General features: G+C 32.9%; 8 protein-coding genes, 3 long non-coding RNA genes and 4 pseudogenes across 19 annotated transcripts in view; 12 read left to right on the forward strand and 3 right to left on the reverse strand.

Moving 5' to 3' along the window:
• Positions 1-649: 649 nt before the first annotated feature.
• On the forward strand, positions 650-2,235 carry LOC137824467 (uncharacterized). Its single transcript, XM_068630117.2, has 2 exons — positions 650-889; positions 1,024-2,235. The coding sequence occupies exon 2, from the start codon at positions 1,145-1,147 to the stop codon at positions 2,072-2,074; it is 930 nt and encodes a 309-aa protein (XP_068486218.1). The 5' UTR covers positions 650-889; positions 1,024-1,144; the 3' UTR covers positions 2,075-2,235.
• Positions 2,236-5,959: 3,724 nt separating this feature from the next.
• LOC137823401 (KH domain-containing protein At3g08620) lies at positions 5,960-10,065 on the forward strand. 2 transcript variants are annotated; one of them, XM_068628515.2, is made up of 8 exons: positions 5,960-6,401; positions 6,502-6,702; positions 6,849-6,937; positions 7,775-7,926; positions 8,574-8,690; positions 8,799-8,915; positions 9,072-9,215; positions 9,650-10,065. In XM_068628515.2, coding segments are annotated over exons 1-8 (969 nt in total). In that variant the 5' UTR covers positions 5,960-6,399; the 3' UTR covers positions 9,797-10,065. The 2 variants fall into 2 exon arrangements, with proteins under 2 accessions (XP_068484616.1, XP_068484617.1); XM_068628516.2 differs by having other exon boundaries at positions 6,251-6,389.
• Positions 10,066-12,378: 2,313 nt separating this feature from the next.
• LOC137823402 (cytochrome b-c1 complex subunit 8) lies at positions 12,379-16,597 on the forward strand. Of its 2 annotated transcripts, none has more exons than XM_068628518.2 (3): positions 12,379-12,459; positions 12,607-12,789; positions 16,280-16,597. In XM_068628518.2, exons 2-3 carry the CDS (start codon positions 12,620-12,622, stop codon positions 16,326-16,328), a joined length of 219 nt encoding a protein of 72 aa, XP_068484619.1. In that variant the 5' UTR covers positions 12,379-12,459; positions 12,607-12,619; the 3' UTR covers positions 16,329-16,597. The 2 variants fall into 2 exon arrangements, with proteins under 2 accessions (XP_068484619.1, XP_068484620.1); XM_068628519.2 differs by having other exon boundaries at positions 12,450-12,529.
• A 2,616-nt stretch (positions 16,598-19,213) lies between these two features.
• LOC137827019 (metal tolerance protein 4) lies at positions 19,214-23,215 on the forward strand. The gene is made up of 7 exons (XM_068633208.1): positions 19,214-19,751; positions 20,202-20,371; positions 20,646-20,844; positions 21,385-21,563; positions 21,655-21,805; positions 22,057-22,187; positions 22,812-23,215. The coding sequence occupies exons 1-7, from the start codon at positions 19,571-19,573 to the stop codon at positions 22,989-22,991; spliced, it is 1,191 nt and encodes a 396-aa protein (XP_068489309.1). The 5' UTR covers positions 19,214-19,570; the 3' UTR covers positions 22,992-23,215.
• A 3,564-nt stretch (positions 23,216-26,779) lies between these two features.
• LOC137826081 (AP2/B3-like transcriptional factor family protein) lies at positions 26,780-40,338 on the forward strand. 3 transcript variants are annotated; one of them, XM_068631928.2, is made up of 8 exons: positions 26,780-26,868; positions 27,223-27,300; positions 27,508-27,573; positions 27,658-27,756; positions 28,525-28,586; positions 28,658-28,817; positions 28,955-29,161; positions 31,308-32,056. In XM_068631928.2, exons 2-8 carry the CDS (start codon positions 27,223-27,225, stop codon positions 31,839-31,841), a joined length of 1,206 nt encoding a protein of 401 aa, XP_068488029.1. In that variant the 5' UTR covers positions 26,780-26,868; the 3' UTR covers positions 31,842-32,056. The 3 variants fall into 3 exon arrangements, with proteins under 3 accessions (XP_068488029.1, XP_090150385.1, XP_068488030.1); XM_090294259.1 differs by lacking the exon at positions 31,308-32,056 and adding an exon at positions 40,275-40,338 and having other exon boundaries at positions 26,787-26,868; XM_068631929.2 differs by having other exon boundaries at positions 26,787-26,868; positions 27,220-27,300.
• Positions 33,309-45,516, reverse strand: LOC137826080 (putative LRR receptor-like serine/threonine-protein kinase At1g06840). 3 transcript variants are annotated; one of them, XM_068631926.2, is made up of 21 exons: positions 45,263-45,516; positions 44,890-45,059; positions 44,155-44,305; positions 43,687-43,758; positions 43,436-43,507; positions 43,065-43,208; positions 42,868-42,939; positions 42,674-42,745; positions 41,578-41,652; positions 40,786-40,854; positions 40,558-40,626; positions 40,313-40,384; positions 40,014-40,100; positions 39,350-39,418; positions 38,337-38,821; positions 37,820-37,966; positions 36,690-36,973; positions 36,326-36,377; positions 35,842-36,092; positions 34,687-34,821; positions 33,309-33,909 (listed from the first exon to the last, which is right to left on the reverse strand). In XM_068631926.2, the coding sequence occupies exons 2-21, from the start codon at positions 44,993-44,995 to the stop codon at positions 33,565-33,567; spliced, it is 2,829 nt and encodes a 942-aa protein (XP_068488027.1). In that variant the 5' UTR covers positions 44,996-45,059; positions 45,263-45,516; the 3' UTR covers positions 33,309-33,564. The 3 variants fall into 3 exon arrangements, with proteins under 3 accessions (XP_068488027.1, XP_068488028.1, XP_090150384.1); XM_090294258.1 differs by lacking the exons at positions 33,309-33,909; positions 34,687-34,821; positions 36,326-36,377 and having other exon boundaries at positions 35,935-36,092; positions 45,263-45,439; XM_068631927.2 differs by lacking the exons at positions 43,436-43,507; positions 43,687-43,758; positions 44,155-44,305; positions 44,890-45,059; positions 45,263-45,516 and having other exon boundaries at positions 43,060-43,190.
• Positions 45,517-53,534: 8,018 nt separating this feature from the next.
• Positions 53,535-59,186, forward strand: LOC137825420 (disease resistance protein At4g27190-like; annotated as a pseudogene).
• A 971-nt stretch (positions 59,187-60,157) lies between these two features.
• LOC137825421 (putative LRR receptor-like serine/threonine-protein kinase At1g06840) lies at positions 60,158-87,345 on the reverse strand. Its single transcript, XM_090294172.1, has 7 exons — positions 87,312-87,345; positions 86,480-86,763; positions 86,257-86,308; positions 63,552-63,560; positions 61,300-61,550; positions 60,645-60,779; positions 60,158-60,448 (listed from the first exon to the last, which is right to left on the reverse strand). Exons 1-7 carry the CDS (start codon positions 87,343-87,345, stop codon positions 60,158-60,160), a joined length of 1,056 nt encoding a protein of 351 aa, XP_090150298.1.
• Positions 74,350-76,729, forward strand: LOC150025689 (uncharacterized). Its single transcript, XR_016514696.1, has 3 exons — positions 74,350-74,406; positions 74,894-74,990; positions 76,499-76,729. It is a non-coding gene; the product is annotated as an uncharacterized LOC150025689 (long non-coding RNA).
• LOC137823407 (uncharacterized) lies at positions 78,256-80,543 on the forward strand. Of its 2 annotated transcripts, none has more exons than XR_016514695.1 (5): positions 78,256-78,325; positions 78,606-78,702; positions 78,829-78,921; positions 79,001-79,185; positions 80,104-80,543. It is a non-coding gene; the product is annotated as an uncharacterized LOC137823407 (long non-coding RNA). The 2 variants fall into 2 exon arrangements; XR_011083122.2 differs by lacking the exon at positions 80,104-80,543 and adding an exon at positions 79,305-79,464.
• Positions 87,346-93,540: 6,195 nt separating the features above from the next.
• LOC150025690 (uncharacterized) lies at positions 93,541-96,156 on the forward strand. The gene is made up of 2 exons (XR_016514697.1): positions 93,541-94,441; positions 95,646-96,156. It is a non-coding gene; the product is annotated as an uncharacterized LOC150025690 (long non-coding RNA).
• A 2,299-nt stretch (positions 96,157-98,455) lies between these two features.
• Positions 98,456-102,773, forward strand: LOC137823406 (disease resistance protein At4g27190-like; annotated as a pseudogene).
• Positions 102,774-103,199: 426 nt separating this feature from the next.
• Positions 103,200-144,179, reverse strand: part of LOC137825422 (putative LRR receptor-like serine/threonine-protein kinase At1g06840) — a 61,621-nt pseudogene continuing 20,641 nt past the window's right edge.
• LOC137823404 (putative disease resistance protein At1g61300) lies at positions 120,940-129,194 on the forward strand. The gene is made up of 5 exons (XM_068628520.2): positions 120,940-121,567; positions 123,414-126,491; positions 127,206-127,980; positions 128,061-128,170; positions 128,930-129,194. Exons 2-4 carry the CDS (start codon positions 123,432-123,434, stop codon positions 128,066-128,068), a joined length of 3,843 nt encoding a protein of 1,280 aa, XP_068484621.2. The 5' UTR covers positions 120,940-121,567; positions 123,414-123,431; the 3' UTR covers positions 128,069-128,170; positions 128,930-129,194.
• LOC137823405 (putative disease resistance protein At4g27220) overlaps positions 141,537-144,179 on the forward strand; it is an 11,738-nt pseudogene continuing 9,095 nt past the window's right edge. The window contains exons 1-2 of the transcript XR_016514630.1: positions 141,537-141,575; positions 143,822-143,921. The product of XR_016514630.1 is annotated as a putative disease resistance protein At4g27220 (transcript). The remainder of the gene's footprint in view (positions 141,576-143,821; positions 143,922-144,179) is intronic.

The raw sequence follows: 144,179 nt of genomic DNA on the forward strand, positions 1-144,179 counted from the left end.
ATTTAATTATATAGTATTTTTTTTTCTGATTGTGTTTGAGATATTATGAAATACTAAATGTAGACACTTCTTTCAAAATGAGATTCAAATTTTAAATTAATCTATTTCATTACATTTGTCCTCTCTAATGATATAAAGAGTGATTTTTTACTCAAACAAATTATATACTAACCATTCATCTTTTATACAAAACAATTCTTTCTCTGTCGGGTTAAACTAAAACACCAGGAATTAGTCTCACAATCTTTTTCAAATAGTGAAAATTTCTTTAAAAATGCAAAGAAAAGTAATATAATACCATATTATATTACCAAGCTATAAAAAAGATCAAATATATTTTTAATCTTTCTTAAATTGTTTACTTTTTAAATTTCTCTAAATTTGAAACGTACTATTTTTATTTCTCTGTCTGATTTAAACATTTTATTAAAAGAGAATTTAGTTCTAGATAACGGTTAAAACATTTAAAAATTTAAAAATTTAAAAGTCCAAAACTAAATATTATTTTAAAAAGAAACTGAACTTCATATATTTGTAATAGAGAAAAACCATATTTGACTTGTAAAAAAAAAAAAAAAAGCAATGTCTCTCCATGCATTATAGTGAATATTACTTCATAAACTCATACCCACATTTCCTCCTAAATCTTGATTCTTCCCCCAATTTCTCACCTTCCATTCTTCATACATTTTCTTCACACACTCTCTCTCCCTTTCTATCTCTCTTTCTATCAAGAGAATTCCTTATCAAAGGTTAACCCTTTTTTCTGTAAACTTGTCATCTCCTTTAAATTTTAAACACCAAACTTATCAGATAATTTTTTTGAAGATTTTATCTTGAATCCTCCACCCCAATTGCCAACTAACTAGTCCATTGACTAGAACATCTGGTTAGTTATTTTGAAGCCATGTTTTCTCTCTATCTGTGTATTTTCTTTTTCAACTAACCTTTTGTATCGTTAGCATGTGATGTGTCACACAAAAAATAACGTTGAAGATTCTTTTTTTCTTTTCTGGTCCAAAGGAATTCTGAGAAATTTTTCTGACATTCTTGGCATGGCCTCTGCATAAGTGTTTGTGTGGTTCAACAATAGAAAATTCTGAGTGAATTTGGGTTTGATTTTGGTCAAACGAATGAGATCTTGATGAGGGTCAGAACTACTTTGTTTGTGCTACTCTTGTTGACATTCCTCCTTTGTGTATCACTTTCAAGTGCTCAACTCCCACCTGATGTTGTTGTCTCAGCTCGTTCATTAGATGTTCATCTTCAAGATTTGGCCTTTAAGGCTCTTTTCCGTCCAAGAACTGGGGTGTCTTATGATGCTCAAGTCCCCACCAACCTGACAGGGATAAAAGTTTCAGCAATGAGGCTTAAGAGTGGTAGTTTGAGGACCAGGGGTGTTCTTAGCTACAAAGAATTTGAGATCCCCGTTGGGGTTGTGGAGAACCCTTATGTGGAAAGGCTTGTCTTGGTGTACCAGAACTTGGGAAATTGGTCTGATACCTTTTACCCTCTACCTGGTTATTCATATTTGACTCCTGTTTTGGGCCTCTTGGCCTATAATGGTGAGAATTTGTCTGCTTCAGTTTCACATGAATTGGATATAAAGGCCTCTGATAAACCAGTTTTGGTTCATTTCCCTAATGTTAAACCAGTACCAATGGGGGTGTTGGTCAAGTGTGTGTATTTTGATTTACATGGTTCTGTGCACTTTGACATCCTATTACCTGGAAATGTGTGTTCAACAGTGCAACAAGGGCACTTCTCCATAGTTGCAGGATCAAAGACCCCATCACCAGCACCTTATGGTTTTGGGAAAGTTCAATTTGGTGAGAAGAATCAGAAAAAATTGAAGTCTGTGCTGTGGATTGGTGGGATTTTGTTGCTGATGATTATTTTGGGACTATTGGTTGTTGGAGTGAGAAGACACAAAAAAGGGTCAAGGGTACAAAAATTGGATTGTGTAGCCGAAAACAATGAAATCTTGGACGTGACTTCTATTGGTGACATCAAAGTACCACTTGCATTTGGGACTCGAACACGACCAGTGATAGAACATGAGTACTTTGCTTAGATTCAGGGCATTTTTGTTTTTTCTCTTCGAATTAGACAATTTATTCGGCATTAGTTCAAATTGATCTCTTAAAATGTTCGGTTAATTCTTGTGGTGTCAATGCTGTTGAAATGTACAATTATATCTTTCATATTGATCTTTTATGCTAGTTTATGCATGAAGTTTGAATTAAACCTTTTTTATTGACCTTCTAGGCACTGAAATGAGTAGTTGCTTATTATTTTAGTAAACAAATTTGACATTTGTGATGCTAGTGAAATACAGTTATTTTCATTTTCAGATGTTCAGTTCATTCTTGATGGTTTCAATTCATTTGATTTATTAGCTTAAATTGAAATGTACCTTTTTTTTTTTATCTCTAATATATAAAGTTTTTAGTATTCTTCATCTCTAATATATTATGTTAGATCTAATGGCACCACCACCAACAAAAAAAAAAGACTGAAATATTATATGAGATTCACACTGAAATGTTAGTGTAAATTGTTTTGTTGGATAAACAACGAGTTATTTTATATTTATATACTTTAGAATATAAATATAATTATTTTTTTTATATGAGTATACTACTTTACTATACACACATGCTTTGTTAATTTGTTAATATGAGAATGTCTCGCTGAAAATAAAAATAATAAATTTTATTAATTAAATTTACTTATATATAGAATTGAGAATGAGTTTTCTATTATTGAATAGTCTTGAAATTTTCGCTTAATACTTCTTAAATTGGTATGTTAAAATGTTCTTAGTGAGAGTGTGGAATGTATATATAAAAGGTTATCTAATAATCAAGTTACTTGATATTTAAAGTAATAAGCATTGAAAACGAGATCATGTGATGTTCACTCATTCATAGAGGTGGACAAGAGCATTGTTCATACCAAACCCGAATTATCTAGTCTTTTTTAGGTTAATATCTAACTATTCAGATTGATTGAATAATTTAATTAGTCTTTATACGTTGTTAAGGTTCATTATGATTTTGGTAAAATGTTTTAGGTATATGATTAATATTGAGATGCACGATATGATAAATGTATGACTTATGAATCATAGATGGATTGCTCATATACATTTATGTGTGTGTATGCAAATGAGGTTTGACCCTAAATAAGTGGTAATAAACATAACATTCACGCTAATAAAGAAATGTTGACTTCATTGTTGTCTAGCCGCGTAGACAACAAAACTTTAGATAGTGAGAAGCTGAAGGAGATTTATATTTAACTTGGTAGCATGTGCACATTTGATTTGGTAGCATATACTTTGTGTCACCCTGACATAAGGAACATAAGCCAGTTAAGGTTTAGTGGGTTTATAATATATCACATGTTAACCTTTAGTGAGACTTGCTTATTATTGTTTTAGAGTCTTTTGGATGAGGCGTTGCATTTAGTAAGTAACTAAATTTGATTTCACTAACATTCATATACATCAACATCAACTTCTTTTATGTATGATGAAAAAATAAATACAATTAAAATATGCTTTGTTTTTGTTAACTCACCCTTAGCTTGTTTTTGTGTTAACTACTATGAACATAATAATGCTGAAACAAACTTTATTGTAGGTAGTGGTGGAAGTGGACTGATTTATAAAAGATCTATTTTTTATACAATTTTTTTTATTATATATATATATTTAAAGAATTTTTTCGAGTTTTGTAATTGTATGACTATATGTAATATGTGTCGTTTATGATTGGCATGATAAACGATGAATCAATAATTTTTTTTATGGATTAAGTCACTAGTAAATATAAAGTTACCATTCAATAAGCTTTTAAAGGGAGAAACAACTTGTAAAATCACAACCGAAATTCACAAATTTTAGTGATATATATATATGTATATAGAAAAGCTAATAATATTGCATCTTTGGGAAAAAAGTGTTCTTTTACAGTAAAAAGTTTAAATGTCACTGGCCCAAACATTTTTCAAAGTCTCATAAGAATAAATGGCCAACTGCCTATACGAATCCATGCAACACAGTCAATTTACTCTTATGAAAAAAATGGAAAAGAAATTTTAAGTGTTGTACGTCTTATTGTTAAGTTTTATAAGTTGTAATTTTAAAAATTAAATTGATACAGAATCAAAGATGATTTTGGTATAATATTAAAGAAATAACTTATATTCTTTACTCATTCATAAACTAAATAGTTTTTTTCCCGTTCTGTAGAAAGATTAAATTGGCATTCTCACATATTAAAAACCTAATTAAACAATTACCCGTTTTATAGTTAATTTTATAGCCACTAGTTAATATATCCTAAATTTAAACTTTGTTGTCATCACCGTATATAAAAAACAATTAAGTTTCTAAATGACCACACATAAAAATAAGAAAACAGTTACAAATATTCACTGATAGAACATATAAAACGGTTCAGGAACCTGTTTAATTTATTTGAAAAATATAAAATTATATTGAAAGAATTTAAAGTAGACTATAATATATTTAAAAATAGGTTAAAGTTTTATAATGGTAGTACTAAAGAGTAAATTTTTTGAAAAGAAAGAGTAATGCCCCATAATAAGTCACATAACTGTGACCTATCAAAGTTATGTCCCTGACCCTGGCCCAACATGCACGTTCTATTCATTCATTTTCTGCTGCAGAACATCTCAGAGTCCTTAGAAATTAGAATCCAATGGCACCTTCTATTGTATGGCCTCACTGGAACATCATATTATTAACATTAAATTCTTAAAATATGTATGTATATTATTAAAATTATATATATATATATATATGTATGTATATACTGATTCCCAAAGACTATAAAGTGTGAATAAAAAGAGAATTGTAGTGGTAGGTCAGTAGGGTTGGTTGGAGTAAGACAAGAAATGGGTAGAAGGTTGAATATAAACAAATGGCGTAACATTAATGGTATGATATTTCAAACAAATGCATACAACTTCATTTTAGTAATCAATTAATAATAGCAATTAAGCTGTCAACTTACTGGCAGCTCTTTCTCCTTTTTACCCTTCCCACCTTCACTACATTTTCTGAAAGACAAATTATTTTTAAATTTACTAAAAATCTAGGAGGTTCAGACACTCTTGTTAACGTGTTTGTGTAGACACTCGTATTGGACATACGACATTCGTGGAACATGTATTAAAGTGTTTAATTCAAAAAATATTGGTTGAATTTCTGATAATTAACACAATTTTAATACAATTTAAAAAAATACATTAATTTTTTAAAAATTTAAAATTATTGTATAAATTTTTATTATGATTATAAAAATAAGGAACAAATCCTTTTGAATCAGCAATGAACAACATTTTTCTGTTTAAAAAAAAAATCTAAAATATATTTGTGTATATAAATATTTATTGTTAATTTATTTAATTTATAATTATATAATATATGTATAGTTCTGTGTTTTCGTGTCTTACATTTTAGAAATTAAAAGTATGTCTATGTTAAAATCCTATCATAGCTAATAATTAAAATTTGTGATTAAATATTATAAAAAAATAAAATACTAATTATATTAATATTATCATTTTTTATATTTTAATATAGTTTTATATTAAAAGTATGATAGTTCTATATCACTTGTGAAAAAAATAGTTTATATATACACCTTTTTCTTATTGGTATTGGAAGTGATTGACCAATAGTAAGTATAAGAAGAGTGAAACATGAGATAATTGGTTTGAAATAGTAGTGGTGATCATGATCTGGTGCCATTGACCCACACAGATAACCCTACTCTGCTGCTATCTTTGCTAGCTTCTTCTTTGTTACTGATTCAACCTAATCAATCTCCACGCACCCGTATTGGAGCGTGCGTGCATGAATGCTTCACCATTTCAATCATTGCTTTGCCATTTTAATTACCATTCTCCACCTCACAACTCTCATGGTCACATCACCCAACCAAAGACCTTTTGCCTTTTTCCAAAATGTAGTGAAGATTCAAGTCCTTTCATATCTTTTTTTACCACCTTCTATCTCTTCATTCAAAAGTTATTCATTAGTAAAAGTAAATACCTTAGGTTCTTTAGAAAAGGAACATTTTTCATTGAAGGAAATGCGTTATTGATATAAAGTTTTAGATGATCAGAAATTATTGTTGAAATTAAGTGTATCTTTTTATCATTCATTTCAAATTATTATGGGATAAATGTGTTAACATCTATCCGTTTGTTAAGAAAAACATACATACAATGATCCAACACTGCAAATGCAACACAAGTCAACAAAACAACAATTAAAACACACCATGAGAGGGATAGATGGATAGATTGAGAGAAACCCTTTAACTCTTGCTTTTACTACTGAGCAACAGAAGGTGGCCCTCCATGTATATTTCTAGTTTTTGTACCTTTCCTTCTTCCATTACTATCTTCTCTTCTTCTCTTTCAAACATAAATAAGTGAGGTGCTTCTGTATTTTTCTGATAGGATCTATGAGGCCAAATCCCATCTCAATCAACCCTTTATTCTCCCTTACAACCTTGAATTTTCTTTAGTCCTTCTGTGCAATATTGCTGTCCTTATTCTTCAAGAATTGATGTCTGGTTTGTATAATCAGATTTCCTCACCTTCAACAGCAAGGGCCAGTTCTCCAAACATAAACATGAGAAGCAGTTTTGATGTTGAAAGGTATATCAATTGAGGGGTGTTTCTTCTTCTGTTATTTATTGTGGAAATTTTGATTTTTTCGGTACCTATGTTATATGCATAGTATATATCTGGAATGAGCTCTTCAATTAACTTCTGGATGCATGTTCTTATTCACGTTTTTATAGTCAGTACTTAACGGAGCTGCTAGCAGAACACCAGAAGCTTGGACCTTTCATGCAAGTCTTACCCTTGTGTACCAGGCTCTTAAATCAAGGTTTGTTATTCTAAATCTATGAGTCATAGTTTTAAATTGAGGTTGTGATTACGGTTTTGTTGCGATCCTTGTTATTGTGGGGAATACCAGAAAAAAATTGGATGATGCGGTCTTAATTGCGGTTGCAAATAGTAAATTACCTTGATGTTGCGACCAAAATTGCGATCATAGACTGTTTCTTAAAACCTTCCAAGGTTTCTGTTGTCCAGAATTTCTTCCTTTTGTTGTTCCATTGATTGCAACTGACCTCTTGTTTCAGGTGAATTTGGCTAGTCTCTAAAAACCCAGTTTTCTCGTTAGATGGACTAGTGTTTCATTTTCCTTTTGTAACTCCTTCAAATTGCACTGAATTGTCAAGTTATGACCTTTTCACCGGATTGAAGTATATAAGGATTTTATTTCAATTTACTGGTTGATTGATACTTAGCTCTGTTATCACTAATAATTCCTAAGGGAATTAGAAGTCTATATTGTTGAACAAAATACATGTAACTTGAAAACAGATTGGTCTAATAGACAGAAACCTAATTGAAGTTTGCTATAGTATACCATGTTGAAGTTTGCTCTGCTCATCTATATATTTGACCAATCTCTATTGTGTTTTAAACTATGAACAGAATGTTTAGTTGAATTGAAGACACTCCACTATAGTAAAAGAAATAAATTAGGCGTATTCTTTTGAATGATTAGAGCAAGCTTTTACTATTAATGCTTGCTAAAGCATTTTTGTTTTTATAACCATGGTTTGAATTGTATGTGTTCGCTAGTACAGTACTACTCCTTCGTGTTCGTATTTGAAAACTTACATTCTTATATCCAATGTAACTTCATTATCAGAGATTTTAAGGGTTTCTGGAAAGAATGGATTGATGCAGAATCAAGGATTCAGTGACTATGATAGAGTGCAGTTCGGAAGCCCCAAACCCAACCTTATGCCTTCTTTAGACATACAACCAAATTTTACAGGATGGAACAGCATGTCACATGAAGTAAGTGTTTTAATTTTCTGTTTTGTTCTTGTTTTATTGATCATCCTCCAGTACTCTTTTCTGTTTAGTTCCTATTTGTTCTTGCTTCATTGTTAACCTATAAGCTATCGTTGTATTGTAAAGAAAATATCTCTCTAAGCCTATTACAACTTCAGGTACTTAGATTCTTAAGTTATCTATTTGTCGCAGTGTATAGGTGACAATAGTTGCAATATTATACAAAAAAACATTAATTTGTTTTCACCCTTTAACCAAGACTTTAAGCTTTTGGATTCATAACAAGGTATTAAATCCTTTGTAACCAAGTGGTCTTACTACCGCACTCTTTTAGTAAAATGTTTTAGTTTCAGTACAAGGAAGGTGAACCTATGCATTATCTATGCTCTTTCTTGCGTGAGGAGGCATGTGAGTTCATCTAGCAGCTAAAACTTTTGTAGTTGCTAATTTACGACATGAATTTTGTCAATATTTGTGAAACTAGCGTTGGTTTCTTAATCCGTTTCAGTTGAAACAGAGCAGCTAAAACTTAATTTCTTTCCATCGAGTATCACTATCCCTCTTCCATTTTGTTTATCCTTTCTTCTTTTTTCTCTTTTTATCCTCTGGTCATTTCATTTGCTAAGAGGTTATGTTGAATCTTACATCAGGGGTTAGCTGGAGTTCAGGGACTAAACGTAGATTGGCAAGCAGCATCAGGTGTACCAGGCTCTAACATTGTGAAGAGGATATTGCGCCTGGATATTGCTAATGATAGCTATCCAAATGTAAGAAGAAAAATGTAGAACATTTTAGTGCATTTTTCTGTAACATGTTCTATTAGTTTTATGGTGTTCTACTCAGAATTGAGTCACTAAGCTTAGCTTAAATTTCAGTTCAATTTTGTTGGACGGCTTCTTGGCCCTAGGGGTAATTCACTGAAGCGAGTGGAGGCTACCACAGGTTGCCGTGTATATATCAGAGGAAAAGGTTCAATAAAAGAACTTGATAAGGTGTCATCTCTTTCAAAGTTTTTCAAGTTGCAGCTTCTCCAATCCCAATTTATTGTCACAGTTGCTTTTCCTTTCAATTTTTAGATAGTTTTTTTGTGTGTTTTTCTTCACTAATATTGTTTTAATTGTAACTGTCTACCTTTTTATGATAAAAAGGAAGAGTTGTTAAGGGGAAGACCGGGCTATGAGCACTTAAATGAGCCACTGCACATTTTGATTGAGGCTGAATTACCTGTAAATATTGTTGACATAAGGCTGAGGCAAGCACAGGAGATCATAGAAGAGCTACTTAAACCCATGGTATCTCTTTACTGTTTTAACTTTAATGCTGAACTCAGAATTTTACTTAACAATTACATATTTTGTCTCAACTTTTCTACCTAGACATTTATTTTATGCAAGGAGTTATCAATTATATGGCACTGTTATCGTTTATTGTAGTAGCAACAAGTACTCGGATTTAAAAATAAGAAAAGATTTTTCAGGTCATCTGAAAACTTCATTTCCTTTTTAAAAGTTCTGTTTTAGTTATTATTCTGTAAATCAATCCACTAAAAGGGTTTATATGCTAATAAATTAGCTGTACCATACAGAGATAAATATGTAGAAAAGTGGGTTTTCTTTGCAGCAAAATGTTCCATGAGTCAAGCTGCAAATCACTTACCGAAGTGAGATTAAGGGTAAAGTGTGTGTTGTATAGAAGTACCTCTTATTCTCCTCCATTTCATGTGCAGGATGAGTCACAGGACCTTTACAAAAGGCAACAACTAAGAGAACTTGCTATGCTGAATTCCAATTTTAGAGAAGAGAGTCCTCAACTCAGTGGCAGTCCCTCCACATTCACCTCCAATGAAATGAAACGGGCCAAAACAGACCAATAGTGTGTCTACATTGCCAAATGTGTCATCTCCTGCATGTAAATTCTGTGAAGCAGCAACAAGAAAACTTCGCAAAAAGATGGAAACAAAACCGGGGTACATATTAAGTCACAATCAATTGCACCAATAGACATGTAAAACTAGGAAAAACTTCATTATTATATATTTTAACCGATTGATTAGTATATATATCTGCAATGTCTATAAACAGAACTCTGTTGAACTGATTATTATTATCATTACTATTATTGTTGGTTCATGATTGCATGAAAGAAGAGTTGATACAAGAGCAAGTACTTTTCTGAGCACAGTAACAGTGTTCTGTTATGTAAGCCATATATCTTAAGGATGATATGATGTGTATTGTTGGTGGGGTCTCTGAGGTTAATGCAGTAGACGTGGACGCTGTTGTCTGTAGCTATACTGAGCCAAACTGATCCTGTTTTGGCTTGACTTATTAACCATGTCCTTGTAAAGTGGAACTATTCTAGATTTCTACAACTCCATCGTGGGGCCATCATATCCCTATCCACCACCACATTCTTCATACTTATGCCAAACCACATCTTCTCATAAAAGTATTCAGTAGTCAAGGACTATCATCAAGTATTCATGGTTACAATAATACTTATAAAATATGTAATATTCATTCATGATTTAGACTATAATAATAATAAGTTATGGATTAAATACACAAATTGATTTTTATTTCTAGTCCATACTTTAGAGTAGGGGTGGCAAAGTGGGGCCTGCCGTGCGGGAAGGTCCGTGGCCCGCTGAAAAAAATGTGGAACGGGTTGCTTATTTCTACCCGCTGCCCACTTAGGCTCGCCCCGCATAACCCACAGCTCGTGCGGGGCGGGTTGGTTTGCATAACTTTAAAATATATAAAACATGTAGTAATATTCATGATTTAAACTATAATAAGTTATGGATTAAGTACACAATAATAAGTTATGGATTAAGTACATGAAATTGATTTTTATTTCTAGTCCACACTTTGGAGTAGGGGTGACAAAGTGGGGCGGACCGTAGGGGAGGCCTGCGGCCTGCTGAAGAAAACGCGGGGCGAGTTGCTTATTTCAACCCGTTGGCCCGCTTAGGCCTGCCCCGCATAACTCGCAGTCCGTGCGGGCTAAGTGCGGGGCAGGACGGATTGATCTGCATAACTTTAAAATGTATAAAAAAAAATTTACACCCCTATATTTTCTTCATGTAGCCTTATATTTTACATTCCGAAATTTTTAATAACATCTTACTATGCATATTTCATGAAAATAATATTATGAGACCATTTATCTAATGCACCTAAATAAATAAAAAATCAATTTTTTATTAAAAATTATTATTTTTAATAAATATTTCTTATGCAGGCCAACCCTTGTGCGGGGCGGATTAAAAAAATCAGCCCGCGAATTCTCTGCAAAATGGGTCAACCCGACCCGCTTTTTGCAAGCCAAGTACGGGACAGGCCTATGCGGGACGGGCGAGCCTGCATTGCCACCCCTACTTTAGAGAAAATTATTGAAATTTATTTTTATCAGTACTATAATATAATATCTATGTTAATGATGAGTGAACATAAAATATTTTAACATCTTAATCCTTCAAATCCGTTTGATAGTTAAAAAGCTGGCAATAATAATTCTAATAATTTTGTTATTGTACAATAATGTCCAAAATTTAGACTACGAAAATTAATTTCACGTATAAATACAGGACAAAAATATATTTAATTCTATTATTATCTATTTATTTTGCTTAATAAATATAATATACAAATTTCAATCCTTTTAATTTTTTATTTTTATTATTATCATCCTCTCATTCTATTGAATTAATGGCAGTCCACTTAATCATCCTTATTCAAGATCTTGTTCAAAAAGATAGAGTTTAATACCATTCCCATCGTTGATAATGATTTCTTTACCAATCATCATATAAAATGAGCTTAAGGTCTGCTTTATAACTAAATAAGATCAATAATTAAGGTGAGTTGATGTATCATCATTGTTTTAGTATACTTTTTAGTTCTCCATGACTATGACAGCATTTTCTATTAAATGTATTCTGTTTTAGTTGTTTCATACACGAAACTCTGATTTCGAAAATAACAACAATAATTGAAAGGAATACCATCTTTTATAAGTTACAAAGAGCTATGGGTAAGATAAATATTTGCGTATTTTTTTAAAGTAACCAAGCGATAAATATATATTTAATCAAATATTAAGTTGATATTATTATTGATTTTTTTTCTTTATAGCATATTGTTTACGAAAGCTAGAACAATAAAAGTAAATTACCTCTAAGCAAAATATCACTTGTCTATAATTTAAAACAAGCATTCTAATAATAATCTTTTTGAATTAAAATGAAGCTAAATTACAATAATTAAGTAACTTGAAATTGTTCACTATTTATAATATACTACCTTTAAATATAAAATACCACATACAAAATTGATAATTTGTTGAAAATTCAATCAAAAGTAATGATTTAACTCAACATGAATTAATAAAGCAAATAGAAAACATTTTAATTTATATTTTTTTTATAGAGAAGCTAAAAACACTTATATTATTAAATTAAAAACGAGGAAAGAAAACTGTGACACTTGTTCCACTGTTTTGTAGACGTGTGGAGGGTTTGAGCCAAGAAATCGGGTACGCAGTCTTATTGGACTGGACTGGGCACAGGGAGAAGATCCAATCCAATTCCAAATCCAATACGAGAGTGAATTCAATTTACAAATTAGGTTCCTATTTGGTTTCAGATTCTCATTCATTGATCTGTGTTGCGTGGTTGTGCAGTAGTTGTGAGAAGATGGGGAAACAAATTGTGCCGGTGAAATCGGTGATCTACGCTCTGTCCCCTTTCCAGCAGAAGATAATGCCGGGTCTCTGGAAGGACTTGCCCACCAAGATTCATCACAAGGTCTCTGAGAATTGGATCAGCGCCACCCTCTTGCTCGGTCCCCTCGTCGGCACCTACGCGTAAGTCTCTCTCCCTCTCTTTCTCTCTCTGTGTGTTAGGGTTTCCCCCTTTTGTCTCATGATTATGTATTATATGTTTATCGTTGTGAATTCAATCGAGTGATGATGAACAGTTAAGCGTTTTGTTGTTGGTTTTGGACCGGAATTACTCGGTCCCCTCGTCGGCACCTGCACGTAACTTTCTCTTTCTATCTCTCTTTGTTAGGGTTTCCTCTTTATATGTTTTACGCGATGATTATGTATTATTTGTTTATCGTTGTGAGTTCAGTCGAATGACGATGAGCAGTTAAACATTTTGTTGTTGGTTTTGGATCTGAATTGGTCTCGAACCTTGCTGGAAGAAGGCGCTGTGTTCTGATTTGTCAGGGAACAGGAAACGAATCTGTTTCAATAAATCCTGAATTAGTAGGTGACGTGCGTAAAGAAGTTTGGCAAATCTGTTTTGGCATGTTTGATTTTGTATCTGAGCATGTCCTTGTGTTTGTGTGTGTGTCAATAAGAGTAAGCGTGTGATGCGATCTTCTGCTGAATTGGTCTTGTATTAGCATATTTTGTTATAATTAATTTGTCTGCATTTTTTTCCTCCATATTTTTGTCGGTGTTGTTTGGATATTAGTGGCTTTAGTTGTTGCAGACACCGTATTTGAAGCTTTAGTCAATTTTTTAACCACATCGTAGGGTTGGTGGTATTGAAATTGGAAGGAGAGGAATAGGATAAACACATAACCTAAAATTTTTCCCACTAATATTTAATTAACCTCAATGTACAATCTAATCATGATGGTTACTTGTATTAGTCATGAATATAAGATAAGTAAAACTAGAAGACATAGCCAAAACATCCACAAAACACAATCAAGACTCTGGATGCTTTCCGGAGGGTTAAAGATTGTAATTGTCTAGTATTTCTGGGCCTTTGTCCGTACATGTTAGTTGGTAAAAGTAAAAACTCAGTGGGTGCTTCAACAGAGTCAAAATATAGCCACACCCTCATCTCAGTGTAACATCCAGCCACCCTCATCTCAATGTAACATCCAGCCACCCTCATCTCAATGTAACATCCAGCCACCCTCATCTCTATGTAACATCCAGCCAGCCACCCACTAGTCGGTGACTTGGATGCAGGGCAGAGAGCCTTGATGGAGCCCTATTCACTACCAGCAACTTGGTCTGATTTTTCTTCTTTGGAAACTCCATTTGGCCAAGCATCGTTTTACACATTAGTCATGTAAACTCTGGTATGTGGATTTGAAGAGACAATTATTAACTTGAACACACAAATAATATCTTGCCTGGATCACCAGCTAAGTCCTTGACAGGACCTCATGGCAAATGTGGTATGGGAGTAGAGATAGCCCCAAGATTTTCCTAAGACCAGGCACTCATAATACTCCTTCTGGTCCTTGATACAAGACATCATTTAGAAGATATTGATGGTCCTTTCTATAAGGCATTTTATGATTTCTAGGAAGCATTGAATATACTCTCTCTCTCTCTCTCTCTCTATTTTGCCGATATTTATTAAGTGGTGCATAGTGCTTTCCAACTGAAATGTATTTACATCACTCACAACAAGTCAGTAACCAACCAACTTATTTTAATTGTTTGCTCAGCCAGCCCTGCCACTTAAATGGCAGCGTGTCTAGATCATGGTAGTTGAATCGAGATACAAGTAGTGTATTGGAGAGCTGATCTTCTGAATTGTGAATCGTTTCGTGTCGTGAATTGTAAGATTCATAAATATTAAAAGATTTAACGTATAATTAAATATATAAGCTATGTAAACATGCAAATATGCAATTATCATAGTCATTCATATTTCATCGTCTTCCTCTCCAACATCTACATCACTCAAATCATCTTCATCTTCTATTAAAAGTTCTTCTTCAATGTCTTCCTCATCTCCTATGGTTTTTCCATTTTTATTGGTCTTTGTATTTAAATTTCTAGGACCTATATTAGCAAAAGAAAAACAAATAAATTTGAATTAGTTATAGTTTGCTGAACTTTCAAGTTCTAAGTAGTAGAAGTTCTAAATAAAAATAATTACTTCTTCCTTTTTTTTTTACTTGGAGCTCCCTCTTCAACATCAAAACACTCATGTAATATCTGCCTCTCTTTTTGTTTTTCTCATTTTGAAAAATCCAAGATAACAGAAAAAATCCCCCAGGACAGCAGAAAAAACCGAAGAGAAAAAAATCACTCTTTGTATTTTGCTCCACTCTCTTTTTTGCTCTTTGCGCTCCTACTTTCTGCTTCACTCTCTGTTTTCTACTCTCTTCACCGCAGGTCCAGTCATGCGCCTCCGACAACCACCACGCGTCCAGTCGTGCGCCTCCCACGTTCACGAGGCTGATGGTTGTCGCTGCTGGAGGAGAGGGGATGAGGTTCATGTAGCATAGGAGAAGAGATTTGCTTTTAAAATTAGGGTTTTTAAATCCCAATTTATTACACGTTACGAAATGATTCAGCGATTCGTCTTACAATTTGCACGATACAGTTGCGATATGGGAGCAAAAACGGTTATTCAATTGATTCGTATCGTGGGAAGCATGAACCATATCGTTTCGTGCGATTTCGTAAATCGCACAATACTTACTACCATGGTCTAGATTTATGAAAATTCCCCCATTTGAGTGATTTATAAGCTTTATTGACGTTGGTCTAATTTTAATCTGAGTCGGTGTGGAATAATTGAATTGAAGCTCCCACAGGAAAGTGCAATATTATGCAATGTTGAGGAGGATTGTAATCTTAACAACCCTGGTGCTATATGTTACTATTAGCAAAGCTGTTGTGCTGTTTTTTGTACATCACCTATAACCTATGAAAAAAACTGAGAAAGAAAAAAAAAAATTCTGGGTGGGTGGAATGAATAGGTTCATTCCAATTCATCCTATTTTAAAATTAATGTATGTCTTTTTATTCACTGCATTATATTCCCTTCCCTCAATTTGATGTTGCTCTCAGCATCCGTTCTGCAGTATCTATCTATTAAAAGTTCAACGAATGATGAGTAAACAAAATTTAACTAGATTTTTCATTTGGTATTGAACTGGAAATAGCCACCAATTCTATGGAGAGGTGGATTTGAAGCTGAGAAAATTGAAGCTGGATTAGTTTATTTATAATATAGAAAATTACTGTTTAGTAACTTCTCTAATAAGTGTTTAGTGAATGTTTTTCAAACAATTGCGGAAAGTTAGTGTAATGTAATAGTGGTGACAAATAATGTTTTTAAACAATTAAGGAATGTTAATGTATGGCTAGAATAAGCAAGCAATGTATGTGTGTAATTTGACAAAATTCAAAGAGTAGTGTTAGTATAACTTACTCATATATAATATATCCTGTCATGAATCTCTAACTGCATTTCATGTTGATAACTTCAACATCTTGAGTGATTCACTTCTCCATTAGCTAAGTAGCTTTGATTGACCATCAATATCTCTGATGCTGGTATGTCTAATATGGTTTTGGATTGATGCAGGTATGTTCAGAACTACCTGGAACACGAGAAGCTGTCTCACAGGTATTGAGTTTTGCAAGAGCTGATTGGATAAGCTTCAAGTTTGTCGCCTTGCTCTTGTTTAGGCTCCTAATAATGTGACACAAACTTGCTCTTACCCTTTGGTTTTGATATGTCTCGAGTTTTGAGCCTAACTTTCAGTGTTTATTGATGGTATATTTCATTTTCCTATTCTATATTACTTCATACTTTAAAAGACAATTTACGTGTTTTGTCAATAATTCCAGAATTAGTTTGTTGTAATGGACGAGTTACTTATATATTTTTTTTTAATTCAAACAATCATGCTTAAATACTCGCTAATTTTTTATGCGTATTATGAGCTGCTTGTCTGGTATCAGCATGGGCCTTTTTAACTTAATATTTTGCTAGAAAATAGTCATAAATCAATGATAAAAAATTGTAGTTTTCTAACTCTGCATCATTAAAATGTGATAGCTGGTTCCTTACAATGCGTGACAATTACAATTCGTTTTGTAATTTCTCTAATTTCTAATTTATTGAGTGGGTCTACTTTAAACGATGCAAATCTGAATTGGGCAGTTGTTAGCATTTCATTTTGGGGACTAATGGATATTTATATTATTAAGTGGGGTCTTGAACTAGTTGGTTCTACTACTATTTGCCCGATCTTATTAGTGCAAAATATGAGATTGTGTTCAACAATAGAGTTGAAAGAGATTGAGAAAAATATCTCATCAATAAACATGACATCAGCACTTATACAGACAGTTAGAGAATTTCTTTACTTAGAAAAAAAAAACACTTAACCCGTTAACCATGTAGACATCCTAATTTAAGTTTATTTTAATTGATTTTCTTACTTTATCACTTTTACAAATGGATATTTAAACCTTAATTTTGTTCCAGTTATCTCTAAATTTTCTTGTTTTTGGTATATATACACTTAGAATTTTAGTTTTATCTTAATACTTAAAACTTATCCAACTTTTATAGATGAAATTGTCTCATTAATTTTAAATTAAATTAAATTCGAAATTCTTGAATCAAAATTTGAATTTGGATATTGTTGATACTTCTAATTTAGGATGTGTAGATTCTAAATCTTATTCTTTAAATTATCAAAATAATTTTTAAGAGATAGCACTATCATATAATTAAAAAATTAAATCAAAGTAAAAGATTTTTTCATATACAACTAAGTACTATTCTCAACTAAAAAATATTTGTACAAATCAAATAGATTCTCAATTAAAAACGATCGACGTTTGTTATAAAGGATTTAACTCTAATGTATTAGAAAATATATTTATAAAAAGATTGATAAGTTTTAAGGATTAATTAAAATAAAATTCGAATCTATTTATGAAAACAAGTTTAAAGATCGATTGGGATAAAAGTTAAAGCTAAAAATTTGTAAATGAAATTAAATTTGAGGATTAGTTAAAGTAAAACTAAAAGTTAAGGTCTATAGTTGTAAACAGAGTAAATTTTAACGAGATTAACTACTCTTCTTTCATATATTTTTTTTCAGCCAAAGAAATTTCAATCCGAAGGAAAAGGGAATTTGTCTATTTTAAGATGAAGGAATGTACTTAAATAATGTTATTATTATTGATTGAAAATTTGATGATTAATATTGTAATATATTCCAAAAACACATGAGTGACATTTTACCTTATTATAATCTTAGGACGTAAATTTTTAAACAAAAATAGTAGATTTTTATTGTTGGACGAAAAAAATAAACGAAAATATAAGAAACGAAAACCTAAACAAGATGTTGAGAGATTGAGGAACAAGCGTGGAATGGGAGTGAAAGTTGTGCATGTTTCTTTTCCTTTTCATTTACCATCATCCATCAATAAAAGTTATGTTTTATATTAGGACTAAAATTATAATATTAATATACAATAAAATGTGTAGACAATTAAACGAGATGACAAAATAAGATAACATTTACATCAATCGATGAATAGAAAAGTTAAACAATTAAAACTCAACTAAAAAAATATATAAAAAAATTAGTACTCAATAATATAGATCAAGAAAATTTAACAAGGACTCAATTAAAAATATCCAAATTTATCAAAGATTTCAAACTTAATTAAGTCTTTTTAAAATATTTTTTTAAAATTATTTATTTTTATTAAAAAATAGATGCTCTTTTCTACATCACCACCGTATTGGAATCATAATCATATCTTAACTAAAAATGAGAGGATAAAAACTAAAATATATTTTAAAAACTAAAAGTTCATTGATGTTTTTGAAATTGTTGAAACTTACAACTAAAAATCACTCTAAAAAAAAGCTTTAGTTGATAATTATTAATCCATATAATTTTCTAAAACGTACATTGTTATTTTAGAATTAAAAATAAATAAATTTAAGAAACAGAGAAGAAACAAAATGATGAATCTTCTTACCTAAAATTGAAAAGGACAAGTGGTAGGAGGTTTAAGTAATTTGTGCAAGGTTCTTCCTAGAGTTCCTTGTTGCTATCGTTGTAAACTAAAACCCTCAATTTTAAAAAGGGCATAAGACATTAAGTTCTTTAGGCTTATTGAAATTAAACTTCTTGAAATAAAGGGGAATAGATTGTTATTTTTATTTTTGAAACTACACTAGCCTCCACAGATACGTAGAGTAGTAACAGTTTAAATCTTTCAAGAAATTACTTCAATTCTGTTCTTCAAAAGGAGAAAAGTGTCGTCAATTTAATGATAGAATGATAAATTTGATGTCAATTTCTATGATTAAGGGTTTAAATTGATGTAACCTATGATTTGAAACAAAAAATCTAGTCAACTAAAAAAATGATTTTTAAGCGATAATCAATTACTCTTCATTTCGTCATCCGTTGTTAGGTTCAACTGCAACTTAAAAAAAGTTCAAATTATAAGTCAAACCTTCCAATTTTAATAGTTTACTGCAACCACAATTGCAAGACACCTTGCAGTGCCAACATGGGGCATGCAGCATTCAGCATTCAGCATTCAGCATGCTTGTTCCCGAGTGTCATTGTTAATTGGTCAAATGCCAAGTTTCTCCACTTTGACAAGCAAGAACTTGTATGAACCGCACCAAGAAGCAAGAAGGTTGGTTCTACAAGGGGTGTGTGATAATGTTAAAGTTACTTTTCTAACCAAAATCTAAAAAGCTGTAATCAAGTGTTCAATTTAACAGCAGAAACCTTGTTTATTATATGCCATTATGAGTTGTGTATAAATATTATTGGACATTGGTCCCTGATTGACCACTAGCACTAGTAGTACTAGCTCTGATTGAATGGATGAGAATTCGAGTTCTAGGCCACTACTTGGGAACCATAACCATGATGGGAACTCTTTTAATTCCCTTAGAACAACTTTCTTGTCCAAGCTTCCTGATAAGGTCCGTTTTTGCCTAGACTCTGAGTCTTCCTTTGAGTTAGATCATCATTTCTCCAACACCACTCAGTTAACTCAAGGTATCTCTCTGGGAATATTGGACTTATTAGATAAATATGATCTCATATAATATTTTAGATTTTTACTTGTAACTATTTTTTCAGTTGTAACTGCTCTATCAATTATAATTGTTATGGTTGATGGCTTAGTGTTTTAAGCATACATTGAAAACAACATTTTGGTAGATTCAATGTTGTGGTGATTCTCAATTGGATTATGGAATGTACTTTTTATATCATGTTCGTAAAATTAATCATATCAACAATTGCAAGAAAGCTGTATTTTCATCCAATAATTACTGCTTTGTTGAATTATGTGTTCTGAAAGAGAAAATCATAAATGTTTTGTTTACTTGATTGAAGAAATTTAATTTCAGGCTGCTTGATTGCTTTACTGTCATAGAGCCATGATCTGTGTCGAAAGCATAAAGTTTTCTTTTCTTTTGAAGTGATACATTTCTTTATTTATAGGAGAGAAAGAATATTATGAAAGACAATTTGCTACTCTGAAGTCATTTGAAGAAGTTGACTCCATAGTAACATTGGACTGCACTGATGTAGAAGACATTGAAAAACAAGCTCAACATGAACGAGCAATGAAGATTTCTAATTATGCAAATGCGGCTTTATTGGCATTGAAGGTGATATATTAATAAGATGTATCTGTTCATTTATTCATGAAACTTCGAGTAGTTGTTCTGAATAGATAAGGCGTGCTGTTAATTTCTTTTGAAGCAGCCACTAATTAGTTCAGGTTCCATTAGTTATAAACCTATCTATCATCTGTTAATAAGCAGTTTCTGACAATTGATTACTTGAACTTGATTTAGTATAAGTTCTTTTAATGTTTGTTGTTTTATGTGACATAGTTGTCTCTACTGTCTGCTAAATAGCTTTATTCATACACACATCCAGATTTATGTGACTATAAGGAGTGGTTCAATAGCTGTTGCAGCATCAACATTGGATTCTCTGCTTGACTTCATGGCTGGTGGCATACTTTGGTTCACACACCTTGCAATGAAGAATATAAATATGTATAAATATCCAATTGGAAAGTTGAGGGTGCAACCAGTTGGAATAGTTATCTTTGCAGCAATCATGGCGACTCTTGGTGAGTTGAATTGATTTGACCAATTCCTTGCTTCCAAACGGTTCATTTATAAATGTTTATGTAATGTCATTATCTAAAATATTTCCTTCTCCATGCATGTTCATGCAACAAAGTTGTTTGTGTTTCAATCATTTAATGTTTTCATCAACATTTCATTTTCTCTTTTTCTTTTGATGAGGATGCCGGATGCAGATTACAAATGATGACCTCATGCAAAACTTTCTCATCTTGCAACTTCTAAATTCAATTTTGATAAACAAAGTACCACAAGATTAATTAAAATACTGACAAAGACACATTCCATGCCTCATTTTTCTGAGCTATTGCTGATATGCATGGAATCTGGCTAGTTGAAAGTTCTATTGTTGTTAGTAAACTTAAAGGTCATACTGGAATCTGAGAACATCAACCTAATTTTGTAAGATATCCTAGAAAATATAGTAATGTTTCCAGATTATATTAGAGAGCTTGCACATGTCCAGGCACAGATTCATTTGGACACAGGAAATAGAAAATTACATGTAATCCATTTCGCTACAGGCTTTCAGGTACTAATCACAGCTGTAGAACAACTGATAGAAAACAGTCCTCCTGAGAAGATGTCTAATGATCAACTAGTATGGTTGTACTCCGTTATGATATTTGCAACATTGGTGAAGCTTGCACTCTGGCTTTATTGTAGAAGCTCAGGAAACAAAATTGTCCGTGCCTATGCAGATGTATGTGCCCTTCTCTTTTGATAACAAACTGCTCAATGAATAATGAATGAAATCAAGAGGTTGTTAACATCTTACAAATGCCAACTTGCAGGATCACCACTTTGATGTTGTAACAAATGTGATTGGATTAGTTGCAGCTGTTCTTGGTGATAAATTTTACTGGTGGATTGACCCGGTTGGTGCTATTCTACTTTCAATTTACACTATTACAAATTGGTCTGGCACTGTGATGGAAAATGCAGGTAAAACTTAGACGTAGTTCTTGAAGTATTTTTGCTTTGGTGTTGTTCCTTAACCAGAACTGAGTTTTGTTTCAATAACTTGTGCTATCTATAATAAAAACTTCTATTAAAGAATTGAGATTGAAATTTTGTTAGAGATCACTGAAGGAACTGCAACAAAATTGTCCTTTTTGTTAATATATAGAAAAGTAAACATGAATGGTTATATGCAACATTATTTAGTGGAGGTTTTCATTTTGTTAAATTTGCAGTTTCACTAGTGGGACAATCTGCATCTCCTGAAGTTCTGCAGAAGCTGACATATCTTGTCCTAATGCACTCTCATATTAGACGCATTGACACTGTCCGCGCCTACACATTTGGTGCTCTATATTTTGTGGAGGTATATATACATATAAAGTTAAACTCCAGCAGTATTAAATATTACACTGTTATCTTAATGCTAACATTGTTATGAGTGGATTTGGATTTGATTTCCTTAAAGTCTTAAATCTGAGTTTGTGTAAGAAAATATATGACTTGAATGAAAGATTATTAAAAATGATCAATTACATTTTGTAGTCATTAACAAAATTTAACTTTAAGATTAGAACCTTAATTTAACTTTGTAATGATAGATTACATATACAAGACTAACCTTAATTCCCCATCACTTCCTCTTAGTAATATTAATTTCAGGCAAATTGTTTCTGTTCACTTTTCATACTCCATGAGAAATACATTGCAGACCTTTTCAGGGCAATGTTTCTCCCTTTTTCTTTATTACAGCAAAATCAGATCAGTTCCATTTCAACAATATTGTGAATACAGACATCATAAGAAAAGAAAAATCCTGAGGGCCATGGTTCTCATTTCTTCTAGTTTCTTCTATGTATATAACACAAGGGGGGTGTGCAGAGTAGAAGCTAAGGCATAGAATTTAGTATCATCAAAAGGGTTTCTCTTCAAAGTTCTGAAAGAAGGGGACAGAGAAAAGATGTTATAATCTTTGTTCTATTGGTTTCAGGTTGACATTGAACTGCCGGAGGATTTACCCTTAAAAGAAGCACATGCCATTGGAGAGAGCCTTCAGATAAAGCTAGAGAAACTTCCAGAAGTTGAGAGGGCATTTGTTCATCTAGACTTCGAATGTGATCACAAACCAGAACACTCGGTTCTTAGCAAACTTCCGGACACCCAGCCTTAAGTACATTTGAAGACCATGAACAAAACAAGTGTAAACTTTTCAAGTTTAACTTTCATTTATGATATGAAAACAAGGAATAAAAGATCAACATACACTTGTATGTTTCTATGAAAATCTCCAATTATATCTCACATGACAGTAAAACAAGACAAACATATTGTTGACACATTATTATCTATATCTATATATATAATCAATAAAACAAAGACATTAGTCCTTCAAAAGTCTAAGCTTCTTGAACTTCTATCATTAAGTAATGTAAGTAATTTAACACATTATTACCCATTCTTGTAAACTGTGTTTAGTAAGACAAAAAAAACTATTAACTTATTTGAGTAAGTTATAAATTAATTTGACCAACACAACAATATTTAGTAAGTACCAAAGTAGCTTATTTTAGGAGCTACTAGCTTAGAAGCTCCAAGTTTCTTCAACAAGCTTGTAGCTTATCTCTATGAATAAGTAGAAGTAACTTATAACTTTGTAACTTATGAATTAAAAACTATTTATCAATAGAAACTAATTTAGATATTAATAATTTTTTTAGTCTTTCAAATAATATTTAATTTAGTCAATATAGTAACTAATTATTTTTTATCTTTAAAATTGATTTTTATTTAATAATTTTTTAGATAACAATGAAAGAAGATATTGAGACTAGAATTCACCTATTCCATTCTTCTGCACTCTCTTGACCATATATATTTATTCAGTGTTAATAAAGGTTCAAAGATCCTTCTCCATCAATTTTTTGAATTTTGAAATTCTAAAGATTCTATTTCATTTGATTCCTCAACTCATCATAATAAAATTGCATTAAGCTCAAAACTAGATTCAACTAATAATTTCAAATCTAATTCTAGAACTAAAAAAATTAGATGATTTGATTCAAACTAGATTTAAGATTTGTTTTCCAACTTCAAACTAAATTAATAGATGAGTGATCATTGACAATGAATAAAATATATAATATATATAAATCAGAAGTAATACAAAAGGATTGGTAGATTACATTAAATCCCGTTCCAAAGGAGGTTTAGCCTAAATGGGTGGTCCGATAAGTTCTAGATGACTCTGATATAACATCAGGAAATGAACTTTAAGTCTAATTTAATTTTATAAAATCGACTTATAATGTGAAGTTTACATCTACTTATATACTATATTTTTATCTATAGTCGATGTGCGATTTCCAACACCTCATCCTCTATTTTCCCTCCTCTTCTCTACCTTCCAACCATTTATATGCTGGAAAATTAATAACCTTTATCTTAATCAGATTCGTTTATTTCAGGCAAACTTGTATTTGAGATGCTGAAGAACTTATTTTCGTTCTAACAAAACTACATTTGCTTGATCAATGAGGTTGAGAGTGAGGTTGTGGCTGTTTCCCCTCCAGTTTCACTCAAGCAAATTAAATAGCTTGATCGAATTTTACCCTGGAAAACTATTTTTTTCTCCATTGACAAACTTCTTTGACTTCTTTTTCTTCATTTTGTAACTTGTTCCTCATTTATGATATTAACTTCTACATACAAGTATATACAAAAATTAGTCTAAACCAAAAAAAAATATAACAAAAATGTACAATGATTGGTTTACTAAGTGTCCAATGAAGATCCTATTTTAAGTAAAAATCTTACTAATCAGTTAGTCAATAATAGAGTAGGTCACCAACTCTAATCCGGTATTATCTATTTTAAAAAAATGTATCGATGAAATTGACATTAAATTCTTCTAAAGAAATTATACGTAAAAATAAATATTATAGTCAGTTTAATTGTGCTACTTGTTTAGTGTGTATTTTTATAGTCATATAGAGGTTAACATTGATTAAATCGATTTTAACTTATATTACAAAATAGAATAGAGATAAACAAAAGAGAACAGATAAACAAAAGAGAACAGATGAACAAAAGAGTAAACTGAAGACAAAGGATATGAGAATGAATATCTTTTCTTTCTTGTTATTCAAATCAAAACAAATGGTCTGAATATATACAAGTAGTACACTCATTCTAGGTTTAACCGAGGAAAATAATCAATAATTAAATCCTAGAATCATAACACACAAGACAAAATAAAAATTATTCACCCCTATAAAGACAAACAACTGATCATTAGAAAAGACACCAAATTATTCTCCTTTATAAAGAGAAATAACTGATAATCAGAAAAAGACACCCAATTAATATTAGGATCCTTGTATAACTATAGTATCCGTATCCTTTAATAACTTAATAACTTAGAAATTTTTATGGTTGAAAGAAACTATAGAAGAGTTGAATATTATACAAAATGTGTCAATTCATATATTTAGTTGATTATGATGAATTAAATATAATGAGGTTATACTGTAATTTCCATGATTTTGAATCAAGATTGAGTTATAATGATCTAACTTTAAAATATGACTATTTTATAAATATACAAAATATATTATAGTAAGATGTCTCTATAAAGATTAGATGATCAATTAGTTAATATATGTAAATTGTTATCATCTAAACTCTTAAAATAAAAGTTGCTCTCAATACTATAATAAAATTATTAAATAAAACTAATTTTAAAAACAAACAATAGTTGATCATTATATTTTGACTAAATTAGATATTATTTTAGAAACTAAAATAATTATTCATATTTGAAGTAGTTTTTAAATTTTGTAAACTAATTTTTAAATTGATACCTAATTAGCTACCAATATTTTAACTATCAACTATTTTAGATTGATATTTAAAAACTTAGTAGGTAATTAGATATCTGTTAATCTATTAGATACAAATTTAAAAAAAAAACTAGTTTATAAATTTAGAAATTACTTTATTAATTTTTTTTAATTTATAAAATAATATCTAATCAATAGTAAAAGTATTATAATGATTTTCTATTTTTCGAAGAATTCTAAATATAGAATGATTTATATTCCTTAAGTAAATTGTATTATACATGTTTTTATATGTATATAATCTTTTATAGTTTAATTTATTTATTTCTCTCAATCTTTTTCTATGGTTAAGAAAACTCATCATAATTTATTAACACTAAGTAGTTTAAACAATTATAAACATAAAATTTTAATGCAAAATTACACAATTCTTTATTTATCATGTTTTATGAGTCAATGAGATTATTCTATGCTGTACTTGAAATCTAAGTATCACATACTTTTATATTTGAAGGATGAGTTTTGTCCTCCGAGTACTCTTGTCTGATTCTAACACAATTATATTTTCATGCCAGTATTTTATTTTATATTTTAAGAAATGATTACATCTTTTAAAATATTTATATTTTTATTGTTGTATTTCATTTTATACTATATAGTTATTGATAATTTAAAAAAAGAGTAAAGTTTTAACTGGAACTAAAGTAGAAAAGTTCAATAAAAAAATAAAATAAAACTTTTTGCTGTTGTAAACCCTTTATTATTATTATTATAAACAAATGCACACGTCTGTGTTATTTTTTGTAATAATAAGAGAATATAATTAAAAATTTAATAATTATAATAATAATTATTAAAATAAAATAATTGTTATTAAATTGTGTTAATTACATAAAATAATTATAAAAATAAATGTTATAAAATATTTAAAAAAACATTTATAATTTTTCATAATAATATATCTGCTCATTTAGAATTAATTTAATATTTATAAGAATATAAAAATATATAAAATTTACCTTGAAAAAATAATTTTCTTTATATGTAATTATAAATAAATAATGATAATAATATTAATTTATTATTATTATTATTAAAGTCTACATCGGGCGGTAAATTTGAAAATCAAATTTTCATCTATAGACTTTCTTCCTCCCCGAACAAGTGTTGTTTACTGCAGCAGTCGCTCTTCCATTTCTCTTCGTTTCGGTACCAATCACTTTCTTTTTATTTTTTATTTTTTTTATTAAGTTTCTTTTGCATTTAGGGTTCTATGTTTTGTCTGCAAAAGTTCGCTGTAGTGTATTTCACAATCCCCCACTATATAAAAAACAATCTCTTACAATTTGTGCTGGACCATTTTAGTGACCATTGTGTTACAGAGTTATTTTAGACTTCTTTTAAAGAATCAACTGAAAAAACTGAAAAAAGCTTTCAACTTGTCCTTTTTATAACCTGTCATTGATAAAGAGTTGTGTTTGTTTTTTCTCGTAATGGATAATAGTAGGTGAGTTGTTGGGTGACATGGCATTTGATGTTGTGTTGTCTTTTGTGCATCAGTAGATGGCAAAGAGTCGCACAAGCAACACTTATGAAGAGGCTAGAAAACAAAGACTTGAAGAGAACAAGAAGAGGTTTGAGGTAATCAATCATTTTGTTGCAGATGGTATAGTGTTAGTGGACATTCTTTTTGCTTTGTTTGTAACTTTGTCAGCATATATAAGCTTGTGTAAAGATAGATTTTCATGTTGGTTGAGTTGAAATATGCATAACTTGGTTTGGTACTGATTTTATGTTTTGAATTTTGATGATTGTTCAATTTACTTGGTTTTACCTTTTTCTCTCAAGGATTTGGGAATTTCAAGGATTTCAAAAAATTTGAATGAGATCACAAGTTCTGCAAAGAAGAGACAGGTAAAGTTGTATTTTATTTGGTTTCTCTCCTCAAAGAACCTGGATTTCATTTGATTCATTTTTTTGTGTCCTGTGCCTGGGCAGCATCATGTTCCTAAACCGAAACCTAAGAATACAAATGGTGAAGTGGAACCCAGGCGATCTTCACGTGTGCGAAACCCAGTTGCTTCGTACCAGGAAGATGTAAGTAATATTCTCTTTCAATCTACCATAATGCAGGATCAAACAAAAAACATGTGAGTCAAGAAAAAGAATAAAGAATCAATTTGGGTTGAACAATGGATTATCTTAAGCTAGTACCGCTGGTTATAATAACTTTTGACAAAATTCACCCACACACCTATAGTTGGTAGTTGATAATGGGAATACAGAAGCACACCACAAAAAAAATGGTGGTAGACTCATGATTGTGTGGTTTAAGAGCATCTGCCTGTGTTTATGGAAATATGCCAACAAAATATTCACCATCTCAATAAAATTACAATTTTTGTGAAAACTTGAAAATCTCATGCTCTCTAGTTGACTCTCAATGCTTGGAGATTGGATTGGATAGGTGGAATTCTTCAACTCCTAACAATTTCTTTTTACAGTGGTGGCGTGATTTATTTTCAGAAATATAAATTACTCTCTACTTTTCCAAGACCTTTATTTAAATTTGGCTCCTCATTCTTTCATAGGTGAATGTATATTTTGTCTAAGAGTCCAATATAACTTTCAAGAGCATAGTAATTAACCGATTAAGAAGTACCCAACAATTCCCCTAATCTTTTTTATTCGTTAATCCCATTTATATATATTTATTGATGATTAGGTATGGTAATGAATGAGCATCCATATTTGTCTCTTTGGTGTTATGTGGCTTAAAAGAATTGATTTTTGTCACTCTGTTTCTGAGATGTTGGGTCTAGCAGAAATGTGTAGATGACAGTGTGTATATGCTTTCTATCACAGGTGAGCATACACCTTCCAGCTTTGCGGAAGAGGTCAAGATCAAATTCTTCGACATGGGGAAGGTGGTTTACTTACCTAATGACTTTTCTATATTGCTCATCAAATATTAATGTCACAGTTATGGGATTCTTAGTTACATTGCGAGGCCTTTAGATGAAATCAAAGAAGCTACAGAAGAGGAAAGACTCTGTGCTCTGGAGGCCGCGGAGGCACTCCAAATCAATATGAACTCTTCAAATCCCTCATTTATCAAGTCAATGGTTCGGTCTCACGTTTATAGCTGCTTTTGGTTGGTAGGTTGTAGTTCAAAAAATCTTTCCTTATGTTATGGCCTGCACTTAACCTGCTGCTAGTTCTTTTTGATCATATTGTTAATAAAGGTAACACAAGTTAACTTTCTTACTATATTATTTTATCTTTATTCTGCTAGGGCCTTCCTTCTAAATTTTGTGAGGAACAACTTCCAAAAACTGTATTTGACATGGTTTTAGAAGATGAAAATGGCTCAGAATACGTGGCTGTTTACATTGGCAAGAGAAGTGGACTTAGCGGTGGCTGGAGAGCATTTGCATTGGATCATAAACTGGATGATGGAGATGCCCTTGTTTTTGAATTGGTTGAAGCTTCCAGATTTAAGGTAATTTATGTTAGCACTCTTGTAATTCTATTCTAAAGCCCCAAAATTATTATGCATGCTCTACCATCATTACTTCAAGAATATCTGAGGGTTTTCTGGGGTAAACATGAAAGAAACTGGTATTGTAATTTGTTTTAGCACTCTTAATTCTATTTTAAAGCCCTAAAATTGTTATGCCTGCTCTATTATCATTACTTCAAGAATAACTGAGGGTTTTCCGAGGTAAACATGAAAGAAACCTGGTATTTTACTAAGTTACAAAATTTTGAGGGTCTTGCATCACTAATGCCCAAAGGCCCAATTTCTCTCACAAAGGACAAGACACCCCTCTCTTTCTATCTTTCCTCTTATTTATAGGCAATATATCTTATTTCTCTAATAATCCCTGCCCCAACTAACTAACTATAATAGCAATTTGACAATCAACTACTATCTAATAATAATTGGGAAGCACCAAATTCCTACCATAGCACTGTCATTGTCGGTGACTCACTCTACGACAACACTTCACTTTGTAACACTAATACAATTTAGTGAATTTTTTCGAGAAAATAGAGATTAAAATTGGAGGAAAATGAACATTAAAATTCATAAATGAGAATTCCTACTTATAGGCTCACCACAAATTCAAAATCCCTAAAATGTCTAATCCCTAATTAGATATTGAAATTTAAATTAACTAACTGAAACAAATTATAAGAGATAAATTTGCAACAATAACAAAAACAGTATCTAAAATTTATTTAAAATTCAAAATTCTAGGCAAAATCTCATAACTCTATTCTTTGTCATCTTTGTTCCATGTTTATGAATGATAAAACAATAATTTTTTCTGAACACTCCATATATTTCTTAGCATTTATGCTACACTAAGAAGATTTTGATCCAGTTTTGGAGCATAAAGAGTATTATTATCATACCTTTCTTGATTGATATAGAAATTATTCATTTTCCTTTGGCTTGCACAATTTTGCCATTCACCCAACTTGACTTTTTGGTTGAATGGGTAATTCAATGGAGGGAAAGACATTTGGTCATGTGATTGGTGTAGCTACTGTCAAGTGTTTTAGTCCATGTGAATCTTGTGATGCAATAATAAGTACTCATCATCATTGTTTTATTTTTCAATCAATTTTGCTTGTTTCTTTTCTTAGTGTTTTTTTTAATCTTCTCTAGCATAGCTGGTTCTTTGACAATGAGAACAAGACTGTAACTTTCCTTTTCGCAGAAGAATCTCAGGCATTGAAACCATGATTTTTTCAACAATCTTTTACCCTATAAATGATGCCTCACCAAGAAAAGAATTCAGATAAACAGGGGAGGGGCTCTAGGGTTGAGAAAAAGAAAATGGGAAAGGGATATACAATAAGGTGCAAGTTATTTTTATTTGTGTATATTTCATACCACTTTTTAATGAAATGGTGCATTGCATATTGCATGTTTCATAGCTTTATCACAATTCAGAGCTTAACCTTTAATAATTTAGAGGTTTTGTCACATTCAACTTTTGATTTTCCTAACACTTAATGTGATATCTTTTTGGTAAGTTGAATGAGTAGTTGAATTTGGTATATTGGACAATTGGAGTATTAGATGTTTTTTTTACACCTTTCATACTTTCATCAAAATTCAAAAGTTCACTATTGATCACTTAGAGATTTTGTATCTAGTGATAAATCTTAAACACTAATAATTGTTTTTCTTAACATTTCACGAGACATTATTTCACTTCCCAACTGCCAGTGATTACTCCATCGAACTCATCATCTCACTTTCTATTTTCCTATTTGTAGAACTTTGGATTTGAACCACTCACAAAGACATGCTTTATGCCGTTCCATCAATCATTTCTATTGATTGAGAAATGAGTGTATATGCTTCCAAAAACTTGCTTTAATTCCACTCCAAATTTCTTGAGGAGTTTGGTCTTTTACATTCATTTTTGGAGACTCGTTAGACTGGTAAAACACATGCAAATAGCCCAGACTCAACTCCTGATATCTTTATTAATGAGCCTATCCACATCGGCTTTGTTATTAGATGTCTGAAATCAGCTCTTGGATTTTAATTTATGAACATCCCAAGTATATGACATGAACTGAAATGTGTCACAATAAATAATGTGCCAAACATGCTATTGTTGCAGATTTATATTGTTAGAGCATTTCCAAATTTAGTTGAAGAAAAGGGAAAGGACATTTTAGTTGAAGAAGGAAATATGCATACAACCAAAGTACCGAAAGCTAAATGTAATCTTGAGTCAGAATCCAAGACTAAAAAGCTAAGGCAGGCAGCTGCATATGAAACTAATGAATCAGAGAGTTCTCAGGAGCATATTGACAAAGAAGTCAAACCACAGGGTCTAAATTCAACTAAGCAAACTAAAATCTATAAGAAAAAAACACCGAAGAAATCTATACTTTCGGCTACTGCAGATTCAAAAGGAAAAGTGCAAATGAAAACTCAGAATCCAAAGGTGTCTCTGGAGCTTTCAAACAAGACAAGGAAGTCAAAGGCTATCAATGCAATTGATGACTCAGTCGAGTTAGAGAAAAAAAGTTTTGCTCGTGATGCTGATAGGAAGTTAGAAAAGGTTGAACTAGTAGAAGAAGCAAGCAAATGTGTGATACAGAAAACTAGAAAAAAAACAGCTCCCAAGTTTTTCAGAAAGAAAGCATAATTTTGGAGCTAATGACTAGTAAAGAATTGTTATAAAGGCAGTATGTATGGAGTATATTATGATAACTTCTATTGTATGTTTGTCTTTTTCCCGTTAAGGATACGTTAGATTGCAATCTTGACACTTTCATCTATAAATGCTGCAAGTTGATGGGCTTTATAATAACTGTTTTACTGTTTTTTGTACTCAAGGATTTATCAAAATGTTTCTCCAAATATTTATGAATAAAGCAAATATTTCACGCTTAACCCTGAGTCCTAACACGACATTCACATAAAAGTTGCTAATTTTCATTAATTACACAACTCTTGTACAAAAACTACAAATGAGCTACAACTGGAACATGCAATCGGGATCAACTCCTTGAGCTTTCAAGAGCAAAGAACAGGTGCCAAACAGAATTTGTTGTTTGGATCAAGATTCAAGAAGCCCTTGCATCAAACAAGACGAGGAGTGAGTTTCACTTGAAATCACAGTATTTGGGAGACATTTATGGCCATAGATCTTTGTATTTTTTTTGTATACAAATTAATTATATGTTGTACCTATGCTACACACATTCTTGTTAATTATTGGATGAAATTTTGAGAGGAGACGATACGAATAATTTGAAAACCTAATGAATTAAAATGCTAACCATTCCAATTGAGGAGACTAAAACCGAACAAACATTAAAAGCTTTGAGACCAAAGTGCTAGATGAATACTTCTATTTGAAAGAAAAGGCTGACTGAGCTGATTGTCCCACATCAGTTGTGTCTAGAAAGAGCAACCTCTAGCATGCAATTGAAAGAGTTGCAACAAGAAAAATGAAAACAGCAAGAGTAAGAATCAGAGCAACAGAACTAGTTCCAAAGCCTTGTCATGAATAAAACACTTCATAAAATTTCACTCAAAAGTGGTAATTGAAGGCACAGTAATTGTGGCTAAAAATAAGACATGAGATTATCAGAAGTTACCTATAATTGGAGAATATTATGGACAATCCTCAATGATCTGTCCAACATGATCTTTTAACTTAAATCCATGTTGAATCTCTTTGAAGTTTGGCAAACTAGTGAGTGTTATATTTCTCAGATTCTGTAGCAGAACTTGTTCTCTTTCTTTGTGGGTCCCCACTTTACCATCACTATCAGCTCCACATTCAAATGAAAAAACCTTCTCTATTTGAGAGCATTCTTGTATTTTCAAAGTTAATAGACTAGGAAAATGGCCAGCCCTTGTATTCCATATTTATATACATTCTAAATAAAGTTTATTACAATTTATTGGAGCATTATTCAATTTCCTATTATGGGTGTTTATGAAATTTATAGGTAATTTTTTATTTATTTTCAGATTAATGGTGGAATTATTATCATTTTTCAACTATGGTTTTTCTGTATTTATATATTATCAATAAAAATATAAGTGTGTGAACAATTTTTAGCCTTGAAATATTTAAGTTCTTACACAAAACTAAGCATATCATTCATCAAAAGGATATAGTGACAATTGAAGAAAATACAAGTGGTTGATGTGGTACTGACTCTACCTGTATTTCAGCCATTACACAACGTAAAAAAGATAAACTGATGGGTGTACAACATCAATGTATAACTTACAAACCAGTTCACTGTCAATTAACCTTAACATAGGTAATATAGAAAAACATTAACAAAATATGACTGATATAGTACATGTGGTGGTTTCATTGTTCAAGATAGCTGATCTTTTTCAAGTTTTTATCTAGGCCTAATGGTAGGCATCTTTCCACTGACAAGGTCACTACCAGACACATCTTCTGAAACAAAAGGAGTCCTGGTAGCAGATGATGAAGGTTGTGAACTGAATATTCTTCCAGAACCACTTGTCCCATGTTCTGCTTCCACGGTGTTGGTCTCGGGTAACATTGAACAGATGTTTTCAAGCTCTCTAGCCACTTCTGCTATTTTAGGTCGCTCATCTGGTGCATCTTTGCAACACTTTAAGGCCAACGTCAAAAACTTCTCCACATATTCTGAAGGATAAGAGCCAATACGTTTATCAATAACTGAAAACAATCCACCAGATTCGTATGCCATACTAACCTGAAAAAAGAATTTAAAAATTTGTCAAGAATTGTTATCTCTCTCTCTCTCTATGGAAATCATCAAGGAACTATTATGACAAGTGATACAAATCATTTGTACCTTGCTGATGTTAGATTATTAAATAACTATCAGCATTTACACCATCTAAATTAGAATGTAATGTACAATATATTCTGTTGACTAGCTGGTGATAGGATCTAATTTAGTCATGATAATTTGTAATTTAATTTCTAAACAACACCTAATTATTCCTTCATTACTGGATTGATCGATTGTAACCAAATCATAAATTACAGATTGAGGTGTAGGCCATGAATACAATTTATCTCAATAATTATCTCTTCAAACATGGAAAATCAGTTGGACCAACCTTTGATTAATAGGATAATAGTTGAACATGACAGCTACAAACATTGTTCAGAAAGTAAATATATGAGTGAGAATAATGATGGGAAGGCATCATTGTTTGATCTCACTCACCAAATATGTTAAGCAAAGAAATAACCCTCCTTTTTCTATAACAGTTCTGGGTAAGATTAGATTACGAATGCAACTTGTTGAAACCGAAAAGACAAACAAAAAAACCTAATTCCATAAAGCTAAAATGTAATAGGACCACTTTTTATTGACATGACAAGTGTTTAGGAAAAACTTAAAACTCATGTATTGTATGAAGGTAAACTGTAATATGACTGTTGCAACAAAAAAATTGTTTCATTCAAAATGTATCTGAAAAATATAGAAATATAATCTTGAAAAGAAACCAAACCATACATGTCTGATAATATTTTCGCCATGAAAGATTGGTGGCCTCCCAGTCACAAGTTCTAGAAATACAACACCAAGACTATAAACATCACTCTTGTCAGTCAATTTGTGAGTTAAGAAGTACTCTGGATCAATATAACCCTGCATGATTAAAACAGTGAACGAACAACAGAGCTTAAATTATTTGAACACATAAACTCAACCTAACTTTCATATAAAAATATTTGTAATTATTTCGTTGCTTTCTCTATTTTGTGTTCAGAACTCCAAAAAGTCAATTTTATTTTGAAACTCTCTCAAGAAGTACAGGGCATATTATGAACTACAGGGCATATTATAAACCAAACGAAAATGAAAATCACTAGGGACGGTTCAAAACCACCAGAAAGTGATAGTATTGTAAGATATGATGGAAGAACAAAATTCAAAAGCATTTTAAAATTTGGGGGTAAAATGTGCACAAAAAGTAATGAAATTCTCAAGAAATTGATACTTTGGAGGTAAAAGATGTAATTAAACAAAAGAATAATAAACTTATAATGTTTCATATTTTTTCATATTACAATTAAGGACGGATAGAGGTAACACTCACAATCTTCAAAGAAAACAAACAGAGAGATATTTATGGAATCTGTGGTTATTGAAAGTATTGAACACATGGAGGAAAATGATTGTTTCCTTGTAGTAGACAGACACATATTTCTAAATATAAAAGGTTAGGTGAGAAGGGAGGATCATGTGTACTAATGCATTGTATTAAGAAGTGAATTTTGAGTTATGTCCTAATCTCTAATTGATGTGAGATTTCTAACATTCCCCTGACGCCGAGACCCTTTAACTCGTGTGAAACTATATATTATGGATAATCCGATAGCAGGTGGCTTGATAAGACTAATAAACTCTTGCTAAGATAGGTTCTAAATGACTCTAATATCATATTAAGAAGTGAACTTTAAGCCTAACTTAAGCTTATAAAACCGATTTATAAGGTAAGGTTTGCACTCACTTATATACTATTAAATGTCGATGTGGGATCTCTAACACATTGTTCTATATTTCTTTTTAAAAAATGTAGAATGGTGTTTCATATTTCCTAATTTTATCCTGAATATGAACATGCTCAATTCAGCAAAAAACTAAACCCATTCAAGAAAACCTTACCGGGGTTCCCATTACCACAGTAGATACATGACCAGGCACGTTTCCTTGTGTATCTGGGACTGGGGCAAGTCGTGAAAGTCCAAAGTCAGCAACTTTTGCAGTGAACTTGGAGTCCAATAATATATTGGTGGCCTTGACATCTCGGTGGAATATTGGAGGATCTACTTCCGTGTGTAGATACACAAGACCTTTAGCTGACCCTAGAGCAATCTTCAACCTCATGGAAAAAGTAAGAGGTTTTTCTGAATAAACTGTCATAAAACATTAGGTGCATAGTTCAGAGAGACAACAAGAAAGACGTGCTTTTTCTATAAAGAAAAAAACCAGAAGTCTCTTTGTGCTACAAAATGGGAATAGAAAAAGCAAGGGAAACTTGTACAGGTAAAACAACACTGTTTCATGAGAGCCAATGATAAGATGTAATTGATTTTATATGAAGTTGTCAGAAAATGCAACAAATTAGATATGAAGATACAAGATTTACCAGAAAGGTGATCCTTTAGGGTTCCATTTGGCATGTATTCATAAACCAAAATCTACAAGTCCAAAGTCATAAATCAGATGGATAAAATAAACCAGCCACAGAATGAACTGACATTTAAGGGATAGTTATTCTATGCATTTACAGCCTTTTTATAATGAAATATTTTCAGAAAGTTGTAATCCATATCCCCTTTTTTGTACAATCCATATCCATATCCATGTGCAACCAACACGAGACCGCAAGGTAATTGAAGTTATGGAAATTAGAACTTTCAAAAATAAATCAAGAATCAAAGATTACTAAAACTTTTATTATGACAAGTTCTGTTAGAGTTTACATTTCTGAACTTTAAACTAAAAGTTACCTGTTCACCCTCTTCATCACAGTATCCAATCAGAGACACAAGGTTGCGGTGATGTAGCCTTGATAGCAACTCTATTTCTGTAAGAAACTCCTTCTCACCTTGCAGGGAACCCTCCTGTGCACGTTTTATGGCAACAACAGTGCCATCAGGAAGAACACCTTTAAAAACCCTCCCATACCCCCCTTGTCCAATTCGAGCAGAGACACTAAAATTGTTTGTAGCGGCTTGCATTTCTTCGTAATAAAATGATCTTATACCTTCAATTTTTATTGAGACCCTAGATGCTGTGAAACAAATAGAAGTCTATGTTTAATATGTATCTTGATCACCTCATTCATGACAAGTTAACAACAAAGTAGAAATGGTCAACATTTCTAAATTCATAGTAATAGTTTTCATTCCAAACTTTAAGTACGAAACTGGAAGATAGTAAATTTAGCTTAACTAAGATGATTTTAAAGTTTCATGACAAAAGAATTAGCAAAAAGTAAATTTACCCGAAAGTGTAAGCTAAATCTGTAGTGTTCATGGATGATATCTGAAAAGGAGTTCAAATTGTCTTTTACATTTGACAGCATAACTAACATGTATGGGTGGGTAGAGCAGTGAAGCGTTGTTTGCATGTTCTTAGCATTAACTGGGCCCAGGTTCATAGCTCATAACAAGTAAAAAAAAATACAGGTATTATTATCTAACTTCATCAATTATCACAAAAGTTGCACTAAGCTCTTCCATCTTGTTCATCAATTAAATAGTGCAGTCCAAGTAAGAGAAGGACCAAAAAAAGAAGTGGAATGTCAAGTATAAATGTAACATTACTTTGGAATACTATAGAGGTTCAATTAGTGAATCAGTTGTATGAACATTATCTAGTCCTATCCACATTCATTCTTTCTGCAAGAACGTCCATTATAGTTCTAAATGGATTACCTATTCTTAATGTCAGGAACACTCCCAAAAGGATAATATTGTGAATGATGATAAATATAATTAAATTTGGAATATGGTTCATTCAAAATAAAATTACGAGCAGTAACATCTAGACTTCTGATTGTAACAGAGCAGAGCACTGAAGAGTAGTCAAAGAGAAGAATAATCATAGACTAAGTTATTCATATTAAGGTACTCGCCTTTTGTCCGTTTGGAAGGTGTATCTCTCAAACGTAATCTCAATACGAGAATGGTTGCAGAAAAAGTAACCACAAAGGCAATTGCACCTAAGACTATTCCAGCCAGTGCTCCTTTGCTGATCCCTGAACTCGGAGAGGTAACAGTCACTGTGACAATATAAGAAGTATGAGAACAACCGTAAAACAATTCAAAAATATGACTGTTTTTTCTATAGATTGTCAGATTTCATCTTAAAATCAATTGGTATTAAGAGGCATACTATTAAGCTGCATATTCAATGATGAGTTATAGGGGCATTGGATTTCCAATATTAACTGGCTTTGTTTAAAATCTTGACAGCAACACATAATATAACCATGAACAAGGCATTGCATCTCAGTTGTCCAACGTTTACTTATCACAGCACTGTACTTTTGTTTAATTGTCATGGTATCTCGAATGAATTAAACTGAGAAAATGCATAAAAAACTTAAATTGAGGAGTAATTAAATTGAGAAAATGTATTCTGTGACTTACCATCTCTGTAAGGATCCAGGAGAATGAAGTCTAGAAGCTCAAAAGGTCCGAACAAGTCATTAGTTGGAAGATCAAAGTCTAAGAACAAGTTCCTGAGGCGAAGAACCTCACTTGTATTGAAAACATGAGAGCTGTTATCATCAACATACATAGGAAAAAGCTTCAAGTTCATTCCCAACCGAGGACCTTCTTCCCATTCAAATTTGTTAATATGGAACTGAATAATATGTATTTTAAGACCCCTTGACATCATGCTCTGAAATGCATTCATGTACGTGCGGAAATCTGAAAATCCTGGACTTTTTAATCGATAATTAACAACCAACGGGGCAGCACAGAAACAGTCCACTGTATATTCATAGGGAGGGGGGCATGCTTGGGTGGGACAGCTAACACTGAAGTTTCCATTGATGCTACTGTCACTTTCAGATCCACAGAACTGAGCTAAGGTGTTATTATTTGAGCACATAGGATTTCCCTCTAGCCTGAAAAATAGTATTTTTCAAAGTACAAGTTATTGAATTGCCAAAATGAATTTTAATCTTGAATTGTAAACATATTGAATTATACATTATGGTGCATTAGTACTCCTTCTTTTTCTTTCCATTTAAAAATTGAAGCTAATAAATTTTCAATTTTATGGTAATTTGTAAAAAAGTAGTAAAAAAGATTAGTAAAAATCATATCCATGATACTGAATTCCCTGAATCACGTGTGCAGTATGATTTAAAGTGATTTGCAATTGGTCACATGATATGAACTGTTGACTTGTTAATTCATATTGATTAATGAAATTTGAATTTCGAATCATGTGATTCTAGCAACAATGTTTCCCAATAATAGTGTGATAAGTAAACCCTAAAAGACGGAATTTTGGTCAAATGCAATGTTCAGTAAGTTTTGACCTTTATCATAAGGATACTAACTATATTATTAATTTTAATTTTTAAGTTCAGAAGTCTCCACTACCCTAATGACATTAGTGTAACTGCAAAATAAGTTCAGAAGCAAACCAGAGAGTGACATTTGGAGGAAGATTTGTACTGCCTGATATGCTTGTAAATTGATTCCTTTGCATGTCCCTGAAAGATCATACACCCATGCTGAGAAGAACATCAAAATTCAGTAGTACCAATACTGAAGTTAAATACAAGCATAACAAAACACAAACGAGAATACAAGATGTGATTGACTGCACCAAATTTGTGAGTAAAAGAATGAATCTTCATTAATGAAGCCTTCCATTCTTGTAGCCAATCTAATTCCCTGTCCTACCCCAATGTGGGTACAATACCAAGAACTTAAACTACCCAAAGAATAGTAAATTCCTTGGCATCTTAAGTTAGAGAACTCTCCTAGCCTCAATACTGGCATACCAACATGACCATCTTCAACTTTCAACGACTCTTCCTATTTATAGGCAACATACCTTAACCCCACCAGTGCAGTCCCAGAAGAGCTTTGATTTCTTCTAGGTCAAACACAAATATCTCTCTAATTATTCTAGTGGATTAAGAATATCCCAACTGTTTGGGTCTTAACACACATGTACTATCAATTAATTCATCTCTCCAATCATCACCTTTTCTGAAATGAAAAGGAAAAAGGACACACATACGCATGCTCCCAAGTACAGGTACAACAACAAAGTTGCCCAATTATCATTTCATGTCTTACAAGTGAAGCATTTCTGATCCATTTAAAATCCTGTCTTGCCAAATGGTTGAAGGAACACTTCCGTTCAATGAATTGTTTGCAATTGACCTGTCAGAGAAAGACATGTGTTCATGATTCATTCATTTTGCAGAAATTATTATATAATTATTGAAATAAAAAACATGTATTGATTTGGAAAAGGTCAAAATATGATTTGTAACATAAGGGGATATAAACAGTTTATAACTTTTGGTTTATGGAATTTAATGCTGTTTGTTGTAGGAGAAGAAAGGATGAGGAAAAAGAAGAAGACAACTTACAGCTTTTGAAGACGTGGAAGACGAGAAAAGTAAGATGGAATAGTTCCAATAAGATCATTGTTTGACAAATCACTGCAGACAACTTCACAGGTCAAACAGTAATATTATATGAAATCATGATAATCATATTTTGAAGATTATCACATCAAACAGTGAACATAAGAGGAATATCCACATTGCAAATCCAAATAATTGGATGCGAGACCAGTAGATTTGTAAATTATTTAAGCAATAGAGGTTCTTACATGGTTGTGATATTGTCTGAAAGCTTATTAGTTGGAATTGATTCATTGAACTGATTGAAACTGAGGTCACTGAAATATACACAAACAACAGTCAGTAGAAACTGTTAGAGTCTAAGAAACAACATTGTCTTTTGAACAAGTACGTCAATATGCGAGGTGCAAACACTTGTCTTTAGAATCCTAAAAATCAATGCATAAACTGAGTTGAATGCAAATGAGATAACTTACAGATAAGTTAGGCGTGGTATCGTGCTCAAATCAGGAATTGGTCCTTGCAAGTTGCAGTTCCTAAGACTCCTGATAAAACCAAGTAACCAATAACAACATAGAATCAACCTTATTACATTTCTCCACATCAAACCAAATAATTCATTTCTGACGTGAAATTTTATTAAGTGATGCAAGCAGAAAACACAAAGGCTAGACAATGTTGTGTACGCCAAAGAAAGAAAATAGGGGAAATAAAACTTTCCTAAAACAATTTGGATTCAGATAAATGCAATAGTAGCAGAGCATAAATATGACTGATACTGTTAGGAAACAAAGAACAAAATATAGAGAGAAGAGAATAATGATATTATTTTTTGAACGAAAAAAGTTTCAGAACAATGGAGAAAAGTCTCTACTCCAAGTAAGGGTTTTCCCTTCTCAAAGGATTTCTCCTTTTACTCAGACTATCAAATTTCGCAGAATGATTCCCTGGAATATAATCTCCTCCCATTTATGACCAGAATCTAAATGACTGTATCCTCATTCACTCTCATATATCTTAAACAATTTCTCATTGAATGTTTCAAGATGAAGAAAACAAGATAAAAAAAGATCTTATTTGGTAGTTGATTAAAAAAACTACGTCTATGTGTATGGCACTAATTCCTTTTCGTTTTGGGTGTTCAACCAGTTAAATTCATTGCCAATTTTAAACTGCAATTCCTTTATACATGAGAACACAAAGATTCCCAGCACCTTGGGCACTTTGTAGTGTTAACATATAAACCAGGAATCAAAAAAAGAACTTACAGTTTTATCAATTTTGACATGTTTGCATAAGAATGTGGAATGCTATTTCCACCAAAGTTGTTGTTATCAAGTTGACTGCAAGAACAAGAAGATCCATGAAATACTTCAAATATAGTCATTAAGCATGGAATACTTATTAATTCAGTTCATATTTTAAAAGCAACAAAAATAAAAAAAATATAAAATTTTGCATGACATTAATGACAACTTTCTTGTATTAAATCTATTAATGTGGTACAAATTATGCTATATGGCACCATCAGCAAAGCATTCACTACTTATTTTACTATTTAACTCTAGAATTTCACTTTGTAATACTGATTTGTAATCAAAACAATAAATTGGATCACCTCACATTGTGAGAAAGTCTTCTGTTGTTAGGCAAACCATGTCTTTGAAGGTCATAACTAGAATTTCTTTAGTCTTAAGGACTAATGTGGTTCACTCCTAAAACTATTGCAGTGTGTACTATTCCATTTAATTACCTTTGATAAAGATGTTTGATCTAGACATGGATAATTCCATAAGGTGTTTTCTTGCTTGCTTACAAGATAGAAGGTATAAACTCTAAAATCTGGTGTAAGGAGGGAGAGGGCAAGACAAACTGACTCAAGCATATTGAACCTAGTCAATGCAATCATCTCCCCTGCCCTGCTCTGCAACTCACAAGAATTGAACATTAAAGAATTGCTACTTAGGAAAATTTTCCAATGTTTCTTCATTTTCTACCACGAGGTCAGTTTTTAAGTAGTACATATTATTGGTGATTTTAAGAATCTCTACGTACAACAATTCTCCTTGAGTTGAATCATAATTCAGAAAAATGACCAATGGCTAAATTGTTCATGGATGGCAAGGAGCAGCATAACATAAATTCATGGATATTCATATATTAGAAAGAAAATAATTAATTCCTATGGCACCTTACATTTGAAATAAGAGTATATATAATTTATGTAGCCTGACATGCTAACTAATAAGGTTATATAATCACATATAAGAAAAGACAAAGGAAAACAAACAAAAAAAACATCAGGTCCTTTATTATGAGATATAATAATGATCCTCTTATCATGCAACAGATAATAAATCATACAGAATCTTTAAGCTTGGCATCTCAGAGAGCTCAGAGGGAAGTTCTCCTGTCAATTTGTTGTTGTCAAGAAGACTGCAAGTCCAGAAATACATCTTGTCAACAATATATAGGCTTGACAGTGAACGATTAAATAAAACCAAGAAAAATATGTCGATAACTGCAATCATGTCACCAGTATCAAATAAATAACTTACAGGTGAAGAAGGCTTCCTAAGCTGGAAAGTTGTGGTGGTATTTTCCCACTAAGTGAATTATTGTTCATGTGACTGCTCCAGTAAGAAAAAACATTACTTTTATTTTATTTCTTGAGAAAGACAACAAAGGTAGAAGAGAAACGAAAAAATTCAAGTATCAAGTTTTTAAAGTGGAGTATCATTGTAGAGAACCTTACAAATGTACAGTGGTGTTCAGTTTTGCAAATGATAAAGGTATAGGTCCTGTGATATTGTTCTGATCTATTTGGAATCGAATCAGGAATGGAAGAAAGCCAAGCTCTTCTGGTAATTCACCTGTTAACTGATTTCCATTCAGGAGTCTGCAAAATAACAGGGCATTTATTTATGAAATAAATTAAAAAGAAATATCCTACAGAATCTAGTAATTTAACTTCAATTTATTAAGACAAAACTGTTTTGATTTGACTCAATGTCCAGTCTGTTTCATGCACTAATATGAGTAAAATGACTCAGAACTACTAAGCTGACAAAAACTACAAAGTTACTACATCATACGGGCCAAGAAGAAAAATTCATTTCCACTCACAAGAGTTTCAAAGGATTGATAAAGCCAATTTCCTTCGGTATGCTCCCAGTTATGTCATTCCACATAAAGTCCCTTCCAAGAATATAAAGTAAAAGAATTATTATTAGAAAAGAAATTGCAAGCTGCTACAGGATGGAATAATGGAAATATCCAAATGAATCAAAATATCATAATGTTGAAAAACTGTGGAATCTAGCAATTGCAAAATTGACAATGTTGATATGTAATTAGAAATATCAATGTAGCCTTACAACACTTCCAGATAAGATAAGCGGCCAATCTCTGGTGCCAAAGTTCCAGACAAGTTCATGTTCAGTAAATGCCTACAGGAAAATATAAAAGGTTCAGAAAACCAATAGGTCAATTTGCAAGAAAGAAAAGACTCTTCCAAAGCTTACTTATGCGTGCTGCATTAGGTGTAGTATTTACTATAAAAGTAAAAAAAGTTAATGAATAAGGCTAACATGTTAAACAAGATGATGCTTCAAATTTACAGTGAAAATATCATTCAGAATGGTGCATTTATAGCCCACAACTTTCATTATAGTTTTGAGTATACTAATTTCTCTAATCTAATCACCATTGATTAAAAAAAATCTGTGGGTGACTACAACTATTGTGGATCTGTTTGAACCTCCGAGCAAGAAAATAACAGTTATACATGTTAACATGGCTTATACAGAAGAATAAATTTAAAGTGGAGAATTAAAGTCTCATACAGTTCTCTAACATGTAGATAGCCATCGACTAACGTTGTATCCAAGCACATGACTCCTGTCCAGTTAGATGTACAAGGATCTCCACGATCCCAGTTGCTCAAATTTCCATTAGTATCAATCAAACTTCCCTTTATGGTTCTTAATGCGTCAACTGCAAGAAAATGCAAATGGAATCTTATATTTTCAATAAAAACATATGAAAACACATTACACATTATTCACTCCTACATATTAAACATCCTCACACATTATTATCTGTGGGGACAAAAGCTAAATAGTAGTTCAATATCTGAAGGGAGTGTCAGAACTTGGGGTGAGCTTCCAATAAAGATATATGAGTTTACACTAATCAGATTATGAGTATTTCCAGGAATGTTGGGTGAGATTGAAGGAGCACATGAAGAACTTCCCTCATGCCATTCCCAGTGTATTCTCTCTAAGTCCTTTTGTGGGGGTTTACATAACATCAAGGATCTTATAATATGAAGTATTGTGAATTATCACCTTATCAAACCTCTAATTAATCTAAGTAAAAAGAATTTGTTGCTATGCATAGTTGAAGGAAATAAATCTATGTAGTACACACATTGAAAATCTTACAGAAAGTCCATCATGAAAGAGATTATCTACCATATATAACTTCTAGAAATGCTGCTGAATCATTAAAAAGATTATAATAGAATACAAACTCTAATGGGGAAATTCATAAACAGAAAAAAAGAAGAAGAAGTATACCTTCAGTGGGATCAGTGATCAAAGCAGTAGCAAATAGAAAATAGCAGAAGAAACACAAGCACAACAGAACAGCTTCTTCACACTTACAACCCTTTGAAAGATACATCCCACTCAAACTGCCAAAATCTATTAAATATTTCTCCTGAACTCAGCAAAGTGTTTTTCTTGCCCTGGTAAGAACAAAACCAGTTAGAGACATTCATGAATCCCTTTTACTCTTCTAGTTCCTCAGTTTAAAAGCTCTGCAACTATTAAAAACTAGATTTTATTGATACCCTTTTAAAAAGTAACCGCATATATGTATGCATAATCTAAGTGCAAAATGTCATGCACATGCAGCAGCTATGAAACCATAATGGTTTGATGGTTTTACCTTAGGAGGGAAACAGATCATAAGCTCTTGCTGGAAGAACAAATGTTTGTATAAACTTGCAACAAATGTTAGGATTCATGAGAAGCAACATGTGGATTATAATATAAGAAGAGTGTATCAGCATTGAAAACTTCGTAGATAGTGTGGTAAAGGTAAACTTCTGACTTAGTCGCCAATGCAACGAGGAATTGTGAGTGTAGTTGTTGAAGAAGGCCATCACTTTCGTCACTCTGGCTTGCTCTTCAACATGATCCATGTATAAATAATCTTAAATCAACTCTATAAAATGGTTGACAAATACCTTTGTTCATTAAAGATCCCTTCGAATCAGCTCAGCTTCTTAATTGCGTATTTTAAGGAATTAGTATCTTACATTCGACACAGAGAGAGGCAACAGAAAAGGAGTCCATAATTGTTCCAAGATGATTTTTTTTTCTTATAAAAAAAACATCCAAAGATTATAGAATCATAAATATATATCGATCCTATTTGAATAAATTCCTATATAATCACTTACAGAGAAATAAAATTAGTTTAAAATCAGTTAATGTATAAAAAATGTTAAATATTTTTCTCGTCGGTGAAATTAGTTTTGGTCGTTAATCTAAACTGTAAGAAAACTATTAAAATTAATTTTTATCAGTAGTGTTGGTAACAAATGAATTTTTATGTATACCGTATTATAATATTATAACAACCATATCAACAAACAATAAGTCAAAACGAAATATTTTAACATCCTAATTCACATTATTAATAATTTTTTTTTTACTAAAAAAAGGAAATAATTCATTTCAATAATGATGAAAACCATCTAAAATTGCATCCATCAGTTTAAAGTTTGAATTAGAGATAAGAACCAATATCGCTTGAAAATAATTAACAAAAACAATGTTTAACCATTATAAAAAATCTCATTAATTTTTCTAAAATTTAAATTTTTTAGACACTGAAAAGATAGTTCTCTTACATTATCATGCATTATCGTTAGAAAATGTTCATTTCATTTTACCATTCATCCTTTAAATGGGAGATAGGGCGATGATAGTTATTGAACCAAATTCGACTAATTGGAGTTTTAGTTATTCTGTCTGGGCTTTTCAATAATTTTGTACGTGTAGTTTTGTTTAATATATTTCTTAACTATTATCCTTTTTTATATAATCGAATTCACACATTGATTACACACAATTAATATGAAAAAAAAGTCAGCATATACGAACCAAGTACAAAATGAAGTGCACACACAAAATCCAATGAATATATATTTCAAGTAATCTACTTCAAGTTGGCGAATATAAACTTCAATTAAATATCAAATTATCCACTTGATAATTATTATACTTATGATTGAGACAAATCTACATTAAATATATATTCTATGTTTGACTAGATCCATCAAGTTATTAACTAGCTTCAAACTTCATTTAATTTTAAGTAGAAAAGTTCAATCTAACATTTTAAATGAACAAGAGGTTATGGGAAAAATTAGCTACGAAACTGGTCTCATAGTTGAAGAATAAAGTCTATTTCTTAATGAAATCACTTACAACTTCAATGTTCTTAATCAATTGAATTTGGGTAATTATTTTATGTGATCTTTACTAATATCAATCCCGAGAAATACTTGTATATATTTTTAGCACAAGGTGGTGTTATAAAGAGGAATTAGTTGAGAAGTTTGCATCACTTAGCCTCATCTTTATGAAAGAAAAAATAGATTTTATATTTTTCTTGAAAGCATTGCATGCATGGTAACGTTGCAAAAATCATATTCACAGTATACTTATAACTAGTTCAGTAAATATTATATTAGATATTTGATAGGTTTGCACTTTTCAACATTTATTTCAACCATCCCATACTTAATTTTATTATTTTTTATTTAATAATTTAATTTATATTTTAATTAAATAACTTAATTTAATATTTTATTATTAATTATTTAGAGTTGTTAAATGGTCTAATACAGAATTTGGGTTGAAAAAAAAAAACTTTTTTCCCCATTATATTTCTTATAACACAACGGAAGAAACTGTGTCCACTCAAATAAAACTAGTAAGGTCTGATTACTTTGAAGAACAATTAGAAAAGAAAATATAAATATTTTTATTCCATCTTGTAAGCTCTAAATCAAATTTAGAGTATAAAAGTCCAATAAATTAAACTTCTTTCTCCCTTCCTTCAATTTACCAGTTCCAAGATTTTAATTTATCATGTAACTTAAATTCATTACCTCTTTTTTATCAGAAAAAATAAATAAAAAAAATGAAACATTTCAAAGGTGCTTCAATCCTTATACAAGGAACCCAAACCAAGTTTCTTAGCATCCAAAAGGATCCAACAGACATTACAACACATTAACCATATTATCATACCAAATCAAGATACATAAGCCCAACAAATACAATTACAACAACCCACCAAAGAGAACACATCCTCAATATATAACAAATACCTATATTAGAGGCATCACATTCTATTTCAAATGTCTTAGCAAAGTTAGGAAGGGCTAGAATGGGGGCTTTAGTTAATTTATCTTTCAAAGCTTGAAAAGCGTTTTCTTGCTCTTGTCCCCACTTAAAAACCACATCCTTCTTTACTATGGCATTTAAAGGTGCGACAATTGTACTAAAAGTCTTTCACAAACCGTCTATAAAAACTAGCAAGTCCATGAAAACTTCGTACTTCATTGACATTGGTGGGTGTAGGCAAATGTTGAATTGCTGCAACCTTTGTTTGATATACATGCACCCGTTTATGACTTACCACAAACCCTAGGAAGTTTATATGATCTAATGCAAAGAAACATTTAGCATGATTAGCATACAATTTTTCCTTCCTAAGAGTTTCTAATACTTGTCTAACATGTGACTCATGATCTTCTAAAGACAAGCTATGTAAAAGAATATCATCAAAGTAAACCACAACAAACTTGCCAATGAATGCTCTTAATACATGATGCATGAGTCGCATGAAGGTACTAGGAGCATTAGTCAAGCCAAAAGGCATGACCAACCACTCATATAAACCAAATTTGGTCTTAAAAGTGGTTTTCCATTCATCACCATGTTTAATTCGAATTTGATTGTAACCACTCTTAAGATCAATTTTGGAAAATATTTTAGACCCATGTAATTCATCCAACAAGTCATCTAACCTAGGAATGGGATGCCTATATTTGATGGTAATGTTATTTATAGCGCGACAATCCGTACACATCCTCCATGTCCCATCTTTTTTTGGGACAAGTATGACAGGCATAGCACATGGACTCATGCTATCTTGTACCCACCCCTTAGCTAATAAATCCTCAACTTGTTGTTGAATTTCTTTGGCCTCTTGGGGATTGGTCCTATATGCAGGGCGATTTGGTAAAGAAACCCCGGGCATGAAGTCTATTTGGTGTTCAATCCCTCTTAGAGGTGGTAAGCCTTTAGGAGGATCTTGAAACACATCTTCATATTCCTTTACCAAATTGTCCAAACATGTGGGACTATCCTTTAGGAAGTGTGACTTTCCTTCCTAGTTTGGCACCTCCTAACTCCTATCTACACTCCCCCTAACATCCCTTACTACTTACACACCTATTTATTACATTCGCACCCCTACTCTATAAAAGAAATAAGAAGATCCATCTTTTGATACTCTTGTCCCAAAGCTCTTTCCATGCTCCTAGTGATTCGTTGGGCTTGGGCCCCTTGTTGGGCTTGGGCTTCATGGGCTTGAGCATCCTCTACTTGGTTTCCATCAGGAGAGGATCCAAGAATTCGTTGCCTCTTCACAACTACTATCGTGGCACGTTCCATTGACTGGTCGTCGAAAACGGAGCAACTGCCGAAAGATTGGGGAAGACCGCGAAGATGAAGGAACGCAGCGAGAGTGAAGGACATGAACCTTCCCTAGACGTGCGACCACGATCCAGGATGTGGAAGGCAACGATGCACATCAACTTGGCATAGATCCAGTAACCGTTCCACTTCCGCGATGTACTCTAATGTCCCCGAAAAACGCTAGGGTTCTGCACACACTCTGTTTCCTTTTGTTTTTCACAGTCTCTGATTTGTTTAAGATACTCTATTTTTCGTTTATTATTTTGCAATACTTGATTCTGTTTTACAACAATCCCCCACATATTGCAAAAGATAAAACATAGAGATAAAGAAATAAAAGAATATTTTTGGTTCATCTAAGATGTAATGCATCAGATCTGGTATAGCAAGCTATATGAACTAGTCTTAGATTGATGAATGTAACACATAGTGTAATTGGTATAGCAAGCTATATGAACCAAGACACTTAGTATGTGTTAGAGGTTTATCAATCACAATACATCCCCACATTACTTGCTGTTATCGTTGTGTTGCGCTACTAGGCCATGTGTGTGCCCGGTATTCATTAGTGCTATAGAGATTTTGCCAAGATCTCATGCAAGCGGCCCCACTTGACACTTATATAGGTAATTTCATCAAGTGTATGCTGCAAATCATACACCACCCATAAGGGATATGAAAATCGTTAAAACTCTTTTACCTCTGAATTTTAACCACAAAGTTTATCCTCTCAATAATGCAGTAACTAGCACTTTCACACACACCATAGGAATGGACAAAAATGATTTTAAATCAATATCAATGCTAGCAGAACTAACAAGTGACTTGTTTTTACCCATATGAACCTTATTCATGGGATCTCCAATCACAAAGGTTGGGTTTCCATCACTTGTTTGTTTGCAAGTGGCTTAAGTCCCATTCCCCTCGATGTTTCTAAAATTATTTTTCTCCTTAAGGGTTTTGTCAGAGGATCTGCCAGATTCCGTTCTGACTTGACATAGTCAATAGCAATCGTTCCACGCTTTAACAGCTGTTTCACCAAATTATGTCTCAATTGTATATGTCTATTATTTCCATTGTAGTTTTTATTTTTAGCTATAGCTATTGCCGATTGACAATCACAATGCATTGATACAAATGGGGTTGGTTTTATTCCTAACGGAATGTTTGCTAAGAAGTTTTTCAACCACTCAGCTTCACTACCAGCCATTTCTAGAGCAACAAACTCAGATTCCATTGTTGATCTTGCAATAATAGTTTGCCTGGCTGATCTCCATGTAACTGCACCACCCCCAAGTGTAAATACATAACCACTAGTGGATTTTGTCTCATCCGAATCAGAGATCCAGTTAGCATCACTGTACCCTTCTAGCACAGCGGGAAATCCACTATATTTAATGGCATAATCCATTGTACCTCTCAAATATTTCATGACTCTCGCAAGTGCATCCCAGTGATCCTGACTAGGACATTGAGTGTATCTACTCAATCTACCTACTGCATAAGCAATATCTGGTCTAGAAAAACTCATTAAATGCAATAAGCTCCCAATTATATGGGCATACTGAGTTTGAGAGATAGATTCTCCTATGTTCTTCTTTAATTTAGAATTAGCATCATAAGGGGTACTCACTGACTTAAAGTCATAGTAACCAAACTTCTTAAGAAGTTTCTCAATGTATTTTTCTTGGGATAGTAATATACTATCTCCCTTCCTTATGATTTTAACTCATATCATCACACTTGCTTCACCCATGTCTTTCATCTCAAACTTAGATCCAAGAAACAATTTTGTTTGAAAAACTATATCATTGCATGTACCAAAGATTAGCATGTCATCCACATACAAATATATAATGACATATTCACCATTTTCAGATCTAGAATACACACATTTATCAGCACCATTGGCAGAAAAACCTTCACAAAGTAAAACATTATCAAGTTTTTCATGCCATTGTTTTGGTGCTTGTTTCAAACCATACAAAGATTTTAAAAGTTTGCATACTTTTTCCTTTTGACCTGGAACTGCACATCCTTCAGGTTGAGTCATATAAATTATCCAACCAGTGTAATATGTCCTGCTCTGAGAAAAAAAATGTTTTTAAAAATTTTATCTCTAGGATTACACATAACATTGATTGGATAGAGGAACCAATGTCATATGCCATTTCTAGATTAAAAAAAAATAAAAGTTTAAAAAAATGATATATAGCATTGGTTCCTCTATACAATCGGTGTTATATGTCATTCCCAGAGTTTAAAAAATTGAAAAAATTAACTCTGTGCACTACATATAACACCTATTGGATACATGAATCAGTGTTATATGTAATCTTAAGATTACAAAAAAGTTTTTAAAGTTTTAAAAATTACATATAACACTAGTTGGACTATGCAATCAGTGTTATATGTCATTTCAGAGTAAAAAAAAAAGTTTAAGTTAATAAAAAGATATATTACACCGGTTATTACTCATAAATGGTGTAACATATATTTTTACCTAATTTTTTGGTTCGCATCGTGTTATTCTAAGTTTTCTTGCTCAAGAGTTTATTTTGCTTATGCGAAAGTTGCTGCCACCGCCGCTGCCTTCACCTCTCCCTCCGCTGCTTCTCTCTTATTTCGTTCTCTTCGTCGTGAGAGCATCCATACCGAACAAGATTCATCTGTTCACGCTTCTCTGCTATTTCATTGTCACTCTTGTCGTTGCTCTTGTCTCCGCTGCCGCCACAACTTCGTTCACGTTCACGCTACAAGTTAGTTTTTTATTTTTAAATATTTTTATTTTAATTATTATTTGGTTTACAATTATTTATATAGATAATTAGTTTTATTGTATTGTATTTGGAATATAATGTATTATATTTTAAATTGGGTAATTGTTTTAGACGAAACGATTTGGTCTAAAACGACGACTTTACCTCAACCGTCGTTTTAGAGTAATTTAATTTCAAAAATGCCACCGCATTTTGAATGACAACATTTGATCGTAAAAGCACTGTGAATTGTCATAAATAGGCCTTTTTGCACTAGTGATCTATTTTGAACTTTATATTAATTTTCGACGCTTGAAAGAGACTAAGTATGAGAAAAAAATTAATACTTTAAAACTAAATTGATTATTTATTTTCCTCTTTTATAAATGAAATTGACAATGTAAGTGCGACTTTTAGATTTTGAATGCATGAGATAAATCCACTTAAAGTGAGAGTGCAATTGTCCATGATGGTGAGAACATAACGATGGTCATGTATGGAAACCTTTTAGCAGAGACAACATATGTCCATATATATAGTAAATTAAAGGAATGAGATTAATGTGAATGACGAAAAGCATATGACAATTTATTTTGTCTAGCATAGTAGCAAGTATTGCATGTAAATTCTTTATTGCTGTGTAAGAAAGGATAACAAGATTACGTGAGTTGTAAACATTTAAGGGAATGATCATAAGAAAGTGCCACAAATATGCGGGAATGATATTACATTTAGGGTGTATAACATTAAAATGAATTGAATGATGTTTTATTGTGGTTGTGTTTAACATGGTAAAGTTCATCCTTTATATCAATTGTACCAGTCCTTACTCGAGTCTTTGTATCCTATAATACATGAAGTGGAGGAGAAAATTAGTTTTCAGTGGGTAGTGAAAACAAGTTTTGAAATAGAAACTAGGTTCAATGCGAAGGAGGGAATCCTTGTAAATTTGTGCAATACTCAAATAAGTAGCACACTCATTGACCATATAACAATTTAATTTGGTGATAAGAGAGTCGAAGTTAAAAAGGAAGACGAGACATGAACAAATTGTGTTTCATGTATCATACATTCATGGTGTGATCAATCCTAATGCAATGAGTGCACATTTATCTACAAGTTCAATGTAAGTGTTTTGTTCTCTCTTTCATTTGAAGGACAATCATATTTTCTATGACATACATTACTTTATATATGACTAGTTCATCTGCATAAGTTACAAAGGGGAAGATGAATTCAAGACGTTAATCATGTTTCCTTTGAGTTCAATATTGATATAAGTCATAAAGTTGTTACCCAACAATTTTCGTTCTTGTTACACAAATAAATAACACTATAAAAAAATCATTAAATAAAAATCAATTTTAGATATAAAAAATAATTAGTTGTAATAGTAACTAAATTAAATACCATTTTAGAGACTAAAAAAAATATTGATTTCTAAATTAGTTTTTATTATTGATAAATAGTTTTTAGAATATAAATAATTGGTGGTTAAAACCTTTGTAACTAATTAGATACCAATTTAAAAATTATTTATCAACAATAAAAACTAATTTAAAAATCAATAATTCTTTTAATTTTTAAAATCTTCTCTAATTTAGTTACTATAGTAACTAATTATTTTTGGTATCTAAAATTAATTTTCTAGTGTAAGAGTATATCTTCAAAATTGAAAACATGGGATCCAGGAGTAAAATGTGGGATTTCACATTGGTATACTTCTCATTCAAATTGTATCAAAATTTCATGGTTTATAAAAATTCTAACTTAATCAACTAAAACCCTCACTATAAAACCTATGAAACCTTAAAATAATAAAAGAAAAATTAAAAATAGAAAACATAGAAAGTGTTTATAATAGAGGAGAACTTACTCCAAATCAAATTTGATCCATTAGAAAAGTTCAAAATGAAGTCACTTAATTCCTAATAGATAATATCTAATTAGAAAAAAGATAATACGTGACTTCAAAAAATTAAAAACTATACAGAGAATTTAGAGAAAAAGAGTTTAATGAAAGAATGAGTTTTAAAAAATGAATAAATAGTTAAAAATTTAATTTATATTCTTAAACATAAGTTAAATTTTAACATTTATTATTTTAAAATTATCCCTTCTAGAATACTTACAAGACCTGCCATGAATATATAGAATATACTTATGGTTTTTAATATTTCATTTAATGTTATATTATAAGAATTATATCACATTTAAATTTTTGGTTAAAAATAATTTCATACTATGATACACTAAAAACATCTGTTCGTTAATTAAAATCTATTAAAACTTTTTTTCATCTAAAAATATTCTTTTTTTTTCTCAAAAGTATTAACTAAATCATTACTATTGAAAATACTATCTATATTTTCAAGAAAAATAAAAATTAGTAATTTTTTAGGGACATAAAAAATACATTAAGTTTTAAATCTAAATTAATTTTGTTTTAATTATTAGCATCAATATTCTATAAATCGTTAATTTCAAATTAAATCTTTTTTATGATACTTGTAAACAATATTTAATGATTATATTATTATCTTCAAGTCATATCACATATTATTTTTATACTAATTTAATTGTTGAAAGAATATAATGAAGTTATTTTAATTAATATAATTACATAATTATATATAAAGCATAGTTGTCTTGTATATTTGAAAGATACGATTTTTTTTTTTAAATAAAGACAAGTAATTATAAAGAAATATAAAAATAATATGTGTCATTATATATATACATATTTTCATGTATGTTTTACTTTTTTTAATAGCTAAAATACACATGATAATTTTTCCAATCATTTTGTAGCTTTCATGTGTAAACTATATTCTTTAAAAATTAAGGCACATGTTAATCAATTTAAAAATGAATTTATATTTTTTTATAAATATTTAATGTATTGTAGAAATATCACATATAAAACAAAGAATCCTTGGGCACATTGAAACATCTATTGAAGGCATGTGTGACACCTTTTTCATTTACTATTTTTTTTAATTGTATGATCTCTTGTTAGAATACATGACATAATCATTTTGTAGCTAATTAAAGAGTGACGAATTTATTCATGTTTAGGAAACTATATTAATTCAACTGGAGGACTTATTTCTTTCTATCGCAACAAAGATTGCAGAATATGCAAAATTTCCAATTTTAGATCATTTGCAATACTTATGTTGTTTCCACAACTTTGCTTCGAATCTTTCAAATGTCAAAGAACAACTAGAATTGACTCAAAAGAGTGTGAATGAGCGAATTAGAGAAGCCACTAATAGGACTGAAAAAGTTGAACCAACTGTTGAGAAGTGGCTAAAAGATGTTGAGAAAGTCTTAAATGAAGTACAACTACTGGAAGAAAGAATATTGAATGTAAACTGAATCTATTTGAGAAGGCAATGTCAATATTCTCTTGCAAAAGAAATAGCAAGAAAAACAACTAAAATGATTCAGCTCCATCTTTATAGCATTATGTTCAAATCTACAAAAACACCATACAACAAACTTCTAGAAGCATTATAGAATAAAAGTGTTTCCATGATTGGATTAGTTGGATTAGGAGGCTCGGGGAAAACTACTTTGGCGAAAAAAGTGGGTAAAAAGGCTGAAGAGATGAAACTCTTTGAGAAGGTTGTTATGGCAACGGTGTCTCAACCACAAATATCATAAGTATCCAAGATCAGATTTTTGACCAATTGAGTTTCAAGTTAAATGAAGCATCAGTTATAGGTAGAGCACAAAGACTATCAGAGAGATTAAGGAAAGGTACAACTCTTTTAATCTTGGATGATGTATGGGAAAAGCTAAACTTTGAAGCTTTAGGTATTCCATTTGATGAAAGCTGCAAGACTTGTTGCGTACTCCTAACAACTCGAAGTAGGGAAATATGCAATTTTATGCAATGCCAAAGTATAATTGAACTTGATCTCTTAATTGACGATGAAGCATGGATTTTGTTCAAAAAATATGCATATATAACTAATGTCTCCTCAGAAGCTTTGAAAGAAGGTGTGGCAAGAAAAATTATTAATGAATGTAAGGGATTGCCCATTGCAATTGTGACGGTCGCAAGCACGCTAAAGGGGAAAACTATTGAAGATTTTGAGTTATCATTGTCAAGGCTAGAAAATTCCAAGCCACTAGATGTTCCAAAAGGCTTAATAAGTGCACTTATGTTTGTCTTGAATTATGTTACAATAATTTGACAAACCAATTGGCTCAATCTTTATTGTTGTGTTCTATGTTTCCAGAGGATTATGAAATAGATTTGGAAGATTTATTTCGATTTGGAAGAGGATTTTGCACAGTTGGGACGTTTGGAACAATGGAGAATGCAAGGAGAGAGATGCATGAAGCCATTGACATTCTTAAGAGTTGTTTATTGTTAATGCAAGCCGGAACAAAAGAAAATGTAAAAATGCATGATTTGGTTCGTGATGTAGGCTTGTGGATTGCCGCTAAAAGTGGTCAAGCAATTTTCACACGTAATGAAGTGGGTCTGGAAGTGTTAACAAATGACGAAATCATGAAAGATACGAAATCATTAGGCTTATGGAATATAAGAGCATATGACTCTCTTAATTATAAAATAAATTGTACAACACTTGAAATTCTCTTGCTTTGTTGTAGTGGTGGCATGAATGTACCATATGTGTGTTCTCAAAGCTTGGAAAAACTTAAAACCTTAATTATAAATGCATTAACAAAAAGCTATAGGTTTCTTTTGCCAGAGTCACCGAAGTCGTTAAAAAATCTTCGAACACTGTGCTTGAGAAATCATGATTTAGGTGACATATCTTTTGTGGAAAGACTACAAGCACTTGAGATTCTTGACTTGCATGGCTCTTCTTTTGAAGAATTTCCTGTTGGAATTGTAGAATTAAAGAAGTTGAAGCTTCTAGATTTGTTCGAATGTCGGCTTGAGAAAAATATAGGTGATGAAGTTTATGAAGTTGTAAGCAAATGTTTGCAGCTAGAGGAATTGAGTTTGTACTTGGTCAATTACAAAAAGGACTATTCACATGATGTCTCTTTCTCCAAATTACAGAGGTATGCTATAATAAACTATCATTCTTCTAGGTATTGGGATGTCCCAACCCTAAAGAAATATGCAGAGTCTAGGGGTTTATTAATACATGATTTTGATGTTATTGTTCAAAAAAATTTATCATTACCAATCAAGGATCTCTTTATAAGAGCAGAGTTCCTTTATTTGAGAAACCTTGGGGGAGATTTTAAAAATATAATCCCATCCATGGATCCACAAGGCATGAATCACTTGATTACCCTACAACTCGAATGGTGTGAAAAGATAGAGTGTCTCATTGATAACACTATGAATACCAGCAACAGCAACAGTGTATTCTCTAAACTTGTTTACTTAAGTTTGGAAAGGTTATGTAGCCTTCGACAAGTTTGGAAAGGTTATTTAGGAAAGCTCTTGATAGAAGATTGTAGTAAATTGAGCAGTATATCCTTTTCAAGGAAGTCTAAGCTATGCAATTTGAAGGTCCTTTCAATATCTCATTGCCCTGTGCTAACTTCTCTCTTCGTGCCATCCATTGTCCAATCTCTAGTGTTGAGGCACATAATAGATGATGTGGAAGAACGGAACGATGTGCTTTCAAGCACCCCAAGTCCTTCATATTTGACGCTCCAAAAATTAAAGATTATTGAAATTAAAGAATGCAACAATTTGGAGTACATATTCTCTGAGAATTTAGCCGTAGGGCTAGTGAGTTTGGAAAGTGTGGAAATTCGATATTGCTTTAAATTGAAGTATGTATTTGGAAGTGGAAAGGAACGTAATCCTGCAGTTTACCCAACCCAAGTGAAAAGGAGACTAATATCATAAATTTTCCAAATTTGCATACTTTATGTTTGACAGATTTACCAAATGTGATTGACGTTTGGCCTCAATATAGTCGTCCACAACTCTGCAATCTTAAAAGGATAGGGTGCTGTAAATGTCCCAAATTGCTTGACTCTTGCATAAGTAAGATGATGACTGCTTCAAATCTCCCGCAAGAAACAACTTCAAAGGTAATATCTTATTTCAAAATCATGATATCTTTAACTAACATAACCACATGAGTTTTTATAGACACATAGTTATTATTTATTATTTCATTCAGTTGATTAAAAATAATGAGCTTTAAATATGAATTAACATTGACATGTTAAGGAATCAGTATACTTTGTCAAGTGATGTTGTTTAAATGCATTAAGAATAACAATCATATCGCAGTAGTTTTTTATCATTACTTTTATTCTGATAACTATCAAGATTACAGTTTATATTCTTATTGTATTTTGAGTAGAAAAATATATGTATAAATTAATCATTCTGTGAAATGGATAATCGTTTAATAAACAAGTATTTATCAATTTAATCAATTATATTTTAATGAATTGTATTCAGACCTACTGATTATGATCGTTTTTTAAAAACAAGTTTATTGATTTTAATTAGGCATAACTTATGAATTGTAAAATGTAAGATATTAAGAATGAATTATGTTGTATATACAGGAGAATGAAATAGCATGCTTCCTTACCAACACATTCAACCAATTGGGTTCTCTATTGTTTCCACTCCAACTTGAAAGGCTTTGGTTGTCTGATGTTAGATTAAAAGGTCTCTTCCAAATCCAAATGGAACAAGAAGGAGGCAGTGGAGAACTGCTTCCTCTAAACTTGGATATAATTTCTCTATACTTGGTAAACTTACCTGAGCTCAACTTCATATGGAAGGGCCCCACAGGTTTTCTCAGCCTCCAAAACCTAAAAGGAGTTTAAGTGAGCGGATGTCCAAAACTGAAAATCATCTTCTGCACCACTGTTGTTGCAAGTTTACCAATGTTTAGCCGTCTGAATATAAATAACTGTGATGAATTGGAACAAATATTTGATTTAGGTGATGCACCACAACTCCAAACCCTGTATTCTTCCCAACAACTCTGCTTCCCAAAACTCGATTCCATTACAGTTAAAAACTGCAATAAGTTGAAATGTCTTTTATATAATCTATCGGCTACTCATTTTACTAGTCTGAATCAATTGGCAATAGAAGAGTGCTCTCAGTTACACAAGGTTTTTGGTTTTGAACATGAAGCTGATGATGGTGGTGAAGAAGAGACGGCTAAAAAGGGAGAACAACTACTACTACAGAAACTGAACTTTATAACACTCAAAAATTTGCCAAACTTTGAAGAGATTCACCACGGATTTAAGTTAAAAGAAAATGTTTACCGTCATATCGTGGAGGAATGTCCTAAGTATTCTCCAAGTTTATATCTGCATACAGGTAAAATTCACATGTCCTTTTTCTAGACACACTAATACAATGTCTTTGGATGATGTTTTGGATGATGTTGTTAAGTGAAATATTATTTTATCAGATATGTAAATAGAAGGCTACAGTGAAGTATGGGAAGTGTGGTATTGATTTAAAAAACAAAGTGTGGAATGGACAATGCAACAGTGCCTCAAGTTATCACCCAACTCATCTCCATCCGCTACAATAAATTGGTCAGATAACGTTTTTTTTTTCGCTAAGAAATAATTTTTTAAATTATCCAATGCTAACTCACTGGCCCCAGTATTCTCATGTCACTCATTATGGAATAATATTCAAACATTCATACCATATATTTATTTTGTAGGGAGACAATTCCTGGAGGAAAGCAGAGTGTTGTGACGAGTTGGGGTGTGGGGTAATATTGAAATTTGTATATAAATAATCAATAACAGAAAGTAAGTTCTTTCAGTTAAATATTTATCTGTGTGAGTGTTTATCTTCTAGTTTTCGGATTCAAGAATTTGATAGGGAATTAGTGATATTGTGAGATGTCTAAGTCTTATGTCAATTCATATCATCAGAGCTAGTTAGCAAATCCCTGTAAGAACTAAGGAAGAAGAATTTGAAATCCGAATAACCTAAAAGACATGTGATTAGTACTTCAAAAGTACCTGAAATGCACCATCATAAACAAATCAAATCTCTGTCGCTGTTACAAAAATTGATTAATTATAACTAACTAGACAATTCTCTCTCAATTTATCATACAAGTAGCACAAAAAGAATAAATGAAAATTAGTAAATTTGGTTTCATTGTCCAATTCACAAAATGAATAAACGAAAATTAGTAAATTTGGTTTCATTGTCCAATTCACAAGGTACTAATTAACATCCTCAGATTCATAATAAACTATTTTTTCTAAAGAAAGATATAATTTTTGAACTTCTATCTTGGTTTGATGGTTGGTACACTTCCACTGACAAGGTCACTACCTAACACATCTTATGAAATAAAAGGAGTGTTTATAGTAGAAGATGAAGGTTGTGAATTCAATATTGTACCAGAAGAATCACTTGTAACATATTCAACTCCCTTGGAATCTGGCTCAAGTAACATAGAACAAATGTATTCAAGCTCTCTAGCCACTTCTGCCATTTTAGGCCTCTCATCTGGTAAATCTTTGCAACACTTTAAGGCTAAAGTCAAAAATCTCACTGCATACTCAAATGGATACGACTCAATACGTTTATCAACAACCAGAGAAATTCCACCAGATTGGTATACCATATTAACCTAAAATAAAAAAGGAAGAAACAAAAAGATTTAGGTCTTTCTTAGATAACTTCTCATTAAGCACTTATACGAAGAAGAAAATAAGAAGGTAAAACAAATTATTCTGTTATAAGTTAAAGTTAACTTGTACACAACTTAAACCAAGTTAACTCAAATTACCTTTATTAAATTGTCAAGAAGAGAAACCATGACATACCTGTCTAATTATATTTTCACCATGAAAGATTGGTGGCCTTCCAGTCAAAAGTTCCAAAAATACAACACCCAGACTGTAAACATCACTTTTGTCAGTCAAATTACGTGTTAAGAAGTACTCTGGATCAAGGTAACCCTGCATGAGTACAAAAATAGAAAAATTAAATCATTGACGGATAAAATCAACCTTAAACAATATATAAAAAATAATTTCAAATGAATTAGTTAGATACATCTTTGTATTTTGGTTTCGAAGATCCAAACGTCAAACTTATTTCTTAAACTATACAAAACACACATGACTGGCAACAGTTATTTTCTACGCATAACTGTCCCTCACTTTGAGTTGCTATCAAGATCAGACTCCCTCCCAATGTTTCATATGTGTTGATGGTAAACTTGAGTGTGAATACAGAGAAGTATTCATCTTTTTCTTTTACATAGACTTTGTGTGTCACCTCTTCATTACTTGTACCTCTTTATTTTTTCAAAAGAAATATGCCAATAATGCTCATCTTTAAGTCATACTTGAATTAAGGCATTGGTCTACTACATTTGACCTTTTTAGATTTTGTAGAATAGTGTCTCATACTTTAATATAATTTCAAATCTCACCCTAAAACACATGCAAGCAAATGCAGTAATGAAAACCATACCGGGGTCCCCTTTACCACAGTGGATACATGAGCAGGTACATTTCCTTCAATATCTGGAACTGGGGCAAGTCGTGAAAGTCCAAAATCGGCAACTTTTTCTGTGTACCTAGAGTCCAATAATATATTGCTGGCCTTCACGTTTCGGTGGAATATTGGACGATTAGCTTCTGTGTGTAGATATACAAGACCTTTTGCTGATTCTAGAGCCATCTTTAACCTCAGAGAAAACCTAAGAACATCTTTTGAATAAGCTGTCATCAAACATTACCAACATAGTTAAGACATAGAAAGGCATTTTTTTATTAAATTAAGAATAAAATTATAACGTTAGTCCCTTTGTACTTGAAACCAAGTTGGGGCCAGAAATAAGAACAAGAAAACTTATACAGGAAATACAGAAAATTTGAGGATAGAAGTTTAAATATACCAGAAAGGTGATCCCTTAGGGTTCCATTTGGCATATATTCATAGACTAACATCTGCAAGCACAAAGAAACAAACCAAACAGAACACATAAACTAGTCAAAAAAGGACATAAGATTTAAGGGAGAAATAGAACCAAAATAACCATTGCCTTAAGAATCATTCTCATTTTAACGATATGCCATCAGGCAAAGTTACCTGTTCTCCCTCTTCATCACAGTATCCAATCAGAGACACAAGGTTGCGATGGTGTAGCCTTGATAGCAATTCTATTTCTGTATGGAACTCCCTCTCACCTTGCAGTGAACCCTCCTGTGCACGTTTTATGGCAACAACAGTGCCATCAGAAAGACGACCTTTATAAACCTTCCCATAACCCCCTTCTCCAATTTGAGCAGACTCACTAAAACTGTTTGTAGCCAAGGCCATTTCTTTGTAATCAAATGATCTTACACCTTCCACTTTTAGCGAGATCCTAGATGCTGTGAAAATTTTAGAAGCCTTTGTTTAAGATATATATAATCAAGTCATTCTTGATGGTACAGAAAAATAGATTTAGAATATATTTATGCCAAAATAAAATATGTGCAATAACATCTAGACTTCAGATTATGAAAGAGCCAAAGCCTTGGAAAAAAAATAATAGGCTAACTCATTGTAAGGTACTCACCGTTACGCCGCTTGGAAAGTGCACGATAATCTCTCAAGCGTATTCTCAAAATAAGAAAGGAAACAACTGCAGATAATGTAAGTGCACAGGCAATTGCACCTAAGATTATTCAAGCCAATGCACCTTTGCTTATCCCTGAACTTGAAGCGGGAGTAATAGCTGCATAATAAGCAGTATATGAGTACAATTGATCAACCTTAAAACAGTTTTCAAATATCATATTCCAATATATGGGATTAACCTTCAATATAATTTCAAAATATTTATTTGAAAGGTGAAGCATGAATTATACTAGAAAAAGGCTGAGTTCTTAATAAAATGTAGAGAACCACTAGGTCTGTTTGTACAAGCTTCTTCACAAACAACTTTAGGAGAGAAATGAGTTGGTTTCTGTTAGGACAGAAAATAAGGAAAAGACATGGAAGGTGTATTATAGGAGAAAAGTTAAAAATAAAGGGTAAGGGAGTTGGTTAGTTAGTTGGTTATGGTTGGTCTTTAAATAAAGACCAACTGGTTTAGGGAGGGGATGAATTTTGGATTACAGTTTCGTTGACAGGAGAAGTCCTGTGTGAAAGGAATCATTGTTTCCTTTGTAATTGTTCTGATTGTACATCGGGTGGAAATAAACAGAGGTTATTCAGTTCTTTTCTGTGTTCTTGGAGTATTTTGGGTTTTCTGTTTTTGGGTTCTTAACAGTTTCTCAATGAACTGAAATTAAATTATGCATAAGCTAATTTGTAAATTTGTAGAAACTTACTCATCTAGCTATATGTAGCTCTCTCTATTTACTTTTTTTAACTTGTCCATAAAATAATTTTAGTTAGTAAAAAGAGCTCATTTCACACTTTTCTTCTTATTCCTCTCTTCTAGAAGTGTTTATAGAGGAGTTTATTTAAACAAGTCTTAACTCAATCTGCATAAAACTTTAAACAATTCAATTACATGTTTCCATGATCACTGTTCAACCACCTGACTGAGATTCAACTTCAGTTTTCTTGTTAACAGTGTCCAAGTACTTCTAGGACAATCATATCATCAAAAGTGTATTCATAAGGAGGGGGCATCCTTGACTTGGACAGACAACAGTGGAGACTCCATCCTTGTCATTGTCACTTTCACGTCCACAGAACTGAACTGAGGAGTTATTATTCGAACATACAGGATTTCCCTCAAGCGTGAAAAACAGTAATTTTAAGAATAATGTGACAAGTTGCTGAAGGAAGATGGAATTCATGCTAATCAGTGTTCAACAAGATTTGACTTTTATCATAAGGGTTTATATTATTACTTTGAACAAGCATGACAAAGATAAAAGATAAAACTCTCCACTACTCTTACATTAGTACGTCTGAAAAATCAGTTTAGAAGCTTACATAAGTGTGACATTTGGAGGAAGATTTGTACTGCCTGATATGCTTGTAAGTTGATAATGCTGCATGTACCTGCAACAGAGCAAGTCAAAAACAAAAAATTAAAATGCATCTAAGCTAACAAAACAGTTGTATGGATACAAGATGCCTTGGGAGTATACAGACATATTCATGTTCTCACACATAGTATCACCCACAGCCGAAGAAAAATGAAGGACACAAATTTATAAAACCTAAACCCTAAATTTCTGCTCCAAAATATAAATCTACAAGAGCAAGATTGCACAATTATCATTTCATGTCTTACAAGATAAGTTCCCTCGGTTGCATTTAAAGTCCTGATCTGCCAAATGGTGGAAGGAACGGTGCCACTAATTGAATTTGTTAGAAATTGTGTTTTTTAACTGCAAATAAATGCACATAAGTACACATGATATTTTATTTTTTCTGTTGTTTTAATTATGTTTTAATTGTTGATTTAATATTTTTAGATAACTGCTCATAAAATCATTTAAGACTTAGTTACTGCAAGTACTATCAATGTAATTGTTATAAAAATAATAAAATATTTTCCTCTGATTTATTCTAAAAAACCAACAATTGGTATAAGAGCTATCTTCTTGAGGGGATCTGTGAGGTTAGTAGAGTGCATCAATGGAAGGAGGTTCCAATTTTTCAACAATGGCACCACCTGTCTTTGATAGGGACAATTATCAAATGTGGGTTGTTCGTATGGAGACCTACCTAAAAGCATTGGATTTATGGGAAGCTGTAGAGGAGGACTATGAAATTCAGTCCCTTCCAGAAAACCCTACTGTGGCACAACTAAAATCACATAAGGAAAAGAAGATGAAAAGATCAAAGGCAAAAGCATGTCTATTTGCAACTGTATCTCCTATGGTATTCACAAGGATAATGTCCATGAAGTCAAGTCAGCAAAAGCAATTTGGGATTACCTCAAAGCAGAATATGAAGGCGATGAGAGGATTCGTGGTATGCAAGTGTTGAATCTAATCAGGGAGTTTGAACTGCAGAGAATGAAATAGTCAGAATCCGTAAAAGAGTACTCTGACAGACTTCTAACCATTGCCAACAAAGTGAGGTTGCTTGGATCTGTGTTAAAAGATTCAAGAATTGTGGAAAAACTGTTTGTAACGGTTCCAGAGAGGTTTGAAGCCACCATAACAACCCTAGAGAACACAAAGGACCTATAAAAAATTTTCTCTTGCAGAGCTCTTAAATGTTTTACAAGCACGAGAACAAAGAAGAGGCATGAGACAAGATGGAGCAATAGAAGGAGCCTTAACAACCAAACATGAAGGTGGCTGGAGAAAGAAAGGTAGCTAGATCAAAGAGAAATTACCCTCCTTGTAAGCATTGCAACAAGTTAGGTCATCTACCGTTTAAGTGCTGGAGAAGACCTGATGCTAAGTGCAACAAGTGCAATCAACTTGGGCATGAAGCAGTCATTTGTAGAAACCAAAGTGAGCAACCAGATGTAAACCAAAGTGAGCAACAAGATGTAAATGCTCAATTTGCAAATGAGGAGGAGGATGTACTTTTCGTTGCAACTGGTTTCTCCAGAAATATTTCAAGTGCATCTTGACTAATTGATAGTGGATGCACAAATCACATGACTTATGACAAAAAACTTTTCAAGGAGTTGAAGCCTTCAAAAAATTTCAAAGGTCAAGATAGGTCATTGGGGTCACATTTTAGTAGAAGGAATAGGAACTATTGTTGTAGCAACACATTCAGGTACTAAAACTATTACTGATGTTGTGTTATATGTACCTAACATAGACCAAAATTTATTGAGTGTTGGTCAGTTGCTGCAAAAAGGCTTCAAGGTGTTTTTTGAAGATAACCACTGTTTGATCAAGTTGATCAAGGATGCTATCGGACAAGATTTGTTCAAGGTACAAATGAGAGGCAAAAGTTTCTCATTAGATCTATTTCAGGAGGAGCCGTCTAATCAAAGGCTTCTCAAGATGCAAAAATCTGAAATGGAAGATGATCCACCAATTAAAGGCAATCGATTACTCTCTAACATAAATCACAGATGTAACGTTGCAGTATGTGAACCTGCTGATCACAAAGAACCTGCTAATCACAAAGAAGTTATCAATGACCCAAGTCGAAAAAGGCAATGGAGGAAGAGGTGTATATGATCGAGAAGAACAAAACTCGAGAGCTTGTTGATATACCTCGAGATAGAAAGGTACATCAAATGGATGTCAAGTCAACATTCCTAAATGGATTTCTTGAATAAGAGATTTATGTTGAGCAACCTAAAGGTTTCATTGTGGAAGAAAAAAAAGACAAAGTTATAAGTTGTCTAAAAGAGGTTCCCAAAACATGGTATAACCGAATTGATGATTATCTTATCAGCTTAGGCTTTGACAAAAGTCTCATGAATCTGCACCTTATGTCAAATCAAAAGGTGTTGAATGAAGATTAAGCAAAGCGAGGATGAAAGAAAAAAAAATTGCAGATTTGTTTACCAAGCCACTTCCAGTCAAAGGAGGAGTGTTGGAAATTGTATTTTTTAACTGCAAATAAATGCACATAAGTGCACGTGATATTTTATTCTTCTGTTTTAATTATGTTTTAATTGTTCATTTAATATTTTTAGGTAACTATTCATAAAATCATTTAAGAGTCAGTTATTGCAAATACTATGAATGTAATTGTTAGCAAAAATGATTTATTCTTAACAATTATTGATTTTATAGCCGATTGTTTTTTTATATATGTGTATGTGTAGAAATACATTACGATTTGATGGTTTGATGTAGAAGAAGAAAGGGGGAAACAAAAGACAAACTTACAATTTCCAAAGACGTGGAAGACCAGAAAAGTAGGCTGGAATTGTTCCATTGAGCTTGTTGTTTGATAAGTCACTGCACAAGTCTTCATAGTAAGACAATAATATCATAGGCCAATCCATGTAATCATATTTGGAATATTTTCTCCAACCACTTAACATGAGGAAAATATTTGTAAGGGGAAACCCAAATCAACTAATGCATGACCAATAGATTTGTAAGCAATAGATGTTCTTACATGGTTGTCATATTGTCTGATAGCTTATTGGTGGGAATTGATTCATTCAACTGATTGAAAACTAAGGTCACTGGAATACATAGAAACAGAAATCAGTTGAAACAGTTTTGATTGAGACAAATCTACATTAAATATATATTCTATGTTTGACTAGATCCATGAAGTTATTAACTAGCTTCAAACTTGATTTAATTTAAAATAGAAAAGTTCAATCTAACATTTTAAATGAACAAGAGGTTACGAAGCTGAAGGTCTCATAGTTGAAGAATAAAGTCTATTTCTCAATGAAATCACTTACAACTTCAATGTTTTTAATCAATTGAATTTGGGTAAGTATTTTATGTGATCTTTACTAATATCAATCCCAAGAAATACTTGTATATATTTTTAGCACAAGGTGGTGTTATAAAGAGGAATTAGTTGAGAAGTTTGCATCACTTAGCCTCATCTTTATGAAAGAAAAAATAGATTTTATATTTTTCTTGAAAGCATTGCATGCATGCTAACGTTGTCATAATTTAGCACAACTTGTATAACTGGTACCAAGTAAAAATGTAATACAGAATTTGGGTTGAAAAAAAAATACTTTTTTCCCATTATATTATCTTATAAGCAAAATCATATTCACAGTATACTTATAACTAGTTCAGTAAATATTATATTAGAGATTGTGATAATAAATTCTAAATTATAATTAAATTTTGTATAAAAACAACATCTATATCTCTATATCTATATATAAAGGGGATTCTCCTCTTAACTGTTCTTAATTTTTTTTCCTTTTTATATTTATATTAATATTTAATTTTATTATTGTATTATGGTCATTGTGTCATTTCTTATTCCCCTCTTAACTGCTCTTAATTTTTTTTCTCCATTTTATCCTTATATTAATATTTAATTTTATTATTGTATTATGGTCATTGTGTGATTTCTTATTTTTTCCTACAATATTTGATATACGTAGTGGGTGCGGTTTTGAATTGAAAGAGATGTGGAGGAACAATTATGAATTGAAAGAGGGGTGGATGAGCGGTTATGAATTGAAAGAGAGGTGCAGGAGTGGTTATGAATTAAAAAAGATGATTTATTTTGAAAATTAATTATATAATGGGAGAGTGTCTGTTTTATGAGAGAGAAATAAATTTAATAAAATATTTGAAATAAATGGAGCAACCGTTTTAAATTGAAAGAGATAATTTATTTTTGAAAATTAATTGCATAATGAGAGGGAATGTCTGTTTTACGAGATAAAAAATAAATATTAAGAAATATGAGTAGTGGCTAAACGTGAACAATTTTATTATTACTGGTTACCACTTTCTTCAGTAGTTTTCACCGTTTACATCTACTTTCTTACGAAGGAGTAGTTTTCACCAGTTGCATCCAAAGAAAAAAAATGCTCATAAATTTTGACACATCTTGAACCCTCTTCCTTCACGCTCCATGTTCTTCTCCTATTCTCATCTGTCTTAGTCCCTCTTCAATCACCACTGTACAACAACAACAACCACCATTACTTCTTCCTTCTCACACTTCCCAAAGCGTGACGCGTCTCATTGTTATAGGATTTGAACATTTTTGTTTCTATTGCTTTCTTAATTTTTTTTTTATATTTTTGTATGAATCCTAAGCCCAGCTTTGCGGGCAAAATTTTTATGTCTACTGATGCTTTGATCTATTAGATATTATATAAGTTGGAAGTTTGGTAATTTGTATTTAGTTTATTATTTTAATTTTTTCAACTTCTTTGCCATGGAAGACGTGGATTCAATTGATATGGTGATAGATTCTACAACTTTTCAACATACAACCCTTGCATAAGACTTATGATGAACATGAAAGTTACTATTCTAAACTTGAAATGGGAAGATCTTGAATAACATTACCATTTGCATTATGTTTTGACATTATTTGCTGCTCCATTTTTTTAAACCTTAATTTTAATCTTGATAACCTTATAAAGTTCAACATTACACCCAAGTTAAATCAAAATTTAATATTCAAAAACAATAAAATGAAAATATAAAAAAATTAATGTAAAATCTTAATAAAACTATTATCAGTGGTACATCTATACCTATATATAAAGGGGATTCCCCTCTTAACTGCTTTTAATTATTTTTCCTATTTTATCCTTATATGTATATTTAATTTTATTATTGTATTATGGTTATTGTGTCATTTCTTATTCCTCTCTTAACTGCTCTTAATTTATTTTGGTTATTTAGACATTTTATAATTTCAAAAATTAATAAAATAATTTTTTAATTTTAAAATTTATTTTATTTGTTATTATTTAACTGGCAGGAGAGTAGGGAGAGTGGAGAGAGTGGGGAGAGTGGAGAGAGTGGAGAGAGTGGGGAGAGTGGAGAGACTGGAGAGAGTGATTAGTTACTTTTCTATTTTAAAGATTTTTTTCTTTATTAAATAAAAAATTAAAAATATTTGTAATATTTTGTGGACCACTCTAGCATGAGATTGGAGATTTAGTACGTTACTTTTCTGATTTAAACTGATATTCTTTTTTATTAAAATTGTAGAATTTTAAAATTGATTTAAGAAACAGATTTTATGATTTTTCACTACACATAACTCATGTATCCTACTTCCCACTTTCTCTCTCCTATATAGGTACCTACTTCCCACTTTCTCTCTCCATTACACATAACACATTCCTTTTTACCATACTTCTCACTTTCTTTTCTCTTTCCTTTTCACTTTCATGTAAAATCATACTTTCATTCTCACTTCTTTGATTAATCTTTGTTTCTAAAACCCTAATTTGACATTTGTTTCATGAAATTGTAATTGAAGTTTGTGACTAGAGGGAACGAAAAGACTAAAAAAAGTTGTGTGTTTCATCACAACAATAGGTAATTCTCTTTATATGCATTTCAATTTGTAAAACACTAATTTGTCTTCTGAAATTGTGATTGAAATATGTGACTAGAGGATAAGAAGGACTCAATAAGAGGAGACAGAGGTACATGATGAAAGTCATCATAAGACCCTTTTTGGTAACAATTTTATGGATTTAAATGAAATCATAGAGCATTAACTAAACTGTATTCTCATTTCCTCATATTTTACGGAAAAGTTACTTCCAATTTGATTTTTATGTTTTCTGTCATCACCATTTCTTTATCTTTGCTCTTCTTCTATATTTTCTTCTTTTAGGTTTTGATTTTTGAAATCATCTTAACTTTTCATAAAGTTATGATTTTAGAGACCACCTTCAAAATAGGTTTGCTCACTAGAGAGCATTATGAAGAGAAGGTATGTCAGCGTGTTCTTAAATCTATGTTTTACATGCTATACTAATATTTTGTTTGTTTTTTATTTGTTAATTGTAGAGAGTTGATATTCATAGCAAAATAGAGGAATCAGAGAAGGAAAAATTGAGTTTCGTTGTCGCGCTCACTCCCCCAATAGCAAGATTCTAACACGAAGGAACATTAGATTTGGGTGCGAAAGATGATAACAATTTGAGTCTCTATACAGGTCCAAGGGTCCAAGGTGAAGAAGAGAGAAGCAGATTCATTGCATTTTCTTCTTTTGTATATAATATTTTTCATGATTTAAAGTTGATTGAACAATTAAGGATGAATTTTTGGTTTATTGTTTAATGGTGTCATATGCATTGTAATGATTGTCATATATTATTGGTTGTTTATAGACCTAATGAAAAATATTGGTTTAATTTCGATAATTAATAAAATATTAAAAATTATTAAAAAATATGAAACTCAAATTCTATTTAATTATTTTTTCGGTTGAGTTTGTAGTTTTAAATAAATTTTAACTATTACCAAATATTTATATTTTTACCCATAATTAATAAAATATTAAAAATTATAAAAAAAAATATGAAACTCAAATTCTATTTAATTATTTTCTATCTTGAGATGGTTTTGATAGCAGTTTTGAATTTTAAATTTTGAAAATTCATTCTTTCTCTTTACCATATGTAACACATTTGAGAAATAAAAAATACGGATACACAAGTGTTCCCGCTAATTTAGATAATTTACATGTTTTCTCATATAATTTAATATTTATTAAAATTATATGAATATATAAATAATAAAAATGAAAAATGCGGATACACAGGCATGTGAGTGCCTGTGTTCCCGCTAGTTTATATTAAGAGTTTTATCAAAACAATTATTATATGAAATAATATAATTATGATAGAGAAAAAATTACTTTATTATAAATAAAAAATTATTTACATATAATCTTCATTATAAGAAAATAATTAAATAAAATATAATTTTAAAGATAAAAATAAATAATTATTATATTAACTAAATACTATTTTAAAAATTAAAAAAAATTATTAATATATAAAATAGTTTCTATTAAATAGACTATTTTCTTTTTAATAAAAAGAATTAGACTATTTCTTTCTTCACCCCATAATTTCGTTACATTGCATGGGAGTGGTCAAAAGATTAAACTGCCTCTATTTTCGTTGTTGGTACTGCTAATCTCTTGCGATTGTGGTTTTTTTCCCGTCCTTGTTTATGTGTTGTGTCATAAATTTAAGGAAGAAAATGTTTTAGTAATCCGTAGATCATTTTTTCTTTTGCATTAAAAAAACTTTTCAATTGTATAATCTAGATGTAGTGGTGGATTATACCATTCTTAAGTTTTTTTTATGAAAAATGATTTGTAGACTGAGCAATGAAGAAACTTTTTTCCATGTAAAAATAACTTTCAAATTTTACAACTGAATGTAAAAAAATCTTCTAAATTGCATAATCTATAAATAAAGAATTACTTCAAAATTGTACAACCGTTTTATAAAAGAAATGACTTTATGATTGTACAATCCTGAAGTAAGAAATGACTTTCAAATTGCATAGTTTGAAAGTAAAAAACTTCTAGATTGCATAATTTGCAAACAAAAAGCTTTTACATTATACAATCTAAAAGTTAAAAAAAATTTAGATTTCACAATTCAAAAGTAGTTTTTCATAAATCAAAAGAGTAAATATGAAGATTTTCATATTTATGGAGTGCATAAAAAAAATTATGAGGATAAAAAAAAAGAAATTTCCTAATCATTAATGTCACAAATATTGAATTATATTCATTATAAAACACAAGGTATCCAGAACCAAAATATAATAAAGAAATCATCAATTAAGATGATAACTTATGTCAAAGAAAATATTTATTTTCTGTTAACACGTAATATATTAATCATGATCACATCCAAATATATATTATTTATATGTGTAAACTAATATTTATCCTATAAATATTATTACATATATATTTATCTATCCCAATCATTTTTTTATATAAAATAAATAAAGGAAGTAATTCAGGGTACTCAACCCAAACCTTACAACGAGCTCAACCATATTCAAAAGGATTTAAAAGACCATTGTCTGGAAGCTCCCATAGCAAACACAAACCAGCACCTACTAAACCACATTCTTTATATCCAATTGAAGGAACAAAGATTGTGACTGCATAAGCTCTCATGCACCGCTAACCAACTTAAGAGGGAAAAGGCCTAAGAAGTGCCAACACGTGCCACCTCTTAAGGAAACCAGCACCAATACCCTTTGTAAAAGGCTTAAAGCCACAGAAGAGGAAGCTGCAGACTCATCCTTAAAGCCCTTAACAAAATGACATGTAGCAGAAAATCCAACAGCTTTTGGCCAAAATAAAGGAGCTCTACCCTTCCTTCAACTCCACCACACAGCTTCCAATTCCAAGCTCTTATCTCAAACCTGATTCGACCTCCAAACTACACGGTTTCTAAAGTATAAGAACTACCCTAGCCTGCTTCTCCTTATTGACATAAAACCTGGTCCTACTTTTTCTACCTTCCAGAATAAGAAACCCCCCTGCTTCCTCACTAGCACCTCTACAACCAAGCTATCACGTTACTTCCTTCCATTCTGCTTCCCTTTACCTACATAAGATCGTCACAAGTGCTCATTGAACTACACAGACTGTTCTGCTGGAAAAGCACACAGATGCTTAACATCTGCAATGCTCAATGCACATACCCTCAAATCATTAATATTCATTTATCATAATCCTATAACTAAGTTAGATTAGGGTCACTACATTTGTTTCTCATTATCATAATCTTTATTATGATAATAAATTCTAAATTATAATTATATTTTGTATAAAAAACAACACTTATATTAAGAGTTTTATCAAAATAATTATTTTTATGAAATAATATAATTATGAAAGAGAATAAAATTACTTTATTATAAATAAAAAATTATAAAAAAAACCATTAAATAGAAATCAATTTTAGAGATAAAAAATAACTAGTTATTATACTGACTAAATTAGATATATTATTTGGATGTCAAGTTGCATAGTGATGCCTAACACGAAAACTTTATAAAAAAAAAATTAGATATTATTTTAAAAACTAAAAACATTATTAATATCTAAATTAGTTTCTATTAACTACAAATAGAAAAATTATTAGGGACTAAATTTAGAGACTAAAATTAATTAGTCAAATATATTAACTAGATTAGATACTATATTAGAGACTAAAACATTATTGATATTTAAAATGGTTTCTATTATTAATAAAAATTTATAAAATAATTTTTAAATTAGTATCTAAATTAGCTACTAAGATTTTAGATTTTAAATTAATGTTTAAAAGACTAATAGAGACTAATTTGTAGATATCTAGTGGTGTAGATATCTTTGTAGACTAATTATTTTTATGAAATAATATAATTATGACTGACAATAAAATTACTTTATTATAAATAAAAAATTATTAAAAAAAGTATTAAATAGAAATCAATTTTAGAGATAAAAAATAACTAGTTGTTATAACTGACTAAATTAGATATTATTTTAAATAATAAAAAAATTATTAATATCTAAATTAATTTCTATTCACTACAAACAAGAAAATTATTAGCGACCTATTATTAATAAAAATTTATAAAATATTTTTTAAATTGATATCTAAATTAGGTACCAAGATTTTAGTTACTAATATTTTAGATTTTAAATTAATAAGACTAATTTAGAATATAAGTAATTAGTAGATAAAATCTTTGTAGATATCTAGTGGTGTTTTTATAAGTATTTTAATTGAAAACAAAAAGAAAAAAAAAAGTTAATTATTTTATAAGTTAACTATGGTATGAGTTGAAAATTCAAATTTTAATAAAAAAGTTAATAGAAGATAGCTTTTACAAAAATTAAAGTTATTTTAAGTTTTTATTATTAAAAGTAATTATCGAGAAGTTTATGAAGCTGATTATTTGTAATTGGTTCATTTAAAAGTGATAAAACATTTTGTCCTGACTTCTTGTATATATTCGTAACTTGTGCAGAGATGAAAGCAGAAACAGAAGAATTGGAAAAAGAATTTGTTGTTATTGATAAAGTGAAGAAAAATGAAGGAATGAATTGCATCTTTATGAATTCTATGCCTTACTTGGAAGCTGAGGAAGTTCATACTTCTTTCTCATTCTTTTTCATTCTTTAAAATTGCATCTCCACACCATTCACTTAATATTTCTTCTTCTTTCTTCTTCACATTCTATCTGCACAAATCTTCAGGTACGTTTCTCAATTCAAACAATCATTTTAGTTACATTTTCTTACTCTTATATTACTCCTATTTTACATCCATCTCAATCATATCAATTAAAATTTACTTTCCAAAGTGGTTCATCTTATGAAGATATTAGTCATGTACTTTTTAGGCTTAATCTTGTTTTTTTTATATAAGTCTAGATTCACTTTTCTTATTTAGCCTAATTAAATCTTTATCTCATCCATAATTTTATCTACTCATAATTTACACTAAGATACGCCTCAAGTTAATAACCATTTATTTAATGTGATAATTAAGTCATACAAATAGATCATAATATATTATATACAATATTCATTATTCATATAAAATATTTTTTTAAGAGTTTGAATTTTAACTAGACCTATAAAAATGTGATAATTCTCATAAAATACACATTAAACTCATATATTCATCTGTTCTCACATAAATTTTCTAAATTTTTACTGAGTGTCAAAGATATTTTTGCAGGTATCTTCTCTCATCTCTTACTTTTCTTCGGATCAAAGTACTCAACTTACAACACAATTGTCTTTCTACCATCTCAAAACTCCAACACTTTATTCCGGTAACGCTTTATCCGATAAGAAAAATTAGACTTAATATTTCTCTGAATATTGGATTAATAGATCAAAAGTTTATATAAACCATGAAATTAAAATATTGTTCTCATTGATATAAGTAAAAAATATGTACGTCAAAATTTTACATTCGTCGTACATGGTGACTAATTTATATGACATAAACTTGTTTTTAAGATTTAAAATAAGTTTTATGATAATTTATCTAAATAAATTATTCTGAAAAAAGGGTTATATATATGACCATTTTTCTTCAATAAGAATATAGGTTTGAAACTTTTTGTTGGTCAACACACTTAATAATTTAAAAAGAAAATAAATATATAATTTGAATACATTAAAAAATAATCTAATGTTAAACAGTTATTTACTTAAATCAAATTTTAAATTTAAAAAAGTTTATAAGTTAGCTAATTTTAACCTTCAAATCAAATAAGATTACATAGAAGTTTTGACCTAACTCCTTCTATGAAAAAATAAATATATATTACAAGAAAATCATTAAATAAAAACCAATTTTAAAGACAAAAAATAATTAGTTGTTATATTGACTAAATTAGAGACCATTTTAGAGACTAAAAAAAATTTTGGTTTCTAAATTAGTTTCTATTATTGCTAAATAGTTTATAAATTGGTATCTAATTAGCAACCAAGGTTTTAACTACCAATTATTTAGATTCTAAATTTGGTAGCAAAAACCTTGGTTGCTAATTAAATTCCAATTTAGAAACTATTTAACAATAATAAAAACTAATTTAGAAACCAAAATTTTTATTAGTCTCTAAAATGGTCTTTAATTTAGTCAATATAACAACTAAATATTTTTGGTGTCTAAAATTGATTTCTATTTAATGATTTTCTTGTAGTGATATGTGTAAGGAGAACTTAATAACACTTTTTACAACGACATATTAGGTCGCTTAAATGACCGGTATAAATAAAAACTCGATGACATTTTTGTAAATATTTGACACATATTACACCAGTTGGACTATCCAACCAGTGTAATATGTCCTGCTCAGAGCAAAAAAAAAGGTTTTTAAAATTTTTATCTCTATGATTCCACATAACATCGATTGAATAGAGGAATCAATATTATATGTCATTCCCAGATTAAAAAAAATTAAAAGTTTTTAAAAATGATATATAACATTGGTTCTTCTATACAATTGATGTTATATGTTTAGGGTTTAAAATATGTCATTCCCAAAGTTTAAAAATATTTGAAAAATTTAACTATGGGCACTACATATAACACCTATTGGATACATGAATCAGTGTTATATGTAATCTTTAGATTACAAAAATGTTTTTAAAGTTTTGAAAATTACACATAACACTGGTTGGACTACGCAATCGGTGTTATATGTCATTTCACAGTAAAAAAAAAGTTTAAGTTAATAAAAAAGTATATTACACCGGTTATTACTCATAAATGATATTTTTACTAATTTTCTTGACTCACACCCTCACTCTCCATTTGTGCTATTTTAAGTTTTCTTGATCAAGAGTTCATTTTGTTCCTACGAAAGTTGTTGCCACTGCCACTGCCTTCGCCGTTCCCTCCACTGCTTCTCCTTATTTCGTTCTATATCATAGGAGATTCTTTTGTTCACGCTTCTCTGCTATTTTGTTGTCACTCTTGTCGCTGCTCTTGCCTCCATTGTCGCCACAGCTCTGTTCACGTTCACGCTACAGGTTAGTTTTTTTATTTTTAAATATTTTAATTTTAATTATTACTTGGTTTACAATTATTTATATAGATAATTAGTTTTATTATATTGTATTCGGAATATAATGTATTATGTTTTGAATTGGGTAATTGTTTTAGACGAAACGCTTTGGTCTAAAACGATGAATTTACCTCATAGTCGTCGTTTTAGAGTCATTTAATTTAAAAAATACCACCGCGTTTTGAATAACAATGTTTAGCCATAAAAGCGTTGTGAATGTATTGTCATAAATAGACCCTTTTGCACTAGTGATCTATTTTGAACTTTATATTAATTTTCAACACTTGAAAGAGACTAAGTATGAGAAAAAATTAATACTTTAAAACTAAATAGATTATTTATTTTCCTCTTATAATATATATATATATATATTTAATTTTTTTTAATTTTTTTTAAAATTTTTTTTTTCATGAAAGACAAGACTGATAGAAGCTTAATTAAATCATGAAAGAAGAAGACCTTTATCCGAAAGATAAAAATATTTGATAACAAGGTGTCAGAGTCCTCTTCATTAGCGGTGGAAGATTTTACACACAAAGAGTCTATCAATACAATGTATCGTCATACTTATAATGGTATATATATAACTTAAATTAAAGGAATAAGAAAAAATCGTTAAGACGATTAACCCTAATAAATGTCTACACTAAATAATTTGTCACACTACTACTTAATGGTCTCCATCAAACTACTTAATGGTCTATATCAATTTGATGCCTCCATTAGGCGGTCTAACTCGTCTGACTGAGCTTTCCATCAAATAGTCTATTAAACATGATTTATAGTCAATCTTCATAATATACAATGAAATTGACAATGTAAGTGCGACTTTTAGAGTTTGAATGCATGAGATAAATTCACTTAAAGTGAGAGTGTGATCATCCATGATGGTGAGAACATAAAGATGACCATGTATGGAAACCTTTTAGCAGAGACACATATGTCCATATACAGTAAATTAAAGGAATGAGATTAATGTGAATGACGAAAATCATGCATGTAAACTCTTTATTGCTGTAAGAATGGATAACAAGATTGCGTGAGTTGTAAACATTTAAGGGAATGATCATAAGAAAATGCCACAAATCTATGCACTACAAGAAAATCATGAAATAGAAATCAATTTTAGAGAAAAAAAATTAATTAGTTATTATAGTGACTAAATTAGAGACCATTTTAGAAAATTAACAACTTTTGGTTTCTAAATTAGTTTATTGTTAAATGATTAGCTACCAAAGTTTTTCTACCAATGTTATAATATTAACAAATTTAGAAACTAAAAAAAAATAGTTTCTATAAAAACCAATTTAGATACTATTTTATAAACTAAAAATTATTGGTTACTAAAAAGGTATCTATTATTAATAAAAATTATAATATAATTAGATACTATATTTTTGGTAGCTAATAATAAAAATAAAAATAAAATTTTTTTTAGAGACCATTTTTTTAGTCTCTTGTTAAGATGTCTTCTTCTTCTTCTTCTTCTTCTTCTTCTTCTTACGCACTCTGATATGTGAATTCTGTATTTAATTGTAGCCAGTAGAGAAGTACCCAAATATTTTTCCAAAGAATTCCTTTTGGGATAAGTAAGTGGACTTTCATATTCAGTTTCGGTTTAAATTGCTTTATCATTTGGACCTATTTAGATAAACTTCTCCAGAAAATTAGTTTATGCCTGAATCATTTTTATAGAAGCTAGTACAAGAAAACTTTTACAAATTAGATTAAGAATAATCTGATTTTTGCTTACTTATTATGTTTTTCTTTCTTATTTTATCTTCCTATAAGTACTCATGGAGAACTTTATCCAAATAAAATCTTAATGATGTGCTGATTTTTATTTTCCAAACATAAATCATTTTGTAGGTTTCCATAGTTCTTGCCCAACCTCATAACATCAGTATTTGCACTCTTAAAACCATGAAGAAGGGAGACAAAGTGATTTTAAGTGTGAAGCCTCAATGTAAGTTGTCTGATGATGAATTTAAGTGTAAATGCTTGTAATTCTTAATGTGGATGATAACCTTGTCATTTTATGGATTTAAAACATGGTTCTGATGTTTCCTTACCTGTTTTTGCATTCTTGTAGTGAAAGTAATTGGTAAGCTACAAGATAGTACTTTGTTTTTGAAGAAGGGTCATGATGATGAAGGGGAGCTGTTTGAATTCAAAACTGAAAAGGGTAACTTGAAAAAATGTCTCAATGTTTTTCCCAATTCCCACTAAATTATTTATTAAGCTAGCTAATGTGAGTGTTTTAGGATTGAACATAACAAGCAATTGATGGGTTTGACAAAGCTATTTTGATTATGAAGAAGGGTGAGGTGACATTGTTAACTGTTGCGTCCGAGTATGGTTTTAGCTCATCAGAGTCTCAACAAGAACTTGTTGTGTTCCTTCTAACTCCACTTTGTATTATGAGGTTGAGCTAGTATCATTTGAGAAGGTAAGTTAATAAACAATCAATGATTTACAATCCTGCCCTCATCTGTTTCAATTTTCATTCTTTCATTCCTTTATCCATTGTTTGGGTTTGTTTCTTACTGATTTGTAACAATCTTTTAGTTCTAGCTTCCAAGACCGTCCTTGATTTGTTCCAGCCCAAAAGCTTGTGAGTTGCAAGTAGGCACAAAAATGTAAATTCAATCAAGATAGGAATAGACTAAACTTTCTTGTACATATAACTCATGGATATTAACAAAAGTTGAAAGTAGATTTCAAACTACTGGCGAGTATCTCGAGTTTATGTGATTATTTTTTTAGTTTCTACCACAATCTTAGTTCACATTCATAATTCATAAAAAAGTTCTTTTGTAAAATTTGAAAAAAAAAAATTGAAAAATTTCTCATTTATAACTATATTTTGATTCTGAAAATAATTGCTTTGAGTTGATGAACTTTTAAAATTAGTGAACTTGAATCTACAAATAAATATAAAATATGAAAGAGTAAGTAGTTAAATAAATAAAAAAAAGTAGATGAATAAAATAATATTTTATAATAAATTACATTATTTAGAAACCAATATTGTGACCATTTTTTTGGTATTTATATATTTGGTCACTAAATGAGTTTCTATATATTTTGGTCACTAAACTGGTTTCAATGAAATTGGTTGTTAATTTGGTTTCTATATAATTGGTCACTAAATTAGTTTCTATATATTTAGTCACTAAGTTGGTTTTTATTTAATGGTAACTAAATTGGTTTCTAAATTAGATTCTAAATTGGTATCTAAAATTAGCGACCATGATTTTAGCCACTTAATGCTATTAGTTTCTAAATTAGTCTCTAATTAAGTTAGTGACTATTTTTATATTTTAGAAACCAAAAATTTAGTTTCTAAAAGCAATTTTTCTTGTAGTGTCTCTTTATAAGAGCAGAGTTCCTTTATTTGAGGAACCTTGGGGGAGATTTTAAAAATATAATCCCATCCATGGATCCAAAAGGCATGAATCACTTGATTACCCTACAACTCGAATGGTGTGAAAAGATAGAATGTCTCATTGATAACACTATGAATACCAGCAACAGTGTATTCTCTAAACTTGTTTACTTAAGGTTGGAAAGTTTATGTAGCCTTGGAGAGGTTTTTTGTGATCCCTCTTCGCGATGTTCCCTCGAAAATTTAGGAAAGCTCTTGATAAAAGATTGTGGAAAATTGAAGAGCATCTCCTTTCCAAGGAAGTCTAAACTATGCAATCTGAAGGTCCTTTCAGTATCAAAATGCCCTGTGCTAACTTCTCTCTTTGTGCCATCTGTTGTCCAATCTCTAGTGTTGTTAGAGAAACTAACAATATATGAATGCAGCGCATTGAGGCACATAACAGAAGAAGTGGAAGAAGGGAACGATATTCTTTCAAGCATCCCAAGTCATTCATATTTGACGTTCCAAAAATTAAGGATTATTAAAATTGAAGATTGCAACAATTTGGAGTACATATTCTCTGAGAATTTAGCCGTAGGGCTAGTGAGTTTGGAAAGGGTGGAAATTCAATGTTGCTTTAAATTGAAGTATGTATTTGGAAGTGGAAAGAAACGTAATCCTGCAGTTTACCGAAATGAAAAGGAGACTAATATCATAAATTTTTCTAATTTGCATACTCTATTGTTGTCAGAATTACCAAATGTGATTGACATTTGGCCTGAATATTGTCGTCCACATCTTCCAAATCTTAAAAGGTTATACTACCATAAATGTCCCAAATTGCTTGACTCTTGCATAAGTAAGATGATGACTGCTTCAAATCTCCCGCAAGAAACAACTTCAAAGGTAATATATTATTTTAAAATAATAATATCTTTAACTAACATAACCACATGAGCTTTTATAGAAACATAGTTATTATTTATTATTTCATTAAATTGATTAAAAATAATGAACTTTAAATATGAATTAACATTGAGATGTTCAGGAATCAGTATACTTTGTCAAGTGATGTTGTTTAAATGCATTAAGAATAACAATCATATAGCAGTAGTTTTTATCATTACTTTTATTCTGATAACTATCAATATTATAATTTATATTATTATTGTGTTTGAGTAGAAAAATATATGTATAAATTAATCATAATTCTGTGAAATGGATAATCTTTTATCTAGTCTAATAAACAAGTATTTATCAATTTAATCAATTATATTTTAATGAATTGTATTCAGACCTACTGATTATGATGGTTTTTTCGATTAGTATTGTAATTTTTTATAGGTTTTTTAAATAATGAGTTTTGATCTAGATTTTTGTTTTTATTTTTTAATACATTTTAGGTATTTTTCCTCACATTAAGTTTATTGAAAAATAATATATATTATTTTCAAAGATGCAATACATGTAAATAAATAAAAAATGATATTGTAATTACAAGTGATAGATATAAGATTTTGAAGTGCGTTATATATGTGATATTTGAAGTACGTTAGATTGATGAATTAATGATTGAAATATATGCACTAAGTCCTTTATTTAGCAAAAATAATAAATTAAATCTGTAAAATAATCCATGCTTTGTATTTATCTTTTCGTTACTAAATGTGCAATTTTATTCATAATTTTTTTAAAAAACAAGTTTGTTGATTTGAATTAGCCATAACTTATGAATTGTAAAATGTAAGATATTAAGAATGAATTATGTTGTGTATACAGGAGAATCAAATACCATGCTTCATTACCAACACATTCATCCAACTTGAAAGCCTTACATTGACTGATGTTAGAGTAAAAGGTCTGTTCCAAATCCAAATGGGAGAAGAAGGGGGCACTGGAGAACTGCTTCCTCTAAACTTGGATATAAATTCTCTACACTTGGGGAACCTACCTGAGCTCAACTTCATATGGAAGGGCCCCACAAGTTTTCTAAGCCTCCAAAAGCTTGAAACTGTTAAAATATATGGATGTCCAAAATTGAAAACCATCTTCTCCATCAGTGTTGTTACAAGTTTACCAATGCTGATGAATCTGGGTATATATACATGTGATGAATTGGAACAAATATTTGATTTAGGTGATGCACGACAACTCCAAACCCTGTATTCTTCCCAACAACTCTGCTTCCCAACACTCTATTTCATTTCAGTTCAAAACTGCAATAAGTTGAAATATCTTTTTTATAATCTATCGGCTACTCATTTTACCAGTCTGAAATATTTGAAAATAGTAGAGTGCTCTCAGTTACACAAGGCTTTTGGTTTTGAACATGAAGCTGATGATGGTGGTGAAGAACAGACGGCTAAAAAGGGAGAAAAACTACTACTACAGGAACTGAGAAGTATTACACTCAAAAATTTGCCAAACTTCAAAGAGATTCACCACGGATTTAAGTTAAAAGGAATTGTTGAGCATAGCATAGAGGAATGTCTAAAGTATTCTCCAAGTTTATATCTAAATCCAGGTAAAATTCACATGTCCTTTTTCTAGACACAATTACAATGTCTTTGGGTTATGATGTTGTTAAGTGAAATATTATTTTATCAGATATGTAAATAGAAGGCTACAGTGAAGTATGGGAAGTGTGGTATTGATTTAAAAAACAAAGTGTGGAATGGACAATGCAACCGTGCCTCAAGTTATCACCCAACTCATCTCCAACCGCTAAAATAAATTGGTGAGATAACTTTTTTTTTTCCGCTAAGAAAACATTTTTTAAATTAACCAATGCTAACTCACTGGCCCCAGTATTCTCATGTCACTCGTTATGGAATAATAGTAAAACATTGATACCATATAATTATTTTGTAGGGACACAATTGCTGGAGGGAAGCAGAGTGTTAAGACGAGTTGTGGGTGTAGGAGTGATATTAAAATTTGTATATAAATAATCAATAACAGAAAGAAAGTTCTATTTGTTAAATATTTATCTCTGTGAGTATTTATTTTCTTGTTTTAGGATTCAAGAATTTGATAAGGAAATGGTGATATTGTAAGATGTCTAAGTCTTATATCGTGTATCGTGTAATATGAAACACTCAGTGCTATATTTAAGTGTTTGATTCTTCCCTCTTTGAATTAATTTTAGAGTGATTCTCCAAATATTAAGATATTTATCATTTCATATCATCAAAGCTAGTTAGCAAATCCCCGTAAGAACTACGGAAGAAGAATTTGTAATCCTAATAACCTAAAAGACATGTGATTAGTACTTCAAAAGTACCTGGAATGCACCATCATAAACAAATCTCTGTTGCTGTTGCAAAAATTGATTAATTATAACTAACTAGCCAATTCTCTATCAATTTATCATACAAGTAGCACAAAAAGAATAAATGAAAATTAGTAAATTTGGTTTCATTGTCCAATTCACAAAATGAATAAATGAAAATTAGTTTGATTTCATTGTCCAATTCACAAGGTACTAATTAACATCCTCAGATTCAATAAACTATTTTTTTACTATTTTTTTCTAAAGAAAGATATAACTTTTGAACTTCTATGTTGGTTTGATGGTTGGTACACTTCCACTAACAAGGTCACTACCTGACACATCTCCTGAAATGAAAAGAGTGTTTATAGTAGATGATGAAGGTTGTGACTCAATATTGTACCAGAAGAATCATTTGTAACATATTCAACTCCCTTGGAATCTGGCTCAAGTAACATAGAACAGATGTATTCAAGCTCTCTAGCCACTTCTGTCATTTTAGGCCTTTCATTTGGTAAATCTTTGCAACACTTTAAGGCTAAAGTAAAAAATCTCACTGCATACTCAAATGGATAAGACTCAATACGTTTATCAACAACCAGAGAAATGCCACCAAATTGGTATGCCATATTAACCTGAAATAAAAAAGGAAGAAACAAAAAGATTTAGGTCTTACTTAAATAACTTCATTAAGCATTTATACGAAGAAGAAAATAAGAAGGTTAAACGAATTAATCTTCTGTTATATGTTAAAGTTTAACTTATACACAAAATTGCCAAGAAGAGAAACATGACATACCTGTCTAATTATATTTTCACCATGAAAGATTGGTGGCCTTCCCGTCAAAAGTTTCAAAAATACAACACCCAGACTGTAAACATCACTTTTGTGAGTCAAATTACGTGTTAAGAAGTACTCTGGATCAAGGTAACCCTGCATGAGTACAAAAATAGAAAAATTAAAACATTGAACGGATAAAATCAACCTTAAACCATATATAAAAAATAATTTCCAATGAATTAGTTAGATACATCTTTGTATTTTGGTTTCAAAGATCCAAACGTCAAACTTATTTCTTAAACTATACCAAACACTAACATGACTAGCAGCAGTTATTTTCTATGCATAACTGTCTAAAAACAGTCCCTCACTTTTTTTTTCTTTTTTTTATGGGCAAGGAAAAAATAAATTAATATGAACCACTTTAGGGTGACTCAACCTTTATACATAATCATAACACAATATTTCCTCAAAATGCCTTCTAGCCTACCTAATTTTATATCCTTAAAATAAAATAACACCCCAACCAAAGAAATAAACCTTGCATAAGCTCACTTAATTGAAAACATACAAGCCATAAGATCAATACACTACTCAAAATAAGTAAAACAAGCAGATTTAGATGTTACCTAAGACCAAACCTTTAATTGAATCAAGGTAAACATTTCTGAATGGTCTATCACTCTACCTTAGAAAATATGCTTATTCCTGTGCTTCCAGATTTCATTTACTACTGCAATCCAGATGCTACTCCAAACAACTTTAACCTAGACAGATGCATTTAACACATTAAACTGCACGAAGTGGGAAACTGGATCAACATGATCAACGAACATAGTCCTCAACCATGTAAAACATTGTTTCCAAACAAGTCCAGCAATCCTGCAATCAAAAAACAAATGATTTGTCGACTCCACTTCCATCCTGCAAAAGCTACAGAGATTGCTATCAACCGAAACCACACGCCTTTCCAAATTAACTCTTGTAGCAACCGAATTAGACAACACCCTCCAAGCAAAAAACTGGGCTGAAGGCAAAGCATAAGACTTCCAGAGGGATACAAACAAACTCTCTCCCTCATATGAGCCTCTTAATTTAGCATAGGCAAACTTTACCAAAAACCCACTATCCTTACCTACCTTCCAAACCCGGCAATCTTCAATACTCAAGACTCGGGCCTTTCCATGCACCTCTTGCAACAACTGAGCTTCCTGACTATTTTCCCACTCAAAAAGACCTCTCCTCCAGACTAACTTCCACTCCCAACTATCGTTAACCCAACTCTCTGCAAGACTTTAAATTACCATCTTTATTACCACATAAAGAATACAGCCCTAAACAGTCCCTCACTTTGAGTTGCTATCAAGATCAGACTCCCTCCCAATGTTTCATATGTGTTGATGGTAAACTTGAGTGTGAATACAGAGAAGCATTTATCTTTTTCCTTTACATAGACTTAGTGTGTCACCTCTTCATTACTTGTACCTCTTTATTTTTTCAAAAGAAATATGCCAACAATGTTCATCTTTAAGTCATACTTGAATTAAGGCATTGGTATACTACATTTGACCTTCTTAAATTTTGTAGAATAGTGTCTCATACTTTAATATAATTTAAAATCTCATCCTAAAACACATGCTCAATTATAGTGAAAGCAAATGCAGTTAACCATACCGGGGTCCCCTTGACCACAGTGGATAGATGAGCAGGTACATTTCCTTCAATATCTGGAACTGGGGCAAGTCGTGAAAGTCCAAAATCGGCAACTTTTGCTGTGTACCTAGAGTCCAATAATATATTGCTCGCCTTCACGTCTCGGTGGAATATTGGAGGATTAGCTTCTGTGTGTAGATATACAAGACCTTTGATCCTAGAGCAATCTTTAACCTCAGAGAAAAACTAAGAACATCTTTTGAATAAGCTGTCATCAAACATTACCAACATAGTTAAGACATAGAAAGGCATTTTTTTGATTAAATTAAGAATAAAATTATAACGTTAGTCCCTTTGTACTTGAAACCAAATTGGGGCCAGAAATAAAAACAAGAAAACTTAAACAGGAAATACAGAAAATTTGAGGATAGAAGTTTAAATATACCAGAAAGGTAATCCCTTAGGGTTCCATTTGGCATATATTCATAGACTAACATCTGCAAGCACAAAGAAACAAACCAAACAGAACACATAAACTAGTCAAAAAAAGGACATAAGATTTAAGGGAGAAATAGAACCAAAATAACCATTGCCTTAAGAATCATAAAGAATAGGCTTAGTTGTGCTTTACTCCCTCATTTTAACGATATGCCATCAGGAAAAGTTACCTGTTCACCCTCTTCATCACAGTATCCAATTAGAGACACAAGGTTGCGATGGTGTAGCCTTGATAGCAATTCTATTTCTGTAAGGAACTCCCTCTCACCTTGCAGTGAACCCTCCTGTGCACGTTTTATGGCAACAACAGTGCCATCACAAAGACGACCTTTATAAACCTTCCCATAACCCCCTTCTCCAATTTGAGCAGACTCACTAAAATTGTTTGTAGCCAAGGCCATTTCTTTGTAATCAAATGATCTTACACCTTCCACTTTTAGCGAGATCCTAGATGCTGTGAAAATTTTAGAAGCCTTTGTTTAAGATATATATAATCAAGTCATTCTTGATGGTACAGAAAAATAGATTTAGAATATATTTATGCCAAAATAAAATATGTGCAATAACATCTAGATTTTTAAAACTTTAGTAATAATGATAAAGAATCTTACAAGTGTTTTGTGCTGTTCAGGTTTGCAAATGATAGTGGTATGGATCCTGTAATATTGTTCTCATCAATTTGTATTCTGTCCAGCACTGGAAGATGGCCAAGCTCTTTAGGAAGATCCCCTGTTAGTTTATTTCCACTCAGAAGTCTGCAAAAAAAATGATTTGATAAGAAGGAAGGCAGAAATATTGTAGCTCCTTGTGTCAAAATACCAGCCGTTTTTTATGCAACCAATTGAATTGAATTTCAGTCCTATAGAAACAAGTATTTGACTTAAAAAACTTCCTAAGAAAACACTACTCTCGTTTTATTCAAGATGTGTTTGTTCAAGTACTAATATGTATAAATGACTAGGAAATCAAATCAAAAAATTCATCAAGGTGATATAAGACTACTGTTAGCATTAAACTCAAAGCTGTCAACTGTCATCAGTTTTAATTTAGCATTTGAATAGCCAATAATTATTATCTTTAATTCTAGATTTGAATGTCATTTATACTATTATTTAAATGAAAATGATAGTATAGGTTTTATGATAGAGAAGGTAGAATTTGAGAAGTCTATTGTAAGACTATTTAGAGAGATTTTATTCTTATTTGAAAAGTAGCAGTGAAATAAAATTTATATTCTCTGTTCACAAATATTTTGCTCTGTTTTATTCCCTCAACACCAACAATTGGTATCGGAGCTATTTTCTTGAGGGATCTGTAAGGTTAGTAGAGTGCACCAATGGAAGGAGGATCAGATTTTTCAGCAATGACATCACTTGTCTTTGATGGAGACAATTATCAAATGTGGGTTGTTCGTATGGAGACCTACCTAGAAGCATTGGATTTATGGGAAGCTGTAGAAGAGGACTATGAAATTCAGTCCCTTCCAGAAAACCCTCCGGTGGCACAAATAAAATCACAAAAGGAAAAAAAGATGAAGAAATCAAAGGCAAAAGCATGTCTATTTGCAGTTGTATCTCCTATGGTATTCACAAGGATAATGTCCTTGAAGTCAGCAAAAGAAATCTGGGATTACCTCAAGGCAGAATATGAAGGTAATGAGAGGATTCGTGGAATGCAAACCCTGAATCTAATCAAAGAGTTTGAATTGCAGAGAATGAAGGAGTCGGAATCCGTAAAAGAGTACTCAGACAGACATCTAAGTATTGCCAACAAAGTGAGGTTGCTTGGATATGTGTTAAAAGATTCAAGAATTGTGGAAAAACCAGTTCCAAAGAGGTTTGATGCCACCATAACAACCCTGGAGAACACAAACGACCTATCAAAGATTTCTCTTGCAGAGCTCTTAAATGCTTTACAAGCACAAGAACAAAGGAGAGCCATGAGACAAGATGGAGCAGTAGAAGGAGCCTTACTAGTCAAACATGAAGGTGGCTGGAGAAACAAAGGTAGAAATTATCCTCCTTGTAAGCATTGCAACAAGTTAGGTCATCCACCGTTTAAGTGTTGGAGAAGACCTGATGCTAAGTGCAACAAGTGCAATCAACTTGGGCATGAAGCAATGTTTTGTAGAAACCAAAGTGAGCAACAAGATGTAGATGCTCAAATTGCAAATGAGGAGGAGGATGTACTTTTCGTTGCAACTGGTTTTTGCAGCAATATTTCAAGTGTATCTTGTCTAATTGACAGTGGCTACCAACCACATGACACATGACAAGGAACTCTTCAAGGAATTGAGAACTACTGATATTAAAAGGGTGAGGATTGGAAATGGTGAACACCTTGCAGTAAAAGGAAAAGACACAATAATTATCACAAGCTATAAAGGTATAAAAATCATTACATATGTTCTTTTTGTGCCAGAGATTGATCAAAATCTTTTGAGTGTTGGTCAATTATTGGAAAAAGGCTATAAAGTGATGTTTGAAAATAAGCATTGCTTAATCAAAGATGTTGATGGCATAGATTTGTTTAAAGTTGAAATGAAGGGAAAAAGTTTTGCTCTCAATCCAATGGAGGAGGAGCACATGGCCTTTAAATCCAAAGAAAGTGTCACCGAAATTTATGTACCTGACTTGAAGAGTAATATTCTCAGTATGGGACAATTATTGGAGAGTGTTGAAGCAAAATTTGATAACCTGGACAAAAAAGGTTTACAAAATTGGAAGAAAAATATGTTGATATGGAGAAAGACAAGGAAAGTAGAGTCAATCAAGTTGAAGAACTCCATTTTGTTGCTTTTGGCACAAAAAGAAAAGGTGAATGAATTACAATTCAAATTAAAAGCTCCTTTTGGTTCATGTGTTTTACTTGAAAATAATGGTTTTGATTTAGGAGAAGACCATAAATGGAATGGTGTTGAGACATCATCTGAAAGGGAAATATGGTATAATCATTATCTTCAAAGCTCATTGAAGTCAAAGTCTTTCTTAAATCCTTTTAATTCAAAGGGTGAAAGTGGAGAAGATTTTGTTTGGAAAATTAAAAGTAATTCAATTCAAAATTCTGCACGGATTGGTGCAATGAAGAAAATTGAAGTTGCTTCTAATCAAGGACAATATGGTGACTACTGGAAAAATATAATATTGGAGGCAGTTGGGGTAAAAAAAAATATAAAATTGGAAGTGTGAGCGACAACAATCTGAATAAAAAATATGAAAGGTTTGAGTTTAAGGGGGAATTTGTTAGCATTAAACTCAAAGTCGTCAGCCGTCATCAGTTTATTTTAGCATTTGAATAGCCAATAATTATTATCTTTAATTTTAGTTTTGAATGTCATTTATACTATGATTTAAATGAAAATTATAGTATAGGTTTTATGATAGAGAAGATAGAATTTGAGAAGTCTATTGTAAGACTATTTAAAGAGATTGTATTCTTATTTGAAAAGTAACAGTGAAATAAAATTTATATTCTTTGTTCACAAATATCTTGCTCTGTTTTATTCCCTCAACACCAACAACTACTAAATCATTCAATCATGTGTCATAGTCCAGCATGCTGGCCAAGATAGATGACTAAACTTACAAGAGTTTCAAAGTTTTGATATTGCCAATCTCCTTCGGTATACTCCCACTTATGTCATTCCACATAAAGTTCCTTTCAAGAATGCAAATTAAAAGCATTAGTAGAGGAAGTAATTGCAAGCTGCTACAGAATGGAAATATTCAAATGAATCTTACAAAAGTTGAAGCTAGAAATTGCAAAATTGAAAAGTGTTCGTATGTAACCGGTTTGCATTAGAAACACCAATGCAGCCACTTCCTTACAGTATTTCCAAATAAGATAAGTTGCCGATCTCTGGTGCCAAAGTTCCAGACAGGTTCAAATTCAGTAGTTGCCTACAGACAAAAATAAAAGGTTCTCAAACAAATGTGTCAATAGTAGTAGCAAAAGTTGTTCCAAGAGAAGTGTCAAAGGGCAATCAAGAAAGTATAATCTGAATTATGAAGCTTACATGTGTATACTACTTGACACTGGATTATTGCGCAGTGCATTAAATTATAGTATTGGTTCTAGAAGTAAAAGGGAATTGATGAAAAGATAGAAAGTTATAGTAAAACAGAAATTTTGCTTTGACTTCAAGATATATGAATTTTTCAAGATACAAAGAAAATATCATCATACAGCATTGTGCATTTATACCTAACAGCCGTTGTTGTAGTCACTTGAGCGTACTAACTTTTCTAATCTAAAAGTTACTGATTAAGAAGTTTGGACAACAACCATTGTGAATCTATTCAAAACTGAGCAGATTAAAGGGAGAAAAGTTAATAAAACATGGACCAAAAAATGGAGATTAAAGTCATATAAAATATTCTAAAAAATATGCCTTGATCAAGGGAAGAAGGTGGGAGAAGTAGGGGTCTGGTCAGAGTCTGAATGGCAGTGGAGGCTGAGGTGAAGAAGGAACAGGTTCGAGTGGGAAGTATTACATGAAGAAGAACTTCATAGGAACATATCCAGGATTATTCTAAACAAGGAGGCGAAGGATATTCAGATATGGAGAGGTGATGTTTTAGGGATGTTCACGGTGAAGTCTGTGTTTGGATGCTTATCAAACCAGGGAACTATAACCAATGATGGGTGCTTCAAAATGCTTTGGAATGCTAAAGCATTGCTACTGCATGGAGGGTATTGCTGGATAAAATTCTAACAAGGCAAAATCTCATTAGGAGAGGGGTGTTGATAAATACTTATAGTTAGTGTGTGCTATGTCAAGGGTGGATGAATCATCTCAACATTTGTTTATCCAATGCGTCTATGTTCAACTAGGTGTGGTCTCTTTGCTTTAAATGGATTGGTATTCAGTTTCTACAACATAATGACCTGAAACTATCTGATGGCCTTGTGAGAATGTATATTGGACAATGTTAGATTGAATGTATATTCTTCATCTTACATGATAAAACGAAAGAATCACAATAATATCTAAAATTCATACAATCAACACAAATGTTAGAAAAATCAATTTTTAGCTCTTCATTTGTCTGTTGACCAAAATAAGTTGAATGCATATTAGTAGAGCTAACATCAATATAAAAAAAAACAAACTATAAATGTCAACTCAGAACTTGAATTCATTCTTCTCACTTTCAATAAACAAAACGCTTCCCAATTTGTCTGTTTTTTTATATATTTAAAAGAAAATATCCTCATTCAGAACAGAAGACTTTTGTGTCGTTGAAAGTAAAGAAATAATAATTTATTTGATCACATTAAATTCTTTAATTTGACAATCAAATATTAGTCTCTTTGACAAATAATAGAACACACCTTTGTTTGTGAATTTGTAGGTTCAAGACTAAGCCGGTAATAGATTAAAGTATAGTAAAACTGTCAAAGTCTTCAAACTATAGTTACAGCAAGATCCAGTTTATAACATTATGACCAAAATTGAAATATAAAATATATAAATAACATATAACTAACGACATAAAAAGTATTAGTTGTCTGGTGGTAGAATAAAACCCTGCCACTGTTTTGATGAGCTATGACGAATCTGTGTCACTGTGATAGATGGGTCTATCACACTGCTGTAATCATTTGGGCAAATTGTAACACATTTGAGTTCTTTTTCTAACATTGTTTGTGTTTTATTTATTTTTTATTAGCTTATATTGGGTTTAAGTTAGAATCATTAATAATGATGTCATATAAAAGTAATAAAACATTTAGTCCTGATTTCTTGTATATATTCGTAACTTGTGCAGAGGTGAAAGCAGAAACAGAAGAAGATTGGAAAAAGAATTTGTTGTTAAATTGATAAAAGTGAAGAAAAAGGAAGGAATGAATTGCATCTTTATGCCTTACTTGGAAACCGAGGAAGTTCATACTTCTTTCTCATTTCTTTTCATTCTTTAAAATTGCATCTCCACACCATTCACTTAATATTTCTTCTTCTTCTTCTTCACATTCTATCTGCACAAATCTTCAGGTACGTTTCTCAATTCAAATCATCATTTTAGTTACATTTTCTTACTCTCATATTACTCCTATTTTACATCCATCTCAATCATATCAATTAAAATTATAACTTTCTAAAGTTGTTGATCTTTTGAAGATATTAGTCCTGTACTTTTTAGGCTTAATCTTGTTTTTTTTTTATATATAAGTCTAGATTCATTTTTCTTATTTAGCCTAATTACATCTTTATCTCATCCATAATCTTATCTACTCATAATTTACACTAAGATACGCTTCAAGTTAATAACCATTTATTTAATGTGATAATTAAGTCATACAAATAGATCATAATATATTATATACAATATTCATTATTCATATAAAATACTTTTTTTAAGAGTTTGAATTGTAACTAGACCTATAAATATGTGGTAATTCTCATAAAATACACTTTAAACTCATATACTCACCTATCCTCACATAAATTTTCTAAATTTTTATGTCTTAAGTGTTAAAGATTTTTTTACAGGTGGATTCTTCTCTCATCTCTTAAGTTCATATAAACCATGAAATTAAAATCATTGTTCTCATTGATATAAGTAAAAAATATGTACGTCAAAGTTTTACATTCGTTGAACCCAGTGACTAATTTATGACATAAACTTGTTTTTAAGGTTTAAAATAATTTTTATGATAATTTATCTAAAAAAATTATTCTGAAAAAAGGGTTATATATATGACCACTTTTTCTTCAATAAGAATATAGGTTTGAAACTTTGGTCAACACACTTAATAATTTAAAAAGAAAATAAATATATAATTTGAATACATTAAAAAATAATCTAATGTTAAACAATTATTTACTTAAATCAAATTTTAAATTTAAAAAAGTTTGAGTTAGCTAATTTTAACCTTCAAATCAAATAAGATTACATAGAAGTTTTGACCTAACTCCTTTTATGAAAAAATAAATATACACTACAATAAAATCATTAAATACAAACCAATTTTAGAGACAAAAATAATTAGTTGTTATATTGACTAAATTAGAGACCATTTTAGAGACTAAAATTTTTTTTGGTTTCTAAATTAGTAAATTAGTTTCTATTATTGTTGAATAGTTTATAAATTGATATCTAATTAGCAACCAAGGTTTTAACTACCAATTATTTAGATTCTAAATTTGGTAGCAAAAACCTTGGTTGCTAATTAAATTCCAATTTAGAAACTATTTAACAATAATAAAAACTAATTTAGAAACCAAAATTTGTATTAGTCTCTAAAATGATCTTTAATTTAGTCAATATAGCAACTAAATATTTTTGGTGTCTAAAATTCGTTTCTATTTAATGATTTTCTTGTAGTGATATATGTAAATAGAACTTAGTAACACTTTTTACAACGACATATTAGGTCGCTTAAATGACCGGTATAAAAAAAAACTCGATGACATTTTTGTAAATATTTGACACATATTACACAAGTTGGACTATCCAACCAGTGTAATGTCCTGCTTAGAGCAAAAAAAAAAAGGTTTTTAAAATTTTTATCTCTATGATTCCACATAACATTGATTGAATAGAGGAACCAATATTATATGTCATTACCAGATTAAAAATAAAAAAAATAAAAGCTTTTAAAAATGATATATAGCATTGATTCTTCTATACAATTGATGTTATATTTCATTCCCAGAGTTTAAAAATATTTGAAAAATTTAACTATGGGCACTACATATAACACCTATTGGATACATGAATCAGTGTTATATGTAATCTTTAGATTACAAAAATGTTTTTAAAGTTTTGAAAATTACACATAACACTGGTTGGACTACGCAATCGGTGTTTTATGTCATTTCACGGTAAAAAAAAATATATTACACCGGTTATTACTCATAAATGATATTTTTACCTAATTTTCTTGACTCACACCCTCACTCTCCATTCGTGCTATTTTAAGTTTTCTTGATCAAGAGTTCATTTTGTTTCTACGAAAGCTGCTACCACTGCCACTGCCTCCGCCGCTCCCTCCGCTGCTTCTCCTTATTTCGTTCTATACCGTACGAGATTCTTCTGTTCACGCTTCCCTGCTATTATTTTGTTGTCAGTCTTGTCGCTGCTCTTGCCTCCATTGTCACTACAGCTCCGTTCACGTTCACGCTACAGGTTAGTTTTTTTATTTTTAAATATTTTAATTTTAATTATTACTTGGTTTACAATATTATTTATATAGATAATTAGTTTTATTGTATTGTATTCAGAATATAATGTATTATGTTTTGAATTGGGTAATTGTTTTAGACGAAACGCTTTGGTCTAAAACGATGACTTTACCTCATAGTCGTTGTTTTAGAGTCATTTAATTTAAAAAATACCACCGTGTAAGAACAATGTTTAGCCATAAAAGCGTTGCGAATGTATTGTCGTAAATAGACCTTTTTGCACTAGTGATCTATTTTGAACTTTATATTAATTTTCAACACTTGAAAGAGACTAAGTATGAGAAAAAATTAATACTTTAAAACTAAATAGATTATTTATTTTCCTCTTATATAATATATATATTTTTTCATGGAAGACAAGACTGATAGAAGCTTAATTAAATCATGAAAGAAGAAGACCTCTGTCCGAAAGATAAAAATATTTGATAACAAGGTGTCAGAATCCTCTTCATTAGCAGTGGATGATTTTATACACAAAGAGTCTATCAATACTGTTGGGTTTAATAGTGCCAAAGTTCAAGAGGGGGGGGGGGGGGGGGTGAATTGACCTTTTAAAACTTTCTCGCAGAAACAGTGTTTAACACAGTTTTACAGAAAATAAATCGATTTATGTGAAAATGAACAGATTTATTTCAGCACTGTTTTTGTTTGAAAAGCTTTTAATACAGCAAGGTTAATCACAAGACTATGCTGATAGTTTTTCCAGATGCATACACACAGATATCAGATTGAAAAACAGTGAAACACAAAACAGCAAGCTTCAATTTCAAGCAAGTGATTAAGGTTCAATTGATAGCATGCTAATTAAGTGAGTGACCTTTGCAAACAACCTGTTCCAGTGGCTTTTAACAGACTATGAGTGTTCTTCTTGATGTCAAGCAATTTTCCAGAAATTAAGAACAATGAATCACAGAACAGCAAGCTTCAGCTTTAAGCAATTGTTTAAGGTTCAATTAATAGCTTTGACAGTTTCTTGAGTAACCTATCACAGTCAATCTGTTCCAATGACTTTTAGCAGATTATATATGTTCTTATCAGATTCAAACAACTTTTTCAGAAATCAAGAACAGTATGCACAGTGCCCAGAAAGAACAGATTTATTTTCAATTGAACAGATTTATTTCTTTGTTGTTTGATCAATTATGCAGAAACGAAATTGCAGAGAGTGAGAGAGAATGAACACAGGCAGTTATACTGGTTCACTCAACTGAGCTACTTCCAGTCTTCACCAACAACAGGTGGCAATCACTAAAACACAGTACAACCAAGTACAATTCCCACTGTTCTTGAAACCTACAAGAACTTAGGTACTCTTGCTGAAAAAACCTATTTCAGCACATACACACCCACTCTCCAAGAACACCTATCAAGAAGAGTGTTCAACCAAACTATTACAAGAAATGAGAAGTGAAACGACTACACCTGATTGAGGATACAAAGATCTGCCTTAAACCAGTAGGCAAGATTGCTAGAACAGTAGCTGCACCTCACACCAAGCTTTTGGAACCAAACCAAGAACAAGCACTTTGTGATTTTCTAAATCTTTGAAGAACAAATGCTAATCCTTTGTAAACACTTAACTCTCTGCTGTCAAAACTTGTTTTTGCAAATGTATGAATTGTTATTAATCTCATAAACAAGTTTGCATTTTATAGAAAGCCAACTAATAACAGATTTTTGAAAAACAGTTAAAGCTGTTATAAAATGAACAGATTGAAAATAAAAAGAACAGATTTATTTTCAAAAGCAGTTAGAGAATTTGTTAAGTGAGGAGACTTAGTCAAACATTCTGGTGCTAAGATAAAACTCAAAAACGTTTAAGCTTGACATGGCACCAGAGGCAAAAAGAATCTATTCATTTACAGATGAACAGATTTATTTTTCAAAACGAAAACAGAGAAAGTTTAACTATTTAAAACTCAGTCGTTTTTGAAAAGAAGAAGACTTAGTCAAAATACCTGATGCACAAAATCTAATTTTTACAAGACTTAGCCAAGGCATCAGTGAAAAAAAATGAATCTGTTTATTTAGAAAAGAACAGATTTATTTTTATGCAGTAAGCGTGTTTTTGTGTAAAACATGTGAAAAACAGTTTAAGAAAGCTTATGCTTGTTCTTATCACATGGCCAGTGGTTATGAGGTGAGTTACTCAGCAAAAAGCCCACTCTTAGGCAACCTCTAAGCACTACCTAAAACATACTTAAAGCAAAGCAGAAAACAAATGAAATGTACATATAAGTCTTCATCAAACACAACATATAAGCCTTCATCAAACACAATCTTGAAGGGGCAGCAACCATCTTCAACAAATACAATGTATCGTCATACTTATAATGGTATATATTTAACTTAAACTAAAGGAATAAGAAAAAATCGTCAAGAAGATTAAGCCTAATAAATGTCTACACTAGACAATTTGTCACACTACTACTTAATGGTCTCCATCAAACTACTTAATGGTCTATATCAATTTGCTGCCTCCCTCCATAAGACGGTCTAACTCGTTTGACTGAGCTCTCCATCAAATAGTCTATTAAACATGATTTATAGTCAATTTTCATAGGATACAATGTAAGTGCGACTTTTAGATTGTGAATGCATGAGATAAATCCACTTAAAGTGAGAGTGTGATCATCCATGATGGTGAGAACATAACGATCACCATGTATGGAAACCTTTTAGCAGAGACCACATATGTCCATATATAGAAAATTAAAGGAATGAGATTAACGTGAATGACAAAACTCATGACAATTTATTTTGTCTAGCATAGTAGCAAGTATTGCATGTAAACTCTTTATTGCTGTAGGAAAGGATAACAAGATTGCGTGAGTTGTAAACATTTAAGGAATGATCATAAGAAAATGTCACAAATCTATGCACTACAATAAAATCATGAAATAGAAATCAATTTTAGAGACAAAAAATAATTAGTTATTATAGTGACTAAATTAGAGACCATTTTAGAAACTAAACTACTTTTGGTTTCTTAATTAGTTTATTATTGTTAAATGATTTTTAAATTAGTATTTAATTAGCTACCAAAGTTTTTCTACCGAATTTAAAATCTAAATAATTACTGCCATGAATATATAGAATATACTTTATGATTTTTAATATTCCATTTAATGTTATATTATAAGAATTATATCACATTTAATTTTTGGTTAAAAATAATTTCATACTATGATACACCAAAAAAACATCTCTTCGTTAATTAAAATCTATATAAACTTTTTTCATCTAAAAATATTCATTTTTTTCTCTCAAAAGTATTAACTAAATCATTACTATTGAAAATACTATCTATATTTTCAAGAAAAATAAAAATTAGTAATTTTTTAGGGACATAAAAAATACATTGTTTTAAAACTGAATTAATTTTTGTTTTAATTATTAGCATCAATATTATATAGTCTTTAATTTCAAATCAAAATCTTTTTTATGATACTTGTAAACAATATCTTTAATAATTATATTATTATCTTCAAGTCATATCACATATTATTTTTTATATTAATTTAATTGTTGAAAGAATATAATGAAGTTATTTTAATTAATATAATTACATAATTATATATAAAAAATAGTTGTCTTGTATATTTGAAAGATACGATTTTTTTTTTAAATAAAGACAAGTAATAATAAAGAAATATAAAAATAATAGTTGTCATGTATGTTTTACTTAATTTTTTTTAATAGCTAAAATACACATGATAATTTTTCCAATCATTTCATAGCTTTCATGTGTAAACTATTCTTTAAGAATTAAGGTACATGTTAATCAATTTAAAAATTAATTTATATTTTTTTATAAATATTTAATGAATTGTAGAAATATCATATATAAAACGCAAAGAGTCCTTGTTAACATAGTTAATACTAGTTTTTTCTTAGATTAAACAATTTGTTTTTCTCTCTATTTGTAAAATAACAACATCTATGGAAGGCATGACACCTTTTTAATTTACTATTTTCTTTTAATTGCATGATATCTTATTAAAATACATGACATAATATCATTTTGTAGTTAATTAAAGAGTGACAAATTCATTCATGTTTAGGAAATTGTATAAATTCAAATGGAGGACTTCTTTTTTTCTATCGCAACAAAGATTGCAGAATATGCAATAGTTATAATTTTAGACCATGCTAAATACTTGTGTTGTTTACACAACTTTGCTTTGAATCTTCCAAATGCCAAAAAACAACTGGAATTGACTCGAGAGAGTGTGAATGAGCAAATTAGAGAAGCCACTAATAGGATTGAAAAAGTTAATCCAGTTGTTGAGGAGTGGCAAAAAGATGTCAAGAAAGTCTTAGATGAAGTAAAACTGCTAGAGGAGAGAATATTGAATGTAAACAAGAGCTGTTTGAGAAGGTAATGTCAATATTCTCTTGCAAAAAATATAGCAAGAAAAACAACTAAAATGATTCAGCTCCATCGTGATAGCAAGTTTGAACCGTTTTCTACAACTATTGAACTTCCAGGCATGAAGTACTATTCTTCCAATGATTTCATTATGTTCAAATCTACAGAAGTATCGTACAACAAGCTTCTAGAAACATTAAAGAATAAAAGTTTTTCCATGATTGGGTTAGTTGGATTAGGAGGTTCAGGGAAAACTACTTTAGCAAAAGAAGTGGGTAAAAAGGCTGAAGAGATGAAAATCTTTGAGAAGGTTGTTATGGTAACGGTGTCTCAATCACCAAATATCATAAGTATGCAAAATCAAATTGTTGACCAATTGAGTTTCCCATTAAATAAAGCATCAGATATAGGTAGAGCACAATGACTATCACAGAGATTAAGGGAAGGTACAACTCTTTTAATCTTGGACGATGTATGGGAAAAGCTAAACTTTGAAGCTTTAGGTATTCCATTTGATGAAACCTGCAAGACTTGTATAACAACTCGCAATAAAGAAGTATGCACTTCTATGCAATGTCAAAGTATAATTGAACTTAATCTCTTGAGTGACAATGAAGCATGGACTTTGTTCACACATTATGCAAGTATAACTGATGTCTCCTTTGAAGCTTTGAAAGATGTGACAAGAAAAATTATTAATGAATGTAAGGGATTGCCCATTGCAATTGTGACTGTCGCAAGCACACTAAAGGGGAAAACTATTGAAGGTTTTGAGTTAGCATTGTCAAGGCTAGAAAATTCTAAGCCACTAGATATTCCAAAAGTCTTAATAAGTCCTTATGTTTGTCTTGAATTAAGTTACAATAATTTGACAAACCAATTGGCTCAATCTTTATTGTTGTTGTGTTCTATGTTTCCAGAGGATTATGAAATACATTTAGAAGATTTATTTCGATTTGGAAGAGGATTTTGCAGAGTTGGGTCGTTTGGAAAAATGGAGAATGCAAGGAGAGAGATGCATGAAGCCATTGACATTCTTAAGAGTTGTTTTTTGTTAATGCAAGCCGGAACAAAAGAAAATGTAAAAATGCATGATTTGGTTCGTGATGTAGCCTTGTGGATTGCCGCTAAAAGTGGTCAAACAATTTTCACACGCACTGGAGTGGGTCTGGAAGTGTTGACAAATGATGAAATCATGAAAGATACGAAAGCATTAGCCTTATGGAATATAAAAGGATATGATTTTCTTAATTATAAAATAAATTGTCCAACACTTGAAATTCTCTTGCTTTGTTTTGGAGGTCACATAAAAGTACCAGATTTGTGTTCTGAAAGCTTGGAAGAACTTAAAACCTTAGCAAGCATAGATCTACCGTGGGGAGGATCTAGGCTTCTTTTGCCAGAGTCACTGAAGTCGTTAAAAAATCTTCGAACACTGTGCTTGAGAAATCATGATTTAGGTGACATATCTTTTGTGGAAAGACTGCAAACACTTGAGATTCTTGACTTGCATGGCTCTTATTTTGAAGAATTTCCTGTTGGGATTGTAAAATTAAAGAAGTTGAAGCTTCTTGACTTGTTCGAATGTCGGCTTCAGAAAAATATAGTTGATGAAGTTTACGAAGTTGTAAGCAAATGTTTGCAGCTATAGGAATTGTATTTGTACTTGGTCAATTACAAAAAGGACTTTTCACATGATGTCTCAAATTGCTTGACTCTTCCATAAATAAGACGATGACTGCTTCAAATCTCCCGCAAGAAACAACTTCAAAGGTAATATATTATTTCAAAATCATGATATCTTTAACTAACATAACCACATGAGCATTTATAGAAACATAGTTATTATTTATTATTTCATTAAGTTGATTAAAAATAACGAGCTTTAAATATGAATTAATATTGAGATTTTAAGGAATCAGTATACTTTGTCAAGTGATGTTGTTTAAATGCATTAAGAATAAAAATCATATCGCAGTAGTTTTTTATCATTACTTTTATTCTGATAACTATCAAGATTACAGTTTATATTCTTATTGTGTTTGAGTAGAAAAATATATGCATAAATTAGTCATAATTCTGTGAAATGGATAATCTTTTATCTAGTCTACTAAACAAGTATTTATCAATTTAATCAATTATATTTTAATGAATTGTATTCAGACCTACTGATTATGATTGTTTTTTTTTTCGATTAGTATTGTAATTTTTTTATAGGTTTGTTTTTAATAATGAGTTTTGATCTAGTTTTTTGTTTTTATTTTTTAATACATTTTAGGTATGCTTCCTCACATTAAGTTTATTGAAAAATAATATATATTATTTTCAAAGATGCAATACATGTAAATAAAGAAAATGATATTGTAATTAGAAGTGATAGATATAAGATTTTGAAGTGCGTTATATAGTGTGATATTTGAAGTACGTTAGATTGATGAATTAATTAATGATTGAAATATATGGACTTAGTCCTTTATTTAGCAAAATTAATAAATTAAATCTGTAAAAATTCCATGCTTTGTATTTATCTTTTCATTACTAAATGTGCAATTGTATTCATAATTTTTTTCAAAAACAAGTTTGTTGATTTGAATTAGCCATAACTTATGAAGTGTAAAATGTAAGATATTAAGAATGAATTATGTTGTGTATACAGGATAATCAAATACCATGGTTTCCACCCCAACTTGAAGAGCTTAAATTGACTGATGTTAGAGTAAAAGGTCTCTTCCAATTCCAAATGGGAGAAGAAGGGGGCAGTAGAGAACTACTTCCTCTAAACTTAGATACATTAATCTTGGTAAACTTACCTGAGCTCAACTTCATATGGAAGGGCCCCACAGGTTTTCTAAGCCTCCAAAACCTTGAAACTGTTAGCATATATGGATGTCCAAAATTGAAAACCATCTTCTCCATCACTGTTGTTACAAGTTTACCAATGTTGAGGATTCTGGATATAAAGAACTGTGATGAATTGGAACAAATATTTGATTTAGGTGATGCACCACAACTACAAACCCTGTATTCTTCCCAACAACTCTGCTTCCCAAAACTCTATTCCATTAGAGTTAAAAAGTGCAATAAGTTGAAATGTCTTTTTTATAATCTATCGGCTAGTCATTTTCCCAGTCTGGGAACTTTGGAAATAGAAGAGTGCTATCAGTTACACAAGGCTTTTGGTTTTGAACATGAAGCTGATGATGGTGGTGAAGAACAGACGGCTAAAAAGGGAGAACAACTACTACTACAGAAACTGAACTTTATAACACTTACAAATTTGTCAAACTTCGAAGAGATTCACCACGGATTTAAGTTAAAAGAAGATGTTGTACATAACATAGAGGAATGTCCTAAGTATTCTCCAAGTTTATATCTGCATACAGGTAAAATTCACATGTCCTTTTTCTAGACACAATTACATGTCTTTGGATTATGATTGTTTTAAGTAAAATATATTTATCAGATATGTAAATAGAAGACTACAGTGAAGTATGGGAAGTGTGGTATTGATTTAAAAAACAAAGTGTGGAATGGACAATGCAACCGTGCCTCAAGTTATCACCCAACTCATCTCCAACCGCTACAATAAATTGGTCAGATAACTTTTTTTTGTCCGCTAAGAAAACATTTTTTAAATTAACCAATGCTAACTCACTGGCCCCAGTATTCTCATGTCACTCATTATGGAATAATATTCAAACATTGATACCATTTAATTATTTTGTAGGGAGACAATTGCTGGAGGGAAGCAGAGTGTTGAGACGAGTTGTGGGTGTAGGGGTGATATTAAAATTTGTATAAAAATAATCAATAACAGAAAGAAAGTTCTGTCTGTTAAATATTTATCTCTGTGAGTATTTATTTTCTTGTTTTAGGATTCAAGAATTTGATAGGGAATAGGTGATATTGTAAGATGTCTAAGTCTTATGTCGTGTATCGTGTAATATGATACACTCAGTGCTATATTTAAGTGTTTGATTCTTCCCTCTTTGAATTAAATTTTTAAGAGTGATTTTCCAAATATTTAGACATTTATCAATTCATATCATCAGAGCTAGTTAGCAAATTCCTGTAAGAACTAAGGAAAAAGAATTTGAAATCCTAATAACCTAAAAGACATGTGATTGGTACTTCAAAAACAAATCTCTGTCAAAAATTGATTAATTATAACTAACTAGCCTATTCTCTTCCAATTTATCATACAAGTAGCACAAAAAGAATAAATGAAAATTAGTAAATTTGGTTTCATTGTCCAATTCACAAGGCACTAATTAACATCCTCAGATTCAATCAAATATTTTTTCTTAAGAAAGATATAAATTTTGAACTTCTATCTTGGTTTGATGGTTGGTGCACTTCCACTGGCAAGGTCACTACTTGACACATCTCCTGAAATAAAATGAGTGTTTATAGTAGATGATGAAGGTTGTGAACTCAATATTGTACCAGAAGAATCACTTGTAACATATTCAACTCCCTTGGAATCTGGCTCAAGTAACATAGAACAGATGTATTCAAGCTCTCTAGCCACTTCTGCCATTTTAGGCCTCTCATCTGGTAAATCTTTGCAACACTTTAAGGCTAAAGTAAAAAATCTCACTGCATACTTAAATGGATAAGACTCAATACGTTTATCAACAACCAGATAAATTCCACCAGATTGGTATGCCATATTAACCTGAAATAAAAAAAGGAAGAAACAAAAAGATTTAGGTTTTACTTAAATCATTTCTCATTAAACACTTATATGAAGAAGAAAATAAGAAGGTAAAACGAATTAACCTTCTCTTATATGTTAAATATGTTAAAGTTAACTTGTACACAGTTAAACCAAGTTGACTGAATTGACCTTTATTAAATTGTCAAGAAGAGAAATCATGACATAACTGTCTAATTATATTTTCTCCATGAAAGATTGGTGGCCTTCCTGTCAAAAGTTCCAAAAATACAACACCCAGACTGTAAACATCACTTTTGTCAGTCAAATTACGTGTTAAGAAGTACTCTGGATCAAGGTAACCCTGCATGTTGAGAACATCGTATAAACAATAGAAAAATTAAATCATTGAACGGATAAAATCAACCTTAAACAATATATAAAAAATAATTTCCAATGAATTAGTTAGATACATCTTTGTATTTTGGTTTCAAAGATCCAAACGTCAAACTTATTTCTTAAACTATACAAAACACACATGACTGGCAGCAGTTATTTTCTACGCATAACTGTCTAAACAGTCCCTCACTTTGAGTTGCGATCAAGATCAGACTCCCTCCCAATGTTTCATATGTGTTGATAGTAATACAGAGAAGTATTTATCTTTTTCTTTTACATAGACTTAGTGTGTCACCTCTTCATTACTTGTAATATTGTTAACTGATTGTAAATTATAAATCAGCTACAACTGTCATATGACAGTTGAAACTGACAGATTAGAGTTTAGATAAGATCTTCATATCTGTACTATAAATATCAATTGTAAACTCAGCCTCTTATTTTTCCAAAAGAAATATGCCAACAATGTTCATCTTTAAGTCATACTTGAATTAAGGCATTGGTCTACTACATTTGACCTTTTTAAATTTTGTAGAATACTGTCTCATAATTTCAAATCTCATACTAAAACACATGCTCAATTATAGTAGAAGTAAATGCAGTGATGAAAACCATACCGGGTCCCCTTTACCACAGTGGATACATGAGCAGGTACATTTCCTTCAATATCTGGAACTGGGGCAAGTCGTGAAAGTCCAAAATCGGCAACTTTTGCTGTGTACCTACAGTCCAATAAAATATTGCTCGCCTTCACGTCTCGGTGGAATATTGGAGGATTAGCTTCTGTGTGCAGATATAGAAGACCTTTTGCTGATCCTAGAGCAATCTTTAACCTCATAGAAAAACTAAGAACATCTTTTGAATAAGCTGTCATAAAACATTACCAACATAGTTAAGACATAGAAAGGCATTTTTTTATTAAATTAAAAGTAAAATTATAACGTTAGTCTCTTTGTACTTGAAACCAAATTGGAGCCAGAAATAAGAACAAGAAAACTTATACAGAAAATTAGATGATAGAAGTTTAAATATACCAGAAAGGTGATCCCTTAGGGTTCCATTTGGCATATATTCATAGACTAACATCTGCAAGCACAAAGAAACAAACCAAACAGAACACATAAACTAGTCAAAAAAAGGACATAAGATTTAAGGGAGAAAAAGAACCAAAATAACCATTTCCTTAAAGAACCATAAAGAATAGGCTTAGTTGTGCTTTACTCCCTCATTTTAACAAAATGGCATCAGGCAAAGTTACCTGTTCACCCTCTTCGTCACAGTATCCAATCAGAGACACAAGGTTGCGGTGGTGTAGCCTTGATAGCAATTCTATTTCTGTAAGGAAATCCCTCCTAAGAAGCCCAAACACGGATACGGGCACGGATACGACACAGATACGGGCACGGATACGACACAGATACGGACACGGAGATACGGCTAAACTGAAAATTATAGGACACGGGACACGGCTATATATAAATTAGAATGTAGTAATATATTTTGTTATATGAAAAAAAATCAAGAAAAACATAATGTTTAACTTTTATTTTTTGGAGATTTTAAAGACGACCTTTATAAACCTTCCCATAACCCCCTTCTCCAATTTGAGCAGACTCACTAAAATTGTTTGTACCCAAGGCCATTTCTTTGTAATCAAATGATCTTACACCTTCAACTTTTAGCGAGATCCTAGATGCTGTGAAAATATTAGAAGCCTTTGTTTAAGATATATATAATCAAGTCATTCTTGATGGTACAGAAAATTAGATTTAGAATATATTTTACCAAAATAAAATATGTGCAATAACATCTAGACTTCAAATTATGAAAGAGCCAAAGCCTTGAAGACATTTCAAATGGGAAAAAAATAATAGGCTAACTCATTGTAAGGTACTCACCGTTACGCCGCTTGGAAAGTGCACGATAATCTCTCAAGCGTATTCTCAAAATAAGAATGGAAACAACTGCAGATAATGTAAGTGCACAGGCAATTGCACCTAAGATTATTCAAGCCAATGCACCTTTGCTTATCCTTGAACTTGAAGAGGGAGTAATGGCTGCATAATAAGCAGTATATGAGTACAATTGATCAACCTTAAAACAGTTTTCAAATATCTTATTCCAATATATGGGATTAACCTTCAATATAATTTCAAAATATTTATTTGAAAGGTGAAGCATGAATTATACTGTAAAAAGGCTGAGTTCTTAATAAAATATAGAGAACCACTAGGTCTGTTTGTACAAGTTTCTTCATAAACAACTTTAGCAGAGAAATGAATTGGGTTTCTGTTAGGACAGAAAATAAGGAAAAGACATGGAAGGTGTATTATAGGAGAAAACTTAAAAATAAAGGGTAAGGGAGTTGGTTAGTTAGTTGGTTATGGTTGGTCTTTAAATAAAGACCAACTGGTTTTAGGATTACAGTTTCGTTGACAGGAGAAGTCCTGTGTGAAATCAGTGTTTCCTTTGTGATTGTTCTGATTGTACGGCGGGGTGGGAATAAACAGAGGTTATTCAGTTCTTTTCTGTGTTCTTGGAGTATTTTGGGTTTTCTGTTTTTGGGTTCCTAACAGTTTCTCAATGAACTGAACTTAATTTATACATAAGCTAATTTATAGAAACTCACTTATCTAGCTATATGTAGCTCTCTCTATTTATTTTTTTAACTTTCCATAAAATAATTTAGTTAGTAAAAAGAGCTCATTTCACACTTTTCTTCTTATTCTTCTCTTCTAGAAGTGTTTATAGAGGAGTTTATTTAAACAAGTGTTAACTCAATCTGCATAAAACTTTAAACAATTCAATTACAAGTTTCCATGATCACTGTTCAACCACCTGACTGAGATTCAACTTCAGTTTTCTTGTTAACAGTGTCCAAGTACTTCTAGGAAAATCATATCATCAGAAGTTTTTGTAACTCACCCTCGTTGTAAAGATCCAGTAGAATGAAGTCCAAGAGTTCATAAGGACCAAAAAAGTCACTGTCATGAATATTCCACTATCTGAACATGTCCCTAATCCGAATAACCTCACCTGTACTGAACTCACGAGAACTTGTATTGTCCACATATTCTGGAAAAAGCTTCAAGTTCATTCTCAACCGCCCTTCTTCCCATGTAAAACGCTCAATGAACAGCTGATTAGTATGCATACTAAGACCATCTGTCAGGAAGTTCTCAAATTTTTTCACATATGCACGGAAATCTGAAAAACCTGGACTTTTCAACCGATAATGAACAATCAATGGGGCAACACTGATACACTCCACATTGTATTCATAAGAAGGGGTATCCTTGACTTGGACAGACAACAGTGGAGCCTCCATCCTTGTCATTGTCACTTTCACGTCCACAGAACTGAACAAAGGAGTTATTATTCGAACATACAGGATTTCCCTCAAGCCTGAAAAACAGTGATTTCAATAATATTGTGACAAGTTACCGAAGGAAGATGGAATAATCAATGTTCAACAATATTTGACCTTTATCATAAGGATTTATATTATTATTTTGAACAAGCATGACAAAGAAAAAAGATAAAACTCTCCACTACTCTTAAATTAGTACGTCTGAAAAATCAGTTTAGAAGCTTACATAAGTGTGAGATTTGGAGGAAGATTTGTACTGCCTGATATGCTTGTAAGTTGATTATGCTGCATGTATCTGCAACAGAGCAAATCAAAAACAAAAAAAATTAAAAGGCATCTAAGCTAACAAAAAAGTTGTGGATACAGGATGCCTTAGGAATATACAGACATATTCATGTTCTCACACATAGTATCACCCACAGCAGAAGAATAATGAGGACACAAATTTATAAACCATAAACCCTAAATTTGTGCTCTAAAATATAAATCTACAAGAGCAAAATTGCAAAATTATCATTTCATGTCTTACAAGATAAGTTCCTCGGTTGCATTTAAAGTTCTGTTCTGCCAAATGGTAGAGGGAACAGTACCACTAATTGAATTGTTTGGAACTGACCTGCCATAGGGAACGACACGTCTTAAAAATTGTTGCTTTTATAGAAGAATTTTATAGATATGTATGTATGTGTATGTGTAGAAATACATTACGGTTTGATGTAGAAGAAGAAGGTGAAACAAAAGACAAACTTACAATTTCTGAAGACGTGGAAGACTAGAAAAGTAGGTTGGAATTGTTCCATTGAACTTGTTGTTTGATAAGTCACTGCACAAGTCCTCAGAGTAAGACAATAATATCATATGCAATCCATGTAATCATATTTAGAATATTTTCTCCAACCACTTAATATGAGGAAAATATTTGTAAGGGGAAACCAAATCAACTAATGCATGACCAATAGATTTGTAAGCAATAGATGTTCTTACATGTCTGATAGCTTATTGGTAGGAATTGATTCATTCAACTGATTGAAACTAAGGTCACTGGAATACACAGAAACAGCAATCAGTTGAAACAGTTACTGATTTTAATCATGTGCATTGTCTAACTCATTATTTTGGCAGTTGCAGCCACTTCTTTTTGATAAAAATCCAATAAAATCAATGCATAATATAATTTGAAAGAAAATGAAATAGCTAAACTTACAGGTAAGTAAGGTGTGGTATCCTGCTGAAATCAGGAATTGGTCCTTTCAAGTTGCAGTTCCTGATAAAGCCAAGAAAAAACAAATAAGAACATATGGACCAATGAACTTTACACTAGGATCATTTCTCCTCACAGAACTAAATATGTTGTTTGAGACAAGAAATTTTGTTAAGAAGAATAAAGTGAAAAATATGAGGAATGACAATGTGGTATCCTCCAAATAGAGAAAAAGGAAATTGAGAAAATGATAAGAGTTTGCCAAAACAATTTGGACATCAGCCTAGTGCAACAGTAACGTACTGGCAGCAATATGTGTGAATACTCACTTGAAAACAATATATATAATTGTATTTCTTAATAGTTTAAGCACCTTGCAAGTTTCTCTCTGATTGAAAGTTTTATGAACTACAAATCACAAAGGTTTTAGAATCTTAAATCGGTATTCACCATACATTAAAATAAAGGCTTCCACTGCCCCACTCTTGAGATCCATGAGATTCCAAGATTTATTCTTAGCACGCATGGATTTGACCCCAAGCGCTACCGCGGTAACGTACTTGCAAACACAAGATCAGAAAATGCACTTACAATTTCAACAATTTTGACATGTTGGCATAAGATTCTGGCATGCTATTTCCATCGAAGTTATTGTTATCGAGTTGACTGCAATAACAAGAACATCCAAAGTTACTTAAAATATTATTTATTTAGAAGACGTATTTATCGGTTCAAGTTCAGCAAACATAGTAGAAACAAAAACATTCAAAAACTAAAGGGTCTAAAAGTACAATGACAGAAATTGCAAATTTCTAATATTATGACTTTAGAATTTCTCTTCTTAGGTTTATAATGTTCAACTTTAGAATTTCTCTTCTTGCAATTCTGATTTGTAGTAATAGGTTGGCATCACTTCACAGTGTATGAGCATGCTATTCAATCTTCACTACAGTTGAACATCTGTCAACATTTAGCTTAGGTTCCTTTTTTAGAATCTGTAGCTAGTTGTTCAGTCAGTTAGAAAGTTATTTCAGTCAATTTCAACTCAGTTAGGTCAGTCTATGCATAAATAACATTCTTTTAATTGAACTCTGACTTTAATCATTCAGAATTTTTTTCTAAAATTTTCCTCTCAAATTTTTGAACCCTAATATGGTGTCAGAGCATTGCAGATCTTAATTACATTCCACTTAATGACCTTACTTCAACAGTATTATTCGAACTTGTATAAATTCATAATTTCCTTCTTCTCTTTTCCTTGGATCCATAGAGGTCTGAAACACTGGTCTGTGGAGGCCTGAGGTGAAGTGCAAGTTATAATGGTGGTTAAGTACAAACTGATCCCAGATTTCCCATCTATGTACATTATCACTCACTCTTATCTCTCCCCCAAAAAATCTGTGGGTGACTACATCTTGTGAATCTGTTTGAACCTTTGAGAAAAAAATGAACATATATTCATGTTAACATGGCTTATACAGAAGAATAAATTTAAAGTGGAGAATTCAAGTCTCATACAGTTCTCTAACATGTAGATAGCCATCGACTAACGTTGTATCCGAGCACATGACTCCTGTCCAGTTAGATGTACAAGGATCTCCACGATCCCAGTTGCTCAAATTTCCATTAGTATCAATCAAACTTCTCTTTATGGTTCTTAATGCGTCAACTGCAAGATAATGCAAATGAAATCTTATATTTTGAATAAAAACATATGAAAACACATTACTCACTCCTACATATTAAACATCCTCACACATTATTATATGTGGGGACAAAAGCTAAATAGTAGTTCAATATCTGAAGGGAGTGTCAGAACTTGGGGTGAGCTTCCAATAAAAATGAGTTTACACTAGTCAGATTATAAGTATTTCCATTAATGTTGGGTGAGATTGAAGGATCACATCAAGAACTTCCCTCATGCCATTCCCAGTAGATTCTCTCTAAGTCCTTTTGTGGGGTTTACATAACATCAAGATATGGGTAAGTGATGCTGGTAAAGGATCTTATAATATGAAGTTTTGTGAATTGTCACCTCCTTATCTCAATTATTGGAATATGGCAATCAGTTTAAAATGAAATTTTACAGAAAGTTTTTGGATATATTTATAAACTGAAAATTGTAAGATAATAAAAGGACATAATTAAACACTTAATTAAATCTTAATATTAATTAATTGCATATTTTTAACAGTTAAAAATTTATAAATTATAATTTTGATTTAAATTTTTATATAAATTATATTTTAAGCAATATTTGTGTAAACAAAATTTCCTCCTCATAATTTTAAAATAGTTATTATTTTTAGTAAAAAAATAAATATTTTATTAAAAATAATTGAAGAACTAAAAATTATTAAACAAGTATAACATTAAATTAATAATTTTAAAAAAGTGTTAATAATCCAAAAATTGTAATCATTTTCACACTCACATAAAAGCTGTAGAAAGAGGAAGATGAAAAACAATCTGGGATATTCTTTTGGATATGCTTAAAGTATTACAAATCAACCATCCTTTTATTTAAGCTAAGAGAAAGATTTTGAATAGAGACCATTTGCTCTTATTGAAAAGGGCACTGCAATAATACAACCTGGATTCAATTAACTAATTATAAGAATTAAAAAAAATAGTTAGTAATATTAAAATTGTTGTACATTTTATTTTCAAACTTAATTAACATTAGCTAATCATACACTTTTGTTATTTTTTAATTTTTTAATTAATTTAATTCTTTTAATCTCTCAACTAATGTGTATTGTTTCAATTTTATTACTTTTTAGATGTTTTTATTAATGTAAGAGATATTATAGTTTGACTTTTAGTAAAAAGACCAAATCAAACCTCTAATTAATATAAGTAAAAAGAATTTGTTGTTATGCACAGTTGAAGGAAAAAAATCTATTTAGTACACACATTGAAAATCTTACAGAAAGTCCGTCATGAAAGAGATTATCTACCATATATCACTTCTAGAAACGCTGGTCATAAACATAAAAAAAAAAGATTATAATAAAATACAAACTTGAATATATGGGGAAATTCATAAACAGAAAAAAAAAAAAAAAATATACCTTCGGTGGGATCAGTGATCAAAGCAGTAGCAAATAGAAAATAGCAGAAGAAACACAAGCACAGAAGAACAGCTTCTTCACACTTACAACCCTTTGAAAGATACATCCCACTCAAACTGCCAAAATCTATTAAATATTTCTCCTGAACTCAGCAAAGTGTTTTTCTTGCCCTGTTAACAACAAAACCAGTTAGAGACATTCATGAATCCTTTTACTCTTCTAGTTATCCATGTATAAATAATCTTAAATCAACTCTATAAAATGGTTGACAAGTACCTTTGTTCATTAAAGATCCCTTCGAATCAGCTCAGCTTCTTAATTGCGCATTTTAAGGAATTGGTATCTTGATTGCTGCCCAACAAAACACATATAAACTTATCACTGTTTTCTATCGGAATGAATGGCGTATGAATGTATGAACGGTGAACGGAATGGCGTATGAACGTATGAACGGTGAACGGCGTGGACGGAATGAATGGCGTGAATGGCGTTATTTTGGAGAACGGAGTCAGCGCCAAGGTGTTTGGAGGGAGGAGCAGAGGGGAAAACGTACATTGCGTTCGATTCAATCCTCTTCTCACTCAGTCTCTACTTTCCTTTTTTTCAAACTTCCCAAGTTCTCACGGCGAACACGATATGATGAAGATCTTTCAGAGGTGGGTAAGGGTGAAGGAGGTATTCATCTCCAGACGCAGAAACAGGTGGGGAAGACGGTTTGGGTTCGTGAGATTCTTTAACGTCTCAAATGAGTCTAAACTGGAGAAGGAGTTGGATCAGATTTTCATTGGTAATATGAAACTCTATGTTAATATGCCAAAATATAGGAGAACTGAGTATTCTCAACTAGCTGGGCCACTTCCTGTGGGAGACAAGGGCAAGAATCAACGAATCCATGGAAAAGTGCAATTGAAGGAAGAGGAGGAATGGAGAGAAGTAAAGAAGAGGGGCGCACGTAGGGACCACACTTTGAGGTACTCCTATGCTGAAGTTGTTCGGAAATCTCCACAGGACCAGTGGAAGGGTCCATGTATTGAAACCACATCAAAAATTCTTCCTTGAATGACAACCAGTGCAGTAGGTCGAATGGTTTCAGACCTAGATTTTGTGTCTTTAAGTGAAGAGTTTGTCAAAGGAGGCATGTCAATGATCAAGGTGAGATATTTGGGTGATAACTTCGTCCTCTTGACCCCTAAGGAAGGAGAACGGATGGAAGACATCATCAAGCTGAATAAAAGTTGGTTTACGAGCGTGTTCGAAGACCTAGAACCCTGGTCAGCCTCTTTTGTAGCGAGCCACAGGTTAGTTTGGGCGAGGTGTTATGGCCTTCCTCTACCCCTATGGAACAAGGATTGCTTGTCTAAGATTATTGGAGAGATGGCAGATCTGGTGTCCATCAATGAGGTAACTGAGCAGTGGGAAAACCTTGAATATGTGCGAATCCAATTGCGGGTGACCAAAACGAGTAGAATCGGAATCACAAATGGGTATCGGATAAATGGTCAAATTTACAATATTAGTGTTATTGAAGAGGAATTTGATCAAGGAGGACGAGCATGTAGTTGCCCTGAACCCAATTATACTTCCTCAGATAATATATCTTCATCGGACACCTTCATCGAGGAATCTGGTTTTTCGGACAAAGCTTTGGAAGGTGGGGACATTGTTGCCGGAGGCACTTCTCGACAGGGAGAGGAGGATGAGGGAGACAACGGAATGACCTTACAGGCAAAGTTGAGTCAATTAAGGAAACTTACTCAGCATGAAAAGGGGAGGCAGAGCAAAGACAGTTTACCTTACACAAATAAGGTAATACGTGAGCAGGGGGTCCTGATATTAGGGCAACTTTATCTGTACAAAAGAAAGTCAACTCTATATGTTCCCTCATACACAATGCTCTATCTGACCTAGTTCACTGCTCTCAAAACCTTAACTCCCTTATATCCAAACCCGAATTAAGTGTGGGCCTGCTGCCTGAGGCCCAAATTAACAATAGTGAGGGTTTGGGCCTAACGAAACAGGGAGCTAGGGTTGCTACGGAAGCGGATCACGGAAGGGCGGGGCAAGGGAAGTTCACGGCAATGGAGGCTTCGATTAATTTCTTTGGAGGGAGGTACATGGAGCTTACCTGCAGATCCCCTCACCCAGGGGGCACGATTTGAAACGGCGAGCCTCGAGGAGGACCTATACACAACCATACGTCCAACCATATCGCGTCCCATGGTGAACTAAGCAGTGTGGGTAGTTCCACGTCGGTGAGCAGAGGCCCAACCAACGATGAAGCCTCACCAATTGCGGAAGTAGAACCCATTACGTCGGAGAATGTGCGGAGGTTGCGAGGCCTATGGGAACAAGGTTCGAAACCGTCATGCCTACGGTGGAGGTCTAAGGGAGGATTAGGGCCCCTGCATTACAGGGTCAATTCTTCATCCAGGTTAAGTCAATGCTCCTTTGCTGAATCTGATCATGATATTGAACACTGCAATAACAGATTAAGGGTTGAGGAGTGTGTAGCTGAATCTGAACGTATCTGGGATGCGGGTAAACATCTAGGGGTGAGGTGTTCTGGGGAGGAGGTGAATATTGTAGTTGAATTGAAAAGTATGAAGGAAAGGGATAAGCAAGTTAAGAAGAATGCCGAGGAGGGTACTAGTCATGTTGAATTATGATAATTTTCAATCTTAATATCAGGGGCTTGAGGGGGGGGGGGGGGGGGGGGGGGGGGGTACTAAAGCTAATTATTTGAAACACTGTATAGCCAAGGAGGGGGTGGAATTTGTGTGTTTGCAAGAGACAAAAATCGTGTCTTTTACTGATAATCGTTGTTTCTCTCTTTGGGGGGACACTAATATAGGTTGGGTGCATTATGAAGGTGATAATGGTGCAGGGAGCATGTTATCAATGTGGCATAAAGATAAATTCTGCTATCATTCACATGTTATCGAGATAGGTTTCATTGCGGTAGTAGGTCAGCACATTAAATCTAGTTGTATGTGCTTTGTGGTAAATATCTATGCAGCTTGTAACCACAGTGCAAAAATCACTTTATGGGAAGCTTTAACTTCACTAAAGAGGAGTTATCAGAACATGGCTGGATGTTTTTGTGGAGACTTTAACGTTGTAAGAAGGGAGGATGAAAGGAAAGGAATCAGAGCTGGGTCTAGTAAGAGGAAGGAAATAAATGGTTTTAACTGTTTTCTCGACGAAAACAGTATGGTGGACATCCCAAGTGTGGGCAAAAAATATACATGGTTCAAACCAAATGGAACCGCTAAAAGTAGGTTGGATAGAGTGCTGGTTTCTGAAGCATGGATCCAGACCTGGCCATTCTATAAGCAATATGTGCAACAAAGAATTGTGTCCGATCACTGTGCTATTGTGGCAAAGTCTTGGGCCAAAGATTGAGATCCCAAACCTTTTCACTCCATAGATGCTTGGTTCATGGAGCCAGGGTTCAAGGTGTTTGTGAAGGAGAAATGGGGGTCGTACAATGGTCAGAGAAACAGCATATCTAGTCTCAAGGAAAAACTAAAATTCTTGAAGGCAGACCTCAATGTGTGGAACAAGAATGTGTTTGGATGTTTGCAAACAAATCAAAAGCAAATCCTAAAGGATATTGAGATCCTTGACGCTAAGGACGATAATGATGTTTTAGAGGAGAGCGATAGAATAAGAAGAATGGAATTACTCAGCCAATTGAGAATGATTGATAATAAGCTGGACTCTCTTGCAAGGCAAAAAGCAAGAACAAACTGGTACAAGTTCGGGGACATGAATTCCAAATTTTACCACACGGCCATCAGGTGGAGAAGACTTAAAAACGAAGTCAAAGGTGTGCAGGTTGGGGGGGCAATGGTGTGAGGAACCGGAAGTAGTTCATAGGGAAGCTAAGGCTTTGTTTGAAAAGAGGTTCACGACTACACTGAACAGATGTTTTCAAGCTCTCTAGCCACTTCTGCCATTTTAGGTCGCTCATCTGGTGCATCTTTGCAACACTTTAAGGCCAACGTCCAAAACTTCTCCACATATTCTTAAGGATAAGAGCCAATACGTTTATCAATAACTGAAAACAATCCACCAGATTCGTATGCCATACTAACCTGAAAAAAGGATTTAAAATGTTCTCTCTCTCTCTCTCTCTCTCTCTCTCTCTCTCTCTCTCTCTCTCTCTCTCTCTCTCTCTCTCTCTCTCTCTCTCTCTCTCTCTCTACGCACTCTGATATGTGCACATGCAATTGCACCTAAGATTATTGCAGCCAGTTAATATTACTTTCATATTTTCTTTTCCTGTATGACTCGTGGTTTTCTAAATTTTAATGCAAATACAAATGCTCTCAAACTGAGTTCAAGGGAGTCTACAAACTTTTCCAAGCATAATGGCTAGAGAAGAAAAACTTTTGTATGAAATATGCACAAGTCTAACATCTAAAAAATTTATTTCATTGGGTTAGTACATAATCCATTATGAGTACATGTTTTTTAATATAACTCATTTCTGCAATTTTATAGTCCTTGCATGAACACCTTCCAATTTGTGCAACTGACAGTATTTTTTCCTCTGCATATTTTGAAGTTCTTCAAATAAAAAGAAATTTTTTAAAGTAACCAAAGCTAACTCAGTGGCCCCACTAGTCTCATGTCACTCATTATGTAGAAGAACATAATATTAAATCATTAATACCATATAATTATTTTGTATAGACAATTGCTGGAGGGAAGTAGAGTGTTGTGACGAGTTGGCAGTATTGGGGTAATATTTTATGTGAGTGTTTCTTTTCTTGTTTTAAGATTCAAGAATTTGAGTGGTGATACTGTGAGAAGTCTAAGTATTATGTTGTGTATAGTGTAATATGAAACATTTAGTGATACATTTAAGTGTTTGATTCTTTCCTCTTTGAATTAATGTTTTAGAGAGATTCTCCAAATATTTAGATATTTATAAATTCAAATCATCAGAGCTAGTTAGCAAATCCTTGTAAGAACTAAGGAAGTCAAGAATTTGAAATCCTTATAGCCTAAAAGATATGTGAATGGTACTTCAAAAGCACCTGGAATGCACCATCATAAACAAATCTTTGTCGCTCTGAGTGAGCTGCTTGCAAAACAACAAATATACTATCTGCATCCACTGAAAATCCTTCATTTGGTTGTCTATAAGTTGCTGCTATAACCATTATAACACTTAACGCAACCAATATTTTGCTTGTGATACAACTGAATGTTATGTTGTTGAGTAATAGTTTGTCTCAAAAGACTGGATATTTAACAGACAAAACAAGAAATAGTTCTCTTAAAATTTTAATTTGTAACATTTATTCAAAAATATATTGGCATTGTTTGAATAAAGTTTACATGTAAATTAAGCAAAACAGAAAAAAAATTATAAGATTGAAATTAAAGTTAATCTTCCTCACTAGTATGTATTTTAGATAAATTAAAACATACAATATTATGATCTAATTGAAATTGATGTAACAAAAAGATTCATCTTCATTGATTATTCAAATATGAAATTATTAATGTCATCTCTTAAGCATTGATTCCTCAACTATTTAGCAAACTTCTTATTATTAAGAAAAGATGTTATAAAGCATTTGATATATGAAAATATATTCCTAACATAAAAATATATCAAGTATTTTCATTTAAATAAAATCATCAGAAAAATACTTCACAGCCAAATCCAAGGATCTAATTCAAGAATAAAAATTCAAGCTTTAAGCATAAAATGAAAATACCAATATCAAATAAGAACAAAATATCATATATAAATACTACCACGATTCATCAGAGTTTGAAAAGAATCCGTTCAATCCCAAAAGAAAGAATTAGTCACTCATAATAGCCATTACAAGCACCCAAATGATTATGGAAAGCAAGAGAAGAAGATTCAAAGTGTATCTCCTTGATGGCTCCTTCCTAGGATTTCCTTCTAATCCCTCTTGTTCTGCCCTATTTTCGTATTTAACCTAATTTGGGCTTGGATTTAGTGACATCTCGCTCAAGCGAGACATACCTTGCTTAAATGAGATCATTAATTCAAATAATCCCCACTCTCTAGAGCAATCTCGCTCAGACGAGTCCTAGGCAAGACTTAGGCGAGACTTGAGCGAGCTTGTATGAATTTGAGCAAGCTTGACACTTGGTCTCTAGACCATTCTCGTTTGGACGAGCATTGGTTTGTCTATGGACCATTCTCGCCTAAGTGAATTTGGGCGAGTCTTGAATGTCCAAACCTTATCTTTTTTAACTCTTCTTTATTCATTTCTGACCATATGCTCCATCTTTCCTTACTTTCTTAACACAAAATTTGGGATAATTTTTTTTATTAATCTCATAATTCAGAATATTTTATTAAATTCAATTCTTCACAAATTTGAATTAGATAATAAACAAATCAACAATTAAAATCCATAAATACTTAATTGTTGTTTGTATGGAATTTCACTAAATAATGGTATTTATCAACTTCATCATCTGAATGTTGTGTATAAATTGTTCCAGTATGGCTATTTCAACTGCAGAGAATCTTCAACACTTGAAATATAAGAATTATATAATTTATAACAACTATTTAATTTATATATAGAATAAAATGTAGCAGAATATAAAATATTAATAATATTTGAATTTTAATTTCATAAATTTAAATGATAAATGAATATATTTTTATCTTTATATAATAATTATTTAAAAAAAATAAAAAATCTAAAACTTAATTTAAATAAAAAAATATTAAACCAATATTCTTAACCGTCGGTGTGAATATATATTTATAACTGTTATATTATCATCGAAATTATTTTTTAATCTATAAATACTAGATACGGCAGAAAGTAAGTAAAATAAAAATATGAAAAGAAAGAGCAATTTAGTTTCAATATATTTTTCCTTTGAATTCATTCTTCTCACTTTCAATATACAGAACGCTTCCGTATTTCTCTGTTTTCTATATATTCAAAAGGAAATATCAACTCAGACCTTGAATTCATTCTTCTCACTTTCAATATACAGAACTCTTCTCAATTTCTCTGTTTTCTATGTATTCAAAAGGAAATATCCATATTCAGAAGAGAAGAATTTTATGTAGTAGAAAGTCAAGAAATAATATTTTATTTGATCACATTAAATTCTTTTGAATTTGACAATCAAATATTAATCTCTTTAACAAATAATAGAACACCTTTGTTTATGATTTTGTAGGTTCAAAACTAAGCTGATAATAGATTAATTAAATTAATATATTAATCAAGGTATGTATATAGTAATACTAAAATCTTGATAGAATGAAGCAATGCATCTTTTACTTTCAAGAACAATCAGAAAAGAAAACATAAATATTTTTATTTCATCTTGTAAGTTTTTAATTAACTTTAAAATATAGTAAAACTGTCAAAGTCTTCAAACTATAGTTACAGCAAGATCCAGTTTATAGCATTATGACAAAAACTTAAATATCATACATAAAGAACATATAAGTGACGACAAGAAAAGTATGAGTTGTCTGTTGGTAGATTAAAACCCTGCTACTGATCAATCCTAGGTTCAATTCTCGGCTAGTGCTTCTAATCCATTTGGTCAAATTGTGACACAGCTGAGTCCAAACATCTTTTGTGTTTTGTTTATTTTTATTAGCTTATTTTGGGATTAAGTTAGAATTATTAATAATGATGTCATATAAAAGTGATAAAACATTTTGTCCTGATTTCTTGTATATATTCGTAACTTGTGCAGAGGTGAAAGCAGAAAGAGAAGAAGAATGGAAAAAGAATGTGTTGTTATTGATAAAGTGAAGAAAAATGAAGGAATGAATTGCATCTTTATGCCTTACTTGGAAACTGAGGAAGTTCATACTTCTTTCTCATTTCTTTTCATTCTTTAAAATTGCATCTCCACACCATTCACTTAATATTTCTTCTTCTTCTTCTTCACATTCTATCTGCACAAATCTTCAGGTACGTTTCTCAATTCAAATCATCAATTTAGTTAAATTTTGTATCCATCTCAATCATATAAATTAAAATTACTTTCCAAAGTGGTTGATCTTTTCAAGATATTAGTCATCTACTTTTTAGGCTTAATTTTTTTTTTATATATATAAGTTTAGATTCCCTTTAGCCTGGTTAAATCTTTATCTCATTCATAATCTTTTACCTATCCACCATTTACACTAAGATGTGCTCAAGTTAATAATAATTTATTTAATGTGATAATGAAGTCATATAAATAGGATTATAATATATTATATACAATATTTATTATTCATTCAAAATACTTTTTTAAGAGTTAAATCCCAACTAGACAATATTTCTTTTCATATTTCTTTGAATAATGGATTACAATATAAGAAAATTATGAAATAGAAATCAATTTTTAGATACAAAAAATAATTAGTTGTTATAGTGACTAAATTAGAGACCATTTTAGAGACTAATTTTTTTTTTGTTTCTAAATTAGTTTCTATTGTTGTTAAATAGTTTATAAATTGGTATCTAATTAGCTATCAGAGTTTTAACAACCAATTATTTAGATTATAAATTTGGTAGCAAAAACCTTGGTAGCTAATTAGATACCAATTTAGAAATCATTTAACAATAATAGAAACTAATTTAGAAACTAAAAGTTTTTTTAGTTTTTAAAATGGTCTCTAATTTAATCACTATAGCAACTAATTATTTTTTATCTCTAAAATTGGTTTCTATTTCATGATTTCTTGCAGTGGTAATAGATCAAAAGTTTATATAAACCATAAAATTAAAATAAGTGTTCTCATTAGATATAAGTGTAGAAAATATGTAAGTGAAAGTTTTACATTCGTTGAACATAGTGACTAGTTTATATGACATAAACTTGCTTTTAAGGTTTAAAATAAGTTTTATGATAATTTATTTTAAAAAAATATTCTGAAATAAAGGTTATATATATGACCACCTTTTCTTCAATAAGAATATAGGTTTGAAACCTTTTGTTGGTCAACATACTTAATAATTTAAAAAACAAACAAATATATAATTTGAATACATTACAAAATAATCTAATGTTAAACAATTATTTACTTAAATCAAATTTTAAATCTAAAAAACTTTTATGAGTCACCTAATTTTAACCTTCAAATCAAATAAGATTACATAAAAGTTTTGAACTAAGTCCTTTTCTGACAAAAAAAAAATATATATATATATATATATATAAAAAAAAAAAGGAGAACTGAATAACACTTTTTACAACGACATATTAGATTGGTTAAATAAGAATCAATGTAAACAAAAAATGTGGTGGCATTTTTGTAAATGTTTGACACATATTACACCAATTGGATATCCAACTAGTGTAATATGTCCTACTCAAAGCAAAAAAAGTTTTTTAAAAATTTTATCTATGGATTACACATAACACCGGTTGGATAGAGGAACCAATGTTATATGTCATTCCTAGATTAAAAAAAAAGTTTTTAAAAGTGATATGTAACACTGGTTCCTCTATACAACCGGTGTTATATATCATTCTCAGAGTTAAAAAAAAATTGAAAAATTTAACTTTGGACACTACATATAACATAGGTTGGATACATGAATAAGTGTTATATGTAATCTTCAAATAAAAAAAAGTTTTTGAAGTTTTAAAAATTACATATAACACTGGTTGGACTATGCAACCGGTGTTATATGTCATTTCATAGTAAAAAAAAGTTAAGTTAATAAAAATATATATTACACCTGTTATTACTCATAAACGGTGTAATATATGTTTTTACCTTATTTTCTTGGCTGACACCCTCACTCTCCATTCGTGCTATTCCAAGTTTTTTGCTCAAGAGTTCATTTTGCTTCTGTCAACGCTGCTGCCTCCACCGCTTCATTCTCATTTCGTTCTTTTCGTTGTGAGAGCATTCATACCGAACGAGATTCTTCTGTTCACGCTTCTTTACTATTTCGTTGTCACTCTTGTTGCTACTCTTGCCCCCATTGCCGCCACAACTCCATTCACGTTTACGCTCCAGGTTAGTTTTTTATTTTTAAATATTTTAATTTTAATTATTATTTGGTTTACAATTATTTATATAGATAATTAGTTTTATTATATTTTATTTGGAATATAATGTATTATGTTTTAAATTGGGTAATTGTTATATGTTAAAGGTCTTGGTATTAGGTCTGGGGGTGATCGACCTTCGGCAATGTGTATTATGTTTTATAATATGTTATGTTTGAAATATAATGTATTATATCTTAATTTTTGAATTGTTGTTTTAATTTTTATAGGTTGAATGCTTTGGTACTAAGTTTAGGATTTAGGATTTAGTATGTGACTCTAGAGCACATATTCACTGGTTAGGAGCCATAAGCGGTGTTATATGTGCCTTCTGGAACACATATTTTTTAATATTTTATTCAAATTTTAGTACATATTACACCGATTTTTATAATCGATGTTATATACTTAACATTTTACATCACTGAGATCTACATCGGTGATGGAATCGGGTTATATGTCCTTTAGAATCGATGTTATATACGTTTTTTTTGCACGAGTGCTCGTTTCTGACCTTATTCATCTATTCTCTAATTCAAGTGCAAAAGGTATTGTAGTATCGGTCTCTTAATATATAGAGAGGTTATACTTTAAATCATTTAAAGAGAGAACTATTTCTTATTGTTTTGATCTTAGTTAATTTGACGGATAAACATGAGTTACTTATCCTAAAAATTTAATAATTTCACCATAAATTTTAAGGTGTTGGTCGTCATAAAAAAATTGGATAAAAATGTTTTAATATTAGCCATCAACAAATTTTACAAAGTTACATGCACACAAAAAAAAAAAGAGGTTTTTTTGAGAGGCTTTTGCAACATTAACTGATACTTGTTTTATGAGATTTAGGATGTACAAATAAGACAATGAAATTAAGGAGAAAAAAGGATTTGAAGAAGTTTCTCAACATACATTACAAGAAAATCATCAACTAGAAACCAATATTTAGAGACCAAAATAGTTAGTTGCAATAGTAACTAAATTAAAGACCATATTTTAGAAACTAAAAAAAAATTGGTTCATAAATTAATTTCTATTATTGTTAAATAGTTTCTAAATTGGTATCTAATTAACTACCAAGGTTTTAACTACCAATTATTTAAATTCTAAATTTGGTAGCAAAAATCTTAGTTGCTAATTAGATACTAATTTAGAAACCATTAACAATAATAAAAAATATTTTAGAAACAAAAAATTTATTTAGCCCCTAAAATGGTCTCTAATTTAGTCAATAAAGCAACTAATTATTTTTTGTCTCTAAAATTGGTTTCTATTTTCTTGTAGTAATGATATACAAATTTTATATTCAGTCATTATAACAGTATATATTGTTCAATGAAAAGATAATCTTTTCTTTCATCACACTAATGGTGCTTATTTTTCTTTTTTCACTTACTAATACAATTGTATGTTATAAGCACTAATTGATACTTTTATTAAAGAATTGCACTAAAATGAAAAATACAAGTCAAATGATTGTTGCATTTGAAACCCTTTAATTCAATCAAGGGATAAATGGAATAAACATCTATTTGGAACTTTATATTAATTTTCGGCACTTGAAAGAGACTAAGCATGAGAAAAAAATTAATACTTTAAAAAATAAATTGATTATTTATTTTCCTCTTTTATATATATATATATATATATATATATATATATATATATATATTCATGGAACAACATTTATTGAAGCCATGTATGACACCTTTTTCATTTACTATTTTCTTTTAATTGTATGATCTCTTGCTAGAATACATGACATAATATCATTTTGTAGCTAATTAAAGAGTAACGAATTCATTCATGTTTAGGAAACTGTATCAATTTAAATGGAGGACTTCTTTCTTTCTATCGCAACAAAGACGGTAGAATATGCAATATTTCCGATTTTAGATCATTTGCAATACTTATGTTGTTTCCACAACTTTGCTTCGAATCTTCCAAATGCCAAAGAAGAACTGGAATTGACTCGAGAGAGTGTGATTGAGCGAATTAGAGAAGCCACTAATAAGACTGAAAAAGTTAAACCAGCTGTTGAGAAGTGGCTAAAAGATGTTGAGAAAGTCTTAAATGAAGTACAACTGCTGGAAGAAAGAATATCAAATGTAAAGAAGAGCTACTTCAGAAGGCAATGTCAATATTCTCTTGCAAAAGAAATAGCAAGAAAAACAACTCAAATGATTCAGCTTCATCATGATAGAAGGTTTGAACAATTTTCTACGATTATTGAACTTCCAGGCATGAAGTACTATTCTTCCAATGATTTCATTATGTTCAAATCTACAGAAGCATCATACAACAAGCTTATAGAAACATTAAAGAATAAATGTGTTTCCATGATTGGGTTAGTTGGATTAGGAGGCTCAGGGAAAACTACTTTAGCAAAAGAAGTGGGTAAAAAGGCAGAAGAGATGAAACTCTTTGAGAAGGTTGTCATGGCAACGGTGTCTCAACCACCAAATATCATAAGTATACAAGATCAGATTGGCGACCAATTGAGTTTACCGTTAAATGAAAAATCAAATATAGGTAGAGCACAAAGACTATCAGAGAGATTAAAGATAGGTACAACTCTTTTAATCTTGGATGATGTATGGGAAAAGCTAAACTTTGAAGCTTTAGGTATTCCATTTGATGAAAGCTGCAAGACTTGTTGCGTACTCATAACAACTCGCAATAAAGAAGTATGCACTTCTATGCAATGTCAAAGTATAATTGAACTTAATCTCTTGAGTGACAATGAAGCATGGACTTTGTTCACACATTATGCAAGTATAACTGATGTCTCCTCGGAAGCTTTGAAAGGTGTGGCAAGAAAAATTATTAATGAATGTAAGGGATTGCCCATTGCAATTGTGACGGTCGCAAGCACGCTAAAGGGGAAAACTATTGAAGGTTTTGAGTTAGCATTGTCAAGGCTAGAAAATTCCAAGCCACTAGATGTTCCAAAAGGCTTAATAAGTCCTTATGTTTGTCTTGAATTAAGTTACAATAATTTGACAAACCAATTGGCTCAATCTTTATTGTTGTTGTGTTCTATGTTTCCAGAGGATTATGAAATACATTTGGAAGATTTATTTCGATTTGGAAGAGGATTTTGCACAGTTGGGACGTTTGGAACAATGGAGAATGCAAGGAGAGAGATGCATGAAGCCATTGACATTCTTAAGAGTTGTTTTTTGTTAATGCATGTCGGAACAAAAGAAAATGTAAAAATGCATGATTTGGTTCGTGATGTAGCCTTGTGGATTGCCGCTAAAAGTGGTCAAGCAATTTTCACACGTACTGGAGTGGGTCTGGAAGTGTTGACAAATGATGAAATCATGAAAGATACGAAAGCATTAGCCTTATGGAATATAAGAGCATATGATTCTCTTAATTATAAAATAAATTGTCCAACACTTGAAATTCTCTTGCTTTGTTATCGTGGTGGCATGAATGTACCAGATGTGTGTTCTCAAAGCTTGGAAAAATTTAAAACCTTAATCATAAATTCATTAACGAAAAGTTATGGGTTACTTTTGCCAGAGTCACTGAAGTCGTTAAAAAATCTTCGAACACTGTGCTTGAGAAATCATGATTTAGGTGACATATCTTTTGTGGAAAGACTGCAAGTACTTGAGATTCTTGACTTGCATGGCTCTTCTTTTGAAGAATTTCCTGTTGGGATTGTAGAATTAAAGAAGTTGAAGCTTCTAGATTTGTTCCAATGTCGGCTTAAGAAAAATATAGTTGATGAAGTTTACGAAGTTGTAAGCAAATGTTTGCAGCTAGAGGAATTGTATTTGTACTTGGTCAATTACAAAAAGGACTTTTCACATGATGTCTCTTTCCCCAAATTACAGAGGTATGCTATAATAAACATCAATGATTATCTTAAGGTTTGGCGTATCATAACTATGAAAAAATACGCACAGTCTAGAGGTTTATTTATAGATGAGTTTGATGTTACTGCTGAAAATTTTATGTCGTTACCAATCAAGGATCTCTTTATAAGAGCAGAGTTCCTTCATTTGAGAAACCTTCGGGGAGATTTTAAAAATATAATCCCATCCATGGATCCACAAGGCATGAATCACTTGATTACCCTAGAACTCGTATGTTGTGAAAAGATAGAATGTCTCATTGATAACACTATGAATACCTACAATAGTGTATTCTCTAAACTTGTTTACTTAAGGTTGGAAAGGTTATGTAGCCTTCGAGAGTTCTTTTGTGATCCTTCTTCGCGATGTTTTCTCAAAAATTTAGGTGAGCTCTTGATAAAAGATTGTAGTAAATTGAGCAGTATATCATTTTCAAGGAAGTCTAAACTATGCAATTTGAAGGTCCTTTCAATATACAGTTGTCCTGTGCTAACTTCTCTCTTCGTGCCATCCATTGCCGAATCTCTAGTGTTGTTAGAAGAACTAAAAATAATTAACTGCAACGCCTTGAGGCACATAATAGATGAAGTGGAAGAAGGGAACGATGTTCTTTCAAGCACCTCAAGTCATTCATATTTGACGCTCCAAAAATTAAGGATTATTGAAATTTATGGATGCAACAATTTGAAGTACATATTCTCTGAGAATTTAGCCGTAGGGCTAATGAGTTTGGAAAGTGTGGACATTCAAAGATGCTTGGAATTGAAGTATGTATTTAATAGTGAAAAGAAACGTAATCCTGCAGTTTACCCAAGTGAAAAGGAGACTAATATCATAAATTTTTCTAATTTGCATGTTCTAAGATTGTTATATTTACCAAATGTGATTGACATTTGGCCTGAAAATTGTCGTCCACAACTCCCCAGTCTTAAAAGGATAGAATACTATGAATGTCCCAAATTGCTTAACTCTTCCATAAGTAAGATGACTGCTCCAAATCTCCCGCAAAACACAACTTCAAAGGTAATATATTATTTTAAAATGATGATATCTTTAACTAACATAGCCACATCAGCTTTTATAGAAACATAGTTTATTATTTATTATTTCATTAATAAATGAATTTTCAATATGAATTAAGGTAGAAATGTTTAGGGATCAGTATACTTTGTCGAGTAATTTTGTTTAAATGCATTAACAATAACAATCATATCGCAATAGTTTTTTATCATTACTTTAATTCTGATAAGTATCAAGATTACAGTTTATATTCTTATTGTGTTTGAGTAGAAAAATATATTTATAAATTAATCATAATTTTGTGAAATGGATAATCTTTTAACTAGTCTAATAAACAAGTATTTATCAATTTAATCAATTATATTAATGAATTGTATTAGACCTATTGATGATGATCTTGTTTTTTTGGATTAGTATTGTAATTTTTTTATTGGTTTTTTAAATAATGAGTTTTGATCTAGTTTTTTGTTTTTATTTTCTAATACATTTTAGGTATGCTTCCTCACATTAAGTTTATTGAAAAATAATATATATTATTTTCAAAGATGGTAAATAAAAAAAATGATATTGTAATTAGAAGTGATAGATATAAGATTTTGAAGTGCGGTATATAGTGTGATATTTGAAGTACGTTAAATTGATGATTGAAATATATAAAGGAGAATGAAGTGTAAAATGTAAGATATTAATTAAGAATGAATTATGTTGTGTATACAGGAGAATGAAATAGCATGGTTCATTACCAACACATTCATCCAAATGGACGCTCTGTTGTTTCCACTCCAACTTGAATTGCTTTGGTTGTCTGATGTTAGAGTAAAAGGTCTGTTCCAAATCCAAATGGGAGAAGAAGGGGGTAGTGGAGAACTGCTTCCTTTAAACTTGGATATAAATTATCTAGAATTGAAGAATCTACCTGAGCTCAACTTCCTATGGAAGGGCCCCACAGGTTTTCTAAGCCTCCAAAAGCTTGCAATTGTTCACATATATGAATGTCCAAAATTGAAAACCATCTTCTCCATCACTGTTGTTACAAGTTTACCAATGCTGCGAGAACTGGGTATAAATAACTGTGATGAATTGGAACAAATATTTGATTTAGGTGATGCACAACAACTCCAAACCCTATATTCTTCCCAACAACTCTGCTTCCCAAAACTCAAATACATTACAGTTAAAAAGTGCAATAAGTTGAAATGTCTTTTTTATAATCTATCGGCTAGTCATTTTACCAGTATGAAATATTTGACAATAGAAAAGTGCTCTCAGTTACACAAGGCTTTTGGTTTTGAAAATGAAGCTGATGGTGGTGGTGAAGAAGAGACGGCTAAAAAGGGAGAACAAGTAGTACTACTGAAACTGACAGATATAACACTAAAAAATTTGCCAAACTTCGAAGAGATTCACCACGGATTTATGTTAAAAGAAAATCTTAACTGTCATATCAGGGAGGAATGTCCTAAGTATTCTCCAAGTTTATATCTAGATCCAGGTAAAATTCACATGTCGTTTTTCTAGACACAATTACAATGTCTTTGGATTATGATGTTAAGTCAAATATTATTTTATCAGATATGTAAATAGAAGGCTGCAATTAAGCATGTAGAGTTAAGTATGGGAAGTGTGGTATTGCATGAAGTTATCACCCAACTCATCTCCATCTGCTGCAATAAATTGGTCAGGTAACTCTTGTTTTGCTATTTTAGCAATAGGATCGTGTGGATGATATATCGGCCTCTTTTACTCTGTATTAAAAAGAGGTAGTGCTGCTTATATATGAGTTGTATAAATATGCAAGTTTGATCATATTTGAAATTAATATAAGATATTTGTTTCAAACGAAGAAAACCGCTTTTATGATGACAACTCTGACTCGTGTGAAATTGTTTATTTTATAGATGTAATTCTGCATCAAGTTAGTACACTTACTTTCATATTTTTTTTTTCCTGTATGACTCATGATTTTCTAAATTTTGATGTAAAAACATCAAAATGCTCTCAAATTGAGTTCAAGGGAGTCCACAAACTTGTCTTTAATAGTAGGGCATGCTTAAATTTGTGTTTTTTGACTTTAGTTTACGAGGCAATTTTTTTACTCCAACCATATAGGCTAGAGAAGGCACTTTTGTATGAAATATGCACATCAATTCTAACATCTAAAAAATTTCATCGGGTTAGTACATAATCCATTATGAGTACATGTTTTTATTATAACTCATGTTTGTTCTAGATATCACTATATTTTTGCGATTTGATACTCCTTGAATGAACACCTTTTAATTTTTGCTACTGAGAATATTTTTTCCTCTTCATATTTTGAAGTTCTTCAAATAAAAAAACATTTTTTAAAGTAACCAATGCTAACTCACTTGCCCCACTATTCTCATATCACTCATTATGGAATAATATTAAAACATTGATATCATATAATTATTTTGTAGGGACACAATTGCTGGAGGGAAGTAGAGTGTTGTGACGAGTTGGCAGTGTGGGGGCAATATTAAAATCTGTATATAAATAATCAATAACAGAAATAAAGTTCTTTCTGTTGATTATTTGTATGTGAGTGTTTATGTTCTTGTTTTAGAATTCAAGAATTTGATAGGGAATTGGTGATATTGTGAGATGTCTAAGTCTTATGCCGTGTATCGTGTAATATGAAACACTCAGTGTTATATTTAAGTATTTGATTCTTTTCTCTTTGAATTAATTTTTTAGAGTGATTCTGCAACCTACAAGAATTGAACATTAAAGAATTGCTACTTCGGAAAATTTTCTAATGTTTCTTCATTTTCTACCACGAGGTCAGTTTTTAAGTATTACATATTATTGGTGATTTTAAGAATCTCTGCGTAGAACAATTCTCCTTGAGTTGAATCATACTTCAGAAAAACGACTAATGGCTAAATTGTTCAAGGATGGCAAGGAACAGCATAACATAACATAAATTCATGGATATTCATATGTGAAAAATATATTAGAAAGAAAATAATTAATTCCTATGGTATCTTACATTTGAAATGGTATCTAGCATCACTGAGGAAGAGGTGAAAGAAGCTGTCTGGCAATGTGAAGGGTCGAAGAGCCCGGGCCCGGATGGGTTCAATTTCAATTTCATCAAGAATAGTTGGGAATTTTTTAAGTCTGACATTGTGGAAGCGGTGCAGTTTTTTCAGGAAACGGGGTGTATTCCGAAGGGGTGTAACGCCTCTTTTATCGCACTGGTACCTAAAGTCAGGGATCCTACTACGCTTGACCAATTCAGACCGATCTCACTTGTAGGGTCCATCTATAAGATCATTTCTAAGGTGTTATAGTTTCGTATGAAGGATGTCCTATCTCTGGTCATTGATGAGAGTCAGTCAGCTTTTTTGAAGGATCGTGGAATGTTAGATAGCGTCCTTATGGCAAATGAGGTGGTTGAGGAGATAACTAGAAAACAAAGGAGTGGGATTTGTTTAAAGGTGGGCTACGAAAAGGCGTACGACTCGGTTAGGTGGAAATTCCTCTTTGATATGTTACAAAGGCTGGGATTCCACTCTAAATGGATTGCATGGGTCAGAGGTTGCTTGGAGTCGTCGTCTGTGTCGGTTTTGGTTAATGGGAGCCCAACAGAGGAATTTAAACCTTCTAGGGGGTTAAGACAGGGAGATCCTTTAGCTCCATTTCTATTCCTAGTGGTAGCTGAAGGCTTGGCCGGGTTAGTGAGACAAGCGTCAAATATGAATCTGCTCAGAGGGGTGAAGGTGGGGAGGAATGAAATCGTGTGTTGTTTGCTACAATTTGCTGATGACACTCTGTTTTTATGCGAAGATTCTTTCTCTAATATCTTCACAATAAAGGCAGTTCTAAGGTGTTTTGAACTTGCATCAGGGTTAAAAATCAATTTCCACAAATCAAAGTTGGCAGGCATCGGTGTTGATAGCTTTTCCCTTAACACCTATGCAAAGACTCTGAATTGCAAGACCATGTCAATCCCTTTTAAATATTTGGGATTAGAAGTAGGAGGCAACCCAAGGAAGAAACAGTTTTGGGAACCAGTTATAAACAAAGTCAGTGCTAGACTCAGTACCTGGAAGGGGAGATTTTTGTCTATGGCAGGAAGAGTATGCTTACTCAAATCGGTGTTTACCGCTATACCTCTCTTCTAATTGTCCTTCTTTAAAGCACCAATTTCAATCTGTAACAGAATTATCAGTATACAGAGGAAGTTCCTTTGGGCTTGGGGCAGAGATAAGAGGTCTATAGCTTGGGTAAGATGGGAGGATGTGTGTAAACCCCTTGAGGACGGAGGGCTAGGGGTCAAAGATGTCAGAATTTTTAATAATGCTTTGCTGGCGAAATGGAAATGGCAACTGATGAATGATGAAAGAAGGAAGTGGAAAGACATTCTTGATTCTAAGTATGGTTCAGAAGTAGGGAGAAGTCATACACGCTTGAAATGGCAATCTTGGTGGTGGAGAGATCTTTCTAAAGCTTGTGGGGAGGGTGAAGATGAATGGTTCCAAAAGTCTGTTGTGTGGAAAGTTGGTGATGGAGGCAATGTAAAATTATGGGAAGATGCGTGGGTTACTAACAATAATCTCAAATCTCTGTACCCTAGACTTTTTTCTATCTCTTTGGATCAAGGTATGAAAGTGGGAGAGGTAGGTACATGGGAGAGTTATGGATGGCAGTGGCGGCTAAATTGGAGGAGGGCTAGGTTTGAATGGGAATTTGCTTTGGAGGAAGAGTTGCTCATGCACATTAATAGAAGTGTTATGAACAAGGAATCCAAGGATTCTATTGTGTGGGGAGGGGATACAACAGGGATCTTCTCTGTGAAGTCAGCCTACATACGTTTGGCTAACCAAAACAGTGAAGTACATGATGGTATCTTTTGTTCCCTCTGGATGGCTAGAGCAATGCCTAAAGCCCTAATAACTGCGTGGAGAATCTTACTTGATAGAATCCCAACTTTTGTTAACCTGCTTAGGAGAGGGGTGGCAGTAAACTCTTCTATTTGTGTGCTCTGTAGAGAAGCAGAAGAAACTTCTCAGCACTTGTTCTGGGAGTGCTCTTTTGCACAACGAGTCTGGTCATTATGTTTCAGGTGGATAGGAGTTTTGTTTGTTCAACAAAAGGATTTAAGGTGTAACTTTGAGAACTTCTATCTTGTTCATATGTCCATTAAGCAGAATCAAGTATGGAAAGGGATGTGGGTGGCAATAGTTAGATGTATCTGGGAGAAGAGGAACAATGTTATCTTTAAGCAAGGGATACCTGACGCCGAAGAGGTTTTCCAAATGGCTCAACTCCATACTTGGTTTTGGTTGAAACACAAGATGTGCTCCTTTTCGTATGCCTTTTCGGATTGGCATTTGAATCCAAACCAATGCTTGCAAAGTGTACTATGAAAAGGGTGGTCTCAGAAGATGCTAGAGTCGAAACAAAGGAGTTTTTGGAGACGTGACTGATGCATGGTAGCCCCAAAGACAAGTGGAAGGTTTAAAGTTTGTTGGCTGGTGGCGGAATAGAGAAAGGATAGGGAGATCTTACTGGCAGAATAAGTTGAGGACCGAGGAAGGTACTGTTTCGAGCTGAGACCGGGTAGATAAAGCGGAGCTATCCAGTTGGGAGTTGTCGGTGGTTGCCAAAGTTATGCAAGGTCAACATGATCGTCGGATGATGAAACGGCGATTTCCATGCGTGTGTAGTCGGTGGTCGTCGAAGGTATACTAAGGTCAACATGATCGCCGGTCGATGAAGCGGCGTTCGACAACATGATCGCCGATCGATGAAGCGGCGTTCTCCATATGCGTGTAGGCGGTGGTCACCGAAGCTATATAAGGTCAACATGATCGCCGGTCGATGAAATGGCGATCTCCATGCGTGCGTAGTCGGTGGTCGTCGAAGTTGTCAACCTGATCGTCGGTCGATGAAACGAAGATCGCCAAGCGAGCGTAGTCGGTGGTCGCCGAAGGTATGCAAAGGTCAACCTGATCGTCGGTTAATGAAGCGGCGCTCTCCATTCTACATGATCGTCGATCGATGAAGCGGCGTTCTGTCAACAAGATCGTCGGTCGAGGAAGCGGCGTTCTGTCAACAAGATCGTCGATCGAGGAAGCGACGATCTTCATGTGGGTAGTCAGTGATCGCCGAAGTAATGCAATGTGCATGGGTAAATCGTCGCTTGGCGAGGTGAATGTAGGTGGCCTAGGTTAAGGGTGTTTTGGTTAAGTTGAATGATGCTTTGAGGTAACCTGGTGGTTATAATTTTGGGTATGGTTTCCTCACTTTAAGGTTGTTCTGCTCCAACCATAAAGGAGAGTTCCTTTTGTGGATGTTATAGAAAGTTCACTTCCGGTTACTGTAATGGGTTGGGATACCCCTGAAGTATCCTTTTAATTTTATTTATTCATTGCTGATAAAAAAAATCTTACATTTGAAATAAGTATATATATAATTTATGTAGCCTGACATATAAGAAAAGACAAAGGAAAACAAACAAAAAAAAAAACATCAGTCTTTCTCTTCGTCTTCTTCCTTATCTTCTTCTTCTTCTTCTTCTTCTTCTTCTTCTTCTTCTTCTTCTTCTTCTTCTTCTTCTTCCTCTTCTTCCTCTTCTTCCTCTTCTTCTTCTTCTTCTTCTTCCTCTTCTTCTTCTTCTTCCTCTTCTTCTTCTTCTTCTTCTTCTTCTTCTTCTTCTTCTTCTTCTTCTTCTTCTTCTTCTTCTTCTTCTTCTTCCTCTTCTTCTTCTTCCTCTTCTTCTTCTTCCTCTTCTTCTTCTTCCTCTTCTTCTTCTTCTTCTTCTTCTTCTTCCTCTTTTTCTTCTTCTTCTTCCTCTTCTTCTTCTTCCTCTTCTTCTTCTTCCTCTTCTTCTTCTTCTTCTTCTTCTTCTTCTTCTTCTTCTTCTTCTTCTTCTTCTTCTTCTTCCTCTTCTTCTTCTTCTTCCTCTTCTTCTTCTTCTTCCTCTTCTTCTTCTTCTTCCTCTTCTTCTTCTTCTTCCTCTTCTTCTTCTTCTTCCTCTTCTTCTTCTTCTTCCTCTTCTTCTTCTTCTTCCTCTTCTTCTTCTTCTTCCTCTTCTTCTTCTTCTTCTTCTTCTTCTTCTTCTTTAGAGTATGCATGGGGCGACCGGGCGATGGTCCCCCTTTCTTTTATATGTACACCTGCTTTTTTTCTGACTTGCGCGTGTCTTTGCCTTTTGACACGTTCAAGATGGGCGTTCTTCGGACGCTCAACGTGGCGCCCACCCAGGTTCATCCGAACACCTGGGCGTCCCTTCAGGCCTTTCGCTTGTTGTGCGATGTGATGCGCCTCCATCCGTCTCCCTCTTGCTTTCTTTGCTACTATGCCTCTCATCCCGCTAAGAAGGCCTCGTGGCATTCGTTGGTTGGGTGGACGGGTAGCGTTTTGTTCGACCTATTTGCTGGCTCCTACAAGAGATTTAAGGAGCGTTTTGTTAAAGTCATCATTCGGCCGGAGGCGACGACCATCTATTTTGACGAGTCCGGTGGATCGAGGTTCCCTCTCTACTGGACTCGCGAGCCTTGTGGCTTCAAAGAGTGGACGAGGCCGACAGAGGGTGCCGATGAGCTAGAAGTTCTTGCGCTCTTTGACGCCCTCCCGAGGAGGCTTCCCTGTCGGACGCTGATCGGGGCTTACGCTAAGCATGGGCGTTGGGCGGCCGTTCGGGATATGGGCTTTTTATTTTTGCGTTTTGCCGGTCAGTCGGTCAGTCGATTTTTATCGTTCGGTCTTTTCTAACTTGTATTTTCTTTTGCAGAGACCATGGTGAACGAGCGACCTAACGCTGTTAGCGTGCTTGACAAGCACCGACAGAAAGCGGCCGAACGCAAGGGTCGCCACAGCTTAGAGGTGATGCCTCCGGCTCATGAAGTGGCGACCAGGTCCAGGGAGCAGGCTGGTCCTTCCCAGAAGTCCAAGAAGCGGCCGAGGGAGGGTAGCAATATTGCAACTACCGTCAGGTCGCCCGGCTCGATGCCGACGCCTCCTCCTCCTCGTCGAGAGGTGGCCGATGTGGTGCAGCCCTCTCCCCATTCTCGCCCGGGTTCTTCTGATGCTGTGGCGAGATCTGGGCCGACCCCCTTCGATCTCCTGGGGCGCGGCCATCAATTCACACGGAGGGTGCGTGTGGCGCTCCCCGATGAGTCTCGGAAGTCGCTTCGGGACGTCGCCCCTGCAGAGCTGATGAGGAGCGACCTTGAGCTCGTATGCCGCTCGGTCGTACTCTTCCAACACGATCTCCAGGCGCAAGACCGACACGTGGAGACCGTGGCGCAATTGGAGCACAAGCTCTCGGAGGCCGCTCAGTCCTTGGAGCAATCTTTGGCCGCTAACGCTGACTTGTCCGCCAAGATTGCCAAGGAGTCGGCCGAGAGAGAGTTGGCCCAAAGTGAAGTCGGCGAGGCGAGGCGGCAGCTCGAGGCCGAGAAGGGCTGCTGATGAGGTCGCCCAGTTGAAGAGGTGGGCCGACGAGAAGCTCGCGGAGTCGGCCGCTGAGGTGCTTGCCCTTAAAACTGCTAAGGCCAAAGTCGAAGCTGAACTCGACGAGAACTATGACGAGGCCGAGGAGTTACTGAAGTAGTGTTTTGAAAGAGCCGTGCGTCAAGCGCACGTGCTATATGGAGGGCCGCCGGCTACTGGGGAGTTTGACCTTGATTGTGAGGTTTATCAGGGTCGGATCATGCCGAGTGTTGAAGTGGCCGCTCTGACTGCTCAAAGGGCTGAACCGGCCGGGACCGAAGGAGGGGAGGCCGAGGTTCAGGGTAGGGAGGCCGAAGCCGATGAGGGTAAGTGCATTGAAGTGCGGGATTAGGTTTATACCTTTGGCCGGGTTGTGGCCTTTCCCCTTTTTCTTTTAGCATCCTTCGAGGCCGGGGCGTGGCCTTCTTATTTTGTATTTTGATGTATTGCCCGGTGCTTTTATTAATATATCGTCCAGTTTCTTCCCTTATCATTTTGTATTAATTGACAAGTTAACCAATCGATCTCCCACTGGTTCGGGCGATCGGTCAAAACTTACGAATGTATACGAGCAAGTAAGACCTTGGGCGATCGGCCATGAACTGCGATTGTTTGAATTCGAACAAGTAAAATATGGCGGTCGGCCAGTAATTGCGAGTATCAAGTTTGAATAGGTAAAATATGGGCGACCGGCCATAAATTCGAGCGAGTGATATACGGGCGATCGGCCATTAATTGCGAGCGTTAAACTCGAGCAAGTAGAATACGGGCGATCGGCCATAGCTGCGAACGTCGAAATTCGAGTAAGTAAAATATGGGCGATCGGCCACTATTTGCGAATGTTGGATTTGAGCAGGTAAAATGTGGGCGATCGGCCACTAGTTGTGATTGTTGAATTCGAGCAAATTTGGTGGGCAGTCGGCAGGCCGGCACTTGCGATGTTAATCGAGCAAGTGGGCAGTCGGCAGGCCGGCACTTGCGATGTTAATCGAGCAAATGGGCGTTCGGCCAATACTTTCGGTAGAATATTTCCAACACTTTTTGATGAAAACGCCTCGTTAAAACCTCCCTGGTTGGGTGAGGAAAGAGTGTGTGATTTTATTGATTTTAGCTGTAATAAAACTTGAGGTGCGTGGCATTCCACGTCCTCGGTACAATTTTTCCTGAAAGCCATTCTAGATGATAGGCTCCTCCTTGTGCGACTTCTCGGACTCGGAAAGGCCCCTCCCAGTTGGATGAGAACTTCCCTTCGTTTTTTCTTGCGTCGCTGCGCATTCTCCAGACGAGATCGCCCTTCTGGAAACCTCTCGTCCGGACTTTGGTGTTGTATCGTCGGGACGCCTGGGCTTTGCAGGCAGCCTCTCGAATCTTGCTTTTGTCACGAAGCTCACTTACCAGGTCGAGGTTGACCGCTAGGCTTTCCTCGTTTAGGGTGAGATCGAACATTTGTCGTCGTATGGTGGGCTCGGCCACCTCTACCGGGATCATGGCCTCGGTCCCGTACGTCAGGTTGTAGCGTGTTTCATGTGTGGTAGTTTGGGGGGTGCACCTGTACGCCCAAAGTACCTCGATCAGTTCCTCGGTCCATCGGCCCTTTGCCTTGCCCAGCCGCTTCTTCAGCTCGTTGAGTATGACCTTGTTGGCGGCCTGGGCTTGCCCATTGGTTTGTGGGTGTTCTACCGAGGTCGTGATGGACTTGATGCCCAGGTCGTCATAGAACGACTGTAGGCCTCGGTCGATGAACTGTCGGCCATTGTCAGTTACTATTGTATGTGGGACGCCGAATCGGCAGACAATGCTCCTCCATACGAAGTTTTGTACATTCTTCGCCGAGATGGAGGCGAGGGGTTCGGCCTCGATCCATTTTGTGAAGTAGTCGACTCCCACCAGGAGGAATTTGGTCTGCCCCTTCCCTGGGGAGAATGGACCGATAATGTCCATCCCCCACATGGCGAATGGCCACGGGGAGATGATGCTGTGCAGTTCTTCCGGCCTGGTGTGGAGGAGGGGGCCGAATTCTTGGCACTTGGCACATTTCTTTACGTATTCGGCACAGTCGCCCTGTACGGTCGGCCAGTAGTAGCCGACTCTCAAGACCTTGGCGGCCATAGTGCTCGCCCCGGCGTGATTTCCGCAGACTCCTTCATGGATCTCGGCCAGGATGTACTCGACCCTTTTGCTGGTTATGTATTTTAGCAGGGGGGTTGAATAGCCTCTCCGATACAAATCTTCGTTGATCATGGTGTACCGGGCGCATTGTTGCTTCATCGTCTTCTCTTGGTCGGCCGTGCACGTGCCGTCCGTCAGGTATTGGATGACAGGTGTCATCCAATTGTCGGCCTCAGCCTCTTCTTCTTCTACAGCCAGACACTCGGCCTCGGCCTCCGTCACACTCGAATGTCTCAGCCATATTTGTATGACCGACCTCTGATGGCTCTTCTTTTTGGTGACCGAGAGCTTGGACAGGATGTCGGCCCTCTTGTTGTCCTCCCTCGGTATGTGTTGCAAGGGTGCTTTGCTGAAGCGGGCGATACTGTTTTTGGCCGCGTGGTAGTACCGCTGCAGCAAAGGTTCTTTAACCTCGAAATCTCCATTGATTTGGCCGACCATCACCTCGGAGTCGCTTTTGCATGTGACCTCGCACGCTCCCATGTCGTAGGCTAGGTTCAGCCCGGCCAGCAGGGCTTCGTATTCGCCCTGATTGTTGGTCGCCCGGAATCCGAACTGGAGGGCTTGTTCCAAGAAGAGGTCGCCCGGCCCCTCCAGGACGACTCTCGCTCCACAGGCTGTTTTATTTGAGGAGCCGTCCACATAGAAAGTCCAACCGCCCGAGAGGGTGGGCAGTGGTGTCAGCTCGGCCAAGAAGTCGGCCAAGCATTGAGACTTGATGGCGCCCCTCGGCTCATAGCGTATGTCGAACTCGGAGAGTTCGACCGACCATCCTATCATCCTCCCTGCAAGGTCCGGTTTAGATAAAATTTTAAAAATTGGGTAGTCGGTTCTTACAGTTATGGAGTGATTTTGGAAGTAGGGGCGCATCCGCCTTGCCATGAGGACGAGTGCGAGAGCCACCTTCTCAATCATCTGATATCGGGTCTCGGCCGAGTGGAGGGTTCGGCTGACAAAGTATATGGGCCGCTCCTCGCCCTCGGCTTCCTGCACTAGGGCAGCGCTGACTGCTTCTTCCGAGACTGCTAGATATACCAGGATTGGGATGTCGGGTCTCGGCTTCTGGATGACGGTCGGGGATGTGAGGAACTCCTTGAATTGTTTGAAGATTTCCTCACATTGGTCGTCCCATACGAATTTTTTGCCCTTTCGGAGCAGCTGAACGATCGGCCTCGTCCTCTCGGCCAGGCGGGGGACAAATCGAGAGAGGGCGGTCAGCCGCCCAAGGAGTTGTTGTACCTCCTTCACGGTGTTCGGACTTCTCATGCTGAGTATGGCCTGACAATTGTCGGGGTTGGCCTCTATCCCTCGGTGGGTGAGCATGAAGCCTAGTAACTTTCCTCCCTCCACCCCGAAAGTACATTTTTCGGGGTTGAGTTTCATGTTGACTCCCCTTAGAGCCCTGAAGACCTCGTCCAGATCCTTCAGATGTTGCTCGAACGAGTCGGACTTCACGACTATGTCGTCCACATAGACTTCTACCGCCCGGCCTATCAGACCCTTGAAAACTTTGTCCATGAGATGCTGGTAGGTCGCCCCTGCGTTCTTGAGGCCGAACGGCATGACCTCGTAGTAGTAGTTGGCATCGGCCGTCATGAAGGTCGTCTTCTCCTTGTCCCTCGGATGCATGCTTATCTGGTTATAGCCAGAGTAAGCGTCCAGGAAGCTCATAATTTTGTGGTCGGCCGCCCCATCCACCAGGCGGTCCATGTTCGAGAGGGGGTAGGTGTCCTTCGGGCATGCGCTATTGATGTTTCTGTAGTCGACGCACATCCTCGAGTTACCGTTAGGCTTGGTAACCATGACGACGTTGGCCAGCCATGTTATGTATCGGGCTTCTCTTATGAATCCGGCCGACAGGAGCTTGCCGGCTTCCTCCTTTGCCGCGAGTCGCTTTTCGTTGCCCAAGTCCCTCTTCTTTTGGGAGATCGGGCAGGCTTTCTTGAATATTGACAACCGATGGATGATGACATCGGGGCTCACACCCGGCATGTCGGCCGGTGTCCAAGCGAACATGTCGATATTCTTTTTTAGTGCGGCATGCATGATCTCGGCCTCGGCCGCTGCCAAGGCTGTTCCTACAGCCGTGCTGTGTTCTTTGTCGAGGAGGGGGACTCTCCTTAGCTCTTCTCTCGCCTCCAGTCTGTCTTCGGTCGCCCGGGGATCGAGGTCCACTAACGCCACGGTTGGCTTGATTTCCCTGGGGCGGTCCTTCCTGGGGGAGCAGTCTTTTCGGGAGGACTTTCTTACTCTGAGGGGAGAGGAGTCGGCCCTTAAAGGTTCCACCCGGAGGCTCTCAGCGTAGCACTCTCGTGCTTCTTTTTGGTCTACGTGGACCGTGAGAATGTCCCCTGTTCTCGAGGGAAACTTCATCGCGAGGTGAGGGGTTGATACTATGGCCATCAGCCGGTTGATGGATGGTCGACCGAGGAGGATGTTGTAGGAAGTGTTGGCGTCAATGACCATGTATCGGATTTTGATGGTCCTGGTGCTCTTCCCCTCTCCGAAGGTGGTGTATAGGTCGATATAACCCTTGGTACCCACCCTCTCGCCTGAGAATCCTACCACGTGGTCGTCGTATGGCATCATCTCGGTCTTGGCCATCCTCATAGCCTTGAAAGTTTTTCAGTAAAGGATATCCACCGAACTTCCTTGGTCCACGAGGGTCTTCCGTATGGTGAATCGGTCTATGTCGACCGCTATCACCATCGGGTCGTCCTGCTGGCGGTAGTCCACGCCCTTGAAGTCCTCGTCCGTGAAAGTGATGGGTGCCATCCTCAGTCGGAATGCCACCGCGTTCACTTGATATACCGCCCGGAGGTGCCTCTTTCGAGCGTTGTTAGTGCTTCCTCCTCCGGCGAAGCCGCCGGCTATAGTATTGATTACCTCTCGGTTACCTCTCTGATCGGCCTCCCTGGGGGATCGTTTCTCCGAAGGGGGTCGGCCCTTGCGGGTTGTCGGTCGCCTCTGGTATTTCGGTCATTTCGGCCGCGTTGAGGTGACCTCGTCCGCCTGGGTGGATCCTCCCGGCCGGGTGGGTCTCGGCCACTCCGGACGAAACGTCGGAGATGCCCGGCTTGGATGAGTTCCTCGATCTTATCCTTAAGAGCCTGACACTCGTTGGTCGAGTGTCCGGTGTTTTGGTGGTACCAACACTGCTTCCTCCGGTCGGCATTATTTGGGTTGGCCACCTTCCTTGGGGGAGGGATCAACTCGGCGTTGAGGGCCTCGTCTAAGATCCTCCCTCTTTCAGTCGTCAACGGCGTGTATCTCGAGAATCGAATTGGTCGGTCTCGATTTTCCTGCCACCGATCAGTTCTTTGTACCGGCCGCGCTTGGCGGTCCTTTTCTTCCTTCCTTTCTCCGCCGGCCTCGGCACGGGCCTGGTTGCGGAACTCTCTTAGTTCCTCCAGCTGCATGTACTTAGCAGCTCTCTTTCTCAGCTCGTCCAGGCTGTCGGCCGGCTGCATGCATAGATTATCGGCAAAGGGCCCCGGACGCAGGGCCGTCAGCATGTGGTGCATGGCGACATCCGGACTCAGATTTCGGATGCTCATCGCCACTTTACTGAACCTATCCACGAAGGTTCTCAGCGACTCTCCCTTCTCCTGGCGGATGCCTACCAGAGCAATGGAGGTCAGATGGTGCGGCCGGCTGGTCGCGAACTGTGTTTCGAACTTTGCGACGAGCGTGGCAAAGCTGTCGATGGAGTTGGGTGAGAGCTTGGTGAACCAACTAAGGGTTGCACCCTTCAAGGATGTGGGGAACACTCGGCACAAGACGGCGTCGTCCGAGGTGTAGAGACTCATATGGGTGGTGTAGGCGTCCATATGCTCGTCTGGGTCGGTCGACCCGTCGTATCGGTCTCGGTTGAAACCCTTCCACTCCTCAGGAAGTGGGACTTCGATGATGTTGTTTGTAAAGGGATGTCGGCGGTTCGGGTCGGCCGTCAGGGTCGTCCGGGTGGACTTGATTAAGCACGACTCGTCGCCCATCTCAGTCTCGCGGGGAAGGGGTCGACCTCTCGTCCCCTCGGCCACATCCGGGTTGTGGGGAGAGGTGTAGGACTTGCCGACCACGTTCGTCGGTATGACAGAGGGTCCTCCCTCCCCATCTTCTTTCTCATATCTTCGTTCTCCCTGCGGAGAACTTGCAGCTCTTGCTTATTTTTCTGAGCGGCCTCCTCGGCCTTTCTTCGCATCTCGGCCATCTCCCTCTGGAGAGACAGCAGCAGCATTGTTTGGTCGGCTTCAGTCATTCTTTCCATGCTTCTTGTTGAAACCATCTACTTTTTTCCTTCAGCTAGTTTCCCTCGGGCCCCACGGTGGGCGCCAATTGTTCCTGCTAGGGAGATGGGACCTAGAGAACTATTGAAGTCTTCTTCTCCTTCCTTCGGTCGGGCAGGTGACTGTAATGAACTGTGATTCTTCTCGTCTTCTGGCTTATCCTTCGGTACTCGGCTCTCGGTCGTCAGGCGAATCACCGGATGGTGGGGGTACCTGCGAAGGCACTCCGACGCTCAAGTCAGTAAAGCGGGCGGTCAGCTCTCAGGTAGGTGAACAGTAATAAATGACATACCTTACTCCTTGGAATGCGTGCTATTTATATTATTCTAATGGGCCTACCTTGTTGGGCCCGTTTATCGAGGTGGATACCGCTTAGGGTTGCATTACCTAATTCTTGATGATGGATTAGCTTTACTGATCTCGGTTTGAGCGTTAATTGTGATGGGGTTCGGCCATCGGCCAAATTCCTGTGGTCTTCGGCCGTCTCAGTTAAGTCTCCAAAGGTCTCGGCCACTCGGTTTCTCGGCCAAGTATCCAAAGGTCTCAGCCTCTCGGCCAAGTATCCAAAGATCTCGGCCTCTCGGTCATTCGGCCAAGTCTCCAAAGGTCTCGGCCTATCGGTCGTTCGGCCAAGTCTCCAAAGGTCTTTACCTCTCGGTCTCTCGGTCAGGTTGACTAGACATCGGACAGGCAGGTGGGTCTCGGCCTCGCCCAGTACCGGTACAATTATTTTTTTATTTAATAATTTAATTTATATTTTAATTAAATAACTTAATTTAATATTTTTATTATTATTTAATTATACAGAATTTGGGTTGAAAAAAAAAAACTTTTTTTCCCATTATATTTCTTATATCACAACTGTGTCAACTCAAATTAAACTAGTCAAAATAAGGTCTGATTACTTTGAAGAACAATTAGAAAAGAAATTTAATTTTTATTCCATCTTGTAAGCTCTAAATCAAATTTAGAGTATGGTAAAACTGTAAAAGTCCAAGAAATTAAACTTCTTTCTCCCTTCTTTCAATTTACCAGTTCCAAGATTTTAGTTTATCCTGGAACTCAAATTCATTATTTTTTTTATCAGCAAAGAATAAAACACTTCAGAGGTGTCTCAATCCTTATACAAGGAACCCAAACCAAGTTTCTTAGCAATCAACCAGCTAAAGATCCAATAGACATTACAACACATTAACTATACTAACATACCAAATCAAGATACATAAGCCCAACAAATACAATTACAACAACCCACCAAAGATAACATACTCTCAATATAAAACAAAAAATCCAACAACTAAACAAGGTATTTGTCAATAGACCATAGAATTCCAAATAACCGATCATGTGAAAGGATACCTAAAGTTATGAAATAATATAATTATGATAGAGAAAAAAAATTACTTTATTATAAATAAAAATTATTTACATATAGTCTTCGTTATAAGAAAATCATTAGATAGAAACTAATTTTATATATAAAAAATAATTAGTTATTATATTGACTAAATTAGGTATTATTTTAGAAACTAAAATAATTATTGATATCTAAATTAATTTCTATTATGTTTATCAATAATTTTTTTAGTCTCTAAAATAATATATATTTTAATCAGTATAACAACTAATTATTTTTTATCACGTTTATTATAGAGTTTTCTCATCCATAATTTACATGATTTGCTTTTACATATTGTAGTGCTACAAAACTAAAACGAGAAAAATTATAAACAATAGAAATGTTTGGAAAATTTTGGATGTAGTGGTGTTTCTATAAGTATTTTTAATTGAAAAAAATAAGAAAAGAAAGTTAATTATTTTATAAGTTAACTATTGTATGAGTTGAAAATTCAAATTTTAATGAAAAAAGTTAATAGAAAATAGCTGTTGTTATTGATAAAGTGAAGACAAATTAAGGAATGAATTTTATGAATTCTATGCCTTACTTGGAAACTGAGGAACTTCATGCTTCTTTCTTATCACTTCTCATTCTTTAAAATTGCATCTCCACACCATTCACTTAATATTTCTTCTTCACATTCTATCTGCACAAATCTTCAGGTACGTTTCTCAATTCAAATCATCATTTTAGTTACATTTTCTTACTCTCATATTACTCCTATTTTACATCCATCTCAATCATGTCAATTAAAATTATAACTTTCTAAAGTTGTTGATCTTTTGAAGATATCAGTCCTGTACTTTTTAGGCTTAATCTTGTTTTTTTTTTTATATAAGTTTAGATTCATTTTTCTTATTCATATAAAATATTTTTTTAAGAGTTTGAATTTTAACTAGACCTATAAATATGTGATAATTTTCATAAAATACACATTAAACTCATATATTCATCTGTTCTCACATAAATTTTCTAAATTTTTACTATATTGAGTGTCAAATATATTTTTGCAGGTGGATTCTTCTCTCATCTCTTACTTTTCTTCGGATCAAAGTACTCAACTTACAACACAATTGTCTTTCTACCATCTCAAAACTCCAACACTTTATTCCGGTAACGCTTTATCCGACAAGAAAAATTAGACTTAATATTTCTCTGAATATTGGATTAATAGATCAAAAGTTTATATAAACCATCAAATTAAAATATTGTTCTCATTGATATAAGTAAAAAATATATACGTCAAAGTTTTACATTCGTTGAACATAGTGACTAATTTATATGACATAAACTTGCTTTTAAGATTTAAAATAAGTTTTATGATAATTTATTTTAAAAAAATTATTCTGAAATAGGGTTATATATATGACC

This window comes from Phaseolus vulgaris, chromosome 8, assembly GCF_051622355.1.
Source record: "Phaseolus vulgaris cultivar YP4 chromosome 8, ASM5162235v1, whole genome shotgun sequence".
Lineage (NCBI taxonomy): Eukaryota > Viridiplantae > Streptophyta > Magnoliopsida > Fabales > Fabaceae > Phaseolus > Phaseolus vulgaris.

What these genes read in the sequence shown, in the direction of transcription:
- LOC137824467 (XM_068630117.2), top strand. Translation starts at nt 1,145, where the DNA reads ATGAGGGTCAGAACTACTTTGTTTGTGCTACTCTTGTTGACATTCCTC.
- LOC137823401 (XM_068628515.2), top strand. An exon ending in CTAATGATAGCTATCCAAAT is followed by an intron (nt 8,691 to 8,798) that starts GTAAGAAGAAAA and finishes CTTAAATTTCAG; the next exon opens with TTCAATTTTGTTGGACGGCT. An exon ending in AAGAGCTACTTAAACCCATG is followed by an intron (nt 9,216 to 9,649) that starts GTATCTCTTTAC and finishes TTTCATGTGCAG; the next exon opens with GATGAGTCACAGGACCTTTA.
- LOC137823402 (XM_068628518.2), top strand. Translation starts at nt 12,620, where the DNA reads ATGGGGAAACAAATTGTGCCGGTGAAATCGGTGATCTACGCTCTGTCC. An exon ending in CCCCTCGTCGGCACCTACGC is followed by an intron (nt 12,790 to 16,279) that starts GTAAGTCTCTCT and finishes GGATTGATGCAG; the next exon opens with GTATGTTCAGAACTACCTGG.
- LOC137827019 (XM_068633208.1), top strand. Translation starts at nt 19,571, where the DNA reads ATGGATGAGAATTCGAGTTCTAGGCCACTACTTGGGAACCATAACCAT. An exon ending in AGCAATCATGGCGACTCTTG is followed by an intron (nt 20,845 to 21,384) that starts GTGAGTTGAATT and finishes ATTTCGCTACAG; the next exon opens with GCTTTCAGGTACTAATCACA. An exon ending in TTGTCCGTGCCTATGCAGAT is followed by an intron (nt 21,564 to 21,654) that starts GTATGTGCCCTT and finishes GCCAACTTGCAG; the next exon opens with GATCACCACTTTGATGTTGT.
- LOC137826081 (XM_068631928.2), top strand. Translation starts at nt 27,223, where the DNA reads ATGGCAAAGAGTCGCACAAGCAACACTTATGAAGAGGCTAGAAAACAA. An exon ending in TTGCTTCGTACCAGGAAGAT is followed by an intron (nt 27,757 to 28,524) that starts GTAAGTAATATT and finishes TTTCTATCACAG; the next exon opens with GTGAGCATACACCTTCCAGC. An exon ending in TTTATAGCTGCTTTTGGTTG is followed by an intron (nt 28,818 to 28,954) that starts GTAGGTTGTAGT and finishes TTATTCTGCTAG; the next exon opens with GGCCTTCCTTCTAAATTTTG.
- LOC137826080 (XM_068631926.2), bottom strand. Translation starts at nt 44,995, where the DNA reads ATGTATCTTTCAAAGGGTTGTAAGTGTGAAGAAGCTGTTCTGTTGTGC. An exon ending in ATGTCAAAATTGATAAAACT is followed by an intron (nt 40,855 to 41,577) that starts GTAAGTTCTTTT and finishes TGGTTTTATCAG; the next exon opens with GAGTCTTAGGAACTGCAACT. An exon ending in ATACCACGCCTAACTTATCT is followed by an intron (nt 40,627 to 40,785) that starts GTAAGTTATCTC and finishes TGTATATTTCAG; the next exon opens with TGACCTCAGTTTCAATCAGT.
- LOC137825421 (XM_090294172.1), bottom strand. Translation starts at nt 87,345, where the DNA reads ATGACAGTTGACAGCTTTGAGTTTAATGCTAACA. An exon ending in CTTTGAGTTTAATGCTAACA is followed by an intron (nt 86,764 to 87,311) that starts GTAGTCTTATAT and finishes AAATTTTCACAG; the next exon opens with CATCTAGGATCTCGCTAAAA. An exon ending in GTGATGAAGAGGGTGAACAG is followed by an intron (nt 86,309 to 86,479) that starts GTAACTTTTCCT and finishes TTGTGCTTGCAG; the next exon opens with ATGTTAGTCTATGAATATAT.
- LOC137823404 (XM_068628520.2), top strand. Translation starts at nt 123,432, where the DNA reads ATGGAGGACTTCTTTCTTTCTATCGCAACAAAGACGGTAGAATATGCA. An exon ending in CGCAAAACACAACTTCAAAG is followed by an intron (nt 126,492 to 127,205) that starts GTAATATATTAT and finishes TTGTGTATACAG; the next exon opens with GAGAATGAAATAGCATGGTT.